Here is a 144,179-nt window from a genome sequence, read left to right as displayed (position 1 = left end):
GTGTACCTAGCTACTTTAAAAGACTATTTCGCGTACATATGCTATTTTCTTGGAGAAATAGAATTTTGATATTTCATCAAAGGACGGGGAGAAATAGTCGCATCGTTAGGAATCGTTTTGTCAGTGAACATTTTTGTAGAATAGCGAAGACACGGTCTATCAATAATGCACTTCCCTCATTCCTGTCGCCTCTTCATCGCGCCACCCTCTTCGAACCTGTACGAGCACGCTAGCACGGAATATTTGCTTTCTCTCAATTTTTCATAAGCCACCGAGAAGCGACCTGTTTCCTCCCTCTTTTACTGTCTCCACCCCTCACGTGCGTGACTGTCTTCTTACCGTCTATCGCATTCTATTTTCTCGCCTTTTCCATGGAATCGAGCTGTACGCACGTACTATCAACCCCCTGTGGAACGATAACGCTTTCGTTCGAGCCCATGAAACATTCCACTCGCACGATTGGGAATTGCGAGGAATTAAAAGGCGGCAGGATCGTTAACGACGATCTACTGTTAACGGAGTGTCTCCTTTGTTTCGTGGAAATAATGGGCCACGATGTGTGTATACTGGGTGACCTGGAATGAACGACGCATCCGAGGATGCATAATTGTTCGAAACACGGTTTATTTTTTGGTTTTTCAATCAAGTTTTTACTGTTCCACTCGTTGCAGAGGGAAAGGAAAATAAAGTATTACAAAGTGTTTATTTTTTAACCACAGCAGATATTGACTTTATTATTTTTTTAATTTAATGGAACAGGGAGATTGATTGTTTGAATAATAATTCTTTGTAAATGAAATTTATAAAATTGCTGTTGAAAATATCCCTCGAAAAGATGATCGATTGCAACCCCCATAGGTCGATGGTAATTTATTTAAAAAAGGAGATCCCAAAGTTTCAGCTCTACCTAAATCATCTTATGTTAAATATACGTGTCCAATTTGATTGAGATAAATCTCGTTTGTAAGAAGAAGTTCATCGACGAGAAAGTTACACGTGAAAAAGTTCGAGCCCGCGATATGAATGACTAATGGACAAAGAAAAGAAGTTGACTAAAAGGATTCCAAGAAGTTTGTAAAACGTTCCTTCTTAGAATGCTGTTGATAGCTTGTATTCCGCTGCATTCTGTACGCGTTCCGTATCTTTCGCATTCCAAGATAGATTCAATTTATCGGAATTTAAGCGACCTCGTTTATCATTGTGTCGATCGATTTGAAAGCAGCAGAACCAGCCTCGGAGATTAGAATATTCGGTCGATTTAACGCAACGGGGGCTTCTGATAAAAACTGTCCCCCCTCCCCGAACGATAAGGGAGATGAATATCGACGCTGGCTATATAAAAAAATTGCCAATGCTGGCATCGTGATAGCAGAAAAATCATGCTTCTTAGAACTTGGCAAACGCTTCCGTGTGCAAAAATTCTATTATACCAACGAACGTTAATCTTCGGTTATTCTAGGAGCACTCCTTCGATCATTACCGATCTATATTTAACTGAAAATTAATAAATAAGGACTCTAAATGTGCCTGCAACCATAACCCGTTAATTTTTCAAAGTGGATGTTTCATTTACGAAATTCTATTCAGATCACTGTGAAAGCTAAATGAAACATCGTATCGTAACTAAACCTTCGTTGGCATTTCAATTGAATTCCAATGAGTTGCACACCATACTCTGGATATTACACGTTAATTACACATTACAACGGGGTAGTTTCAGCGTTTCGGAGCACCCTAATCGACACGTGCAGTTAACCGCAATAAAATTGATACATTAAACGGCGCCACCGCGTTCTATCGCGGAAGATAAACACTGCTGGAAGATTCAGGAGTTTTATCGATTCCTGGTTAAATGTCCGCACCTGCACATTTGTTCGCGGAAGATGTGCGCGCGGGGATAGGAATTGATATAGTACCAATCGATCGCTGATAATCGCAGAGGAAAGAATTTTCGACCCCTTTGTACGACGTGTATGATTTTTCATCTTTGATAATACCGTTCGTTCGCCTATAGAATCATGAAATTAAATTGTCACATAATGGAATCGTAGATCTTTTCTTCATTATCCAGTCGAGATATATTGCTGAATTTATTTTTTTGCAAAAAAGGGTCCCGAGTGTCTGGAATACTTCGAAAAAACACGAAATAAGGTTCGACCGTCGTTTAATAGTTGGCGTGAAAACGAGTGGAATCATCTGGCGTGGAGGGTTAGTTAGGGCGCATCGTGTAGCAAATTTTCTTGTGACAGGAACAGGGCTCAGCTTTCTACGCTGCCCATATGGAGTGGACCAGGGGTGGGTGGCTGAGAGATAGAGAGTTCCACGGGACGAAAAAAGCAAACAACTCGGCGAGTAGGTTTTGCCGGTCCTGAAAGTAAATGGACTCCATTTTCCGGTCTGTTCCGCTCGCCTGTGGATCAATCAACAGCGGCGCGCTCGCGACACGTGCGATTGTCACCCTCTCGATGAATAAAATCGACGATGGGAAGTGGTAACGTTGCTCGAGAAAGCTTCGTTGAGAACATGTCAAAACACTTGATCCTTTATTTCCGACGGGGAGAAACTGTTTGAAAATTTCATAGTCCTGCAGATTGCTCGAAAGCGTTAAAATAATTAAAGGCTTTTAAATCCACGTAGAGGTGGATCAGCAGAGAACGTACACCGTTAATTTCGATCCTCGGTTCGAGTCGATATCTTGCGGCAAAGAAACGAGAAAGAATCGCGGAAACAAATGACCAAAGCCGAGAGAGGTGAAATCGAGTCCTTTAGACGCAGCCTTTTGTGGCGAAGCGTTGGTCAGTGACGGATGGTTGCTGTACAACCAAAAGGGATGAAGAGGGAAGGGAAGAATTCGTTGGACCGGCTGTTTGTCCACGATCGCAGCTACCATTAGTACACTATTCCAGTTGACAAATGAGGCGAATCGTTAACAGCTTTTTCAAATATCAACAATTACACGAATGATCATTTCATTATTCTTTGTTAAATTATTGAATTATTCGAATGTACTAATTACAATCGCCTACGGATCCTTCCATTAATTTCCCAGAATCAGATATTCCCATCGATAGGATATCAATCGTAGTTATCAGAAAAAAAAGCCAAACGCCATCGATTCCATCCAACATCCCTAGCAGGTGCACCGTGAAAAAAGCCTCTATCCTCGAAAATTACATCGAGGTCCACGTCCACGCAGTTTCGTTGGTTGTTTAATTTACTTGCTCGCTGGATGTGAACTCGCGCGTATCCTATGGACTCTAGGGGTCCCTAGACAGAGAAAAATATCGATTCGAATAGCTGGCTCGTCGGTGGCGTTATAGTGTTGCTGGCCCCGCAGGTTCGCTTCGATGGTTCCCGATATTCCCACGGGATCGTTCTCATCCCCGGCCAACACCACCTTCTGCCGTCTGTGGGAAGAGCGCGACGAAGGAGGATGATAAAGAAGAAAAGAAGAAAAAGAACGTTGGAACACTGGAGACAGAGATGGAAAAAGAGAGAACAGAGGGTGAACGCGTTTGACGTTTTCCCTCCGACCTTCTCCCGCGGGATGTTGGCGGCTTTCGTGCCTGGAATCCGCCACGGGGTATCCGCACAAAATGGATATCGTGCACGCTCCGCGGGATAACCAGATAGAGTGTGGATGAAGGGAAAGGGAAAGGTGGCAGAAGGGTGCAGGGGGCGAGTTACCGAAAAGCTGCGACAAATTGTCTCCTCTATGGATGCACTGGAGAATACACAGGAATATAGCAGAGACGAACAGGATAGAGGATGTCTGGTGTTGAAACATTGAACGATACACAGATCGATATAGACATTCAACGAGAGGTGTGTAGTCCACAATCGCGGTTGATGAGAACAGATCGAACGCGAATCTGACAGGTGATTACGCGTGGGATGAAAACATGTGGTGAAAAAAAAAAGAATACGTCTATTAACAATGACTAATAAAATCCTTTTGCACGTATCCTGCATTCAGAGCGAAAAGAAAATGAAAAATTCGAAGGGGATATGAATTTAAAATACCTCGAAGCTTTTCGATAGAAAGAAGCGTCGAAATCCGCACCCCTTTCTTCATTCTTCTGCTTTTACTTTCAAACGCGTGCCCAAGAAACGCATAAATACGCGTTGGTGGTAAGCGCAGTGCCGTTCGTTCCGTGGTGAAAGATTCGGAATTTCATAGAAATTTCGGAGGCGCTTTATCTATCGGGTGTCAATAAATAATCGTGGCCGCCAGAATGCCCCTGCCCTGCGGGTGTAATAATTTTCATACCCATTCAGAGGCGAGCTTCCACGAGACAGAGGAATATCGGGAGAAATCGAGCTGAAAGATAGAGCGGCTATGTAATATCGTCCGTTTCTACGCCCTTCTTCGAACATCCACGAACCCTCGTTCTTTTTTTTTTCCTTCTTTTCGGCCTATCTTACCTTTTCTCCTTCAAAGCTAGACACCTTGCAAGCGAAGCTTCAACGGGCGTTCAGGAAATTCCACGCGAGATCGGCTTCCGCTTTGATTGACGGAAGGGAGGGGTGGCTGAGCGACTTGTTCGCCGCATCGGAGATCGAGCATTTCCGTGCATTTTTATCCCCCAGTCTTCGTTTCATCGATTTATAACCGGGAAAGGAGTAGTTTGCGAGATTTAGAAAGGATTAAACTCTTTTCTCCTTAGTTTTCTGCGTGACCTAAATTTTCAACATTCCGTAACAAAATTTTGGTAAAACTATTCTTTAAAATTGTCGAGGAATAGAAATTAAAAGGGATAAATAATGTATCGTCTATCCTGGGATACGTAATTTGAAACACACCCCGTGGCGAGAAAATTATCGAAACTTTCGCAACTAGTTGAGCAGAGAAACTCTGTCAATTTCGTATTCATAGAAACTGGACACTCTGCTCATTTGTCAATGAAACTTTTGTTTTCCGGTGAATTTGGACGTACACCGGGCGTCTAAAAATTATTTACCCTCTAATCTGTGTCCAACGGAAAGTTGCCGTTTTCCATTTCCATTTTCCAACTTCGAGGCTGATCGTATAAAAGGCAGCTGGAAATCGAATCGTTCCTGAATCTGCAAAGATTCGGCCACGTTCACGGTGTTATCGATAGCGGTGATATAGAAGTGATCGCGAATATCTCTTCGGCAAAAGTATAAGCATGAAAATCCATTCTCGAAGGATATTCCTACCATTGAAAAGGGTATTTGTGTTTTTCTACGATCCTGTGCAATCGTGAATCTACTTTGGATATCGCTTATCTTGCCGATACGTAACGTTCCGCAGTTTCTTTATACGAGCTGAATAAGTAATTTCAGTTTGCCCGAAGAAATATCGAAGTTACCATTATTATTACAATTTTCAGCACTTAGCAAATTGCCACTTAATTTCTCATTCTAAATCTTATTTCTAGTCTGCATTAATTCCCTCGAATCTAATCTGTTATACTCGGAACACACAGTATTAGTTCGCCAGTAGAATGGGTCGGTATTTGGTCAGACAAACAGTGTAGCACTGTTGACGGCGATGAAAGTGATATAGGTCAATATACGGTCAGCCACGTGAAACAAGGCTATATTCTATATTATAAGCTCCCTACCACTTCCATTATCAAACACAGACGTATAAATAAGAGGAAGAATTATCGGTATTTGATTTATCTGCCACGTCAATGTATTACAAGTGGTACAAGTCAATATACTGTCAGACGAGTAGTTCAAAGCTTTCTTTCCCAAATTTCTCTCTGGGCTCTTTCTTCTTCCTTCATTTCGCTTTTAATTTCTGCTTTTTAAGAAAATCTAAGTGCCTACCGATGTAGTGCTCTGCGAATCATTTATCTTTCTCCTTTGGCATTTTTTCATGAATGCGTTAATAACGAAGTTATCACCTGAAACAGTTGCCTGGCCCACCCTGTATATTCCCCCGGTTCCATTACAGCGGCAAACAAAAGCCGATATCGCACGATACGCCATATCGACGGCGAAATTTTCGCGTCACGTAACCCGATCGCAAAATATTGCTCGACCACGCCACCCTCGGAGCCCGTCCTTTTTCTATTTTCTATATGCGCTATATCGTATCCGAGCTAGTGAAACGCTTCTGCATGTTTAATGTTTTTCGGTATGCCGACCAAGAACAGCGACGATCACGTAAACGCGGAACGGTGGCGCGTATCGAAACTTCCCTGTTCCTTGGGGGTAACGTAAAAAACACGTCTTATTTTCACCGAGAAACTATTTTCGACGGGATCGAATTACCGTGGTGTCGACGTAGATCGGCGATCGGCTGTGTCTTTGAAGATTTACATTTTAACGCAGTCGAAAATTACCCCCGTTCGCGATGCCGTTTTTTACCGCTTTCACCCCCTTTCTTTTAACCCTCGATATTCACTAAAAAATCAGCTATCTTCGGAGATATCGGCGCGAAACTCGGCTGACTTTCAGCGCGATCGACCGTCACGAAAAGGGGATGCTCGAAGAGCGGTCGATTCTGTTAGAAAAAAATTAGTGGCATGATGGATTAAAAAAGTTTCAAGGTCTCTATGCATAATTTAATATTAGCAAGTGATGCATTTTTATGCAGAATCATGCATTTGACTGCACTTGCTATCAATTTTAGATTTCTAATTTCTACCGTGACAAATCGTTGAAAAAGATCCTCGTATAACGACGAAGCTGTTGAAAAATGCAGTTTTCGATTTCGATGGTCGAAGGGTGGCCCAAGAATGCACCTGGACTTAATTATGCAAATATAATTTGTCCGGAGGGAAGACGGAGAATTCATAGCGACGAGAGGATGCGTTTAGAGAAAGTTTACTGCCTGCTTAGAGTTTCGAGATAGCCTAGAGAGTATCGAGAGTTGCTGACTTGGTTAGAGTCCTTCGAAGTCAGTTGTCAAAGTCAGTTATCGAAGTCGGTTTGCCGAAACTGCGCCGCACCCACGTAAATGTTAATTATCATTATTTTAGCACAAATTTTACAATTTTCCAACAACGCGTCCGACACGATAAATAAATATTAGTTGTAAGTTAACTTTAACCATTTACACGGCCAGCGTTTCTACCCTTTCACGGCATGTGTCGAAAATGGCCGAACTAAAGCAAACTGAAAAGGGTTTGGGGTTGGTTTTATGGGCGTCGTTCTGTATATTCAGTATCCTTCCTATTTTGCCGGGGCACGTAATTCGTAAGACGTTAACATTTCGTGAAGACTTTAGGGGTTGACTGTTCTAATTTGTATTCTATTCGTCCTGGAAATCTCCCTCTCACGAACAGAGGGGTGGAAACATCCTTAGGGATTTTTCGGTTTACAATACACCACTCCGACAATCTGTTATCCTTATCGGTATTATCTTGAAGATATATTCAGTGCTAATTAATCACTTGTTGACTTTGCTCTTTTAACCTTTGAACAGAGGAGCGTGGGTTAATCAAGATTTAAACTAACGAAACAGTATAAAATTTAGAGCCTCTCTCCATGGTCCGTCGTCTCTTTTTCTCATAAAGGAGGGTTAGAGGATATCAGCATTCGTTTTACTGAAAATTACAAGAAAGTTTTCGATCGAATTCTTGACATTTGCAATCCTTCTCTGTCCCGTAGCGTTCGATTTGCAAAAAGGGGGGCGTGGAAAATAGAAATTCCAGGTGAAATCGTGAAGGAATGCGGTAAACGCGTATCGTGAACGAGAAAGGGTGCGACTCTGCCTTCCCCCGTTGGAGAAAATCGTATACGTGTGGGTGTGTGCAAGAGGGTGGCTCGATCCCCCGTCAATCCACTCGTCTATCATCCCTCGCGTGATCTTCCGGGACCGGGAGCTTGTCGAAAGATTATGAAATTTCGCCGCTGAAAATCGAATGCACCGCGTGCGCCTGCCTATTTTCCTCCTCGACGCCATGCTGAATTTTTCTCACCCTTTCCGTCCCCCCCCTCGATTCGCAATTTTCCGCTGACCTGTTTGCACGACACTGCTACAACCTACTGAATCTTACACTCTCCTCCATAAGTCATGGAACATCTTATCATTTTTGAATAAACCCGGATCCCATCTATTCTCGACACACCGTATTAGTAATAATTTTCTAACCACACGTAACTCCGATAGAATATGTGGAATTGATTCTGTTTGTTTCGCGAAATCGATCGACAGTTTTGATACTTTCTGTCGCAAGTTTATTCGGGAAATTTGTCGAACTTTAAATCGTCCAGGCACGTGTTTGGAGCTGAAAGTTTTCGAAACTGGCGAAAAGTTCCCAAGTGTTCGAACATTATTGATTTTTTCTCCCCCTCTTGCAAATTTTTCAGCAGTTCAATCATTGCGAAATTTCGAACCACCGGGGTTATTTGTTCAATGTCGAAAATTGTTGAATCGCTCGGAAACTTGAAAAAAGTTAGCGGTCTTCTTGAAATATGTATCACGAAGGATACTTCGAATACCTTTTATACAAGCAGCTAATAATTTTTCCTTCCAATATACAGGGTACGTAACAAAATATCTGAGATTCCTCGAATAATTCTGTCTCCGAGCATTAATTCACCTCAGTACATTTTCCCGATTTCGTTCGCGAAGAAATTACATTTGCTGAAAAGCAGAAACTCGTCTCGTTGTAATCGCGGCGAGTTACAGTTTCAGCAAACTTTCTCCGTTGAATAATTCCGCATCAACCACGTCCCATTAAATTCGCCGTAGATTTTCGAAAAATACGATCGTCTATGTAACACTCGTCCGCGCGATGTTCCCCGGAAAATTGAATCCTCGTTGCCGTCGCATGGAAAGCCAACGGGAAACGTGACTCGGTCACAAACAAGCGGGAAGATTCGAAACTTAAGTTACGTCGAACGATAATTGAAACGTTCGGCAAACAACAATCATCTCTAATAGAAAGGAAGATTACCAAGAGGTTCGTGGTGGATTTTGGGACGCTTGAATTTCGATTCGAATCGAAATAGTCGACGATGAACGAAGTTTACACTGCTCGCGTGCGTCGCAGCCCTGTTAATATGTTTCAGACTTTACGCGAACGTTTCCGCTGCAACTGCAATTAGGGTGCAGCGGAAACATGTCCCATAGGAATTTCGAGAGGAAAAACTGGCCCGTTTCGATTCCCGTTAAGGCTTTCACGCAATATTCACGCCGGCTTTTATGAGGCAAACACGGGAAACGTTTACCGTTCGCTGCTAATAGTTTCACAGGAACTACATAATTAAATGATCATCAGCTGTGTTGCAATGAAAAAGGTACTCGGACAAATTAACGAACCCTTCCACAGCTATAAATTACGAAATGTGAAAAGGTACAATGCAACCATCATAGCGTACTAAATAGACAATGGTAGCAGCCCTCGGAAGAGTAACCCCGAAAAGTTCACCCCAACTGAAAGAATCAACCCCTGGGGTCCCAGCTTGCAACCTGCCCCTGCGTGCTAATTTCTGTGGCTGGTGATCCAGGGTGCCTAATTTGCACCGAGCTGCTTCTTCATCGCGTTACCCTTCCCCTACGCGCAACAACCCCTGTCTCGTGACTCTTCCTCTCCCTTTCTCTCGATTTCTCCTTCGACTCGTGCACCACGTCTACGATCAGGCATTTTCCAGGTCCACTATGGTCCCGAGTCGCAGGAATCGTGAATCATTTCCCCGAGGAAAGGACGGGGATAGAAGGGCGAAGGAGGGTGGCGGAGAATAGAGGCGCTAGTCCAGGGAGGAAAATATTAGCGATAAATTATTGCGCTACATCGAGCCGGTGGTAAGTTATTGCCAGTCGTGCACCGGCAATAACCGTGCTACGCCCGGTGATATAGACGTAATATTCTCAGCACGGTGTACCATTCGCGCGCTATGCCGCGCGCCGGCTACGCTACGTGATATCGAATAGATTTTTCTAATTAAAGCCAGACTCGTGCGGGATCGGCCCACGCCGATCCTATTTATCCTGAACCGCGATAATTGCGCTGGATGGTTGAATTTAGTGGTTCACCGACGTCTTATGGCCTTTACGCGGGAACAAAGTAACGATTTCCGGGCAGTCGAAGAAATTCGGGGTGGGTTCGGACCTGAAGGGTGTAAGGTCGCTTTGGAATTTATCACCCTGTGTTTATTTATTTATGGGGTGCTTTTATTTGAATGTACTTATTTGTAACGAGCAATTTTGTTTCCCTTATTTATCATAATTTGGGGTGAAATATATCAGAACGGTCTTACGGAATGGGGGTTGAAAATCGAAGTAGCTAAAAGCACACGGCGCAATCTAGAACCTGGCTGAAGTGTAAAAGGAGGATAAAAAAATATTTAGAGGAAGATAAGAAAGGTGGAGAACGCGTCCCGGAGGGGTTGGATGGGGGGGGCGGGGTTAATGGATTTCTACCATTAAGATTACGCGGGACAAACGGAAATTCCAAAGAAACGGACAAGGGTAAGGCTGGGAGAGACAGAGAAGAAAAATGAATAAGGAACGGCGCGCGGAATAAAAATACACTGGAGACAAAGAGGAGAATGTTTTATGGAACTCGAAGATTGTTGTGGTGATCAGGTGAAGCACCATGGCGGAGTAGTTGCAAGAAAAGCGTCACGTAGACGGAGGACCCTTTGTGGGACTAGAAAAGTGTGTTCATGTAAAGCCTGAAGAATGACAGGGAGGAAATATTTTTTTAGAAAGTGCATCGTTTGGAAAAATATACCGAGAGAGAGAGAGAGGCAGAAAAACAGAGAATTTATTACTTGAAATAAAACCTTAACATTTCTCATACGTAATATTTTTAAATAATTATTCTACGTAATGAGTGTTTGTACCACTGCCTCATTAGCTTCTTTTTCATGATTTACTATTATTTTACAATAAATTTGAGATAAGAGGAAAAACAGTAGAAGTAAAAATTTCATATTTATCTCTCGACAGCATCGACTTTTTCAATATAAATTTATGATCTGCCATTGAATTCAATAGGTTAAAAAATATTTTCTTCCAAAGGTGTGTTTAAAACAAAATTAGAACACTGCGGTTAAAAGACCAGGAGAAAAATTAAAGAGCGTCGTATCGAACGACAGAGGGTTTTGCCTAATTTCTGGACAAAATAAAAAGCGAGGATGAAACAGGACGGATTGCAGCGGCTGGACGAACGGTTTGCCGTTGAAAGGGAAGTTTTATAGAAGCGGATACGTGCCGGAAACACGCGAGAAGCGAGGAGTAAAAGAGAGAAAAAGTGTGGGGGTGGAAAGTACGAGGCGGTGAACGAACAAGTTTTATGGAATTCCAGCGTCGAACTACAAAGCGGACGGAGGTAGGACGAAAGTAAGGGTGAAAATAGAGTGGAATTAGCGAGCGTGCAATTTGCATGGGAAATGATCGAATGGTGATCAAAAAGAACGTGTTAAAGCTTAAACAACGAGGTTTCCGTGTCACTTAATCCCCATCGTTTCACCCTCAATTTTTCTCGGTTTCGTATTAATTATTGCCCGATACCCGCCGCCCACGATTCTTCCCGTACGTTTCAGGGAATTGATTCACCGACAACGGAGGGATCTAAAGTTACCGGTGTGACTGATGCAATTAAAACTTTCACTCGCGTGTACACGTTTGTCGAGTCAATTTACCGTTTAAACTCTCGTAACGTTGTACTGTAACAAGAAACTGTTACAGAAGCAATTTCGTCTCTACAGGAATTTTAACAGAATTTTCACGGTACGTTGTTTCATAATATCAACGAAATATTTAAATAACAATAACAAAATTTCAACGATCATTAATGTGTACTGTAAAAATCATCGGGTGGAAATTCATACACGTAACAAGTTCAATTTGGTATTGGTTTTGAAGCGAAACGAACGAACGGGAAATCAACGTGCCGCAATAATTGGAAGTTCACGGCATTAATCAGGAAAATTCTGAATGAAAATTGCGGAAGAATCGAATAACAACGCAATATTTCGCAACAGCTGTCGTTTCTCCACCCCGTACAAAAATATCATTACAACCGAGTTTCTTCGGTTAGCTATCGAGTAACCCGGAACATGAATACTCAAAGGGGACCTCGTCGCTTTTATACGCGATTCGTACAATCGGCTCTTCTCTTGAGAGGGGGATCGGGAGGACGTTGAATAATAACGATCTCGGGTGACGGAACACTTTATTTGCATTCAGCGGAAGCTTTGTAACGGTTATGTCGTAAATCCTGGATGGCTTTGAAAGAACAACCCACTGACGTGTTTCCACGTGCTTCGAAAGCTGGAAACTGAGTTTGAATGTTTATTGAAAAACGCGCTGTCGCTTGTTTCACGCCATCGATGAAAATAATTTATTTCATTTTCTTTCTTAATAACGAGAGCTCCGTGGTGTAGATTATATGGAGAACAGAAAAGCATGTCTATTAACATCGCCGAAAGTGCAGCAGATGTAATATCTGCTAGCGTTTCGGAGAAGTCGTTAAGGGAAGTTTGGAAAAGTGTAGGAACCGTTAAGAAAATGGGAAGATAACTATATCCAATGAGAGTGGCTGGTCTATCCTTGAAGAAGGGTGGTATGAGCGCTTAAGACTCCTTGCACCCGGTGATATCGTTAACATAACTTGAATGTAGCTTCATAGACTCGTAATAAGATGATAATAAAAGCTATACCTACCATCGCGCTAATATCGACGATAACGCTAAAAATTCGAGGTGATAATATCGAATGCAAATGCGAGGCTCGAGTAACAACCCGTTGCGTCTGAATTTCTTCGTCTGCTATCCTCCTTCATCCAAATTATAATTCTTAATTTAATCTCTGACAATATTTTCTTTATCTCCCGGGACCCTGTGTCAATTTTTTTCATTCAGAGTTTAAATTATTTCAATAAAAAGCAATAGCCTTGACTCTTTTTCAGTCCCATTAGAGTATCGATGGAGAACAATGAAATTGGATTCGATCAATGCTAACCAAATCACCATGAAACAACGAACTGTGAATCGTAAAGGATGCTTATTAACGAGATTCGAAATGAATCGTTCAATTGCAATTTCTACATGAATGTCCGCGTAACGTGGCCTCGATGTAGACGAGCATTGAACGCATCCGAGGTACCGTCAAATTATATCGAATATAAATCCGGCATCGACCACCATGAATGAGGGAATTGATAAAGATAGGGGCTCTGCGTGAAACAGGGTGAAAAACGTTGGTCTCACTTCGTGTTTTTCATCGACAGCTTCTATTTTACGTTCGTTCGATAACCAGTGTTCTGAATTTCCCCCGGTTTTCCCGCCATAATCCTTCACAAAGAGAGCAAACTCGATTGTTATTCGCGGTTTCGAGGTTTATGCACAATTCAATGGATTATCGTACACCCCCTGTGTTCGGCTATCGCGCCGATGAAAAGTTTCGCGTACAGTAGTACGTATCAAGGATATTGCTGTACTCATTGATTTTCCAATAAACAATGCGTAGCCGGTAAGAATATATCGCAATATTGTGAATAATCGCGATCGCTTGTTTGCTCACCCGTGGAAAATTGTAATAAATTAACTCGGTAAATGTTGATCTATGAAATTATCGCATTTGACAATTATCGATCTGAATAGGCACGTTTATCGATTGCCCGAACATTATCGCCGGATTTGAAAATACGAGATTTGTTTAAAAATAATTTGAAATGAACAATTATTTGCGACCGATGATTAATGGATAGGTATTTTATGAAGTGCGACAAACGCAACGCGGTATTGGAAAATTATTTGCATCAAAGTGTCGTTGGAAAATCCAGATTACCGTGTGGAGTTCTATCCTAAATTTAAATGAAAAATTTTTGTAAAATTCCCAGAATAATTTGGAAATAATGATTATTTGAAATCACCAATTAACGAAAAGATATTCTACAGAGTTCGATGAACTCAATTTATAAATTTACACTCGAAAATTTGTCGGAATAACAGATTTTTATTCCATGGAATTGTTAAATCGACAATTAAATTTACAGTTTAATATTTCATCCGTAGAATTATTTATTGAAACTCAAAAAATTATGTAAAATTATGATATCAAAATTATTATTGTAATATATTTTTCAACCTGTTCATTTTTGCATTTAAAATTCCTTTCAAATGGTAGTTGCATGATTTTTACGAATCAAAATGGTATTACGTGAACGTAGATTCTGTTTCGTGCCATTACGAGGCTTATTGTGTGCACAAGTATGCACATAATACATAATTTATTGTAGTTTCAGTCTCGTTAGAAAGGTCAACGGTATCGGGTCACTTTCCACTTCTTTCCTTTCTGCTCTATTATTTCCTCATAAGTTGAAAATTTGGTATTTCAAGTGTTTGTATGTACTCCTTTGAATGCTTAATTTTATTCGAACAGTATTATCTCTGATTATTATTACAATTGTGATTGCGTTTTACGATGCACTTTAAAACATTGTCTCGTCTCATGCAATGTTCGAAAACACGCAAACTATTCTGTCGATTACAGATCATCTTTTTTATTAGTTTCCTCGTTACGTAATAGCTTGTTTCATATATATTACGAACGTTTGACGATACGTTCTCATAAGTAAGAAGAACATCAGGATCGTGAGCATGGACGAGTGTCCTTAACCCTTTGCTTTTCTTCAGGGTGCAAATTTTGTCTATTTTTATTAAAAATAAAAATGCCAAGGATATGGAATTATTTCTGGATACTTTTGTGTATTGTTGTTAAAAATACCGTGGCAGGAATATGTATGTAGAAATTCGATCCTCTCTTTTGTGTTTGCCTTAGACAAAAAGGAAATTAATATTTTGAAAATCATCATATTCTATCGTACAGGTGACGAGGAAAGTAATCCTGATACCGTTGCAAAAGTTCGTCTGTTGGTTTATAATGGGTTCGTGTATTATTAATGTTTCGACGTGTGTAATTATTGTTATCATATTTTAACGCGTAATATAATATTTAATCCGTGTTCTGAGTTTATGATTTCAGAATTAAATACATGCGAACGATGTTTATAATTTCGTTCAGTTCACACGTGCTTCGTTATCACAATTTTAATTAACACTTCCTTTATAATTGTATTTTAATATTTCCCATAGCGCATTGAGAAATTTGAATCTATAGAAGTTGAAAACTTGAATTCTTCCAATAAAATCGTAAAGTAATAAAAAGAAACTATTGAATTTGCAGCAACAGTTCTCAGTACAGTTTCAGCGAAGGTAAACTAGCAAATCCTGAGGGTATTGCTAAGGATATTGCAAGTAACAAGGACACGGTTATGTATATTCACGGTTTCCTAGAGAATCCAGATGCTGATAACGTTCTAACTATAATTAAAGGTTAATATTTCAGTGATATAATCCACTAAGTACGTTGACTTCCAAATTGATCAAATCTCAAAGCTATCAAAATCAGTGATGCCAAATAGAAAATCAACTGTTGTATCGAATCAAACAGAATGTATTAATTAAAGTAAACCAATATCTCGAGGATGGTAATCCAGTTAGTCGTTCAAAGGGGTGCAATTAAATTTATATTTTACAGCTTATCTGGATGAACGAGACGTTAACCTTATAGCGGTGGATTGGGGTGACGTAGCAATTGACATTAACTACGTTTTCGTGTCCAGCCAAGTGACCGTGATAGGGAAGGCGGTTGCAGAATTCCTGGAGAAACTCTCCAGGGTGATCGATTTGAACACGTTGCACGTGATCGGGCATTCTTTGGGTGCTCACGTAGCTGGCCAGATCGGGAGATCCATGAATGTTACTCTTACTCGCATCACCGGTGAGCTCTCGAAGAAGACTTTACAGGAGAGAATCAAAAACCGAGTACATTTATTGAACGTCGATCGATAAATTGTTACGTTAGAAAATAGAAGCTTTGGTTTAACGATTTGGTAGAATTTGTGGGCTCTGTCCATATGGTAGAAGTGGCTATGCCCAGTATGACATATTAAGGATTAATTTTTGAATACTGCTTCCATTTACTACAGCAGGTGGCAATTTTTTGTTTCAGGATTGGATCCAGCGCTTCCGCTGTTTTATCCTTCCACATGCCACATCCGGCCAACGGACGCGGAAGCTGTTGTCATCCTTCATACTGACGGTGGGTTTTATGGGACCCCTGTGGACACGGGGACTGTTGACTTCTATGCAAACAGAGGAGCCGTTCCACAACCGGGCTGCCCTAAAATCATCGGAAGTGGTAAATTTCATATTTTTCATGTTTCATTTTAAAAATTAATACGTCGTAGCAATAAGTTAGCCAGCAATCGCTCTTTACGATTCTTTGGGAAATGAAACGTTTTTATGGGAAGAATTGTGCAGCCATCAAAGGTCGGTCAAGTTGTACGCCGAGTCTTTAAAGAATTCTAAGGCCTTTCCAGTTCATAAATGCTTTGATAAATTAGAGATCGGAGGGGTCAGCAAGAGTATTTATTTCGGAGATTCCACGCCCGATAACATGTAAATAAAATATTTTATAGAAAATGGTTAAAGTATGTTTCGACGATGAGTAACGTGTATAATCCATTCAGACATGGTTCGTACTGTTTCGATACCAACGCTCAGGCTCCGTATGGTAAAGGATCTTCCATTTAATTATTAAACAGGAAAATTTAATAGAAATGGTCCTAAGATACCAAGAATTTATTTTGGAGGAAACCAAATTTAATATACATAATTAGAAGGATGATTTAACACTTCAAAAATGATATTACAATTAACATATGGATGGAATTGATAAGAAATGAGGTTTAATATAAAAAGATTCAACATTTTGCAATATTCATCATTACATTTATTGCTAATTATCGACTTACAAATATACACATTTGTATAATGTATCCCATTCTGCTAATTACGATTGATACCTGGAATCCTTGCATATGCAAATTCTATCCTCCTATGAAAAAAGAAAAAAAAAATTGAACAGTGGTGTATACTACAGAAAAGCCATTCGTTCCCCTTCAACAATAGCAATGATCCTCTTCGAAGAAGCGACGATTTCGACGTCGAAACGATGTTCCATTATCGACCACTTTTATCCCCTTCCTTCGACTCGATTTCCTCGATGACAAGGATGATTCCCAAAATAATGGATTACCGGTAAGGATTCTCTGTATGTCTGCGTGAAGTGGTATAAGTTCCCGTGGAATCGGCAAGGAAAATCATCCGACGCCGCTCTTTCTCGTCGTTGGTGTTACTGATCGAATCCGGTCGCGAACGGTTTGCTTGGAAATTGATAGATCACCCGTTAGCGATCGCCTTGCAACCGGGTACGAATAATCGAAGAGGGTTTGGGAGGGTTTCTGGCAACGGCGAAGGCGTTAGACACGCGCTGCAAGAGGTATAAGGTGGTTCCTTCAGCCACGAAGAAGCGCACTGGAGCGTGGAAGCGATAAGGGCCATCCGAGGTGTCTCCCTTTTTGCGCCACCGCTGACTACAGCCCTGTCCTACCTCTCGACATTTCAACAGAACAATGTTGAAAATTAGAGAATTTTAGTAGGTACTCGATGAGAACGAGGAATTGTTCTACAACCTCGAGGTCTGAAAAATGAAACAGTCATTTTCTTTGAAAATTTTAAGAAAATGATTGAAAATGCAATCGCAAGGACCGATTGGATATACCGGTGGGAAATTGGTCGAGCCAGAATTTATTCCGATATTTAGGACGACTTGGAGCGGAGTGGTGAATTAGCCCGGCCATCTGTGCCGGACGCTCGACTTTTCATCGACAGCTTTCACGCTTTTCCACCTTTTCTCTGGCAACCCTTTCGGTCGGCACATTGGACTTTCAACGAGTCGCTTCGAACGTTGCTTACCCGTCGAAGATCGACCTCGGTCCGGAATCACTCGACCAACCGACACGAGAATGGGATCCCACGATAAAACTGGCTCCGATGTGAGCATCCTGGAAGTCCAGGAAGTCAACGGGGGGTTGGATTTAACCCATTAGCTGCTAGACACCGCTATCGTTCCCTCTAAGCGATTTTCTCGAATGAAACGTTACCATAGTGCTTTCCTTTCTTTCTTTACTTTGCTTTGATTAGTCGGTAGCAATCTTCACCTACTTTTCTCCTTCTTCACTTACAATACATTTCTCTATTTTCTACTATTACCTACCCGTTTCAAATTTCCACCTATTTTCCCTGGATGAACGATATTAAAATTGTTGTACTGTGAATCGCACAAATTATCCACCTACCACTTAACTGCCTCCCGCGTACCATTAGTGGTACGTGTACCACCAGTTCAGAACTGCTGGCCTAGACGATTACAATTATTGCGGAATGAATTTGTACGGTGTGAAACGGTATATTCGTATTAGTCGAGAAGATGAAGAAACGAGTTGAGTAGTGTATATCGTGGCCAGAGTTCACGGAAGTTGGTATCGATTAAAAGTTGCCCCTGTATCGTGGAATCGCTTGGGTGTGCTTTCACTTCTGTTCCTTGTCGAATCGGTTGTAAACTGTTTCTTCTCGCTATTGTTCTTTCATTTGCTTTGTAACGCGGCTTTCGTCGAAAAGGAAGGAGGATTAGAATTTTAAGAAAATCATTTGAAAATATCATAGTATTTCATTAATTATCTTTGGCTTTGGGTCCACCTACTTTGCATATAATATTCTCCTTATATAACCAGTTATTTCGGATAGAAATTTTTATTGGCTCACCCGGTATTTTGAAATTGTGGCGTATTGAACGTATTGGAAAAATTTGATACTCCACGCTCGACGAAGAATTCTAACCGTGTCAATATCGTTGGTATCCCTTCGATGTACCGGCTACGATCTCCTGTTTCCGGTGTACGTGGTCTACCGTTGCGAAATTTAATTAAATCTCATTCGTAACTTAAGCTTTAATGAAAATACGGACGTAATAACTCTCGATCGCCCGGTGGATAAAACCGGCCGGGCCTTGGCGTTTCAACGCGTTACGCAGACGCGAAATTAAATTTTCCGAAAACACGAATTTTCGATGTAACCGACGCTCTCGAACGGCCCTGGGACTGCGGGGGAGTTAATCAGTAACGCGCGGCTACGATATTTCACCTTTCGTAGAAATTTTCGAACCCCTGTTCGCGCCAGCCTGTAAATTATTGTCGCTACCGGTGTGTTTACACGGCTAATTTTTCAAGCACACCGGTGCACGCTTGTCTACTTAAACTTACGTGGCGAACCTGCTGCAGCGGAAATGTTAAACGAGCCCCATTGCCTGCAAATTACTTCTCATCGATACGTTTTATCAAATAATTGATTACCTGTTAATTTTATCATATTTTTAACGCGTTCAATTCAACCCTTTCTTCACAATATTGATTTCCATTCGAATTGTCGTTAATTATAATTTTATAATTATTGCAATTTGAAAATTTTCTTCCGATTTTATTTTGTAAAATACCTATATAAAAGTTACCATTCTCGAGTCTGTTTCCCTTCAGATTTTTTATCGTCCCAAGTTTCGCTATCCTCTCAAAGAGTCATTGGATTGTTAGCAAGTAGTTTATCCTCCGGAATGGTCTTCTGATATTAGACCTTAGGATATTCCTCTAGAAACTTTCCGTATCCATAGAATTATTGCAACTTTTCTCCTGGTTCACATGCAGTTCGGAAAAGAGGGATGAAACTTTTTACAAAGGAAACTTTTTTGCGGTAGAAGAGCTCTTTTCAATAGGACTTTCCCGAGGAAGAGACAATTCTCCTTTGATGTAGAACAACGATCCAGTTATGAAACAATTATACCTCTTCTGAAAATTGCAATTGCTCCTTTCAAATCTGATTGCGTACATTGCAAACTTAATAATTCTTATCTTGACCATCAAAGTATTTAAAAACAAAAATAAGTTACATTCTTTCTTAAATACCAAGATGTAAATTAAATTAATTAAACCCTTTTTTCTTTTAATTAACGACCCGCATTGAATGAAATTTATTAGAAGATTTATTTGAAACGGATATTCCATTCGAATCGAAATAATTGGGTTAAAATAAAAAGAAAAGTGGAGGTACATTTTCAGAAGGAAGTCGACGAAAGAAAGGTCAACGTTTCCTAAATTATTTGTCGTCCTTCCCGGGAAATCACGTCGATTTATATGCGAGCATTTGATTGGGTCGCCCGAGAGAAATCTCCCTCGAGCTCGTCAAAAGTTTTTTGGCCACCTTCGCCCCACTTCCGCTCGGAAATTCTTATCGTTTCACCGCTGTATCTTTATCGAATCATGACAGCTCAATACGCGTAAGATTCTTTGTAATCTTTCCGATCTTCTTGCATTAGGCTCGATTTCAAAGATTTGACTTAAATTGCGATTTCTATTAAAAGTTACCTTTCTCTTGCCAATCGAATTTCCTGTTTTCAATTCCAATTTGCTTTTTCCCTTTTTTCCCCTTGTGTATATATCACGTCTATGTGTTTTATTTCCAATCATAAAATTACTTGTCTACTTTTAATCAGGAATTTATTTCCTCCCTTGAAAAATAAACTGTTCAAAAATTTTTTGCCTCACCTTATTTCCTGTCCAGTTAAATGTTTCCAATTTTACTCTTTTTCTAATTTACAGTACTTTTGTACAGCTTGCTATGTCAAACAGTTGTCATATTTTTCATTAATTTTGTTAAATGAAAACATCGTCTATATTTTTCATTTGAAACAGAAAAATTAATTGTCAACCTTTGAGAATTTATTCTGCCCTACATAACATTTTTTTCACATACTTTATTTCATCACCAATTAAATGCTTTTAATTTCGTTTTTATTCCTTCAATATGTAGCTCTTTTGTACAGTTCTCTGTTTCAAACAAATATCACATTTTTTGTCAACTTTCTTCAGTAAGATACACCTTTTGTGTTTTTTTTATTTAAAATAGTTAAATTGCTTGTCTACTTTCGATCGAAAATTCACGTATTTCTCTGTGTCTGGAAAAGTGGAGTACTCAAAGTCTAGTCCGTCGTCTCTCATTTCGCTCAGTTGTTCCCTTGGAAAGTCCTTTAGAAAGTGCTTTGTCCTTTCATCGTAACAATTCCTTCTTAACGCTCGAGCCAGCTACGAAATAATTTATTATATTTCATCTTGATTGCTTTTAACACTGACTGCCGCAGTGAAAATATTCATTTACACTCCCTCCATCGTTGTAATTATCTAAAATACCATAGTCTCGTATTTTCATTTATTTTATGTATTCTCAAAATTTCATCAATTTGCTCGATCCATTCCTGATCCACGCCCGCTCTGCATCTCATCCACTCCTCGTACGTTTCGCCCTTTGTTTCTTATCAGTTGACGGTTTCGTTAAGACCACGGAATACATTTTCCTTTATTTAAAGCATCGACCTAGTTTGTTCGTTTGCTTGAAAGGATAATTATGGGGCTGGTCGTGCTGCAAACGCAATTATTCCCCGTCTATGGTAATTAGTTGCTGGAAATTTAAAAACGTGGATACAATGGGCTAGCGAACAGCGCATCTTTCTTTTATCCGCAAGTTGTTCGCAACGTTTAATTACCGTCCAAAAACGCACGCTGGCAAAGGGATGCAAAGACACTGGAATCGAGGGAAATGCGGTTCTTCGGCGTCGTTGAACGCTGCTAATTAAACAGTCTGTGGTTCCTCTTCTTTGTACCGCGGAATCTTTTTGCAATCTGTAGCATTCTTTTCTTTTATCCTTTCCTCGTGAAAGTAGGAATTTAAATTTAAGTTATCTGTGTCACGTTTCTTCCTCCTTCTTCTCGTCTTCAACATCGTTCTAAGACTTAGACCCTGGTGCTTCCATCAGTTAGACAAAATAGTGTTAAGATTAACGAGAGATCCTCGAAATTCAATGCCCATCAAAATTCCTCAAAACATCTCCACGTTTTCGTGCTCCCCTTTTTTAATTAGCCTCGACGAAGAAAGAGAAGGGGTGGTTCGTTGTTCCTAGTTAATTCAGTGTACCGACGGGAGCAAGGATGCTGCTCGACTCGTGACGAGCGATAAAACGAGGATTGCCGAGACCGTCGGTGTCCTGGAAACTCGATTCCAGAGCCGGCTTGAGATACTTGAAGCCTCTTCTTCTTGACTCGTCTCAGCCAGCCCGGTTCACCGAAGGGATATGAATGCAGCTAGGAAAAACGGGCAGGAAAAGTGCATCGTCCTGGATTTATTTATTTATATCGGTCCACGAAATCTCGTAGCCATTTAACCGAGATTTTCCTCTGGCTCTCACGCGAGAAGTCACACACAGAGACGCGTAGGGGTGGTAGCTACCTCTATTCCCCTTGACGACTTCTTCCAGGCTCGTTCATCCAACGGCAGGGGTGTCGGTCTCCTCGACTTTGCTCGCTTCTGGAGCTGTCTCTGCTCCTTCTCGAACGCCTGCACGATCCTCGAGCTGTTTTCGAGGAGCTGCCAACTCCTTCGCGATCGTTTCGCCTCGCAAAATCGCTGAGCTGTACCGTTCTTAGGGCTCTAAACCATTCGACCGGCATTTATTCTCTGCACTTAACTTGGACAACGTGCGGCGTTTCGGTTTTTCGAAAATCCAACCACCCTCGCCGTGCGATAGTTCCCGATAATAAAATAAGACACATAGTTTTACGCTGTGCCATCGGTAATTTGCATTTCGAACACACCCCGAGATAAATAACTCTACAGAATTTTCAAACCATCGAGGATCTTCTTAAAAGGATCATTTACTTCGCTCCGGTGTCTTTTTTTCACACTCGATTGAGATCTAATTTCGTCATTAAGATTTCGTCGTACAGTTATTTCCGGAGCTCTGGGAACCTCCGGAATTGAAATGGAGATCGAGGCAACGACAAATCGAGCGTGACTAAATGGATTCTCTTCGAAAGGGTGGGGCAGGAAAAATCGAGCGTTGTTGAATTTAAATAAACGTTCCTCGAAATTAATTTTCTTCGTTGGAGAACCGAATGAGCATGGGAGGGAGACGGAGAGGGATATCGATTCTACGGGGTAATTACGATGAGGAGGGACGAAGTTGAGTAACGTTTTAGCCAAGTATGAGACACCAGCCACGTCAACTTGTCTATTTGCGCACGTGTATTTCGAGACGGTAGTCGCCTCGAGCCCCGCTCATACTATGTTAATTAACCAGTCTCACTTACCGTCCTGGCTCTTAACACTACGATGATTCTCGCCGCTGTTTGCGGGCCCACGAAATTACCCTGCGTACGGGGCAATTTCTAAAACTCCTGCAACCGCCGTATTGTGACGTGGCACGCTCTTTGCTCGGCACATCAAAGCGGAAGTAACGATGTTGTGGAAATGGTATTAATGAAATCTTGAACTGGGAAGCTCGTTCGAAATAGGTCGCACTGTCTGAGAGAGTGAAAGTTATTACCGTTACAGAATGAAAGGGTTGTACTTTTGACAAACGAATGTAGTTAGCGATATCTATTTCCGACAAATACGTCAGTCACCCGACAATTTCCATTGAAAACCTTGAAATACGGTAACAACGTATGATAGCAGTAACAAGTTTCATTTTTCCGTAATTTACGGACGTACAAATTCAGCCGGCAGAGAAACATTTTTAAAAATGTAGCCTCCGGTTCTCGTTACATCGCGTTCAATGGAGATACGCTGTTTTTAATATTTCAGCGTTCTGTTTTTTCCACTGGATCAAAAATAAAAATGTTACTCGAGACATGAATCTCTAATGATTTCCCCGGTGTGATACGTGCCTAATGCACAATGCAGTATGAATGAAGGTATGAATTTCTAATGATTTCCCTTGTGCAGAAGCGTACCTAACTTAAATAGGTGAAAATTTCTATTTTGTCAATGATTATTTGAAAACCTTCCTCGATTCGATACATTTTGAAGAACAGAGTACCGGAGGCATTCTGGCTCGAACGAACCTATCTATTTGCTCGAATCATCCCCCTACCCTTATCGCTTTACCCTTCCAGCCGTTTCGGACGCGAGTTCGAGATTCCCGAAGAATTATGTAAGACAGAAGACTCAGCGGAATAATTTTCCTTGAAAATAGTGAAAGAGAGGAAGAGAGCGAGAGCTATGGTAGTCTACGTTTCTACGTGTCATCTCCATAGCATTGGAAAAGTTTAGTAGGTGCAAGAGCCAAATCCTTTAAGAAACCGTATAAAACGATTCAAACGGCCGAGAAGGGTTGCGGGCAGAGGAAAGAAATTACGTCGGTTCTGGCGTTGAAAGGCAGACTCGTTCCAAACGGACCCTCGTTCCATTCGCATTCAAGTTTACTCGTAACTATGGACGAAATGTAACAGACTCCGATTCCTCCGGCCGCGAGTTAACGACTGGAATGCAACGGTCGAATCGCGACCCCTTTTTCCTCCGAGAAACGAGCCTCGAGAAGTCGTGAAAAACTCCCTCAGCCACGTGGCTCGTTTTTCCTCCCGCGAATACCAAGTGTTTTCGTCTGTCTTGACCATCCGTACAGACGATGAAAGGAAGTTTAAAAAGGCATAAATGTACCGGATCGTTCATATTTTACGATCCTTTGAAATGGTAATTTTTAAATGAAAGTCGTTTCCTTTCCACCGTCGATGAATTGGACGGTATATTGTTAGAAGCGGACGCATGTGTTCGACGTTCATTTGGAGAGGGTGGTTTACAGAAGGTTCGGGCTGAAACGCGAACACGCTTGCGTGGCGCGAGTAATCCGGTTAGTCTTTGATTTTAAATGCTTTTTCGACGCCGTTCGCCGGCTGGAAAGTTTATTGTCGCCTAACGCAGAGTGGCTGACGCCTCTCTCAAAGTGGCAATCACGAAGTGTGACGCGGCACGAAATCGAAAAATCTGAGACACTTTTTGACGATCATGATGGAAGCATTTACGGTGTTAAACTACTTCGTATGCTCTGTATAAAGACCACGGTATTTCATTTTTATTTATTTTTTTTTATTTTTTTGTTACAGGAACGAGCGAATGATGCAGCACGTACTGGAATAAATTTCTACGGCCGCTCAGCTCCGGTAAGTACTATTAAAAGATAAAAAATTCTGCTCCTCTCTACCATAGAGAGATTCATCCTTTTCGGTCAGCTGAAAAGTTAGAAAATAATGTTTTATAAGATTAGTACCGTAAGCATTCGCGAGGTCAAAATATTTCTGCTTCCAGAGTATAATAGAAATTTTACGCTAATTAACAATTTTTTTTCTGCCTGTTATTTGATGAACTTCGAGGAATTTAGAGTGGAAGTTGAACTCGTTATACGTAATACCTCGAAATTTCGTACTAATTAGTAACTTTCAAAAAATAATTTAATGAGAATTCAAGGAATGTAAGGGTGGATTGAACATGTTAGATATAATAGAATTTTTTTTTTAATCTCAATAACTAAAATTTAATGCTAATTAGTAAAATATTATGTACATGCTCTCATTCGCTCCATCTATTACACACGAGGGGGTAGTTTGCAGTTAATTCAAGGAGTGAAACGTTTGAAAACTAGAAACAGTAGTTTCTCGTCGAGTAAAAGCAACAAATCTCGATGCTCGAAGGCAAAATAACTCACAAGCTGTCCAGAAACGTTTCATGGTGGTCGATCGCTAATTCAAGTTTCGAATTCACCCCCTGTGAAAAATTTCGCGTTGTTCGTTCGGGCGGCAAAGTTCCCGAGTAATCGCAGCTATTACCGTGAGCGTAGTTTCAAAACTTCCCTCCCCGGTAAATAACTAGAGGATTAGAATTATTGTTGGATGAGAAAGAGTGAAATTTCGTTTTCTCACGGAATCTCGTAAAGTCCTCGAACTTCTTAGATTTTAATAAAACCTTCGTGGCTCATTGTGGAGCGCCAAGTACCGTTCGTTTTTGATACACCGCTGAAAAACCCTGCCTTAATTAACCGGTCTTCCTCTTCTTCCCATTTTCACTTATATGTGATCATCTACAGGTTGCTTCAAAAGAAACGAACCCTTCCATATCAGAACTTCTGAATCTTTTCATAAATACGAATCATCGAAATAAAAATTCAAGAATTCCAGTACCATTAGAAAATATACACTTCTTTAACCCAAATAATTATCAAAGAATCTTCAAATTATTATTCTATGTATCGCAGGAATTATTCGTGTATCGTTCAGATGTGATTTTCCTTCACGTTTCAAACGTTCCATTTCGGTCCGACCATTCTAATTCGCAACTACCGTAAAACAAACGTGACGGATAAAGGATTGGAAGCGGAATCACGAAGAGAATCTTAGCTCTGTTCCAACAAACGAGTTCTTCTAATTTCCGAAAATTACGCGACCGTGGAACGTGATCCGTTCGACCGTTTCCTTTTCGAGGATAGCTCGATACCATCGTATCTCTGTTCCTTGGAAAAAGTGTTTCCTCTGCAAATAAAGTTGCACTGGCCGGGTCCAGATGTTCTTCGAAAGGAAGAATAGTCGAAGAAAGAAGAGAGAGATCCATGGCCCATGGCCATATGGGCTGAGATGTTTCTCGAAACGCCCGAAACCCAGGTCCCTCGTATCTGTCTGCCGGTGGAAAAGCAAACCCGGGAACACGGGAGTTAGGTTGAATGTACGAGGGCTCGCAGGGTGGCCAAAAACGCCCAGCCAATAAGCTTAAGCCCACCTACTCGTAAAGCGTAATTTTATTCTTATTTTATCATTGTCTACGCTGTCTGCGCGCGGTCGTCGAATCGTTCTTGCGCGAAAGCTTCTTTCTCGTTTGCTGTTGCTCGGCAACAAAAGAATTCGTAGCTAGGAAAAGAAAGATGGAAATAATATTGCAAAATATTATTTTTTTATCAGAGACACTCTGAATACTCCGTCAGTGGCACTCGAGTTGTTCAGTCTATTAGGTGTACAAATAATCAGAGACTTGCTGCAGTTTATAGATACACATAGTTTGATACGACGTTAAGGGTTGTTATCACTTTTGTCTGTTGATTTTGGGGATGTTTTGTTAGTGTCGGGGTTAATTGAGATTCATGGAAGTACAGGCATTTGAATTGCATACGGGGTATTCGAGTATGTTCTACGAGGAGGGACCAAGAGAGGTACACGTTGCTGTAACTCTATTCAACTGAAATATTTATGAATATTTAAATTTATAGAGAAAGCAGTAGAGAATCAATTTTTTTTAAAATAGAAGTCTTCTATATTTTCCTTGTACCGTGAGTTATACGAACGAATGGGCGATACTGTATCATTTCCAACCTCGAAGAATGTCCCCAAAGGGCACGCATCGAAGATTGCTGGTCGGCAAGTTCGTTTTCAGAGAATAACTTTTTACGAGCTATCTGATAAGTTTGCTTGCTCGCTGGATGGCCGCGGAGATTCTACGGATGCGATAAGTTCGTGGCCGACGAAAGCGTCGAAGGGCAAAGGTTGTCCTCTGTTATAAGGGTGAGACACGGTCCGAACAAAAGATACGATTTTTACCGAGAATCCGGAAATACCATCTTGATATTCAAATGTATCTTTACAGTTATGTTTTGCGATACGCTGAGCTACGCTTTATTCGGCGATCTGGTGTCTTGAAATTGTCCGTTTCGAGAAAATTTTGTTCACCGTGGCCGAGGTTGAGAAAGACTTTCGGAACATTGTGGGGAAAAATCGATGGGTATGACTGTTTCGAACGCGTGTTTTTATCGTCAGAGGGTCATTTAGAATCGTGAATAGGGAAATGATCTGAAAAGTACACTTTTGATGCTTCAGATTGTCAATTTAAACATGGTGTGTACGCGTGGTTCGAAACATAGAAAGTTTGACATAACAGTTCCACGGAATATCACTTTTGACATATCAATTTAAAGCCTAAAGTTTCACATAGCGATTCGGCCATTTAATGTACAACAGTTTAATTAATCCAAATCCTATTCCGAGGAAGACTGAATAAACTTAGTTTCAATTGCAAACTAATGTCACCGTTAAATTAAATATACACCGGGTCTTTTCAGTGTGGATTTGATTTGATCCACTACTGTAAAATCCCCCAGAATCGTAATCTCTAGATTGTTCCTGGTGGTCTATATCTACTCATACCGGGTGATTCATTTTTGTACCATTTCCCCAAAGTGCCATTTCTCACATTGATGCAAAAATTGTTTAAACACTTTTATTTTCTTATTAAGTCCATCAGCAATTATAAACTTCCTCGAATAAGTTTGACATTCTTCAAAAATCTTCCAAAATAAATGTTAAATCTCTAATATCATAATCTACTCAAAATATTTAAATTTTCCTAAGAATCATTAACACCTTTATCAAGATCGAACTATAATAACATTTTCTTCAGGATCGAACTATTCTTTCCCCGAACACCCCATAGAAGAAAACAGGTCAGCCGGCAGAAATTGGCCGAAATGAAAGTAAGCCGGTAGATCTCATTCGGCGAAACGAAATCCCGCCTAACGATTCTGGAACAAAACCGCACCTCCTCTTCCCCTTTTTTCCCGCCGTTTCCGGCCTTGGTGTAACACAGATTCAACGTATCTCCGGAATAATTCCGGATTGAAGAGAGGTACAGGGGGAACGGGTGGAATAATGGAGCGGACCCCGTTCAAAAGTCCCATAAATTCAAGTAAACGCGTTCCCTAGCGCCAAAGCTGGAGACGGCTAGTGGTATAGGTGGCATAGGTTGACGTTGCCGTTGAATATATATCAAGGCAGGAATACGGTTGTACCAGTGGCCGGCTGGCAGTGGTAATGGCGATAGTAATGGTGCTTGTATCCACAGAATTCTATATCGAGCGAGCGGGTTAAACAGCCCGGGGCTACCAATCCCGTGGCTGCTAACTGTCTTCAACGTGCTGGCAAACCCTCCCAGCACTTTTCGCTGCTACGTTTCAAGGATAATTCACTGCGTGTGTACTCACTCTGACAGACTAATGATTTCGTCTGTGTACACGCTAATTGACTTCGATGTAGTTCGGCCCTGTTCTAAGGGCAAGAAGAAGATTGATCGTCCTCCCATGCTACTTCAGCTTTTTTACGTCAAACGAGCATCATCCTTTGACGTTGAGAAGGGGAAATGAGAATCTTCTTGCGGTTGTTGATACTGCCATGTTATTGGCAAGTGTTTTAACCACCCTCTGCTAAACCCTTCACAGGTGTTACATTTATTTCACTACACGATACGAAGTAGTTTAGAAGAAATTTACGAATTGCAAGAATTGAATAGAAAACCATTAGAAGAAGATCCTTCAACTCGGCATTCTCAGAAGGGAGATCATTTAAATCTTACAAATGGAAGTTCAAAGATCGAGAGAGGAAGCTGTACGTGAATGATACTTGGGAGAAACCTATCGAAAGCAGAATTGAAACAGAAGAGAGGCTTCTTAAATACGAGATTGAAAGGCCATTGAACCTCCTACTTAAGAAACGTAGAAGAGCTCTCCCAATTGACGATCCGAAATGATTGCATTAATTCCAAATTAGCGAACGTGCAAGCTCAGTCGAGCAATCGTTTAATCGAATATCGACAAAAATTTCCTCGTTTTAACAAGCTAATCGTTAATTGACCCAATTCGTGGCTGACGTTCGCAATCATTAAGAGATTAATTATCATTAAACGCTTGCATTTTACTCGGCTTTTTATTCGCGGGTGGGAAATTCAAGCCTGGCGGGTATACCGTTGAAAATAATTGGAGTAAAAGTAAACAGTTTCGCGTCTTCGCGTTTGATATACCCTGTTTGTACGGTACACGTGTCTACTAGTTCGACGGACCATGCGAAAACACACACCAGCGAATTCCGCTCCCTTTCCTCTGACTAAATTGTTCGTCCAGCATGCTAGTTGAACAGGATCGTCGCGAGAGTTAAAGTACTTCGCAGTCGGGCTGAGTGAAACGTTAGAACGAATCAGAGTGACCGGGTCGCGTAGCAGGGTCGCTTGGGGACAAATGCGATAAACCGGTGAGAGGGACATCATTTCATTTCGGATGAAAGGTATACCAAAGCGTTGTGAAATTTAATCTTTCTTCGTCCCCTTTCTTACGATTTTTCGTCTGATTGAACGCTCAAGAATTTGTTGTTTATCGCCTCGATGCTGGGATTCTTCGATTTAATAAATTACCCTTGGAATTTTATTGAGATCTCGGATCTTACGATTTCTTGATTCAGTGCTAAATAAAAGGAAGAAATCCGACAATAAAGTATTATACGTGAATTTTCAGTGGAAGCCATCAGTTTGGGATAATTACATTTGAAATTTTAATTAAAACCTAATGGAAGGGACGACAGATCGAATCATTGTCCAACGAGAACGAAGAAAATTAAAGCATTGTTCGCGAGTGTTCTTGAAAAATCTTCAATTTTGGAATTTTAATTAAACTTCTTCGGCGTGATTCGATCTTAGCGATATTTAGCAAAAGTTGTAAGAAGGGCAAGATTCATCGGTAAGCGAAAGGCGCACAATGGCGGGCAGACATGGTTTGGCAAGCGAAAAGAAGGATTCGTTGAAGAAAAAAAAAAGAAGAAGAAAAGGGAAACGAGTATAAACCAGGACGTTAATATACTGCGAAGCAGCCGTGCTTCGTAAACAATCGAACCTTTCCTCCGGAACGTTAATTGCAGCGAGAAGCTCGGAGGTTCGCGACTGGGGTCCTCGCTTATTGCATTGCAAACTAAAGAGGAAGCCGAGGGTTCAACGGCCGATGATCCTTTCAGCTGACATTGACTCCATTTCCCGACGCGAGAAACCACCTGAAAGAAGCCTCGAAGACTACCGGAGCGAAGGGGTCCAAGTTAAGCGACAGACTCGAAGAGACAGAGGAGAGGAAGAAAGTTAGGTATCTCTCGGTAACAGAGAGGGAGAGGGTTGAAAACAATTAGCCTGGCAGCCTATCTTGCCTCCCCATGCGTCAGAGGCTGCATCCAACGGGGTAAGATGCCTCTCGAGGCGGGAAAAGGAGGTTGCTGAAGATGAACCTCCATGAATATATCGATATCCCATTAGAGGCTTCCACACCCTTTCCCCTGTTCCTTGTCACCAGCCCTTGCTAGACTGTTTAAAGAGTGGCTGGAAGCCGGTGGCGTGCACCGAAATAAAATCCAAAGAAATACGATGAAAATTTTCAAATTATCAAATTGAGAGCTTAAATAAAAAGAAAATTAAGCCATCGTCCTAAAATAATGACAGGAAACTCCAGTCAATTCCTATTTCCAGGAACGTATTCTCTGAACGAAAGTCATCAACGATATCATCCCCTTTATCAAACATGTGCACAGTATTCCTACGAAACGACATCATTCAGAAACCGACCGACACTTCCATCGAAACAAACGCAAACGTTGTTCAAACAGTAGGAAATTCAGCGAGAGCCAGAGATCGAGCAACACCCTCGAGCTTACGGGGGCGGTTGTGTATGGGGTAGGTAGGATAGAGAGAACGGTAGACAGAGTTCGTGCGATAAAGACGCGAAGCTACGAGCCATAAAACCGGACAGCAGCAAGGAAAGGGAGGCGGAGAATGAATCTCGCGGTGTAATATTTCTTAGGGGGGATGCGGGACGACTGATATCCCCCGATCTAAACGTAACTATCCCCCGAGGGGTGCGAGAAATGAAATTCCAGCTATCTCGGTACGTGGTCAAAAATAAAGTCAACCTCTTTGCCTGGTCGGCCACGTGTGGGAGGGTTTGGAAACGGGGACGAAGGAGATGGAGAACTTTCGTGGAATACCGAGCAGATACCTCGACACACCCTACCCGCGCTTGTGTGCATCAGAGTATTGAGGAATCATTGGTCAAAGTGCAATGGATCTTGTCAAGGGGTTTCGTTTTCCGGGGAGATCGATTTTGAATCGACGCTGAATCTATATTTATCGTTCCATGGGTCACTATTTCTATACTTTGGTTCCTCAGGACATCAGACATTTATAGAAAAACGTGGAATGCATCGAGTAGATTCAATAAATTATTGGAAATGATGGGACTTGGAGGAATGGTACTTAAAAAGTTCATAAATCGATGATAGGATGAATAGAAAAATTGCTGGTATAAATTTTAATTTCATAATTCAGCCCAGAAATTTACTGTCCTCGATCCAGGAGCGTCTATATTCCAAGGATTAATACCACTATTAAACAAATCTGCGGTACAGTAATCCCTCAAATACCCATAGAGGAGGGTGCGTCCGTTTGATAACGACTAATTACACCATGAAACTAATTAAATCGCGATACACGGCGGACAGGCGTGCTCGAAATTCAACGCGCGTCCGGTGTACAGCCCTGAAGACGTCCACGGTACACCGGGCTCGCTGGTCTGATGCGGTCAAAATGAAAAAAGTTTCCCTGCTGTCCGGCAAACGAACAACGTTAACCGCCTAATCGAGAGCTCGTTGTATGGCCGAGGTTTTTCCTGGTTCGATACGCGTATCGAAACGAGACGTGTCTCGAAAATCAAACGCCAAAACCCGGCAGATTTAACCGCGCCGATATTCAACGGAGGACGTTGATTTCGTTGTTCGATAAAAATGGCTGGAACGAGCTAGCTGGCAAAATAGAGAAGCTCAGGGAGGTGGAGGTGGAGGAGGATCGTTGTAGGTGCAAAATGGATCGCGGTTCCCTGCCTTAGCATTAATGTCGGAGGATTAGGCGGAGGCCGTTACTCCTGTGACATCGTCGATGCGCCATGGAACTCTGGAAGCCTCTATTTCAGCTGCTGGAACAGCAGGGTATTTCCAGCAACTATCCTGGAGGAGCCGACCCCATCTTTCTTGCTCCTTCCTCTTGGAAACCTAGACGTACAGTCAGTGGAGTAGAATCTCTTAGAAATTGGGAAATAATTAAGGATTCCAAGAGAAATGATTAAAAATGATTAAATAATTCATTGATACCTCCAAGAAAAGAGAATAATTAATTAAAATAATACTCCCTTTATTGCAATGGAAATTGCATTAATAATTTTAATTAAATCAGAGCTTTATGGACAACTACTGGAAACTCCCACTACAGTAAATTCGATTCATTCTTTTAAAGCTGCTATTTATTTTGGCCGAGAAAGATTTCGCAACACATCTTGACCCCTCTTATCACGTATTTATAAATTCTTGCTAGAACTACCGGGATATTCTTCGGGCATGGCACGTTAGATATCAAGATCACCGGAAAGCTAGTATTACGCCATAAATTCGAGACCCCGGTAGAGTTTTATAGATGCAGTTAACGAGTAAACATGTAAAAAGGGGATCTCGTAGAAAATAGCGGGGAAAGTGTACCGTGGAAGGGCCGAAACAAGGGTGAAGGGCTAATTAACTTGTGACTTTTCTACGGTACAGTGAAATGAATGTTTATTGCAGGCGAGAATAAAGGCTGTCCAAGGATGTACAGCGGTAACCCTTAATTAGTTATGCGGTTAGTCCGTCGGATTAACTTTCGTCTTTTTCTTCCTGCTCCTTTTTACCTTTTCTACTTGGGCCCTTCGCAATTGCGGCTTTAATAAGCAACAAATCCATTGTAATGCACTGAACCTTGCGGCTATTAAGAGTATTTACAATGAAATTCTTTTTTCTCTCTTGGGAAAGATGAAAATTAATGCAAGTGAAGGTAGAGTTGAGTACAGAGAATAAGATCCTTTAATATTTTGTTTCGTTTTCATTTTATTCATTCATTTTGTTATTAGTGTTATGAAAGGGGTTGGGGGTTGTTCCTAGGAATTGAATTTTGTTTCATCAGGGACACTTATTTCTTTTCATCTTTCCATATTGTGCAGTCGTTCAATGTATCATTGAAATACTTAATGGCGACTGTTCGAGTCGTCGAAGTTGTTCAAGTTACCAATTAAAGGTATTTTCCGCGATCGTAATTACAATCCATTTTCCTATACATGCTGAGGGAATTAAATACGCGAGTACTATTGTTAAACGCATGAAAATCGCATAGTGGACAGGATAATTAATCTTTCCTGGAAATTTTCCGCGATTGCACGTGCTGCTACGGATTTCATGGAGAACCGGGAATACTGCTTCGCTAATTGGTTATTATTGATGCATCATCGTTGTCGTCTTGTTAATTAAATCATCTCCATTCTCTGTTTCTCTATCTGTACCGTGTATCACTTGGAACAGATATTTATAAATTTTATGGAAACTATTTCCACCGTAATAAGTCTGAAATTACTACGGTGTGGTGCACGCTTGAATTTCGTGTTAACATTTTATAATAACCTCTCGATTTAACAGTTGCGTTTCAGCAGTTTCGGAACGTCGCGTCGGTGAGTTTCATAAATAATGGAAGTACGCAACAGTTGATTAACAACGTGGCACGTAATCAAACGATACCTAATTTCCAAATAACACCAGGTTGATTCGCGAATTCAAAACTTCTCCTTTACATTATAATTACTGCCTTTTGTAATACGATTTAATGAATATCTAAATGACACGATTTTGCAACATACCTACGCCCGTGAGATGAAAATTAAAGAAAGTTGGTATAAATTGTAAAGAAATATTGTGAGCCGTGTAATATGACTGTAATAGAACACACGTAACCTTTCTAAAATATGACCGGATAAAGTTACGAGATAACTCTGTACATCACGGTCATTTGCTTGAATAAGAGCACCGATGCTTCGTGACGATAACGCGGCTGCAGCTGAATTTATTTCCACACGTGACAACGTAGCAAGAAGTGTCAAGATCGCTGGAGAAGAAGCGATAAGGGAGCTTGAGTTACAAGTTGTTACGATATAAGTTATGCATGAAAGCGGAGACTTAACGTTCCCCCTTTAAAAATTGTTACGTTAAAAGTGGAATCGATTTGGCGATCGATCGTAATGAAATCGACGCGTCTGATAAGTGTCTGATAAACGTCGTATATTTCAAGCGGAACGCTGAAATTTCATATCAGCGAGAGATTCAGAAGTCGGGGGCGAAGACGGTATCGCGGCTGCCGGTTATCGACATTAACGCGTATCGACGTCCCGTTCGGACGAATTAGTATCGATGCCGGTGACGCGGTCGGAATTTTGGCCGATGACGGAAATTGGCAACCGTATCAGTGTCAATCACGTAATTGAAGGCTCGTACAACGTGCACGGGCCGCTGCGAACCGGCGAAACTATCTGAACGGGACGCTTAAACTTTTACGACATTCTAACTCAATGATCGCTATCGCTTTCCGGTAAATGAGCACAGTTTCGCCATCCGCCGGAGAGGAAATAGAGAGCCGTAGAAATTATTTCGTTCGATTTCGTCGCGAATTTACGATGATTGTTTAGCGGCACGATCGTTGTTAGTTTATCCTGTACCGTTTGATTGATTCTGAACTGTTCTCCTTTATTTGTCGGACCATTTATTGGTCTGCACCACTTGCCTGACTATTCGGTGTTCCATACTGCTTGCCTAACGGCACAATGGCCTATATCGTTCAATGGAGTACATTTAGATTTATTTTAAATTTCATTTTATATATTTGACGCTATTTGGTACAGTCTGTGTATATATATAATACGTTATATACCCTCCGTCTGACCATATACGGACTTATACTACTGATTCCATCTATCCGACCACATATTGCCCAGTTCCGACCAGTCCAAGATGGTCCAACGTTCTCTACCAATTATCAGAAAAGTGGTCATCAAAACCAACGTGGAATAGAAACACATTGAGGCAAATTTCGGTCCACAGAGACGTCCCATCACGAAGCAGAGACGCGTGTTCGATTACCGTTCCTCCGCCACTGGACGAACTCCCAAACGAACCGATCCAAATCGCTCGTCGTCCCTCCATACTAATTCCAATCTTGCAGAACGAGCGACGAGCAAAGGGAATATCGAATCGACAGCGAAAATCGACCGGTTCCAACGATCGTAACGCTCGCATTACGCTTACTCTGCTCGCATTGTTCGCGTCGACGAATGTTGGAAAGCGGTTTCGCCGACGATACACCGGTGGCAGGTCGGATACGGTTAAGTATATTACAGAAATTGCGCGGGATGACTGGTCCATTTGTAAATGAGATTGAAGCGGCCGACTGCGAAAGTGGCTGGCTGAGAGGGAGGAAGCCGAAAATGGGACGGTTGTATGAAATCCGAGCCGGGGAGCCGCGGTAACGAAGGGAACGAAAGGAGATACCTTGTAACGGGTAAAAATTGGATTTAAGGGCCGGGTTGGGGGGCGAGGCTGCAGCCTTCTCAGGAAATATCCTCGGTCCTCTCATCGACAGTGATGAAGTGTGTATTAAGTCGGACCTCTTCGTTTTATCTCTGCCTCTCGCTTCTCCTTTGACGAACGAACCTCCCGCAATTCCTCGAAACTTTCCAATTCTACCTGAATTGCATCTCCCTTTCGCGAAATTCAACAAAAACCATTGAAAATTATTCTGCATTTGACCTGCCCAGTTTTATTACATAATTAAAAATATTTAGAATTTATTTTTAAATAAGGGAATTTACACTATTAGACAATTACTATTTTCTATGATTAATAAGTAATTATTGTTCGAATAAAAATGAATTTAATTGAGGTGTAAATATTTCACTGGAAACAATTGTAATAAAGTCCAACTCTGGTTTCCAGACGCGCAGTAATATTCTATATTACCGCAACGTTACTTGGAAAATATTCATTAGTGGAAACCCTTTCCGAGGGTCTCGCGACTAGAGCACTTGTCGCTTACATAATTGCAACACTCCCGTCGTAATATCGATAGCGAACTCGACTTCAACTATCGCGCCACGGTGTGCTCGTCGAGGTAATTTTTGCCCCGAGAAATCAGAGCTTTTTTCCCCTCTGTTCGCCGCTGTTGATACTCGAAAATTTCTCTCTTTTCCGGCTGCTTTTTCTACTATTTGCTTCTTTCGGTCCATCTCGACGCCGGTTGTTAGCGGTGTAGATTTCCAGGCTTGATTTCTTTTGAGAACGTTTCCACGTTCGCTTTTCGTCCAATTAAAATGCGATCCGGATGTAATTTAGGTGTTAAATCTTTGTTGAAAATTGTTACTTCTTTTCCCCTGAATAATCAACTAGTCTTTATTTTTTAGTTTTCCTTAATTTACTGCAAGTTAAACATTAGTATGTTTCTTGCTTTTCAATCTAATTTAATTTGACGCTGGTCGTTAACCGCACGGTACGTGCATGTTTCTCATCTCCCTTTAATTAAATTGCACTTTGTATGCAGTTTAAATATTTATCCTTTGTTTAAAGGTGTTTGTGAAATAATTTATTCTTAGATTTCAATTTGCTTTGGTACAGTGACAATTCATGATTTATTTCCAAATCTGGTTAAATTACATTATAATTTGTTTCATCCAGCTGCATTAAACTCTAATCCTTTTTTTTTTTTATTCAATCTGGTTATAGTTAATACCGCAGTAAATTCGAAACATATTAGCGAATAGAATATCCGTGTTCCAGGGTGGGATTTTGAAATTTTGCCGTGTTTCATTCCTTTCCTTAATCACTAAAGCTCCAAAACTCGAGTCAAGTTTAATTTCCCACATTGTACTATATTTTGAATATCCACCATTTGTTTCCTAATAACTCTGTTCATAATTTTGAAAATTTTTATGAAGACCGATGTTTTGATAATAATGAAACTACCAAATTTTCTGTCGGGAATATGTTTTGAAATGTTTTTGTTAAAATTCAATTAGCAGGAAAATCGATGAACCGGATAATATTCGTTGTTTCGAAATTCATCGTATGTTTTTTTTCGTAAGCATTTTAAACGCAAGAGTAGCAAATATTTAGGAACAAACAAGGAAGGTTTACTTTTCGTCGTCGGTTCATTGGAACAGGAGGTATTTCTTGCTCGTAATACGCGCTCGCCAGAATGCGGCCGGCCGGTGAAATTTTTAATTAACGCGGAATAAATAAAAGTCGTTAGTCGGCTTGCCGCTGTACCCGGTTCATTCTGTCCACGCGACAAAACGCATTAGCGGAAAAAAGACCTACCCTGTATTTACGATCTCGTGGATGGGACATTTTCACGTTTTCAGACGATTCTTTCCCCATTTTTTTTTTTTTTTTTTTATTTCATCCGACGACTTGTAACGCTTCGTTTGCAACCGACAAATATGCGTGTTGTAAATTATTCTCTAATTATACGAAACGCTTATCCTGTAACAATTTAAGGATGCAAGATTTATTGATCGCGTCCGAAATGAATCCGAGCAGGATATTTACCATTGTTAATCAAACCTCGGAAAATTGATGTTTTATCAAAGATTTATTGCTTCTATTATTGCTGAAGTATTATTACGGATACAGGAAGTGTATTCATGAGAGGAGCGGAAATATTCAATCGAAGGGAACTTTTTTCATTGCCGTAGAAACGTCAACACTTTTTTTTCAGTGATTTCAATAACTGATACAATATCGATTAAAAAAGTGATTTACTGAATGTTGAACAACTTACAAAATTGAAACAAATTTATTCTGAAAGGTAGGAGAGGTGTTCAGTGAACCTCTTCGCGATTGGCTACGTTCACCTCGTGGAATTCGATTAATTACACGATTTTATTTATTCCTCCTACGAGCCGCTTGAAAATATAACATTGCACGATCATTAAACGATTTCGTCGTATCTTGATTTCGATACGTACTTATGTAAACAATATCCGTGCTGCGAAAATGATTAAAATATCCAATTACGTTTACCGTAATTAGAATCTCTTTCGAATCTCATTAGCCGGCCGATCGTAATTAATATTTCTTGCTGATGACTTGAACGTATTTATGGAACGATAAATTTTCATTTCGTTAACTGTTCTCTTTATCGACTTGATTGTAAATATTTCACGTGATCATTTTCCTCTGTGAAATGTTCTGTTCGTGTTTTTCGGGAAAATTTGTGATCATTGTTTGTACCAGGTATCGAGACACTCCAATTCATTGGTGGTACGCTATCGAAACGTTGCCCTTTTGTTTTTTCCTTTCTTTTTAGGCGGGGTTAACGTACATTCACGGTGCGAACAAATCCATCACGAATAATACGTCTTTCTTTCGCCGACGTTTTTCCGTGCCATGGAGAGAATGATACGAAGGTTTTGTATACTGGGTGTTCGAGAAAAAAATTTGCTGAAATTTGAATGATTTTTGTCTCTTCGGATACGGTATTAATAGAGGTACGTCCCTGGGTATTAGTAATAAAACTCCAAAGAAAATTCCAATTGAAATTGGAATAAAAAAGGGTAAGCTTGAAATATTCGATGACTTGAATATTATTTATTATGAACCCAGCAAGAATATTCTTTATACATTAATGCATATCAATAATGATGATCAGAAGATATGCAAGATGCAGGGGATAATAATAAAATAATAATTTCTGAGCTGTTACTACCTAATGGGCACTTTGAATGCACAGGGACGGGAAAAATAGCACAGAAAATGGGAGTTCTTGTTCAAAAGCCAACCACGATCGACCAAATCGATTCTTTTATCGGCACCGACATAAATTTTCTATGTAGGAAACGGTGACTGTTCAATAAAGACATTTACTGTACGATGTACGCCATCGAAATGGCTTCTTATTTCTTTTCTTCGTGCATCAATATTATATTATCGTTTAATAATGGACGTCGACTGCACCGCAATAATAACCATTTACAAAACCAACATACAGCATAAATTCTTTTCTTATAAAAAGCATCTTTATAAATTCAAATACAGTCGAACGAAACCCATATTATTGTATTATATCCAAAAATTATTTTATATGAATCACCCATTTGTTAAAAAGTAAAGAAATTGATAGAATATACAAAAATGAATAATTAATTAAGTGCTGTGATACTAAAAAATTAACGCATTCAAAAAGTGGAGTTAATCACTTTGACTTGCAAATGGCTCATATAATACTTAAATAATTTTATGACGAAGAATAGACATCTGTGTATATTAAATTCAGTGCGTGTACAAAAACACGAAGTTTATCCGCGTCCGCTAGGCTACCGGCGAAACCGCAGGCATCAATCTACGCTCGAGAAAAGATAATCCCTTTGCATAAACACTCGAACTATCGGTAAACAAAGGCAGATATGCCAAGGCGTGGTCGTACATTCAGTCGTGCTTGAGTGTTCCTCGAGGTAATACGTGTGAAAATGGTGTTCGTTCGAAGTGAAAATATATTCTCTCTTCACTAATTACCAGTGCGCGAACGATAGACAGTGCGATGGAGGACCCAGGATGATAGAGCACCGTTCACGTCATAATAATTGGTGAGTTTTTAAGTGAAAGCATGTAAAATCGAAAGGATTATCGTATAGAAATCGGTGTCACTGGTCGCAAGTTGAAAGCGAGGCTCCCTGTAAATATCGTTATCTTTGTTATTCGTTCCATCACGATCCGCTATCAATCAGGCGTAGTGGAAGGAGTCCAACGGCATCGGGCTTCCGTCGCGAGTAATTTGTAGTAGCAAGGAAAAATCCCTACAGCTAGGAGGAGATCGATGATAACCTGTAACGGTAAGCTTGGCACGAACAACACGTGCTGGACGTCCTTCTTCCTTCTCCACCCCTTTCTATCCCCAGGACTTTATGAAATTTGTATACACCACGTAAGATGCTGGAACCGTTCCTCATCCTCTCGTCTCCGCGTCCTGTAAAAACGAGCCGCTTGTCAGGATATTAAAAATACGAGTTACCTAGTATTCCTGCTGTTTATGAAATTTTAACGCTCACCGACTAGAAATTGTGCTCGCGAGAATGAAACGGAAGTCGATGAGAAATTTGTTCGATGAAACTCCTTTTATATCCTTCTCTTTCCTTTTTTTTTTAAGCGATGAAATAACTCATTTGTAGGGATTAAACAGGGGTAGTTTATGGTAGGCGATTAACCCTTCGCGGAAGGTGTTTTTATTTAATCAACCCTTCATGAAATCGAATCATTTATTGATATACTAGCGTCATAAAAGAAAGGAAAGGTTTAATTTTGCCGGATAAGAAAACATTTTTACGATTTCATCTTGCGTGTTTCATCGCTGAACAATGATATCTTTCTTCATTACGTCGTCGACAATCCCTTTTTCTTGCCCTTCTCCCCGATACATCTGTTTCATCCGGTTAGCTCTGGTAACCGTGCGATGATTGCGCGAATAATCTTACGGCTTTCAGAAGCGGTCGTTGTTTAATTTCTTCGCCGAGATAAGGCTACTGTGATCGTAAGCATTCGACCCACGTACGATGGGTTCATAAGCTTCGCTGGTAAAGAAGCCGAATAGAAGAGGAATTAAGGTGGAAAGCGTCGAGAAAGTTGCCACGATTCTCGTTCTTTCTTTTATTTCGTTCCCTCTTTTTTCTTCTTCTAGGTACAGCGATCCATCATCCAATCCTGTCGAGCGCATCGAGAAACGTATATCTCGGCATTGCCATTGCTTTAATCTTTTTGGAGTTTTCTTCTGATTCCTTTTTCTATTCTTCACGATTGACTTGTTTTCATTCTTGTTAACACGTTCAATACCGTGGTAGAAATAACGATAAATTATTGAAAATAAGAGTATTTAATTTTGCAAATTCATATTTTATAATAGAACGTTTTGAGCTCGGACGGCGGACCATGAAGAGGACCCCCGAAATTAAATTAGTTTCTTTCCTAAATCACTTTTAATATTAATACCGTCCAAATGAACTTCGCTCGATACTGCATGCACATTGTCCAGAACGAATCGTGACTACAAACGTGGGTGCACGTCCGCCTTTACGAGGCACATTTACAAATAAATGCTTGATGAGGGTCAGCAGCGAAGCCCGGCCATGCAGCGGTCTTTAAAAAGGCAATCAAGAATATTTTATGAACATATATTGCTCTAATTGCAGCACGCTTGCCGTCGTTTAAACGTACTTTTATTTTATTTCTCATATCCTGTTATTAGTGGAGAGTGTCTCGTGTCTTAATTAATGTCACTCAAGATTTGTAATTAAGAATAGGAACGAAGGGTTGGAGAGTTTTCTCTAATTATTTGTTATTCATGGAGCAAAAGTTTCTCTAAATTTTTTGTTTAATTATTAATATTTCTATTTGCATATTTAGAAATAATAATAATTCACCAAAATTTTAATCATCGTTCATCCTCGTCAGAAGAAGCTCCAAGAATTTAAATGATTAAAGACAGAATATATATGTATGATAAATAATGGGGTATCGTTGTGTATGAATATCCATTGATCAAAATATTAATTCAATATGGAACTCATTTGCCATACGATACGTTCCTCTTCGATATTCTGATCAGTGTCCCTCTTTGATATTCGATGACAAAATGGCCTGATAAAACTCCGTAATAAAAGGAAATAGCAATTCGAACACAAAATGTCCTATAGGTTCGAACTGGCTGATTTGAGGGAGAATTGGTCTTACCGCTGATTAAATGCAGACGCCGATACAGGACGGTAATTACCGTCGATCCTCGATTTATGTTGGAAACGTGTCCCTGGGGATTGCGGGCGTGAATCGAACCGCTGTAAAAAGTAATTTAATCAGACGGAAGGACAGCCTTGTGTTTCACCGGAAAATGTGGAAACACAGGGTTGATGTCTAAACACGGTGGTTTGTAATTAACACTTTGAACACCCCGGGGATCATCGGTGGTCGACACCGCATGTTAGTATTCGAATCATTAAATGGAAATAATAGAAAAATATTATTATTTAAGATAGCAAATTAAGAGCTTTAAATTTGAAAATTAATTTTTTAATCAAAGAGTAAGGAATATGTTAGAGGATTTTATAATGCGGCTCTTAATTATTTTTTTTTTTTCTTCTTTTATTGATCCTGTGGTCGCATGATTTTATTCCTTTTTAGAAGAATTCTAATTTTCTTTGAAATTAACGCTGAAACGTGATAGGCTTTTTCCAGGAATTTTAGCTTTTAAGTTTTCAATCAGATTAACGCCGGTTCTTTGAAGTGGCGCGAAGTGCTATGCACGAGGATGTATTTAATGAAATCTATTCTTTGATCATTTTTCACGGCATGTTTTAGTTAATTGTTATCTTCAGAGGAAATGGATTTCACGTGATTTTGATTTTCGTTTGGTATTTTTGTGCCAGATCAATTGGAACAATTAACGAGTAATTTGCTACTGGTATTTATTGAAAATCCTCTTTGTAAAATACCGTGATTGGTATTTCCCATTGTTTGATCTTTCGATCGTCCTATTTTTGCCTAATTCCCTGATAAATGATCATTGTTTGATCGACGTTGAATATCACGTTTATTTTACATCCACGTTCTCTTTTTTCCAAGAATCATTCCAAAAATTCAATCGGTTCGTTCGATCATAGAATTGTGAAATCTGTTATAATCCCATTTCACTATTATTTATAACACCACTATGAACTTTTTTCGTTTCTGTTAAAAATATGAATTTTGGGTATTGAAACCCTTAGGGAAGACAAAACTAACGAGAGATATTAATTGACACATGCCAGTTTTGTTGCAACTTGAATATCAGATAGCTCTCAAAAAAATACTTGACATGTATTTTTTCTATCGAAGGGAGTGAAACAGCTTTCCAATTTGGGGTAGCGAACCAGTAATTTAAACGCGTCACTTGTGTGTTTGAAACTCAGTTGTGTAACCAAATTTCCAAACAGTAATTTGTTTCAAAAATAACATATATTTTTACCAATTTTTCTCATAGGATGTTGAACAATTTTCATGAAAATATATACACGTAAACAATGTCTCAAAAAAAAGAATGAAAAAAATTTCAATTTTCAATCTTACCTTTGCAATAAATGTATTACATTTTAAAGTATGTGTTAAATGATTTTTTTTTTGTTTCTGTTAACATTGTGTCGTACTAAAATTACAACAAAATTGGAGTGTGTTTGATGTTCCTTGTAAGAGAAATACTATTGTACTGTGTGAACAGTTGGCAGAAACTTACTCTGCTTTGAGTAGAGTTTATACTCTCCCTGTTGGTCTGTGTTCTCAACGGTTCGTCGATGAAGAAAATAAGGAAGTTGAAGATCAAGTTACAGTTCCTTCGACTGTGCTAACCGCTGATCCCATTCACCTGGTATACCGACACCAGGGACTTGGAAACCGACTTCCTGAATCGACATCCTCAAATGTATTACTAGGACAACCGCCATTTCGAAGGCTACTTGAACCATCGATACAGAGTGTTACAAGTTAGAGAAGATCTTTGGTGGTTTCCTACTTCGCCAAGTCTCCAAGGAAGCTATTTCTCTTTTACCTTATTAACGAAAGCATTCTACATTAGTATAGAAAGGTTTCCGATATTTCGATCATTTTTCAAAGAATTTTTTCTATTTTCACTTAGCCATTGATTAAGAAACTTCATTAATATTAGAAAAATTTTACTTCCAAAAAATGAAATAATATTTTTATGAAATTGGTAATGTAAATGATTTCTAAGAGGGGTTGCAACCCCCAACCCCAATTTCCAGAGAGGCCCTGTCATAAACCTTCTATTTAACTTAACCCTCGGATGGTGGACCATGGAGAGAGCCACTATTTAATTTTAGTTTCCGTTTCTGGTTTTTTTTACGAACAATTTTTTTTTTAATTTCTTTCTACCATTTACAAAACCTATCTCGAGAAGTTCTTCACTGAACATTATTCATACTCGCTGTGTTCCCTACACGAGACACCTTTTTACAATCCTTCCTTCAATTTTCTTTCACCTAGCAACGGGTGCAATATTTTTCCGTGTCTCATTCGTTCCTTCTAGCCAGCTGTAATTTTTCCAGGGGACCTTAATAAATTATACCGCCAACGCCGCGTTATCTGCCATTTATTTAGTTTCGTCCGTGGCACCGTACACTCAAGTTAATGGGAATCAAGGTGTCTCCGTTATCTCGCGTGCTTCCCTGTTCGAGCACCGAGATCTTCAACCAGGCTACGTTACAGCCGGTCTTTTATGCACTTCCAAGGGAGAAGTAGAAGCCCGGAGCCAATAAATCAGCCGGCCCTCAGGGCAAAACGTTTCCGTTGGAAGTTGAAATTAGTCGTCGGGCAAATTGCACCCTCCTCTGAAAGTAATTTCATTCGTTTACTCGAATCCTTTCGAACGTCATCCGTATCGATGATCAACCTTTCCTTCTTCAACTTTCTCCTAGGATATTTCAATTTTCCATGAAAATTATCAATGGAAAATGATATATTTTTCCTACTAATTTTCACAGAGCCGAGCAATCCGCGAACGGAAGTTAAATATAAACAGAAGCGTTAATTCCAAACGATTGCTTCTTCTGTTTCGTGACCAATGGAAATCTGGTTTCGCTCGGTTTCCAAGTAAGTGCGTATTACGTGTGCATCATGCACGAGTGCGTTGCTTGCTCGACCCTGCATCGAGTTCTTGCTTCTTTTCTGTTGCGATCACAAAAGAATACTCGACACGCTTGTTTGCAGGAAATCCCGGAAAATCATACCGGGTTAGATCAATGTTCCGTGTACGGTAATTATCCGTTCGTGCTGGTCGTTCTCATCGACCACGTCCCCGTGTAATTTCTTAACGAACGATATTTTTCCTCGACACTCCGTTGCATTCTAGTTCGACGAGAAGAGCTCGCTTCTGGATTCGGTTTTATATAAAATGATAAAACGATTGAAAGAAGGGAAAAGAAGTCCCGATTTAAAAAATTCATGATTTATGTCGAATTGTCAAAGATGGAACGTTGAAACGTTTGACGTTCAACGAGATTTCACGTTTTCCCTATCCAAACAAGTAATCCCTTGCAGTCGGTGCACACCGTTTATATATGTTTTTGCTCGTCCCGCTTCTAATCTTTCCGAGGCTGAAATTTATTTTCCGAGGATTTATCTGTCTTCGACTAAGTAAACCCATTTGCATTTCAAATATCACCCTTGATTCGCTTCCTCTGGCTGGTCGTTTTTTCCCGAATTTATCGGCTGGAGGTCACGTACGTCTCCGTTCGTTTCTTTTTCACCGTCTTCTCTAAAAAGAGTCTGTGCGAGATAATGCGGCTGCAAATTGATGCTCGACGATGTTGACGAACAGTGGCCGTAACTGAGAATTTCGAAAATACTGTACAGGGAGAAATGAATTTTTAAAGAAATACGAGGAATTGTTTCGCGATGTTTGCCGCTGGTTGGTTAATGGATCCGACCAAGCCAGGTAACACGGTCGTCTCGGCAAAAGGCTACCCCTATCGATTTCGTATCAGTTTCCGGTACCTCGTCCTAAGGGAAGGTTCACGTATCCCACGCAAAAACCTGTCCACGTTCACAGACGTATGCAAACACTATCGCAAACTGCGAAAACAAGCGCACAATTACCTGCATCGCTGGTCAGAGAAACGCTACTCGTACTTACAGGCGAATATAAACACATGCTATTGTAGTATCACGTGTATATGGGAGCTTTTGCACAAGCGTCACGACGATAAAACAATGCCAAGATAATAGGGATAGTTTACCTGTGCCTCGGAGCATCTTGAAACCAACAGCATGCCGTGTTTGAATCTTCGTTTACTCCGTTTTATCGTAGCCATTGGGGAAAAAGCGATACAGAGTGTTTCAAAAATGATGTAAAAAATAGAATTTTGAGAATTCCTTCTCCCTCTGTCTCTGATTTAATCGCGAACGAACGTTTACCTCGAGGTTCTAATTAGAAAATCTTCGAAAGCTTTTGTCCTATGCTTAAGTGGCGGAGACACGAATTTGTATCACGGATGAAGGATGGCCGTTTCTCATTAACGGTGTTTCACGTCGAACGGTATCGACTTACCGGGACCGACGAAAAATGTCATTATCGAGGTCGGTGTTTCGTGAAACGAATTCGAATCGGCGCCTTGTTACGTCTTTCCCGAATGGACACTCGAGCCGACCTCCGGTACTCGCTTGAAAGGATCTCGAGGGCCTCCTTTCAGACCAGCGATCCTTAATTAATCTGGAAATCGAATCGTGAACGAAGGAAGAGAGCGGAGTTTCGACCGATAGGTCGAATCGAACTGGCTGCCAGCTTTGAGACGGCTTATACGGAAGCGAAAGCTTCCTCGGGAAATCCTTTTCGAAGTCTGGATTTAGATTTCCCGTTTCACTGTTTACCTACCCGCTAAATCGCTCTCCTTTTGCCATCTCTAATCGCTTTTATCCCATTCCGAAATCTCTCCCTTTCTCTCTCTCCTTCCTCTTTACCTTCAACATTTATCTCGACCGTTTGGCTTGCTGTGATGTAACGATACATCACGTGAATTAACTTTCATTGCTGTACGGTGCACGAAGGAAATTGGGAACAGGTGTTGAGGAATTAGTAGAATTGGAGTTTCAAAAGGAGAGAGAACTTGGAATTACTACTATTATTAACGTATGAAATCTTTGCTTATTTTTCAATTAACTTTACTGAAATTAAATTAATATTCTTAGTAGCCTACATTTACATCTTTTTCAAAGGCAAGCAGATGAGTTAAAAAGTTTCTAAATATAGTTCCAGGGGTCAGTCATTTGAAATTCTTTCATTTTCCAGTTATTCAAGTTTCATTGCTCAAAGAAGAAAATTTTTGCCCGGTAATGTAGCACGATGTTATGGTTATGGTACGCGAGGAACTCGTGGAATTTATCAAGGACTGTATTTCATGTTCCTCAGTCGTAATACGAAGTCCAGATAATAGGTCTATAAACCGAATGGAGGTGTATCTGCCGGTTACATAAAATGTTAAGTGGATTAACGTTATATAAGGGTTCTGAACGCGGTGTTTATGGCACGAGGTAGACAGAAGGGTTTTATAACGAAAGTTTATCGAAGTAATCCAACTTGGGTCTTTTAAACAATCTTGTAACACCTTTGAAAAACCGTAAAAATCAAAGGGCATTTTTTTCTTCGGTATACCTTGCTCCAATATTTTAAAGTTTAACATGTTTCAAAAAATTTTTATTTTTATTTTTTTTTTATGTACACTGAATCAGAAATCTTGATTATTCTGTAACTAGTTAGACAAGTAGAATAGCTCTGTATATAGTCAGACGTTCGTACTACTTGTAATTACCCTCGAACGGCGGACCATGGAGAGAGCCAGAATTTTAATTTAATTTTCTATTTCATATTATCTTCATTTTCTAAATTTCAATACATGAAACTCAGTTAAAAAATTAAATAAAAATCCTGAAATAGAAGATGTAAAAGGTATGAAAGAAGAACACAATAGTATGCCTGACGTTTCTCTTTATTGTTTGAAATGTGTCATAACGATCAGATATGGATCATGTAAAATTACAGTAAAACGTAAATACGACGATATTCCTCGTGTATACATATACGTATATGTATATATATATATTTATTTATATATGTATATAAATTCTTGTACGCCACCAAAAAAAAAAAAAAAGGATTCCCGCCGAGAGGAGAATACAATTAGTACGTTGATTCGCGAACCACGTAAAGCCGGAATCCGTTTCGATTCGAGTTCACGTTAGTTCACGTTCGTTTGGTGTACCCATCGTGTCTCTCAGGCTCGACAGAATTTTCGTGAATAACGTGCATATCGCGTAAAACAATCGGCCGTACGTCGGCCGTGATTGTAAACTCCCATCGGTTTCTAACGAATTTCCCCCGTTTACTTTCACCGTGTTTGTCGCTCTCCTTCCACCCTTAATTACACACGACACCGTCTCGTTAATCTACCTCACAATCATACACTATGTACAACGTCGCGTTAACAACACGATTTTCAATGAAATTATATATTGCTATAGTGTTTCTTCTTTGTTCACTCGCTCGTTGATAATCCCAGTCGCCGTCCTGTTCGCGTGTATACATATACATACATACATACGTGTGTCCCCCTGGTGTGAGTGTTTATGAATATTACATACGTGTGCGCAACAATTAATCCCCCGTACGAAATTCTCGCGAGCAATTAACGCGTTGTCGGCACCGAGTAGTCGCTTTTCGAGAATGTTTCTTAACGAAATTTCGCGACACCGGAGAACGAAAATTCGCTTAGAGCTTAACGTTTAGAATTGCAAACATTTCAACTCGAAGTGGTTACCTTAGTTTTCTTTCTAAGAAGCATATCGTGCCCATTGACGTAACTAGAATTTTCCTCTAAGCTGGACCGAGGTCCCTAATTAGTTTACCCATAGCTGTTTCTAATCGTCTAATTTTGAAATCGAAACGCTTCGCGTTAGAAGCCTTCCTAGTTACGCCAACGATCGTATCCCGGGGTGAAAATAATTGAGAAACTTGAGCGAAATCTTTCTGTTCGACTTTTGAGCGAGTTTCGATGACGACTTGGAGCGTGTCCTTACGTTTGGTAAATATTAAACATGCAGAGGTGCTAAATTACCACGGATCATCGTTAGAACGCAGCAAACTATGCTCGACAGGAGGGGTTGGTTGAAGCTTGATGTAGATCTTGGTGGTTCTTGAGCGAGTCGCTGATTGTTGGCGGCCAAAGTCGCGGTCTCCATCCTCTCTAAAGCTCTGGTGCCAACGACTCCTGGCAGGGTGGACTGACAGGTCAAAGTTAAAGTTCCGCCGGGGAAATGATGTCGTTCTAAGCGTAACGTCAGACGCAGACGCGTCGACGACACGATGCTGTCCTCCGTGGCCGATCCGCTTGGCAGTTCTTTGGTCAACGCTTTGTTCACCTGTCGAAGAACGGTCGACACAGCGGTCAGGGTAAACGTGATCCTTGTTTCGATTGTAAGTTTGACGTAAGGTTCGAGGAGAGGTTAGTTTGGCTATTGTTAAGAGTAAGGGTCCCTTTGTTGAGAACGAAGTTTCGACATGGGAACAGGGTAATGGATTATATTTTGATAGACCGACAGCTACAATTTAGCTGTACTGGTAATTTTAGTTATTATTGATTTATTTGGCGATTGGAGTTTCGACAGGATAAGCAGTTACAGTTATCGATCACCAATGTTATGGAAAGATGGATTTTCTTGATTTTTATTTTTGCTTCTCTGTCGAATATGGATGATGGATTGAAATGGGTTAATTGAAAAATTAATTAAATCTATTCTAATTGCGTTGAAAGAGAAAAATTTCAAAGTATTTCAATTATACCAGACAAGTCGGGCAAATGACTCGAACAATCAGGTCTGGTAAAGCTCGTCTAAATACAAAATGTAACTGCATTGCAATTTAAAGGAATCTTAACAGTTGCAACGTTAAGTTCTTCAGTCGCTCGGCGTAAATTTAATAAAGCAACGGGGCGTGTTCGTCACCTTGGAAACGAAAGCATGAACTGAATGCGGTAAGCGATTCTGAAAGCATCCTCAACTTTTAACTTCTATCTCGGGAGAAGTTTTTAGACGACTCGAATAAAGGGTACGGTCGCGAAAACACTAAACGAGCATCATTCTAAGTGGTTTTCGCGAATTTCGCGTCTGCTTACCACGGATCTGCAATTCATAGACATTCGACCCTTCCTTTCTTCCCTTTATTTTAACGAATCACGTTATTAATTACACTTCGTCCATATAAATATATTTCTAAATGAAAAAAGGAAAAAAAAATTCTTCGCCTTCGCCGTTAAAAATCCTCCGAACAATTAAACAAACGGATCGAGAATATTAAACAAGAAACGAGTACAGGGGAATGTCTCTCCAGGCGCTAATAGACGTCCATTCTCATAAAACAGTCCGCTTACCTCTTTCCCGTTGAGGATGAAAGCAAGGAGCGCCGGAGGGTAACTCGGCGCCGAGGTGCACTCGGTGTACAAGGTCTCGCCGGCCTCGTAAGACGGTCGAAGACCATGAAGGGTGGGTGGCTCCTTCGGAGGGATGGCGACGCTCATGTTAGCCTCGCCGTAGATCGTCAGGAAACTCGGCCCCTCTGAGGATACCTCGCAGCCATAAGATCCCGCGAGACTCACCTTACCTGTCCCAGCCAAAACAGGGTTATACGTTTTACTACGATTGATAGTAAAACCCTTCGAATCGTCATGCTATTCGATTCTGACATCGAGCTTTAAATCCTCGAACGTCGGACCATGAAGAGAGCCCCGATTCTTTTCACCGAATCGAAATAGACACGGTTCTATTATCCTTTGTACGTTTATCCCTCTGCTTTTTTTCCGCTCCGTTTTCCAATTCCATTGACATCGAGACGCTCTCCATAGATTTTCCCCGAGTTTCACAGAGTTTCGAGCGAAAGAACAAGGCACGCTTGGCCGGAAGCTTATCGCGAGGCTGCCTCCTCGTCCGTAATGAATTAATGAACTCTCGCGAACTACTCGGGGTGCAATCGCGAGGGTGCGCTCGCGTCGTTTCGCAGATTAGAAGGTTGATGTTCGTGGAAGAAAAAGCGATCCCGGTGGAACAGTGAAAAATGGCCGGGAATAGAAATTTAATAGAGGCGAGTCTCGTCGACGACCAGGAAAGTTCGTTAATTATTTAAACGAAATTCAGCGAGTCGGTTAACTTTTGTCTTAGCTCGCGGCACGCTTCTTCCCTACGCCACTAAATTACCGTCTCGATTTTAATTTGAAATCGTTCAGCATCGAGAAATTATTCGAGAAACGTTTCTTTGGAAATTTCTAAGACAGAAATCTTAAAATAAAATTGAACCAACCTCTGCGACTGTTCACCTGTCCCAGAAGCGTCACCTGTTTGCTGTCGCTTTTGTTCACGTCTACGTAGACGCCATCGACGGGGAAATCGCGTCCGGCAGGTTTCGAACCGGGCATAAACCTAAAGAACTCCGCTCCATCCTTGTACCATTTCACCGAGTACAAATCCTCGCCACCCAAGTCGTATTCGCACCTCAGGGCCACTTTGTCCCACCTGGGATCCGTTATACTAGGTACGTCCAGTCGAACCAGTTGCAGACTCCTTCCTATAAAGACCAAAAAATATTGTATTACTGGTAGGAGACACTCCTCAGGTGTTGGAAGCTTCGTAGCTAGTTTATAGATTGTAATGCACTACTACTAAGGCGATTAGTTTTCCCTATGTTCGGGGTAATTGGTCGGACTAGTAGTATAAGTAGACGCATGAGCGGTGAAGTGATATAACACAATACGTGGTCAGACATGTGGTATTTTCCCGTATCCAGTGGATCAAGAAAATAATAGATAGCATACGAGGCTTTCATCGTGGAAATTATACCTGAGGATGGAAATATTACGATAAAATGTATCCTCTTTAGCCGCTTAAGGACATAACTGGAATTAATTCCAGTTTGTTGTAATATGAGAGTTCCTTAATCCTGAATTAACCCGAATTTACCGTACTAGTTTAGATTATTCCAAAACGTGTATCTTCGTGTGGTTCCATGTTATGTAAAAAGGATTTTTTTAATATAAAAATTTATATTATTTTATTCACGTTACATGGTTGGGACAATCGTATGCATAATACCGGTGATTGATCACTCAAGTGACACAATCAGACAGGTAATGTAATCCTACAAGCCATCAGACTAGTAGTACATGCCACTATTCAATCAATGAAGTGATATACCTCCGTGTATGGTCAGACATGCGATATTACCGTCTGTGTACGTTCAGAAAAGTGATACAACTCTATAAATAATGAAACACCTTCCATTCCACTTGTACGAAACAAATAAATCTTGTAGGAAAAATCTCGTCTCACGATACCAAAGGGTAAAATATTAATTTTAGAATCAGAAACATAGGTAAAGCATAGAAATCAATCGTACGTGAAGGCAGTATCGAGGAACGAAATTTTTCCAGTATGAAAGCTAGAATTCTGTACATTGAAATGATCCTATTGAAATGCAAACAGGCGTACCATCATCACGGATATTCAGCCGGCAAATCGACCCAAGTGCATCGAAACAATCGACGTGAGAGGATCCGCGAAAGGAAAAGCACAGGGAAACGGGTTGCTCTGCCATTTTAGTTGGAAACATTCGATCGCTTTTTTTTTCCACGCGGATGGTTACACGAGTGTTTGATCGATCGGATGTTTTTAATTACCCCGGGATTCGTGAAGGGTTGCTCGACCGACCGGGGATAAACAGATTAATGCGGCTGCGTTCGGCTGCTCGATTGGGCAGAGTTACTCTTTTACTACGATTCGAACTTGTTTTTCTTTTATCCGAGGATAATTACGATTTTTCCTCATCACGAACGTTCGATGGCAAATAAATCCTCGGTTCGACTCGATTCGTGGCTGACCACTGTCAATGCAGCGCAAACAGTCCTTTTTTTTTTATTTTCGCAGTTCGTTTATGCGGCCGGACAGTTGGACAAATTTTGTCGCCTCGTTGACGCCGCGATAATTGCTAGGCAGCGCTCGTTAGCGACGAAGAAATATATTTTTTTTTCGGTGCTTAAACAGTGCTTAAATGTTTAACCGATCGATCGCGCCAGTTGGACGCTCGTTCTTCGATAATTGACAATCGTTTTGCTCTCTGTAAATAAATTCCATTTAACGTAAGGGTTGTAGCATTGATAATTCTTTTGTATTTCCTGCCTCACGATTTGACCCGATTCTTTGAATGAAAAAACATCTGTCACCTCGGGGATAATTTGAACTTTTGTAGTTGTATAAAGAATGCACCGCGATGAAAATCTGAATAAAATCAAAACTGTTCTTTCCAGCGCCTCCATCGTCGCCATTCGAACCGCGACAGAACACGATCAGCAATCCGAGCCAAGAAATTCGCATTCTAGAGCTGCTGGAAATGGTTCCGAGCGCGAGCCAGCTACGTGCTACTTAAAACAATAACCCCGGGCCATCGTTTCTTCCGAAAAGGGGAGAGAGAAATGGAAAAAAAGGAGAACGTAGAACGGTGCAATCCAAAGGGGACCAGCCGCTCTGTATTCAGCGGAACGAAGAGAGTGTGGTCGTAAACGATTTCCAGATCGCACGAATTTGTCATGCACTTGGCACCACTATCGCTGGGGTAGTCTCGCTAACCGACCACCGAATAGACGGGCTGAATTGCGTCACCGACGACTGGAACAAGTGCAACTACCCCCACAGAGGGCGGAGAAGGCTATCGAGACGGAACGATTGCGTCAAGGGTGCGAAATGACTAGTTGGAGACATTAAAACGAGGAGAAAGGTAAGTGAACTGTTCTGCTCGATGTAACGATGAAATTTTGGCACTGGTTTCCTATTTGACTCCTCGGCTCAGTAATTAAGCACTGAGGAAAATTTATGGCATGGGTGGTGATTCATTTAAATCAGTGGTTCTCTAACTTTTCATAAATTCGTACCACTGTAACCAGAATTCGAGAATTCTAGTACCATCAAGAAGCATTATGTTCAATGTATTGGAATTTAAGCAACGTTTAACTAGTGTATTGCAATAATTATTCTAGTATCATCAGCTGCCTCTCGCGTATCATTAATGATACACGTACTACTAATTGAGAATCGCTGGTTTAGATGAATTCATTAGAGATAAAATCAAATTTAATGTTCGTCCAATAATGAAAATTTTAATTAGACATAGTTCTATAAATTTCGGAGTATCAGAATTTCTATCAAATGTGATAGAAAAGTTAATAATTAAACACAGGTGTAGACGATGAAGCTCGGTTAAAATTGACGTCTGTCGAGATTGAATATTCATGTGCATATCAAAAATGCAGGGAAACACTATTTTGTAGATAAAATTACCTTTTTATCATAGTTACAATAATCATGCACCTGCTGTTTTTTAATTGCATATATAATTTTACCATTCTTCTTTCAAATAAAAGTTCGCGAAACAGTAAATTCTGGGATTATCAGTCTCAAAGGATGAAAAGAAAATATAGAACTCTTTTTAACAGGGTGGTTCGATTAAAAAACACTTTTTTGAGCCCGGTTCGCTCGATTGTTTTCACAGTATACTTTAAGGGAAATCGCGCACTGCCAGGAATTATAAATTCGAGGTACTTTAATCCAGCGTTATGAAACTTTGAGAATGTACTTTGCATTCATAACCGAGTTTCGTGGCGCTGGTTTTTACTGATTGCGTACTGTGTACTCGAAATGAAGCCGGAAGCGTGAAACAGAGTCGAAGAAGTTGTGCTCGATTAGGAAAAAGCTGAATCGAATCGGAGAGCAAACCGGTCGACCATATTCGATACGGTATGAAGTCTTGAAACGTTGAATTAGGGTCTCGCGGAAACGACACGAACGAACGAATTTTCTGCAAATGAGAATTTTTAAAATTCTCTTTACATCCCCTCGCTAATGTGCGCGCGTGCAATGTTATTTTAAATATCGTGGAACATTTTCAAATGGCGTGTAGCTTTCCGGATAATTAGTCGAGGGTGATGTTTTTCAAAAAAATGTAAGGAAATTATTTTATCGTAAATTCAGATTCGAAACTGTTCTGAAAAATATATCATTTATTTTATACACCACCCATGTCATTTCAATAAGGTGCTTAATTAAATACAATAATTCTAGCTTTAATTTTACTTTTAAAATTGTTTTAATGCTCATAGACAGTAATTGAATGGTAAGTTGCATGTTGAAAAACCAAGCAAAGACAACAAATTCTGTGATCCTCGAATCTTGCCGAACGCGATAGAGGCAAACGTTTTGAGACCGGTGCACCGACGGCATTTGGGAACAATAACGAGGCATTTTAAATAATTCGTTGTCTTTTCAGCGCTTTATGCCGCGGTAAGCACCAGTTAACTGCGCTACAATGGGGCCAGACCCCTTTGGTTACAGGGGTGGTTCCCGTTTAGGGGCGAGTTTTTCGAGTGTCGTGCCTCTTGGCCGGCCTTCTCCTCCTCCTACCCTCCCCCCTCCTTTTCTCGTTTTTGTCTCGAGCAAACAGAAAATACTCGCGGCCAATTCCTTTGTTTCCGTTTCATTCGTACGACCCGCCGCTCGACGAGACGTTATTGCATTATGCAAGGTGGATCGTGAATTCGTCGCGACGCAACGAAGCACAATGCAACTGTTCCGGAAAAAAAGATGGATCTAGGGCGTAGTTGAAATTTCGATACCTTTATTTTTCTATTTTTCTATTCTTGCTATTGCCCTTTATTTTCTTTTTCATTGTTTGATTCGACCGTGCTGTTCCGTGTTGGATGGCTCGTGATTCGGTTCGAAGGGACGCGAACAGAATACAAATTGGATTGACAATTCCATGTTTTGGGTTTTTATTCGCTATCATTTCTCTCTTTCTGGAAATTCAATTTTTCTTCACTTCATTGCTTCTTTGAAACTTCTATTGGGTGCTAAATAAGTCCACTTTTTATCATTTTTGATTGAAAATTTTGAAACTTTAATTATAATCTGATTTTTACATTCAATTTGTAATATAATTATCTGAACAAAGATTCAAGATAAAGAACAAGGGGTTCAAGTATCAAAATTATTGCTCTTAGAGAACTACCCTCACGATCTTCTGATAATCACTCTAATTACTCAATCAACAACCCTTCGGAACCTTCTTTGGAACAGTCTGAAAATCCTATACGAAGTCTGAAACAAGAAATCTCTATAGAAAGCGAAGTAGCGCTCAACAAACATTCGTCTCGCGATATAAAACAGTCGCTGTCGAAATCAAGCACCCCATAGAACGTTTCAGTGCACAGCTGAAGTAAACTTGTAGAACAATCGCGTCCGTTTTGTACGCGACACAATGCCGGTACGCAGAATCGCGAACAACGGAACGAGCCCTTAAGTCGATCAAAGGACAGGCAAGTAGCGAGTCCTGCCGTTCGGAATAAACGAAATATCCTTGCTACAGGATGCAACCGATTCTTGGAAATTTTCAAGCAATTCAATTAGTTTAGTAACTTCGAGTCGCTTCTTATTCAAAGTCACAAGTTCTTTTCAGAAACTTAATGATCGTAATGCATTCGACTGTAGCGACCTTAAATTTACAAGCAATTGTATAAATGTTGAGCTTCGCGTCCCTTTGAAATTTATTCGAAACTGCATCGTTGTAAGAAGTTTTGAAAATTTTTCAAAATTTGCTACTGGTACTAGTTTCGAATTCGAAATTTTTAAGCAGTTTAATTTTCAAGCACTGAGATTTCAAACAGAATATTCTTCAAAGCCTTCAAAATGTTAGGAAACTTGATAATTTTAATATGTTTACCTTTAACGCTCATTTACAAGCCTAAAAAAACAATTTGAAAGTAATTGAAGTTCGTGTCGCTTCGACGCTTATTCGAAGTTAGATACTCCTGGAAGTCTTGAAAATGTTGAGAAACTTCGTAATTTTAATACGTTTGCAAAGATAATTCGACAAATTTCGACATTTTAAATCACTTCTTATTGTGTTCTTTTGTAATTTAAATTAGACACTCCGAGGAATTGATAAAAAACAATAGCTTATTCAAGGAACAATATATCATTCACAAAAGCCAATGTGTATCTTGAAACGTATAATCGTACATACATAATACAATAAATTCTTTCATCGTTTGAAAGGGAACGGGACTTGTCTCAAGCCAATTAAGCCAGCAATTAGTTTAATAATTAGCAGATTAATTAATATGTCACAGCAGACAATAGGCAGCTGGTGAAAGCCGTGTTTGCCTGGTGTTCTGAAAACGAGACCTTCCAATGAAATCCCCCTTGTTTAAGGACAACCCTGCACGAAATCCCGAAGGATAAGTACGAAAGGCTTGTTTTGAGATTCGCCGGATGAATAGAGCTCTCTGCTTGCTGGAATTCGTCGGTATTCTTGCTTTATGTACAATTAATCGATTCCGGGCTCGTTTGAAGGGGTTGGAACTTAACATTCAATTATTGTAACTTTCGGTAAAATTACAGAACGATTGGTTGCAAATGAGAAATAGAATTTTTCAGAATCCAGTAATGCTAATTTTTTTATACAGATAAAATATACTTTTTTTATCGCTAAGCACGTGGATTAAAAATGATTGAATATATTCTGGAAAGAGTTAACCCTCGGATGGCGGACCATGGAGATAGCTAATTTTAATTTAATTTTATATTTCATATTAATTTCATTTTCTGAATTATTCTTCCAATATATGAGACTCCTCAATTCTGGGTTAATATTCTTGCACATATTTTCTAAGTTTGGGTCACGGTTAACCCAGGCTCCTCTATTCGAAGGTTAATAATCTCTCTGATTCCAGTGTTTTATCTACGCGAATATGACAACAAAACCGCAAGAATTCCACACACGAGGAACGAAATTCCGATAAAATTCCCTGGCCAAGAAAGGATCGTCGATCCGGCAAGTCCCGAAACATCGTGCGAACGATAAATCGCGATGTTACGCGCGAAACCGCCCTCAATTTTTTCCAGGCCGGATAAAAAGTTACGTCTCGTCGAATTTCGTTCGGTTAAGCTGGGAAAAAAAGCTCGAGCTTTCGTTATTTCTCGCTGTCCAAGAGGGAAAGAGAAGTAATACGAGTCGAAATAAAAAAAAAAATAAATAAATAAAAAAAAGGAACATCACGAGAGACAACGGTTGCCAGTGATCGAAAATTACAAGGATCCGTCGTGGCACAGTCACGATCGTAGCTGAAAATCCGCTCTCCAATTAGTCGCCTCGATTTTCACCCTTCGTCTCCCGCACCCTCTCACCCCCTCGTCGATGTTCCATGGAAAATACACAGCGACAGTTTTTCCTGTCGCGTGCAACAGTTTCCAGGACGCTGGATGTAACGAGTCGAGGCTTTTGCAGCCGGCTACGACAAACTATCGCGTGCCGACCGGCCCCCCGTTAATCGTGTTATTTGTCCGCTAATTAAGCGTGCAATAAATTCGCGCGGGGACGAGCGGGCCGAAGCTGTTGTAGGCTTTATTGGAAACTCTCGCCACCAGCTCGTGTACCACGTTTGTTTCGACCATATCCCATCCGCGTTCATTCACGCAACTGCTATTCGATTCTCGACTTTTACACATATACCCTTTTCATTTTATTTCTCCACCCTTTCTCTTCGCCGGCGCATTATCCCCCGGGATAAATTTCTGGTTTAATCGCCTGAGAATATTCGTGGAACGCTGATTCCTTACGATTCAAAGCAGAGTTGGTTAATCTCGAGATATTTAAAGTACGTTCCGAAGACATTTAGTGGAAAGATAAAACGTATCGTGGCGTGAATTCAGTGGTGGAAGTCTCACTTCTTAATTAATTATTATTATCACACTTCGAGACGCGTTTATTCAAATGCGATTTCTCCTAGCCGAAGAAGTCTGTTCCACGCGCCATTAATAACCGTAATGCTAAGGAGATCGTGTCCACGGGACACGAGGAGATTAGTGGGAATTGCTGGAAATTTCTGGACCACTTGTGGTAAGGCCTGTAGGGAACGGTGGTACGAGATGTGGGCGGGTCGAAATGTCAAGTGGCTGGTCGCCGTAAGTCGCTCGTCGACGTCGTGGCGTTTCATCAACTCGTGTTTAAGCGTCGTCGCACACATACAGACGTACCGTACGCGTATTTAACGACGTTGCGTTTCTCGATGCATTCCATTTCTGAAACAGCCACCGTGGAGAAGGAAGTCTTGTACGCGAACGCGGCTTAAATCGCGTCTAACGAGCTCGCGAGCGTTTCTTAAGCAGCTCGAGCAACGGCCTCATTTATGGCCTTGCTAATTGAACGTGAACGTGGTATTCAACGAACCTTTTTTTTTCTCTCTTATTCCTCTACAATTCTCTGCTCACATGCTAACACTACTGTGTACGCGAAACGCTTGACGCGCCTGTTGACGGCTATAGATCCTTCCTGAAAGCGACTTTTCTAGGATAAACGAAAGAGGATGCGTTCTCTTTCCCGTTGAAGAATTTGCATTCCTTTTTGCAATGAGAAAAATGGTACTTTCGGATGCAGGGAATTTTATTTATGATCGTACGTTGATGGCTGTTCATTTGTTAGGATTGTTTGGTCGAGGATATTGGATTGATAATATTAATCCTGGCTACCTTGAACGGATAAAATGTAAAGTTAGACGTGTACGATAATTTATCACTGTTTCGAGAAAGCTGGGAAAGCTTTCGACGCTTTGTCTCCATTATTACTGTGTAAGAACAGCCGCTGGTGTCATGAGAATTGTATATTAAGAATTATGCTAGTTTGAAACGAGTACGTGTTGACTTTTGCATTCTCTCGAGGAGGATGGAGGGGAAAATCGCGTAAGAGGCTCAATTGCGATAAACGTTTAAAGAGGCATTCTACAGTAATGGCTTGTTTCGTTTGGGACGGGTGTCGTCACTGTAAATATCTTGTTGTGACAGATAAGGAATTGAGTAATTGATTGGACGCGCGATACTTTCAATGGTCGAAGTAATTGATACGTGAAAATAAAGCCATCTTAATAAATAAAAATGTTAGGGAATTAATATCATTAAAATGAATCGAATAAAATTATCGGAAAAATAAAGAATCAAATTTTATTTTTCAAAAATACAATTTAGGTCAATTTATAAAATCAATAAATTATAAATTAAATAAAATCTTGTTTCATTCGTATAAAGAATTATATAAAAATTGATGTTATGAATATTGTCACGAAGTATAGTGACCGTCTCGGGTCACTGTAGGCATTCTTCATCATCTAACTGGAGCTCACGACCACGCACTTCCGTTCAAGTTGTAGATCTCGTTGCAGAAATGTCGTGGCCAATGAACAGGCCGCATATGCGGCCGCAATTGGTTAGAATTAATGTCGACGCTGGTAGTTTACCCTCTACGACTACAACTGAATATTTTACTCTGGCCACCGCCATGAAAACTAATCGTTTATAATCGGTATTAATCAACGGGGAACTGGTTCCAACGAACGAACGCCAGTTAAGAAACAATTATTTATTTGCTTATTCGTTTAGAGGTTGTTGCCCTTTTTGCTGCCAATTTATCGTATATCCAAAATGTATTGGTATAATATTAGATGTAAAAATTAATTTTCTGCCTTTTCTTTTTTTTTAATTGAAAATCTATTCTCAAAAAGGCAAATTCAAATAACATTCTCATGACGGACCATGGAGAGAGCTCCAATTAAATGATAATTACCATCAAATCTTGGTCCCTAATTTAATATCATATTATTTTATCATTTTCTGCTTCGATAGTGTTTAATTTGCCATGTTATTATTGTCACATGTGTTTATTAAAATTACTCCAATGAGCTCCAGGTGCTCATAGAGGAAAATCAGGGGTGAAAAATTTTGAAATATTTTCCTTGCATTCGGTGTATGGGTCGGGCAAGTGTCGACGTTTTAATGTTAAATTAGCGGCTCGTACGTTAAAAGTTATAATTAAAATCGCGGTTGTTAAGCTTGATGAACATTTTGGCAGGCTGCCTGAACGAGAAAAGTGGAAAATTTTGTCGCGGTTCCGCGGGAATGTTGCTAGACATAGAAGTCGCTCGAAGAATCCAACAGCGAGTCATTTAACAAGGAAGCAGGAAATCAGTTCACTCTTGTCTGCCGGCCGTTTTGATTGCATTTCAAACTAGTTTTAACCTTGCGAAAGCTCAAAGAGGAAATTGCGTGCTGCCGGAAAATCCAGCGCGACACACGTACACGCGTTGCTCACGTTTCGTGGTTGGAAAATCTCGTTTGAAAATAGCATTCGAACGAAGAATGCACATCGGTGGCCGCGAAACGAACGATTTCCGTCGATACTTTGTGAACCGGAAATAAACATGATTGTCAAACTTCCCTCGGGACTAGAAAAGTTTTCCTAAACTGATAACTGTTTGGATATTTCTTTAAATAATGATATAATTTATTTCACAAAGAATGGTAAAGAGTAAGTGAAATGTTTGATATTAAAGTCTGAAGAGATAGGAAATCAAGGCGGAAAAGGGAAAGAAATTTGTAATAATTTCTCTGACTGAAAGGGAAGTGAATACATCGGTCGGAGGAAGCGAAGGATAACAATGGTGAAGGAATATAAGACTGTCTGAAAAGACTGCCAGTAGAAAGCCAATAACAAAATATCAACGGTAGTACGATATCGCAAGGAGATTTCAATAACGAGACATCAAATCACGAGAGCTTGAAATCCCAGTGGAGGATCGGGAAATTTCAAGAAAGCACCGAGGATTTATCCTACTGAATATTCTCAGAGTAGCATTTAAATTTATCTCGTTTTTCTTCTCGCGTTAGTTTCTGATATCCTTTTCCCTGGCCACTATGGCTGTTCGAATATTTTCAGAAAACTTTTACAAAATAAAATGAAAAATTCGAAAATTTCCTCGACCCCTGTTAGACAAATTATAGTGGAAAAGAAGGCACTCGAACTATCCCCTCCTCCATGTCCCGCGAACGATGCATTCGCGAGGGTGAAATTATCCACGGCCACCCTACTGGAATTATGCGACGTGATATGAATATTCGATGGATATCAGCATGTGTTATCGATGGCCCCCGATATACTATTTTACGTCGCCTGTACAACCGTGTTCCCGTTAATATACTTTGAACATTATATCGGTCTCCCCGGGGAGGCATGACTGTGTCACTATAAATGATAATAGGAGCACCGCTGCGGAGTAATAGTACGTACCCTTAACGTAAGTTAATACATATTACATAGTGCGTTATGTATATGACGTTATAACGGCAGGGCAAACCGTGATGTATGAAAATAATGCTCGCCACCAGAGTGTGCGCGTTTGAATTTCATAAGTTTCACCGGTTCGCCTGGGTATGAGGGGGGTCGTGAGGGTGGTTGAAACAGGGCTCGGACAGGGACGGGCTCTCGAGTGCCAGATTTCGAAATCTCGAATTCTCTGGAACGATTTATTAATCCTTCGAGCCTCGAGCTCCTCTGCGGCTCCAAACTCGACGCTCATAAGCGCAATTCTACCCCCATAAGCTTTTGCCTGCCGGTACTTGATGGATGTACATGTAAAATTTACAATTGGTCAATTTTCGTTTTGATGGTTGAGTGATTTTAAAGGCTAATTGATTTGGGATAGTATAAAATTTCCAGTTGTGTTTCAGTGATTTTTGCTCATCTTCTAAAATTGCAACAAAATTCCATTATTGTTTCAATGGAATTATTATTAGTGATTTCATTCATTATTTTAGTTATCTTCTTATATAGAACATTGTCGTTCAAGGTACCTTCTTAATTAAACCAATTGAAAGTTTGATTAATATTATAATAAAATTGCAGACAGTGCAATTTTGTTTGTTGCAAAATTTTGCTCATTATCTTCTCCGGATTTTCTTAATTTCCTTCAAGGAAATTTCAGATTGCATTTGTTGAAATTTTAAATTATCCTTTGGTCGAATTATTATCAACCAAATATTTTTGAACTCGTTTCATTTTATTTATTTTTTCGCGCATTTTTGCGCGCAAAGGAAATCAAACGGTCTTCCTCTTACACGTTTTGTCAGCGTGACAGCTGTGACCGGGGGTGAAAAAAAATTGATTTACTGTCACACCCGTTGTCACCTCGTATGAGCGCCAAAATTGATGGAAAAATAGGGCAAAGTAAATCGATGAAATACGTATAATACACGATATATTACTGAAAACTGTCAAGAACTCGATTAAGATATCGCGCATGAAATTGTACGAACACCGAGATACTGAGAATTTTCTTTTGCAAAAATTCGAATCTAGTTTCATCTTATTTCTCTTCTTGATGTAATATATTCTCCAATCTTTATATATCATAAAAATATTTCAGTGTATTACCAAGAACGGAAACGAGAATGGAATAAAAAAGTGAAGGGGAAAACGATCGCGATGTGTGCTTCGTCGTTCTATCAATCGAATAAAGTTTCTTTTTTATCTTTCATGAAACTACAGCCAATGAATTGAGAAAAAAAAATATGTATCTCGTTGGAAAACTGCGGTGGTTGTTTTCGAGCAGCTAACGAGGGATCCTTGTGTATCGAATTGATTTTTTTGTTATTGTTATCGGATGAAATACGTATACCACCAGATCGTTCTTTTTCTTTGCTTTCTGTAACAATGAAATTATTATATACTTTTTTATTCAAGATTGATTTTTAACAAATTAAGAAATAATAGCAGATACAAAATGAGACTAAAATTGAAAGTGAAATACTAAAAGCACCGAATTAATTTATTCATCTATTAATATGGGAAGATTTTATATTTTTCTGTAATTTTGTTTTTCTAAATTCAATGATAACCGAATTAATTTATACACCTAATAATATGAGAAGATTCTATATTTTTCTGTAATTTTTTTTTCTCTAAATTTAATGATAATATGGCATTGGAGTGTAATCCTTCCTTTAAATCTGTTTCCAACACACGATTCACTGTAACATTCTATCGGCCTGGTTATTCACCACTTAACACTGTATTTACGCGATCTCTCGTTTACTCTGGCCACGGATAAAGTTTGACAGACTGCCAGTACCACGCGTCACTAAATCGTGGATAACTATTTCATTTCAATGGCCATGATTTCAACATCGATGTTTCGCTGCAATTAATCCGTGATATTGTGCTGGGCGCTAATACTGTTCGCGTAAACTGTAATTACCGGCGCGTAATGCGTAATATCGATTAATTAAAAATGAATCCGTTTCGATGTTTAATCTATTAAGTGGTCGTTCGCCGTACGAGCATCGAGGATATAATTCTCTTCGTTACGTATGCTTGTCAATTTTCAAACGATACATTTTTGATCCTGTTAAATATTCTCCGCGTAATTTAAACAAATTTGTACAACATTTCCACCCCCCCATATTTCTGTAATATTCAATTCATCCATGTGGAAGTGTTCCACGCCTTGTTGCACCCTAGCATGCTCACTTAGCCAGCTGGTGAAACGATTCAATCGCGTGAGAACCGATCCACCCCCTCGTGTAACGTAACACCCCGACGATATTTACACTGGCAACACGCGAACAACCCCCGCGTGCACGTCGAGATCACGATGGAATCGGTTCTTCGGGCAACGTCGATTTGTTCGGATGATCTACAGCGCCGCGAGTTGGAAACAATTCGGATGATTAGGGGTTTGCTTTCTTCCGAGTGTAATTTATTGTATCGCTGTGTGTTATAAATGAAAACGTAACGTTGAAGGGGGCAGTGGAGAAAATGAGAACATTAGCCGTTGAAAGAAGTGACGTGTAAGAATGATGATGTTACCGGGGTTGTTTCAACCCTTCGCGTTCTTTGAATATAATATTTAGTGTGAATGGAAAGATTTTCCGCTACCAGTGATTAATATCGAAGCCTTTTAAAATGATTTTCCGATAAACTAATCAAACACCGATACCTTCGAACAACTCGTTTAATATTACCAACCCTACACAAACATTTCCATAGAGTTCAGGTAAATCAACTTCGTGTGGACGTTGTACACACCCTTAGTTTTGAGAAAGCCAGTCGGTAAACCCCGGTGCAAGTTCGCTATCCGTGTTGTTCCAGAAGCGTTTCGAGCATTAATTAAAACCTGATACCTTAGAAAAGGTTTAATGTAAATGAAAAATTGTATCGAGCTTGATATCATATCGCGTGGTTTAATTAAATTTCAAGCCCCGAAAAACTTTTTCACCTTCGATAACGTTTACCCGCCTCGTTATCTTTAAAAAGCAATCTCTTTTCGAATTCATATCCCGCAGTAGAAATTCAGCAACTTTCTCGTCCAGAAATGTTCCGAAAGCCGGTACGGAATAGCGAGGCCGTTTCACAAAGTGGAGCGGAAAAGTAAGAAGCTGCGAAAGAAAATCGTGGGACGGGCCTCTTAATTCGAATTTAATGAAAGAGGAGGACACCGAGTCGGGCGAACAGCTTCGATAATTGGTTCTCAAAAGTCAAGCGTCCTCTGGCCACCCTTTCCCTCCCTGACGGTAATTCATCCCCTGTGCAAGGCAGCCGTAGCTGGACGCCGGTATTCCAGCCACAGGCTATGCATTAATTCGAAAACGATCTCGCGGGAGGAATAAGGAATGCCGTCGGTGCTAACTATCTCTCGTATCAGCTTCTCTTTGGTCACGCTCGGATAATTGCTTACGAGCTCGCCAGCCAACGAGCAACCCTTTGCTCGCCGCCCCTTAAGGACCTTCGTCTAAATGGGATTCACGAACAATGTCAACGTTGCAAGATTATCTTCAACGATTACAATTTTTTCCATTTCATTTTTCTTTTCACGTTTTCATATTTCATCGAGACGAAGGAAACATTAAGTCGTTAAGATCTTTCCTCCATCCTTGGTCCGTTCGAAAATTGCTTGATTCAAGGAACGAAGAACCGCGAGACGTTCGACTTGGAAAGGATTAACGCGGCAGCCGGGGGTTGGAAAAAGGGTTTGAAACGTTTCGCTTGGCCGCAGCACGAGTAATTACGTTATAATCGTATCGGGCAGTTGTTATTTTGCAACAACTGCGTGGCCCTCGGCTGCCGGTATAATAGATTCTCCCTATTGTTTGTCGCCGGGCTACATCGAGGTCGGCTACGAAATTATTAAATCCGCCCGCGGATAACGGGGAGGGTGGGTGGACAGGGAGAGAAGCCTCGGAGATGGGAAAAGACAATTACGTTAAAAATGAACGTGGACCATTGTCTCCGTGTAAAATTGCGTTCCTTGCGCCGGTAGAAAACGGAATTATCGCCCCGCTAGTTCTTCCACGTTTCTCGATTCGTATTGTTAAGAATACGAACGTGACTTCTTCGATATTTTTCGAATTGTAAATAATTTCTCTGCACTCGACGCGGCACTTGTCCGTTCCTTTTATTTGAAGGAGGGTCTACTCGCGGGACTTTGAATTTTTTTATTTTTATCAGCGTCGAATAAGGACTAAAAATCGTGGATAATAATGGAGGAATAGTAACGAGTGTCACGACAATACACCCCCGGGGACGATTCGACCGTTCCACTGACGAATTAATTTCACGTTATTACCCGGCTCGTTGTAATTAATACACGTCCGTTGCGTGTGATTTTAATTACGAACGGTTCGTTTATTTTCTCCGCTAAACTCGTGGACACGATCGGTTAGCACAATTATAGAATTGGTTAATCGACGCGACAGCTTTGACCGTGCCATTGTTACGCCCCTGCTAATCCACTTTCGCGATCTGCTCGCTCGCGAAATCGACCGATTACTGCCTACGCGTTCTCGATTCATTTCGAGCTGGTTAATCGTTTGATCGTCAAACCGTGACTGTTTCGTCGACTTCCTGATGAATTATAGGTATCCTCGAGCGTCGGTCGCTATTATAGACTTCATGTTAATTAACGGATGAAAACGATTTAAGGGGAAATAGAGAGGCTTTTGATGAACATCAATTTATAAGTTAATGAAGAAAATTCATTTTAATTTTCTTTTTATTCAAATCCAATCGTGTTAGTAATATTACCACGGTTACATTATCGTTTTGTCGGCGCTGAAACTTTTTCCTTTCCCGTATAAATTGTATCGCGTTATCTGGTCAAGTTTAGTCTCGTAATCCAGGAACAAGCAACATTTTGCGAACGCGACGTTCATAAGCTGCAAGAAACGATCTCCACAGAGGGAAACTACCAAATGACAAACAAACGAGATTAAACACCTACGTAACGCAAACAGAAACACCGAGCAAAGTGAAAATGGAACGCATCTGTTCTAAAAGGGAGAGCGGTTCTGGTAAGGGTGCGTCGAAATTGTTTGGATTAAATTGTAATTACATCGTAAATAAAGCGGTATAATTACGAAAGTAGAAGGCCGAATACCAATTACAATTAGAATTCTGAAAAAATTTCCAAGTTCCTGTTCCATCACCTGAAGTTCATTTCTACGTGAAATCAGATTTTTCGAACTATATGTCCAAACAACTTTGAAATTTTTCCTTCATTTCCGTCCATACGGATTCCCTTTTTTTCCGCCTGTCCCCCATTTCGCAGCCTTCTGTTCGACGGATAAATCCAATTTGTTTATTCTCCGCCTGTTTTGTTTCCTCCATTCCGCGGGTCCGGTGCTGGGCACAATGTAAATTCTTTCCGTGCTATTCTCTTTATTAGCATAATTCGATAGAAATCGAATTCCAGGAGCCAGGCATTCCGGAAATGCGGCTACCGATGTGCGCCGCGCCCGGCCGTACACACGACCATTAACCCTTTCGTCGTTCCACAGAGAAATTCGCTTGTTTCGCAACGATAGCCTAATTCCATTTCAAAGAAGACAATGGGGACGCGTGATTAAGTTGCCTGCGAGCGACATTAAACCGGGCAACGTGAAATATTTCACGCGAAGCTCGGCGCTCGGTGTTTGCGAGATTAGAATAATAATCTCGTTAAGGTACAGGTGCACGTATCCGCCGACTAAGTGAACGGACATTTAACAATTCTTTCTTCGATATAGTTACCTAATGGTTTTTTAATTAGTCCGATAGAATCTACGATAGAAACCCTTGTATTCGAGTGTTTTATTAGCTTGTTACCCATTAGCCTGGAAGTCTTATGCAATTTCATGACATAAAAGTTTTGCGAAATAGCACTTGTGCTAAATCAATTTAAAGCTTAAAACCTGATAAAAATGGTTACACAAACGGCTGATAAATATTTATAACATAGAACGTTTTATTCTTCATTGAAGCAAACAATGAAGTAACCACTTTGCATCTGACAATTTTAAAGAAGCATCCATTTTATATTAAGAATATCAACATCCCCTTTACATAGCAATTTTTAACAAACTTTAAGCTTTAATTTGATGTACTACAAGCACTAGTTTGCGATACTTTTATGTCATCGTTATTTCTTTTGACGTAAAGCTGTAACTAGCTCGAACCGGACTTTAAAAGTTGGAGAAATTATTACCTTGTTACAGGGTATGATAAAGTGTGAAGAAAAAGAAAGATTCTAGAGGTTTTTGAACACGCCAGCGTAATTAGTGGCGCAAACAATGTTAAAATAAATTTTCTTTTCCCAACAACGGAGTAAAACAAATAGAGGTAAACGTTCGTAAGCCACGGTTACGTTTTAGCATAACGCACGTTTTGTTAGAGGAATGTTTGAGTCTACTAATTCACAGAGGCACGTATCATATCTGGTCGCATAGCCATGCCGTTTCACGCTACCTTGGCTGCATGAATTTTAATTATTAGCTCGAATTTTTGTACACGGAATATCGTATGCACGCTCGTGAAATGAAATAACACGGCCTGAAATCGTGGTTACATTTTTGCAGAATATTTTACTAGCTGATAATGTAAATCCTGCGTAGAGGAAGCAGTGGCTCACATTGGGCTTTATTAAGGCTACATTTTGTGCTTCAAGGTTTTCTCTGTTATTGCAATTAATTTTGTTTAATATTCGAACGTTACGTTGAGAATTTTAAATATAAATTTTTCTTCTCTTGAACAAGTATTTTAATACCATATTTTCATAACCTCTGTACCACGGACAAGATCGTTTTAGTCCGATATTGGAACGGAAATAAAAATCAAGAAATTTTCTTTTCACGAAAATTTAATTGAAGGAGATAATTAATATAAAAATTGAGGAATATTCATACTCGTGCCAGGGGTCATTGATCTCTAGATACAGTCTGTAGTTGACCAGCATATCGATTAAAATATAGGGAAGGGTGACTCAGATGATGTTCTAGCCCCTATCCCTATTAATCCTATTAGGGCGTTCGGTGCTTTGATGATTTCTCCTTTTTGGGAACTGTCCCCTAGTTCTATTTATTAATTTGATAAAGTGGAAAAGCCTATCTGTTATAATCTTTGACCTGGTTTCGTACGGGACAACTGAAACCCATAACAAATCCCTAATATTCTCAATTATTCAACCCTCTGACGGCGGACCATGGAGAGAGCCTCAATTTTAATTTAATTCCTTCCGATGCATGAAACTCTTTTTCAAGTTTTATTCGTTCAGGCTGCATTGTTTAAGGATTAATAAAATATTTACTCGTAATAAGAAAGAAATACAACAATCAACTCCCACGACGATAAAAGAAACTTAATAATAATTACGATGAGGTACAGCGGCGGTACAACGAGCCAAGCCGAGCGAGTAAATAAAGGAATAAATAAACACAGGGAACGACCCTCAGCCGGAAAGAAAAGAGTGGACGCCCCCGAAAGGATATCCATTATATCCGTTGGTCTGCTTAAAATTACTGGCCTCGCGTCCCGGCGCATTCCGTGCTAACGGACACGCGGAGAGTGCATGATTGTAACGCCATGGCCCGTGGAATGACAATATGGGAGGACAGTGGTAATCACGACAATGAAGGAATGACTGAGCCCGTTGCTCGCCAGCTCGTGTAACGAGATGATCGTGACCATAGGGCGTCCGGCTCCCTCTTGCTTCTGCCTATTAATTATCATCGAAGAAAATGTTCCATTGTGTTAAAACCGTGCTCTGTTATTATTACTGAAACCGAATGTTTTAAAGAATTTCATATTTTTATTCCAATTTCCATTCCAGCTTCCATTGGTGTCACAATATCAAATATTTCACAGTGAAAACTCTAATTTCCATGATCGATTTTTATCGATTTTCATTTTACAACCGGTCATTCAATCGCCAGAACGGTTTCATCTCGATAAAAGTATTAATCGCCATCATCGAATTGATGCTCGCGAACCGCGAAACCTGATCATCTTTAGACAACAGGTAAACCGATTTACCAGTAAAAGAGAGTCGTATGATATTTTAAACACGTTAGCTTAAAATGCGACCTGCCGGTACGTGTATCGGTTCGCGAAACCGAATGGAAATCTGCAGGAGGAAAGGGAACGAGGGGGGAATAAAACGAAAGTCACCGGATGGAAAATATCGATGTATACACGGATTTTTAACAAATTGACGAATCCAGTGTTTTTACAAGCGATACGAGCATCGTGCTATGAAGAGATTGAATCGTGTCCGAGCGGTGGTACAAACAAATCGCATCGAGTGTCAGTCGACGAGATGGAAATCATCGGCAATATTTCACGCTTATAATTCTAATTTAAACAAGAGCAAGAAAATTCGGTAACCGTAGACGATTAAGTAGCGGAAAACTCTGCTCTCCGTGAAATTACAAATTTCAATCTTATTACCTTTGAAGTAGATATTTTTCAAAATTGCAATTCTGCTATGAGCTTTCAAAGGAAACGAAATTAAAGTCCATCTCAAAGTGCGCCACAAAGTTATGTTTTTTCAAATTAGATCATGTCGAATGTATTTCAGCGTATAATTAGAAAGTAACTTTCAAATGAGAGAGTCAATTGCATGACCCGACTTGAAATACGTTCGCTACGTTTCGTATGATATTAGACATAGAAATTGGTGAATTAAAATTAAATTATCGTCGCCCGACTGATTGATCGTTCGCTGGTGAAAAATATGGAATAGGATGCATTGAATTAGTCAGTTCTATTCTAGCAAGCTCACCGGAAGCTATCGAATATTCGAGAATTTGTAATCTATGCGTTCGTAGGTTGCCGCATCCATTCACAAGGCCGTAATTCACAAAGGATACCGATTCCGTGTGCACCGCCTCGCCAATATCGACGATTGATTAATTTTGCCTCATTACGCAGCGGATAAATTTCACGTTTCGAGCCTGCCGTCAACAAAGACCAACTCGTGCCGATACGAGTCATCTTGATCAGACCATTGTTTCGCCTGGTTGCTGAATAATTTCTCGGTATCGAGATCAAAATACTGTGTAATTGGATAATATACGGGAATATACTCTTACCGGTACGCGAAATATGAAATCATATTAAATTCATCGTTTATTTGGTAATTCGCTACGGACCATTTCAAAAGAAATTACCATATTCATATATTATTTCAAATATCCAATTAAAAGATAATTTTAATACGAAACTTACCACTCTTCCGAACTGGGTTATCTGATATTTTAAAAATTCCTTTTGTCTTTATCGATTAAACTGAAAGTTTTTCATTCAGAACTTTTAGATGTGATACGAAACTCGTTTCAACCTTTAGATATTAAACTACACGTTCATTTGACTCTAATTGGATAACTTGTCATGCTTAGTACAATATATTATAATTTTTAGTATAATTCTTTCATTGTTTTAAACTCGTAGCAAAAATCATGGGTATTCTCCTTGGTAATTAATTTTTTAATTACAAAAGTCAAACTATCACTTTAATTAACCAAGCTAGGAGAATTTTTAATCCAGAAATACATAGGTCTGAGTTCAAATTTTCATTTTAGTTATCGATTACATCTCTGTAATTCAACCCATAAAATTTGCAATTTCAACTCGCAAATTAAATTGCCTAAATTAAAATAATTCTCTTTAATTTTGGGAAGCATATAATAAATATCCAATATACCCATCAACCATCGAATCCAGAGCACGGACCAGCTTGAAATTTGCCTTTCTAGGATGGAACAAAGAGCATCAAATAGAGGCTGACACGTTCTAGAGGCTATCATAGTATCACTTTCAAGGGGCAGTTAGCTCTTATCTCACGTTTCACGGCGATTCTACGACGTTCTTTGTGTACACAACCATTATCCACCGTGTACACTCTGCTTTCCCTTATCTTTCTTCAATTCCACCCCCTCCCCTACATATATAGCAAGACCGACGATGCTCGCGATTTTCGTGTCGGTCCTGTAATTTTTAATCGCGTCCCTCTTTCGTTCCCTTTTGTCTCCCGTGGTGGCTGTTTGGCATCGGTGAGATAATGAAGTCCCGTCGGTACGGCACGAATACGTAATTATAACACGCAAACGTTACGCTTAAAAGCTGGTAAGAGAAAGAGAAATAGAGTGTGAGAGAGTAAGAACAACGTGGTACCCTCTCGACTTTCAACATGCCAGCAGAAACTAACCCCGTTGTCTGTTCGCAACCCCCTCCCTCGACGCATTCAGTCGCGCCCTTGTCTGAATTTTTCTCCTCTCGTTTTCTCTGTCCCCCAATTTTTTTACAGCTCGTTTTTTCGTCGTTGCTTGCCTCGCCTTTATTCGTTTCGAGGGAATTGTTTCGTTGAACGATGCTACTGGTCGGAACGGGGGTAGAGAGAAAAAGAGAGGCACAGGCAGAAATTTTTTTCGTGTATCTATAAAAATATAGCAGCCTTTGTCGAATGATGATTCTTGTTAGTGCACGCTACTCGCTTGCTCCCATGATTATGAACGATTTCACGCACCAAGAGGAAAAACGGGCACAATAGTCGGTCCGCTCTGTATATTTGTATTCGTTTTTGAGACTCTCTGTTCCGAGCATCGGTTTCGCGTACGCTCGATCCATTCGAACGATGTATTTTTTTCTCTGCTCGTATTCGTATATTCTTTTTAACGGCACCCTCGATCCGGCTGGCTTGGTACCGGTAATGCATCGGGTAAATAACCATTCGAACCTGCTGAATTTCTGCGCGCAGTCGACTTGAACGCGGAGCCCGTTTCTTCTTCGCGATGCGTATTGTGAAACGTTGAATTTCTGGGTATCAAAAACTGGGTTGAGTATAAAGAATGCACTCGCGATCAAATCAGTCTCCCTCAGGGAAAATGGGGATGCGCGCTGTTCCTTCCATAGCCCTCGCTATCCCTTCTCCAGATCTTCCAAGGAGTCTGCTTTGATCGCGAGTGTACATCGAAAACGCTACAAGCGTTAATTTAATAATATAATCGGGAAAGTCATTGATATCCTTAAAGATTATTCGAAAGTTTCATTTCGTTGTTCCCTGTACCGATACACTTCTCGGTGCAATCGAATCTGGAAAAACATGTTCAAGGAGTCGGCGAGAAGTTCCCCGGGAAAGTTGTCGAATGTAAAAGCAGTGAAACGTTCTCAGTTAACTCTGTTGTCGTAATGCCGGCGAACGTATTTAAGACGATACTTCCCGTTCCGAAGGGGAATGAAAATACTCGGCTCGGTTCTCCAACAGGAACTCGACGACGAGCGGGAAAGTTTCGCGCGAACTTGCCGTCCCCGATAAGAATAATACAGATTCTCCGGGCTGCGAATTACGCGGACGACAGGAGATAACAGCGAGCAATTATTTGAATACAGCCTCCTCCGGTTTCGAGTCCTCGCGTGTTTCCTTGCTGATCGTCGGACGTCAGCTTGCACCGTTTCGAATTTTCTTCCGGCTTCCTTTCCGCTGATTGCAAACTCGACCGTGAACGCACGTGACGTGAAATCGTTTCGCTAAACATACAGATTCTGCAGCTTTGTTAATTAACGGATAGGAGAAAATTTCATCGGTACCATCGGTTCTCCGGATAGAGGAAGTTGTAACGAATTGCTTTGATTGCTGTTTGTCTTGCGTGTTTCTTTGTTCGTTCTTCGATGAAAGAGATATACAAGCTTGGGAAAAGTTTGTTGGCTCCTTGGAAAATTGATAATTCTTCTTTCTTGAGTTTGATTGTATCGGAAAACCGATCGGTTGGAAATTTTAGGAAACGAATGGACGTGTTCTTTTCGAGATAACAGAAAGGGGAACGTATTTATCATGAAATTAACTCGGTCGTTTTATTTCAATCTGATAATAAAATTCAAAGAGTAATCTTGACAGTTATTTCGTAATTAACAATGCGTGAAAAAGTGGTAGGAGAAAAATCGTGGAGAAAGCTATGTAAAAACTTGTGAAGAATTATTGTTTTTCATTGTACTATCGTGAAAATGTTTGTTCTTAAAAACAGGCAATTCAGAGGCGAGTAGTGTCAAAGCGTGGCACAATAAACATCTACGCAAAGCCAGTCGCTATTCGATTCGTATTCACCGGCTCGTACGAGCGTGTTTCGCGTGGTTGTTTTACCAAATTAAAGCTTCCTCTGAACATCCGTTCCATGCTTATTTCCTCCTTTTTCCCTCGTTTCTTTTTTTCTCCATGAACCGTACGTTTTCCCGTGATCGTGTCTAATTACACCGTGCCGCTGTGTTCCAAAGGATGCTTGTAATTAGCACTACTCGGAACATAAAGACCCAGCGCGAGTACCAGCACTCTGATTTATTTACTGCTCTTAATTTACATTCGGCGACCGTTCTTGGTTCGAGATTTATGAGCAAACCGACGCGGAAAGAAGCGGTCCGTTATCGTTAGAACGTGAAGTTCAGTCGACGTTTCGCTAATGACGAAACTGATAGCGACCACTCGTTTTCCTCCACTTATTAGAGACCATTTGTTAAATCAGGATTTTCTGATAGATTTACGACACCCTTTACAGAAATCGTATTTCCGAAAACATCCTTAATTTTCATTTTATTCAAGCAAAATGATGGGAATTGGCGCGCGGAATAAAAATTGAGATGACGGACCATGGAGAGAGTCTCAACTTTTATTCTCTAAATTTTACGCTGGGCTTTAGAAATCTTAATCAATTTTTTTGAACCAACTTATTATTTTAATAACTCTTAAAAATGGAACTCAGAATTCCGCGACATTCTCAATGGAAATCGAAGTTGTGCTCCGATTCGAATATGCAATTAGCGGAACATCGAGGAGGAATATATAGCCGCGCCTACAGATTTATTCGAATCTCTCGAAGCACACGTGAAACTCGAGCGAGGCCATTATTACTCGCACGTTGAATCACGTTGTACACGTATACGCGTACACAGGCGTACGCGATTTAATCATTAATTTAACAACGAACGCAACGCGGATCCCGTCGTCCGGGCGGAACAATCGGCTGGCTTTGGACGCGTGTAAAAGTACAACGCGGCTTCGGTAAATAATGCACAGAATTTGCTGGCTGCTGAACGATGTTCCAACGGTGGCTTTGATTAACAACACCCTTGCATCCCACCCCCGACAACCCTTAATCGACTCGTCGACATTTTCGACGACTCGTTCTCAGAAATAAAACGCTCGCGTGAACTCAGTTTTTCGTATCTCCTTTTCATTAATCATAGTCTTTCTTATTCGTATAAAAACGATCGAAACGTATCTCTGAGACGTTACCATTCGACGGTCCACAAAACCGAAGAGGGGAACAATCAAATCAAACAAACGATAATAAGAAGTTTCGATCATAAAACAGGCCACAAAATTCGAGTGGCTGTTTTACGACGATGCCTGTTCCATGTTTCGACGAGAGGGTTATCGTTAACACCCCGTGCTTTTTGTATCGGAAAAATAAATGGAAACTGCCGACGACTCGAGCCGTATGAAAGTAATTCGATGTTACATCACACGTTCGCTTGGTAATGGCTACAACACCGTGTACGTTAGCCTCCATTCATTACACGTATTTGCAGACGAGCCATTGTACGGGTGAAGGGCCATGAAAATAAATGAATATCAATGTTCGGTTAAGGGCGCGAAAGCAAGCTACGACGATACCTGTTCACCTGCTTTCTGTATGCATTTGCGGGACGCAGGTGATTCAAAGTTTCGCCTCGTTCGATCTACACTATTGGCTGAAAGTTAAGATCGCGACGTCTCAAATACCGAGCTTTCAGTAGCTAATATTAAACTTCGAGCATCAAATAGTTGACATTAAATATTGAATACTGAATTCTTGGCTATGAAGCATCAAGTACTTTACCTATTGCATATTTGCAAAATAACAGATATTATCTGTTAAGCCTAAACTTTAGCCCAAGAAAAATATTAAAAATTTTCCTATCAGAAAAATTCCTCCCATAAATAGAAAGCATTAGAAGATTATTGCTAAAATAAATAGACCCTTGCACATCCGTTCTATAATTACTACCACGTCCTAGATAACTCTATTACATCGAGCGATTAAAAAACATCAACAAACTAAACTAGAGTCCACTGACCCCTAGCTCGTCGATCAACTAATTCGAAACAAAAGCTTGAACCCCGGCAAAGGATGTCAGTCACAATCGCACGGCCTTCGATAACACGTCGCTTGTTCCTCGTCAATCGCATTACTCGCGTCCCGTCGACCATAACGTCTCTACCGTATAGAAAAGACGAAAGGCGACAAAGAGTGGAAAGAAGCGTGGGCGTGAATTTCCAGTCAGCCGTTCCAGCGTGTACGACGCGTCGCGGTATGGATCTTAAAGACTCATTCAAGCTGACAGGATGCATCGTCAAACGATTAGAATGCTTGCGTGCAGAATGCACATATTCTTTCGCTTATTTGTTCGTTGAACTAGGCGTCATTAATAATTTAATGAGTTAATTCGTCGTTCTCTATTGGTAGGTTAAATCCTATATCGAATTTCGAATAAATTTCTAAATATAGTGTCTTAAAAAATGAAAAAAAGGGGTGGATAGAACGTTTAAACTAAGGACGGTTTACGCGTGGAGGGTTGGTTCTGATCGATGGTCTAGCTGGAAATCGTGGACTGGCGGATGGACGCGTGTACTCGAGTCCGAGATCGACAGGATAGAGTGGTACTCGAGCGACTAACGCGTTTCTCTCGTTTTCCCATTGTTTCTGCGACGGACGTGAAGCACGCGGCCGAATAATAAATTCGAGTTCCACTTATCCGGGTGCTCGCGAGTCCCGTACAGATCCAGAGGGACAATGACGATCAGCTATGGGCCGGCAGGAACGCGGAGACGACCAACGACAACGGAAACGCCTCCCATTACCTTTTTTTTTTCTATTGTCAATTACTCGTCGGTACCCAACAGGACGCATTGTTGCCCGCCACCGCCAATAAACGGATCTTCCTTTCTACTTTTCCATCCTTCTTCTTTTTTTTTTCCTTTTTTTTTATTCAACCCAGTGGCGCCTGTTTTACCCCTCCGCTTTCTTCAAACCCCTCGTATATCGCGCGTATCCGTCGCAGCCAGGCATATCTCGTTTCGTATCGATCACTCGCACACGATGAGCGCTGATCATCGTGTTTTATTGCGTTTTCTCCACCCTCCGCCACCCCCTCGCTCACAGTCAGGACGATTTATTCGTGTCTCGAGATACCTTTGCCAGCGGATTCCTCGGAATTCGCGTTTCAATCGTTGAAAATAGAGATTCGTGAGTAATCGATATCGGTGATGCTTGATCGTTGCTGTAAAAGATTTATGTACGAAAGGGTTGCTTAGAAATATTTTGTTATAGATAAACAATATAAAGGTTTGATGAAAAGAGCTATATAAAGAATAATAATTTAGATTTATTCCAAGTTCAACAACCTCTTTCAGGACGCCTTGTAACTCGCATTATACTCAACCCTTCTTCTTTTTTACTTTGTCTAAGAATTCTTACGATCCTTCAGATGTGCAAACGAGTTAATCTCTTAGAAACATTCAGTGTAACGCTTGAGAGTTCTTACTTGCGATGCTTTAATACTCTTTCATTTAAGAAGATTTCATCTTAAATGGCTTACACTCCTTTTGAAACCTTCGTCCACTCTCTGATTCATTAAAGAATCATTAAAATCTGCCACGAAATTTAATTACGAAAAGGATCGTCCATGTTTCATTATCATTTGATAATGATGAATATTATACTTTTTTGTAAGTTTTTATTTCTCATTTCTCTTTTGTCATTTCGAACGATCTTCATTCATTGTTCACCTATTATAAGTTTGGAACGGGAGTTTGGCCGGTTATTTCGATGAATCGAATCGACGTAGAGACACAAAGCAAGGCAAATTATAAATTAGAAGCGGCAATCGAGGATAATCGGCCAACTCGATCACGTCCGCGGACGAAATTCTAGATAGACCGATTATTCGACAATCGGCCGGGCATTTCAAGCCGAGTGCCGAATACAACGAGCTCGATAAATTGGTGTCAACCCCGGTTGACGATCCAGGGCGAGTGTTTAATTCGAAATCGTTTCGAAAATTCACGAACTTAACCATCGTTTTCAGTAGCCACTTAACGCGTCATCGAATAAACGACACTAGAATTATCTCTGTCAACGATGACGTTTAAAATTTCATCGCACGAAATTTGAGTTGATCTTCAGGAATTTTGCTAAAACTTTAGCGTAATGTATAAAGGAGCACGGGTACTCGGATTTTCCTTGAATTATCAATCAATCGTTATCTCAAATGCAACGATTTTCCGTCAAGATGCTGTTAAAAATAAATGAATAAAAGCGAAGCGCGTCGTCCCGCGAGAAGTTTTCATTATTGATGTGTCTACACGTTCTTTCATCAATAATTCCAACGATTCAGACGGTTTCATCGGTCGCGAAAAGAATTGCGGCGTAACTGATGCGACGCGTTTCGTGAAAATAATTTGCGATCTGTCAAACGCCGCGACAGTGGCACCGTGTGATGATGCATCACGCCGAACGAGCGAAGAAGAAGTTTATAACGGAAGTTCCGATCGATTCGTCAAAATCACCGTGTACGATCGTCACTCGGGGAATAAAAATAAAAACGAGAAGAAAATACCCTGGGGAACAAGAATCGGAGAAATCGGGCTTGATTTGGGAAATCAATGAAAAACTACGAATCAAACTGTATCGTTATGGTTCTGATTGACCTGACCTAATTAATTGCAAAAGAATTATTAAACGAATAGAATTTATCATGATTTTAATAAAAAAATATTTCAATGAATGATTCTATGAATTTGGAAAAATGAACGTATAATTATTTGTTGGAATTAAAAACTAGACAAGTGATATTCCTATGACAATTTTTAATATATCTTTTAAATAAATAAATGTCTGTAAAATTTGTTTGAACAGGGGAATTTAACATAAAAAACTATTTCGAAATTCGATGGAAAATGATGTGTTTGAAAATAAAGGAAATGCAGGGAAATACACAATATTTATTTTATTCATTTATAATATTTCAAAACTCGTATTGAAACAAAATAAAGTACTTGAAATATGGTAAAATAAAATATTCAAAACTGTACAATACTTTTAAGCAGCTTATCAGAGAAAATATTTAACAATAACGTAAATCCGTATCGATATCTGCAATGCAATTTTTAAAAAATTGAATCATTATTATTTCCGTGTTGATTTTATCTTTCAGCAGCCCTGTCTGTATTTATCTAGATTTTAACAACGATCTCGGACAATATCTGCGACTGATGAAATTCTTTTATGATATTAAAACGTTAAAGGAGCATAGAATCGTGATTATTTTTATGCTAATTTTATTTTGCACCTTGCTTTTTTTATATGAATTTTTAAAGAAACCTTGTATTACGAACAAATGAATGCTCGGAAGGTACTTTGAAAAATTATTTCCTTTCACTGTGAAGTGCTTTTATCTCTTGCGTTAAGAATGCAGTTGCATTTTGTTGCACCGAACGGTTCACACAATTTTCATTGCCCCCGTGCAAAATTGCACCGTTTAATCCACGGACAAAGACACGGTATCAATGTACGTGTTGAATTTATCGTACAATAATTTCACCTTTCTCCCATCTGAATGCAAACTGATCCAAAAAACGAGGTGAGAGAAGAGAAAAATGGAATGAATTTCACGTGGCACGGTTGTATTAGTATGCACAGCATATTGCCTTCGCGTAAATTTAAATTTACTCTTTTTCATTTTCGTTTTCGAAACTTCAAATCGTTTATTTAGATATTAATTTGACAATACACACAAAGGTGTTTCGTTAAAAAATTTTAAACGTACCCATATATTTCTCATATTCATAAATTACATAAAATGTGCAGCTAAAATCTCAGAAAGGGTTAATATGGATCCGTGGGTTAAAACTGGAAAGGGGCAAAAAATTGGTGGTTAAAACCAGCGTAGGAAGGAAGAATCGGATACCTTTGAATTAAGAATAATGTGAAAAGTTCTCTTTCGAACTTTTCACCCTTTTTTAACTTCGTTCGAGTACGATCAAACTGTTAATTAATAATCGCCAAGTTCCATTCATAAAGGCGCGTCAGCGTGACCGCGGTTTTAAGCAGCCTCCAACTACTTTCGACCGCCGCGAATGAACTTTCATCGTGCCCCGATTTTTATTTTTTAATATTTCTTCCTCTTTTTGTCCGCTGTTTTTAATCTTGTTTCCTATTCGATTTCGCGGAAATTCAATTTGCTAATAATCGCGTGGGCTTTGAATCGCGAAAATGTTTCTCTCGCTCGGTAACGAGCCCTCGTATTTTCCAGGGATTTCGTGCAAATATCGCGGCAAAACGGAGATCGGTTTTCTCCTTTTTCCCGAACTGTTAAAAGCAACGATATATTTGCACTTGCCGCTGTTGATTTATCCGCGAGAATCAAGCTCGTTTGAAGACTTGTATCTGAAAAATAGGTAATCATTTTATCGTCTGAAAATTAAAAATCGTACAACTTTGAGATATATTTTTACGTAAATTTCTTTTTCCTGAAGTTTATACTATATCAAAATTTAGTAATAATTCCTTTGGAATGATAGCGATCTACAAAACCTCTACATTGAACGTTTTTCCTTCGGCCAACGAAACGGTGACTAATTGTTCGCGATACGATCGTTAGCGAATATCCACGTCTAATCAGATTATTGGAAAAGAGATAAACGCTGATCCGCGAAATGAACGCCTGAACATTCATTAATCATTGTCTCGAATTTTTCTCGCGACCAACTTTTCGAACTGGATCGATCCCGGGGCTTGAACGATTCACGAGGTTCCATATCAAAATCGAAATCGAGGAAACAAATCCACGGAGAGACAGTACGTTGGACTGGGTATAAAAATCATGCCGGACAGATAAGCCGGAAGCTTCGCTAGATTTGCTGCAGACTCTGATCCAACTTTGACAGTGAATCATTCAAAATAAAAAAAATAAAAAAAAAAAATTGGAAGGAAAGAAAAACGTGAAAAAATAGGGGACAGAGTGCTATGTGTCAGGGAAGATCGACGTACACTGCTGTCCATAAATATTCGAGCACTTAGCAAATTCAAATAAAAGATAAATTTGCATTTAACTATAGTCTCTCCTGTGATAACTCCAGGAATTCTTAACCCTCGAATGGCGGACCATGGAGAGAGCCCCGTATGATTATCATTTTTTAAGTTTCATACTGTTCCTTTAAAAGTTAATTTCCTTAAATTAAATTTCGTGAAAATAATTTTCTGATTTTCAACAAACGTCTGTTGATACTTTTAAAGGAAAGTGTAAATCTTATTCTTGACTGTAGCACCAGGGTTCGAGGCATTAGCTCGCCTGTGCAACGACAAAGTAAATAGTCATTTAGGAACGTAACAACAGGCGGTAAGCAGTTCACCCGGAGCGTTCAAAAGGCAACCCTTAGACACAGCCCCTCTCTCACCTCGTTTCACCAAACAACAATTGCAAATGCACGCGAACAGCGTGCAACCATAATTACATATTTCTCCGTCCCACTTCGTCTGACTCGAAGCGAAACCTCTTCGAGCTCTCTTGAAACGTTGCTCTCTACGCTTAAGACGGTCGGAGAAACGCGAAGCGGAACGCTCTCGAGACGGTCCCTGATCAAAGACGACTTACGAGCGCATAGCCATGGATATTCGATTCTCCCTACCATGAATCTCGAATCAGCCTGAATGTTATGGGAATTCATGAGAAATTTAGGAATTTCGGGTACCTATCTCCAAGTTTTCCAGCTCTTTGAAGTTTCACTCTCTTACACGAGATTATACATATGCAGTACCGTGGAAAATATTTTTCATATAAAAAATAGATTCCTGTAAATGGATCGTATATTTATTTCAACGTAAATCAATTCTGTGTAAAAAAATATCCAGGTACAGTATTTAAAAAATCAACAATTCTTGCGGTATTTTAGATTTTTTATATGAAATGCCACTGTACTGGTTGAAAAAAAAAATAATAGTAAAATTTGAGAGATGCCAGTAGAAAGTTTTAGCTGAAACATGATCAATAAGAGTTGACACTCGGTATTTATTTGGTACTTGTTTCCCTTGATTTTCGCTTCTTCAGCACAGTACTTTACAAAACAAATGCGCGTTCATCTGCGAAATCGGATGAAACACGAATTTCTCAGCGTTAACGCGAAATGCTGCGTATTCACCAAAAATAAGAAAACTTTCTAAACAGATAACGAAGTTAGCCGGTCAACTTCGCTCGTATATTCACAAGCGAGCCACGACTTTCCTGTTTGAGGGATTAGCTTAGCGCCTCGGTATTCAGGCCGCACGTTAATCCAGATAAACATTTACAACTTTAAATTTAATCCGTTCGCTACTAGGAAGCCTTCGTTGCTATAAAACGCAGAAAAATATTATAGTTTTTGCTTGGTAGGGTGGAAATTTCTGTCCCGTCAACGATGAGACTGAAGGCTTTATCATGGGATTCATAATTGAAGAAGCAAATTGAAGCTACGTCGAGGATGCGTCTCAATTTCCCTGCCTAATTACGACCTTCTCCTTGATCCTTCTCGCAATTATTATCTGGAATCGTCAGAGAAGCCCTCTCCTTCAAATAAAATTAATTTTACGATTTATCAGTGAAGTGGATTGAATTTCTTGTTAGAGCTTCGAATTTTAGGTTTCGTAATTGATTACGGTTGTTTGAAGGATTTCATTTGCAATTTATTCGTTGCTGCAGTATCAGGATGTTGGAATATTGGAATATTAGAATTTTAGAGCATTAGAATATTAGAAAGTTAAAATGTTAGAGTTTTTGAACATTAGAATATTAGAATTTTTGAGCATTAGAATATTGGAATATTAGGTTATTGGAATATTCAAATTTTTTAGCATTAGATCGTTAGAATGCTACAGTTTTTGAGCATTGGAATGTTAGAATGTTGGAGTTTTTAAGCATTGGAACAATAATAGGCCATTAGAATATTGGAATATTCCAATTTTCCAGCATTAGAATATTAGAGGATTCCAATTTTCGAATATTACGGTATTTGAATTACGGAGCATTAGAATACTCAGCCAGGAGTACAACAATACAAGCATTTCACGAACGCCCAGCAAACCGATGATAATTTCAGTATCGGCTTATGCACGGACATTATACTAGTCTCATTGTTAATTGTTCAGGGGTCAAATACTCCGATGTCGAAGCAAGTTAATGCCCTATATTTTAGGCTCGTTGCGCACGAAAGTGGAGAGGTACGTATTGTGCGGGTGTATCGAAACGAATCGAATCGAATGCGAGTGTAATTGCGAGTTTGAAAGTTGGAAAAGCTACGTGGACCTTTTTAGCAGGGAAAATGGAGTTCAGGTTAGAGTTCGCCAGGAACGAAGTTCGATGCTGGTCGTTGAATACAGTAACAATGGGTAATCTACTTACTAATTTGGTAATTGTGGATAATCGACTTAGTAAGTTGGAAGTATAATAGATAATCGACTTAGCGACCGGCAACGAGCTGGATCGAGAAGGTGGAACGAACTGGTTGAATGGAATTGGGGTGGAAGATTCGTTTGTATGTGAAATCGTCTTTTCTCATATATTCTTTTTTTCAAAAATCGACTAATGAGTTGATTAATGGGCTACGTGAATATAATTAAACAGAAACGAGTTCAGGTTTAATTGCTGTACCTTCTCTTGAAAATGTGGAGCATGTTATCATTGAATTTCAACAATCTACATTTCCTCTTCTTTTTATGTCAATAGTATAATTTAAAAAATGAAAATTATATGAAAAATTTTTAATTAAAATAGCAATATTATTTGCTAATCTCCAATTTACTATTAAAAGGCCATCATTAAAAAAAAAGATTTCATTATAATATTATTGGAACTCGACTCATTTTAACTCGACTACTATGGACCATAAATTTTATTCACACCGTTGACGCATAGTCCTGAATACGTTAATTAAAAAATAAAATTACTTGGTAGAGCTATCGATGAAACAGCGTGGTAATTAACACGTTGATTGCCATTGGGCTCACAGGTGACTGGGGCTAGAAATTCAATTTAGCTGAAATAATTAAAATACGAAAAAGGGTAGAGAACTTTAAAACGTCACTAAAATTACATAGCGGATTACAGTGTTAAGTTGGAAAAGTAAAATACTCCTGTCTCAGATAATTATAATTATAATATGCCGTAGCAGGCGTGCTTGTTTTCTCAGTGAGAGTCAACGTGTTAAATGAAACTTCACTCTTCTGACCTTTCGGTGGTAAAACGTTTGCAATTATTCTGCGAAATGAATTCTTTCTCGTCACAATTTTTAACTTGACGCCCCGGAGGATCACTTTGAAAGTCACTAACTGAAAACACGATAGTTCGTCGATTGCGAGAATCCTGCTGTGCTTCCGGTTCAATCTCATTGCTCGACACGAGGCACCATCGGATCCAAATAATTATCATAAAACTTCCATTTATCCCGGTTACTCTCTTCGTTTCTTTTCCTCCCTTTTTTTTTTTTCTATCTCGATTTTTCTTTCAACGAGTCAAATGCAATCCTTTGATCTTCGAGGGTTTTGCAAAGACGTCCAATATGAAGGAGAAATGGCATTTCGAGATTACGGCCAAATGAAATTGCTCGATTGTTTCGTCGCAGCTTCGATGAAACTTTTCCCTTTCGGAAAAGAAATCTTATACTTAATACCATTTTATCCGACCCCGTTCAAGTATCTTGATTGGTATCTTAATTCTAAATTAATATTATTAGCAATCTAGTTCTTATTAACCCTCGAACGACGGACCACGAAGAGAACCCCAATTTTAATTTAATTTCAAACTTTCCTGTTCAAAGATTATAATGTTAAAATATTTGAATTTTTTTAATAAATCCTCTGTCGTTTCTTTCTTTGGTCTTTCGAAGAATAAGAAAATAATGGTCGAAAGCAATCAGTGAGACCACACGTAGTCGACCAAGTAATCTTCGCGTCATCAAACTGTAATCCGACGAAAGAAGTTTCACCAAATAATCCAACCTTCTTCCGGTCGTTTCTGCGAGCGATACGTGCCTCGCAGGGAGCTGCTTCTTCCGGCAAAATTCGGTCGCGTTTCCGTGCAAACGATCCCTGTCAGGATATTAGTGTTTGCAGCCAACCAATAGAACCTCAAAGATGTGTTCCGTTTTACCCTGGGATTGATACCTTGGATCATCGAAGCTGCTAATTATCCGGTCACAAGGATACCTACATTTTTCATTTAAATATTTTGATGTTAGCGTGGATGTTTGAAAAAGGGGAACTTCTGGTATGTATTTAATATGAAATATGATAATATGGATTAATTTTGTTCAACGATGAACGTATGAAATATTTCACAGAATAGTTGGTAACATTTATTACAGTTAATGGATAAATCTATAAATTATTAGATATATATTTATAACGAAGTTAGTTATTAAATTAATTTAGAATTACTCACGGACAGTTAGTCGTAATTTAACGCCCTTTCTATGCGAATTCAGGAAGCAGTAGTTATTTTTGAATAGGTTACCTGTTAATTTGTGTTTCTCTACCGAATGAATTTCACGTTCACGAAATGTACATTAACTAACCGTGTATTAACTGTAACGTGTCTCAATAGTCACGAAATGTGATTACCATGTACAACCCCTCATTTTCCAGCAAAATATCCCGGTTAAAATTACCTGGTTATTGCAATTACTCGTATCGTTTTACATTAAGGCTTGATTTATCTCGCAAACATAATTTACGCCCGGTGGGGTGGAAGAGAATATTTTCGAAATAAAAACAGCAGGAACATACGATATTCTCGATATTCGTCGCATTTGTGATCTGGTATTTTCAGTTCTTGGCAAAGTATTTAGGATTTGCAATACTTGGTACTCTTAATATTTGGCAATTTAGGAACTCGGAATTTTCAAAATTCGGTGCTCCCAATTTATAGTATTTTAGTACTTTGCATACTCGGTATTTCGAAAATTATTTTCCTCTGTATTTATAATATTCGGAAAATTCCAATTTTCAGTAACTCCAAAATTCGATGCCTCGAATATCCAATAACCGAATACTCGATACTCAATATCCCTCAGTATTGAGTAAATCAGTCCCAGCCATTATCCAGAAACAATTTGCAATTGCAATCAACGTTCTCTTTCACAGGTCCCCTAATCTCATTACGTTTTTCTAACCAAAAGTAAGCTCGCTTCGATCGGTGGAGATAGTAAAGGACACCTTCGATATGTCACACGAAACCGTAGAAACGTTCGTAATTACGCGGTTCCCCCTAAATCTGATTAGCGGGAAGCAATTTGCGCTTACGTCTCGCAAAGGCTACCGGTCCGAATGATTTCCGGCCGTAATAATACTACGGTAACGAACGTATGCGCGCACGGAATACGTCCGTTCCGAGCAGAACACGGAAACTCTGGCCGGAAACGCGAGAGCAATCCTGAGGAACATCTCGGGACAGATTCCTGTGAATCTACCTGGAGAGCATCATTTTCATACGTAAACACGTAGGAATAAAGAGAAGGGAGTGCATGGTGAGGGTGTGGCAATAAGACGTATAGCTTCTACCGCTGTTACTATGTATCCCCGCGGGCCAGTTTCGCCAACCTTCCGGATCTCGACTCTGTTTGGATTACTACGAAGATAATCCTTGTGGCTGGTGGAAAATTCAATTTCGTCTAGGCTATTAATTCGAAAGACCCGCGATGTCCTCGATTGTTGGACCAACGACTCTACCAGGAGCCTTCGTTCTCTCCTTTGTTCGTGGACCAAGCTGTGACCGAGCATCCTGGTGTAATTCTGTGTTTTCGTCCTTTGAATTAGCGATCTTCCAGAATTTACATTTTGTTCATTCACTCGTTTCCTTTCAAATTAATTTTGACCGCTTTATCAAAAATTTACATTACATTTTCTCTCGAATAAGATCCACACCCATAATTTAAAATCGTAAGAAATGTTCAATTATAACGTACACGCGAAGAAAATGAAATAGCTGCTGCCCATTTATCCTGATGAAGTATTTCCTGTAGGAGGGTTCATAATTAAAGTCAATCCTGAAAACTTAATCAACATTAATTTCAAGAAGGGATAAAAAAAGCACTCGACAATGGTTGCTTAATAACAGGAACATTCGCAGATATAAATGCATTTACGGTCCAATTGAAAACGTCTCCTCCAAAAGGTCTTTTCTCACGTTTAATGTCCCCTCCGATGTTAACGTGACATTAACGTCGCGAAGAAGCGACGCGTACATCGCCCGGAGGATTTCCTTGCTTTTCCAAAACCCCGTTCCGTGTAATTAAGGCTGGACCAACGACCGCGTGTCCTGCGAGAAGGACATTCAGATTCGCGTAGCAATTTTTTAGCGGATCCAGACCGTGACGTTTTATAGTTTCAACGTCTCGGTTCGTGGGCTTCTCGCGAGAAAAATGAGGAATCTCCAAAGGAATCCATTAGGCGAGCCTCATTCCTTCGTAGTCGCTTATTTAGGTATTCACAAATTTATTTTAATTAAAATACAATAATCAGAAATTCACTTCACGGAATTTTAATGTAATTTAAATAGGGTTGAGACGAAGTTAAAATCTGTAAAAGCTTTACTTTGTGGAAAACTTACGAATTCGAATGAATTCCAATACCAAAGCTGCGCGTAGAATTCTTAGGAATTTGAATTAATTTCAATACCAAAGCTTGTCATGGAAATCTTGAGAATTCAAATTTTCTACACTAGAGCTTTTCGTGGAAATCTTACAAATTCGTATAAATTCCCATACGAAAGATTCACTTTAAGGAAATCTCATGAATCGAGTTAGAAAATAATATTAGATCTTTGCTAAAATTACAACCTACTTGAATCCTATCTGAAGTCAGGGTGAGTTTAAATATAGCCAAAGGCAGGCGAAAGGAAACTAGCGACGACATAGAGGGGAAAGTTTCGAGATTATCGCGCGAACAGGATGTATTAGGTGCAACCAGTGTTCCTAACTGATTTCTAAAGCCCGTTATCACTGGCAAAGTACATTAACGCTGTGTCTGCATTGTCGATACAATTCTAGTCTCTTTTGAACAACGACGTTATACATGGCTTAAGATTACACTCTATGGTGCAGAAAATTGATAACAGGATATTAATTTCTAACATATTATTTCTATGTTAAAATTAAATTCATCGGGTTTCTTCTCAACTAATTACTGGTCGAGTAATTAAATTAAATTCTTAATTGCATTAGAGCGTATGATACAACAACGAAATAACGAAAAATCCCTGTCTTTTAAAAGCACCAGGATCTTCGTGCAATAAGAGGAAAGTAGTGAACTTATTTCGCTGTCGTTAATAGAGAAGGAAATTTCTTCGGTCATAAAGCGTACGCTACTTACTTTCGGAATTTCTCACGGAAGCCGGCGTTAAACGAAAACAAAACGTAAGGGGGTACCGAGAGAAAATTAGAGGGAACAGGAAACCGCTGGAAAACGGTCGAAGACCGTGAAATAAAGAATCATCATGAAATTTCAAAGGTTTCCTTCGCTCGAGAGGGGTGAAAGGAAGTAAAAAAATATAAAGGAAAATAGACGCTGTTTCAAACATGAGCTTCGCCATTTTTCGGTCTGCATAATTCAAAGGGACCACGAGCTTTTCCGACTTCGTTCTCCCGGAGGCACGAACTTTACTTTTTATTTCCTTTTAAAACGGGCAACGTTGCTTGGCATTTATGTGCACATGTATCCAACAGAACACATTTCAAATAAAGAAAGGCTATCCAAGAGAAAGAGAGAGACTTGTCGTTTGTTTCGATATTTCATAGTGTCACACGAACGGACGCTGTTTATCCGTTACCAACTCGCAGCCCTTCTTCCGTCACTCTTACGAGAAGGGTTGCCAGTTTCTCGTAAATCATCCTTTGCGAGCGCGACGTCCTTTTTTCGCTGTCTGACAATAGGAAAACTCGTTGTCGCGACAGAAATTCCGTCGGATCTTATTTTCAAGAGATTCCAATCGATGTTTCACTACCTTCTCTCTGATTAATTGATTGTCCGACATGGAAATTTTGACACATCAATTTAAAATTTAAAATTTAATGATATTGATCATCCAGATTTTTAATACAAAGTGGCTGATAAAAAGAAATATCAAAATTTTCAACAATTGCAAATATGTTCAAATAATCGAATCAGATGAACGATAGCAATTCGCAAATAATGATAATAAGTATCAGAAATTATGATAAATAAGGGTAACAAAATTGCTGATATTTCATAAATGTAATACGTGTAAGTAATATATGCATACATTCTGCATAATTTTAACATAATATCTGCATATCCCTTGCATACTTTGATACGTTTTACCTGCATAAATACCTACAGTCTACCGATAACAAACTCGGCTCTAGCACTCGTTCACCTTCTGAATATTCTTAGCTCGTCCAACGTAAACGTTTAAAAAAAAAGAAAAAGAAAGAAGGAAGAGAGAGAAAAGCGTTTGAAACGTTCCATCAGGAAAAGTGTGTTCATCCGAGGGCATTCCAGTCACAGGATCCAGTATGTAGCCCAATCTGAAAATCCATCGAACGACTCTCGTGATCCAAGCTCGAACGTTTCATCCGAGCCGGAGCGGAGCCCTCGAAACGCTTTAAAAAACGCCGTCGAGTGTGGCGCGTGCATTTTAATCTCGTCGACAAAAACTGGCCGTTCCTGGCCTGGAAAAAGGTTCCCGTCCATGGATTACGTGCAGGGCATTAATTCGGGCCCTGATATCGGGTCACCCTTTCCCCTATCGAGAACGTTTCCACCGTACGACGACGGTAACGAGCGGATTTTCGACGAAGACGATTCCGGTCGCCCATTAACGAGCAGCAACTTGAATTCTCCGGCTCCGGATTACCGTCCGAGCGGCTCTGGTGAACGGAAAACACGTTTGCCCAGAGAGGAACGCCTTATTGGCAGTGTTACCGAACAGCTTCGGTCACATAAACCGGATGTTACGACAAATTTTCCACGTTCAATGGACAGGATGCTTTCAAACCGACGATTATCGGTGCAACGGTGTCGTGGAGGGAACGAGAAGTGTTTATAATGAGAAGATTCAGAGTGAATCGTGACACAGACCTCCTAATGGTACTTCACAGAAGTTATGGTACTCAATTTTTCAAAAGATTTGAAAATTTTTTGAAATTATGAACCAATTTGGAATTAATTATATGGAAGGAAATGAGGATAGTATTTTGTATTCCAACAATATAAATAATTTCTTTTTAAATGCAACTGGGAAAGCGAAGAGTTACTTCTCTCACAAACGGAGCCTGCAATTCCGGTAGAAACTTTCGTTCAATAGAACCATGGATTTTCTATGAATCCTTCCGTACGATGGTCTCATTATTGAACCAATCAAAAGGTTTTATCGCATCAGGCTCTCGGTTTCTCGGCTGAACCGCAGACTTTCGGTGGGGAAAATTCTTCGACGCGGAAAGCTTCTTTGCCCGGGAAATATTTAAGAATTTCGCTCACGAAATATCAACAAGCTTGCGGGCAGAGAATTGAAAAATCTGTTAATCTTACGTCAAAGCCTAGTCTACGCGTAAAGCTAGAAAGCGGATTATCCCTCGTTGTGTGGCCTGAATAAAAGTTGAAAAAACTGGAAGAAAAAAGGAGGAACGAAAGGAAGAAAGAGGATTAGGAGGAAGCGAATAGCCGAATTATTTTCATGAACCAGCCACGTTTATGAAAACGATAAAAGCCAGACGAGAATCATCCGCGATATGAAGTCGCAAATATTGCGGTCTTTATTAATGTCGGGGCCTCATTCACCGTGTCTCGAGTAATATTTGTTTATGCGATGCTGCGGGTACTTAGAGCGCGAAAAGAGGTTGAAACGTAATTTCGATATGAATACCCATGGTACAGATCCCCCTTTAACGTTTTACGTTATTATTCGAATAGAGCGAGCTTTCTGTTTCAACCAGCGACTCGCTTTTCGAACGCACCTCCTCACCTATCTACATTTTATTCAGATGTCCGCTGAAAAGTGTCTCCAACACGGAAGTACAAAAAAATACGTCTACATTTCTCGAGTAGCACCTCGTTAATACTCAAAATTGCATATACGCGATATTTCGAATAAAAATGATAATTCTGTTATTAGATATAAAAGGAGGTTAAAATTTGATAGAAGTTTTCGACGCGACGATGAATCTCCTGAAAAGTTCGTTATTTTAGAGCAAGAATGATTCTGGTGTTCGTCATTCCTGCTATCAGACCCTTGCTTTATCGCTTTATCATGCTGTGAACGGGAAAGCGATCTCGTTGTCCTCGTAGGCGAGTTACAGATCGCTCGAAGGTGATTGATCGCGTTCTGTCGCGAATCCGTGGGACAACTTTCCTGGGTCGAGCTCCTCTACTCCGGATCTTTGGTAATTTTTCCTGGTTCTCGTGTTGAACCTTGAGAGTGTATCCGAGCAACCATGAAAAATTATCTGGCGAACGTTACGTCGAAGATTACTCGAAGCAGCTCCTCAGACCAGGAAGTGGAATTAGCTGATTCAAGTTCGTTGGAGTGGTAACTCGGCGAGATCAATTGCTTGCACGTGATACTCATTTTTTATTGTTAGTACTTGGTATTGACGGTATTCGGTAGTTTCGGTATTTGATACTTTAGGTATTTAAAATATTTGAATTTGATAACTTAGGAATTCAGAATATTCGAATTTGGTAATTTGAGTTTTCGGAATATTCGAATTTGGTAATTTGAGTTTTCGGAATATTCGAATTTGGTAACTTAGGTATTCGGAATATTCGAATTTGGTAATTTAGATATTTGGAATATTCAAGTTTAGTAACTTAGGTATTCGGAATCTTCAAATTCGGCACCTGAAGCACTCGACATTCTCAATATTTCCCTTCAACCCTTGCCCAATAAAAAAATCCCCACAAGAATGGAACCAAACGAAGGATGAAATCCCTTAAACGTTTCTACAAAACCGCTTTCCTCGCCGAAGGTGTTCGTAATTCGCTAATCGTGGATCGAGCCGATAATGCAAAATTAATGAAAGACCAGGTGTATCCGTGTCGCGAAAGGGTTTTTGGCGTTGGCTCGTTCGCGTGCTGGATATTCTAATGGGAGGCGTTCCAAACGGACCATGGACGCATTTAGTCGAATGGGTTAAAACTGCGGTTATTTGAGGTGCACTTCAATCGAATTGGCTGCCGTTTGCATAATCTTGGTCCGCCTTCGCGTGCACACCAGCATTCGTTTCTCTTCGCCATCTTACCCATTCTACCATCACCCTATCTCCTCCTCCTTTTCCATTCCTTTTTCCGGTTCTTTCTTACTCTCTGGCAAGCTACCGATGAAAACGTTTCGCGGTTCCCTGCTTCTCCTTTTGCTGGGACTGTTTACGAGCAGATGCACTCTGATTTATTCCGGCCGTACTCTCCTAAGGAACCATCGATTTCCCGATCGTGGCGAGATCGTTTCCGTATGCCGTCCTGGGATTATGTATCACGAACACCGAGATTAGTCCCATTTGCTTTTCCCTTCCGCGAGTGATCAACCATTGCCGACCTCCTTGTTGGTTAATAATGGAGAAGCTTTAGCATGTTGTAATTTTGATTTTCTTCTGCACCGTTTGCCTTCTCTGCTTTATGAGATTGCTACCGTGGGAATGGTTAGTCCAAGTTCGTTTTATCTAAGTGTTGTTTAAAATGGAAGGGTTTGTTGAATGACGTTTCGCACGGTGAACAGGATAAAGCGTTCTCGTTACTGAAAAATCCGGCGAATTTTCGCGAATTTTCACAGTTACCTCGCAGAGCAACGCTTTCCTTCGATTGTGCTCGTAGAATGCAACTTTTCGATCGTGAAACGTTCACAGCCGTCTCTACTACGATTTCTTCCTGAATGAGAACTGCTTAGCTGGCGTTTCAACCGCGAGGCAAAAAAGAAAAACGAAGAAATTAAGCAGCCAGAAATCTGAACCGACTTGAATCCTGGTTTCTTCGCGATCGTTGTTCAGTTTTCCCGTTTGATCACTGGTTCGAATTGAATTTTCATGGATTCTCATCTTTAGACGTCGAACTTTTCATGTTCCTTTTAGTATTCAACAGAAAATGGGAAATATAAATTTATCGACGTAACTTATTTTCAGCTTCGAATTTCTGAATCACACAATGCTCCATCAATGTTTCCACACCTTTCAAGAGCGCAAAGAAATATTCGAGCCGCGATATAAAGGTTAAACGTTGAAAGCTTGCGAAACGAATAACGACACATTTGTCTTGCACACGTTGTAGATAGCTCGTCATTAGTCACCTTCAACCGAATGCAAATCAACTAATATATCAGGCAGATAGGTTAGATGGATTGATTTATCGGGTCTCTGTTATTGAGCCCCCCAAGGGTAAGAAGTAATGACACTTTCAAAACGTAAGATACCGCACTTTGCTCGAGCACACTTCATTGGAATTACAGATCTCTTGATTCCCTCGGAGACTCCGCTGAATCGTCGTCATTCTCATACCGGTATCTTCTTCGTACCAGATTCTCGAAATCATTTATTGGTGACGAATCAGATTTTTATAGAAAATAATGAAATTTTGTAATTAAGGCTAGTTTCGATTAATTAATTATCATTTCAATTATGAGAAATCTTTCAAGTACGAATAAACAGCGAAACAGAGTTCGTTGCGCTGGTATCCTGGAGTTTCGCAATTATCCGTGATTGGTAACAAATGGAAGATCAACTAGGGTCTGGCAGAGCGTCGAATCACGGGAAAACAAAGGGCGTTGTTATAAAAAATAAATCAGCAAAATCAGAGGGAACGGGAACACGGCTCGAATCGTCGAGCGAAATCAATTTGCAGAAAAGGATTTAACGCGTCGCTCAGGGCGACCGGGGAAGCGTACAGTTGACGAATAAATTTCAAAACTCATTATTAAACTCATTACTGGGCTTAATTACGAAAGAAAATCAAGCTTTCGGGGCTGAGAACGAGCGTACCGTTGCCTCGTGCGTTTCTCGAAACTTGGCCGGTTAACTGACTGGAAAAAGAATTGTGTTTCTTTTGCTGAAAAAGAAAACTCGAGGAAAAACAAGTGAAATTGAGTTGTTTGCAAACAGTGTAAATATGAAGTATACTTCCTGCTCTAATTTAAATTCAGACGTCAATGAACGTTAACACTATTTGTTAATTAATTACCCATGCTAGCTACTTTGAAAAATTAGAAAAACAGTTAAAAGGCGAAAATTCTATTCTGTTATTTTAACATAGAATCACTGCATTTCAACAATTCCTCAATTACCGACAGAACAATCCATTACATGATGTTTAATTAAAGCTCGTCAATCAATCAGGAAATTACTCGACAGTAGTCGAACATTACATTCATCAGACCGATATCATAAATAATCCTAATTCGAATCGCAGAATGTAGGCAATGTTAATGTCATTACTTGATTGATTTAACATTAGAAAAATTTTATAAAATATTACAACTTTGAAAGGTTGATTTCTATTTATAAATAATCGACGACAATCCACGATTGGATATAATAATGAAATCACCAGCGAATGCCTAGGACCGCGATGATTAACCCTCAGGTGATGGAAACTGAGTCAATTTCGGCAGGAAATTGGCATAAATTTCGGTTCACGGGTTTCTGGCTAATCTTTGATACCGACTATCAACGCTATTCAACGAACTTGACAGACGATATCGTTTGATGAGTTTACGAGAGCTTTCCTGACAGTCGCAAACGAGTCATTAGAATTTCATATCCAACTGTACGTACGTCATCTTCTCAGGAAAAATTCGCGCAGATTTACGTACAAATCTGAATTTAGAAACGTTCTTGTTCTCGTCAAGGGTACGTCAGATTCGAAAAAAGCGTGTTCACGCGAGAAATTCGTCGTTGGTACTCGGTTGGCAGTCGCGACCTGGCAATTAAGCTCGTTCAAAAGGAAGCGGGATGAAAAACGCGATTCAATTTAGCTCTCGACTCACGGCCGATGCGTAAACAGCAGGTGAAATCTCGTGAAAAAAAAACGTTCCAATTACCGCGGCCGAAAATTAAATTTTCCGCCGAAGGAATCGGAGATTAAAGCGTCGGGCGATAATTTGTACCATCGCAACGAATCCTTACCTCCCCATTCTTCTTATTTAATTTTCCTACCAACCAGTCTTAGATTGTGAACGATACAAAAGGAAATCGTGAAACGGACTGCCATTCGGTTCGAAATAAAAAAGAAATGAAATAAAATGAAATAAAAGTACTGGATTCATTCGTCCGTTTTAGTTCTTCTTAGCTGTGTTACAAAAAGATGTTTTATTTTATTTTGCTTCAGTTGTCGTATTTCATCTTCAATTTTACACCCTTTATTCTTTCTTTTTTATCTTTTCTCTTTTCCATCCATTTTTTTCCCTCCCTCACGTTTTTACCAAAATGTGCAAAAAAGCAGGAAACATAAATCCAGTTAAAGAAACAACATTGCCCCTCATGCTCGAACAATTTTTCATTTTCCACGAATTTTTGTCTCCCCTTTTTCAGCTGTTTTCATCAAAAACTCTATGTATCCGTAAAGTCTAGTTTTTATTCGCGTTTTGGTGGTTGATTTGAGAAAAAGAAGGGAATCGTATTCTCACCTGTACGTAGCAGAGAGCAGAGCATCAGTAGCGACAAAAGGAGCCCCATTTTCCTGGGACACTTTCCACACCTGGATTTCCACGAATCACCGATCGAAGTGGCACTCGAGCCACTCGGTCGTTGCCTCGAGTGCTTCATCGTGCTCTCGACATTTGACAACCGTCTGCGCGTGGACCAATCCGGTAAAAAGTCCACTGTGTAGTGTAATTTGCACCTTAGACACGATATAGGGTCCTGTGCACCGAGGACCCTGACGAATCCTTTGGATCCTTAGTCCAGGTAGGTGTTGTTTCTTTGAAATTCGAACTGGGTGTATCCTCCAATTTGAAAAATGTCGATATCCTTGTCGACGGGTGTTAATTACTAATTAACCACTAATCAGAGGCACAAAGACAAGTCGTCTTATAACCCAACCCTTTTTGATTTATTCATTTAAAGAAATATTGTGGAAATTTGAATTTTTATCCCCTCGAAGCAACAGGGTTATTTCGATAGGACGATAGTGTCATGTTTAAGAATAATTTTTAAATATCCTCGTAGATGATCCTCGGACTTGCTTCAGTATCGCTTTCTTACAAGCTTTCGAGGCGTCTCCCCGGTCTCATTAGCCCGGTCTTTCATCCGGATCCTTCCGGGTCATCCGCCGGTGAGTTTTAATCAGCGACGCTTCCCGCGCGTATTTGCCTCTTTAGACTGCTCCGCGACTAATTAGTAGCCGGATTAATTATCCGCTACGAGTGTCCTTCTGACTGGCTATCGGCCTACGGTGCTACACCACGGATTATCCCTTCTGTTTCCACTTCTTCGCATTCTCTCGAACACTTCCGGTGTCACTTCGATCAGACTCTCGTACATTAATCCCATACCACCGCAGTCACTGGAAGATTAATACATACCATGGGTGCCATCGATCGTTGGATCCTTCGTAACACTTCCAATGTCACTTCATTACAAGATACACCTTTTTCCTTCACTTTCGAGTCGCGATTAGAGAATAATTTTTAAAATTATTTATTTTACTTCGAATACGCGATCCAGTCACGTGTCACTTTGTCCGTAGAACCACGTGTCACCGAGTAACCGAGAGATATGCTTAATTGCTGCAGCTAGGCGTCGATCACCGTTCGTTTATCGATAGGATCAATCGATGCTATCGCACTGTTTCACCGTCGAACTCACTGTACAGGTACATCGATCACCATCGATCACGTTAATCCATAAGCTGATAGTAAGCATTCCTCCAGCGTGTGTATACAACACTTTGTATCACATCGACGAACAAGTTGTTGCGAACCTTGTGAACGTTGCCTGTCACCGAACGATCACGTTTCGCGTGAGAAACACGGATGGATAAGTTTTGAATAACGCGATGCGAAACGATCCGTACGGTCACATCGTCGTTTACGCGATGTTTCACTGGGTCGTTGTTCGAGTGCCGGCTACGATCGTACGCGACAACGGCGTTGACAGCCACCGGGAACCTTGTCCGTCGACAGTTCGTAGTTGACAGAAAGCCTTGGCGGGAGCTGCACGACGAATAAGGTGCCACTCCCACCCGCGCATGCTCCTCCACTCTGGATCCTCCTGCCCTCTCCGTCGCTCGCGCCCTTTCTCTCTGTTCAAATCGCCTACCCTCCGCGTCCCTAGCCAGTAACCCTCTCCTTACCTCGCCCTTACGGACGTTGCCCGTTCGCCGTCTCCACCTTGTCGCGTGTATGTTTCTTCTGTCTCACGGAATTTGCTTTCTTAATTTATTTTTTTTTGCCTTCCACTTTTTCCACCGGTCGATTAAAGTTCACCGAATCGAGCACGTGATTCGAGAATTTTTATTGCGATACAAAATTTAAGGGTATCGTTGAATTTTTGTAAAGACAAAGGAGTAACTTCGATTTCAGTTAAGCTCGTTCTCGAAATGAACGGAAGTTCACGACGATATTGTAAAGCGTCACTTTGTCATCGAGTTATCCGCGGCCAGCGAACGAAGCTAATTGAAAAATTCCCTCACGCTGCAGTCTTTTGAAGAGAACGGCATTAACCGCCTTTCCACCCGGTGAAATTCCTGCTAGAAGAAAGGAAAAAGCCGGGGTTAGACTCTTGTCGGAAAGCTTCGAGGAGTTCCGACGACCAACTAACCGGGTTAAGTCGAGGGACGCGTAGCCATTTGCGGCTGGGACCTGTTAATGCACCGACTCTTTTGAAACCTCCGGACACTATTATCTTTCTTCTTCCTTGTTCGAAGCAAATATTGCTTCATATTTCATAATACGATAAATGGGCAGATTTAGTAATCGTCCATTCGTCACGTTTGTGTATCAAAATAGCGAAAGGTTTAAATAACAATCGATATTAAATTAAAACTGGGGCTCTCTCCATGGTCCGCCTCCCAAGGGTTAAAGACCAAAGATCTAAGAGGATCGCATTCAATTGGTTATTCGATGAAACGAATTTTCCTGTTCGCGGTCGGTGGAAAAGTGTGGAAGAAGAAGGATACTCGATGAACGCGCGAAGGCGGCGAATGAAATGAGCAGGTCCTCGGAACAGGCAGCGTTGGCTCGAATATCGATTAACCGACGATTAATATTCATCGACGGGGAGAATTGTTCGCGCGCTGGTTGCGTAGGTACCGCGTTGAATTTTAAATCAACGATTATAAATTAAGTCATCCGAGTCGACGAGAAACTCGTGTACGCTCGCGCGTTCGATCGATTTCAAATTCGTGTTTCCCGCCTTTAGCGAATAACCGACGACGGGCTTCCGTTCCCGCTGAGAAATTTGTTCCGTTTCCTGGATAGAATTTTGATTAGATTGTAATTAACACGTATGTAGGGCGACGCGCTATAATTATTCAGAATACGATCATTTCATTTTCCAATTTACATTTTTGATGAAATAGATATTGCATTGAAAATTATTATGAAATCTATCCAGTATCTGTTCCATTTCTGCCTTAGCCGAGTTTCGTGTAAACACTGATTTGCATCGTAAAAACGTACACACATGATAATTTAATTAATTGTTAATTATAGTTGAAATTATAATTAACTTGAAAGCAGTCTTTCTCGCGAGAGTACAACTCGGTACAGATATATGAAATCGCGAATGTTTATCACGGTACACAAATTAGTTGATTAAACCGAGGCTGTTATCAAAATCTAATTAAAATCATTCGTGTACCTAAGTGAAAGTAATGAAACCTTTAAAATATTGAGGGTGAACGATCGAACAGGAAATTGAATGGTTCCTTTAAGTTTTAATTGGAATCTGTACGAGTGATTATAGCTGTAATACCGATCCAGTTTTAAATTGTTCAATCTCCGAAAGGTTTCTTCGGATTTTCGAATTTTGAACGCGGGAACGAGGGCCGTGTTTTTGGTAACACGAATAAAACGAAATTGGTCGTTTCGAATACGAGGCTCGATTTCGAAGGGTAGTTTTAAGAGTGCAATGGAATCGAAGAGCTGGTTTAGTTTCCAGTAGTTTCCAGTTGAGTTTAGTTTGCAACTGAGTGTAGTCGGTATCGGAGATTCGAGGAGTACAGTGTAGAGTTACGGTTCAAAGGTTAAATAGCTGAGGGTTACAAAGCTCGGATCACGTGGATGATCTTATTACAAACGAGCTCCATATCAAAATTCCATGTGTTATAGTGTACAATACTGTGTACAACACTTAATATGTATATACTTGATACTACACTAACGTACACCCGTTGCTTATCAGAGCGTGGTGCTCGCGAACCCCACAATTATACGAAATGTACTTTCAGAGACATTACTAAAATTACATTTCTCCGAAAGGAAAAAGCTCAGCGAAGGACAAACTTTATTTCGCGATTTAGATTTATTTTCTACCCCCGAAAAGAATCGTCGTCGCTGAGGTAGCTGGCAGGGTTGAAAAGCTCCAACGCGGACGTATCCGCGAAGAGAAATCGTGCTAGCCGGAGATTTCATCGTGATAAATATTTCCTTCGGCTTAAAAAAAGACTCCTAAAAACGTCCTTCATTACCCAGTTTCTTTTTTTTTTTTTCCTCTCGTTTCTTTATCACCGGTGATATATACGCGTCTGTCGCGGTTTAAGACAGGCCAGCAACGATGGAAGCGGTTTCTTTTGATCGCTAAACAAACGGACACAATAGAGACAGAGAACGTGAAACGAATGTTAAATTACGAGTGTTTTATGGTTCCCCTCGCGGCTGTAACAACGACGATACATCGTTCGTTATTATCATATTGTTCTTTGAATTACCTGGACGTTTATTGTTGTTCAACGTTGGAACACGAACGGCTGAGTTAATAAACTCGGCTCGGTAATATCATATTATAAACGCGTACGAGAAAGTAAATTGCCATCCTTTTCGAAGGACAATATCGGCCGAAATTAATAATTAATTAATGACTCCCGATGGCGATGGTAATTGGGGTAATAAAACGTTGCCGAACCCGCATTTTGTGATTAGACCGATGCACATATCTGAATAGCCGATCGGATTTTAAGGTTTTACCCTTGCTTTATCGTATGAAATTACGTTTGAAATGTTAAATGTTAGTTGAATTGTAAATATCGAACGATAATTGGAATTGTGGAAGGAGAATTGTTAAAAGTATTTGAATAATGCTGCGCGAGTAGAGGAACAAGTAGTATAGGTCGGCGCTTGGTCGGACGATTTGAGTTAGGGACCAGATTGAGCGTAGATTTTGAATAGAATTGTGAAATCAATTGTTCCTTTGAAAATTCCAACACTACAGGGAACCTTTATGGTTCAGTTATCACAGAGAAATAAAATTGTAGTTCCGTTTACTATAATTAAATATTTTCTTTGACATTGGTGAAAGGAATTTTCTATGGAACGTAGATTTAATTTTCGAAAACGGTACGAGATTTCCTGACATTCGAATTTCTTTTATCAAAGCGCGAAAAGGATCGCGCTATTTTAGATCAGTTTTCCGTTAGCCGAGGAACCAAGAACAAAATCACAAAGAGACCAAGTAGCTCGAAGCTTACTCGGTCGAAGTAGAAGCTCGTGTCTTTGGGATTGCTCACTCTGATCTGGAAAATTGGATTTCATACCTCGAAGAGAAAGAAGAGGAGTCAATTGATACCGTCGAAAAAGAGGAATACCCTAACGTGAAATTAAATCACGCGAGCAATATGAATTCTACAAAGGTGAGCGAAGGAAGTTCAATTCCTTCGAATAAAAAGGCATTACTGCCATTCAACGTGCACTCGATACTAATTTCCAAATGCACCGCCGTATTAAAATTGACAGAAGAGACTTATAAAAATGAAAAATTTATTTTATCAAAATGATATCTACATAGACTTGCGAATACATTCACAGTAGAAGATGACAGAAATTCGTCTTCCGATGTAGACAGGGATACTTTTCTTTTTCTGGAACAGCGAAAAGGACCTCGGAGCAGATTCCGACCGGACGATTTTCGTTTTGCAGCAGCCGTTTCCCATGACACCACCACCGACAGATAGTTATCGCGTCACGTACACACAAAGGCGTGGTGATTCGAAGGTGGTGCAAGCGATCCAGCTTGTCCCTCGAGCTCGTTTATTCGGATCGACTTGGTACGTCGAGCTGACCCGATGGAATCAGCCTAGAATCCCAGCCTCGATCGTCTTCCTCCTCTTCGACGTCCTGGATGATCCTTGCGACCCGCAAAGCCTGCCTTTCTCCCTCGTAGAACAACGCGACACTCTCTTCTAATCCGAGCTACGTTGTAGCCACGGCTAATGGACCACACGGGACAGATCAATCTGTGTTACCCTCGCGCGAATTATTTTTCCCCCTCGTGCTGGCGTTCTTCCTTTCTGCAACCATTGAATCCACGTTCGAGTGGACTTTTGTTAGAACTGTGTCTCGTTCGAGATGCTATGTTAACGGGATCATCTTTCTTTCTGAATTTTATTAATCCTCCGAACGGCGGACCATGGAGAGAGGCCGAATTTTAATGTAACTTCGTATCTCATATTTATTTTGTTTCTCCTCGAAGATACACCTTCGTGCCACCCGCAAATTACCTGGGAACGAAGAATAATAGAGCAAGTAGGGAAGCGAATCGCCTCAGAGAAGCGTAATATCATCAGTTATCGGTTAACGAGCAACAACGCACGGCAGCATGGTCGTCGTTGCCGTTTGTCAACGGGTGGCTCGCGTTAATTCAGATAATCGAGCCGTCGTTGTTTCGTACGACGTGGAAATTTCACCGGTTGTTCGACATGGCCGCGAAAATTTCCCACGGTCCTTGCTTCGAAAACACGAAAATCCACGAGAACGGTGCGAGTCACGTCGCCTCCCCGCCACGGCGTAAATACGTCCAAGTCATTTTACCGCAAATTGTTGTTTATCGAGCATCGTATCTTGTCTGCCGCTCCTGTTACCGCGCCATGGATGGATCTTTAAGCGTATATGCTTTCTGCTCGCACGTCGAACTGTCCGACCGTAAGTTGACATACTATTCCGCTCGTGGATGAAACGCTGCGAAAGCCGAGAGAGGAGGATTTCTCGATCGAAACTAAGTAGAATCGACGTGATATCGAGGTGGATGGAAGCTGGAAAATGGTTGTTGAATGAATTATGGAAAACAACATCTTTGAGGCCCTTTCGCAGTAGAATACGTCTGCGTATGGTCAGACAGGTCTGACAGTAGATGTTGAATAAGTAGTATGTGACTTATATAGTCAGACATTGCGTTAACGCATTTCAAATTGGAATTACAAAAATAGGAACTTATGCTATTATTTTTTAATCGTCACAAAGGCTTTGAAAAACTCTGTTTGCTTCAGAGATAGTTTTTTTCTTTCTTCATTTGGCTCGGTTAGCATCAGACCCATCGTCCAGTTTTCCCATTTAGAAGTTTCGAATCGACGTAGCCGCATCACGAAGTTCGAAGCGATTTTTATTAGCCGTATTTTATCGGTAATGACCGCACGCATGGATTTTCGCTGAGGAATCGGTGAATAATCGCTTCCGGCGGGGTCGTTCTTGTCGCCGTTCGACGTCGAAGAAATCAGCCTCGACGTACGGATCGATAAAAGCTTTTCAAAGCGGAGCTTTCATTAAAATGTAACAGCGAAATAAACGCATCGTACGAAACGTTGCGTCCAGTTAACCGTCGAGGACGATTTTCAATTCGAATTTAGCAGAAACCGCAGGAGAAAAGAACATCGTCGATCGGGGCGAATACCTCGCGGAGATCTGTAAATATTTTCCCATCGACTTTGTCGCATTTTTCGGCCGGCATTGTTGAAAAGAAGCACGAATGGAGACTCTATTGTCGTCGATCCGTGTCCGAGGTTTCTTTGCCGTCGAGTTTCTTCTCGCAATGATATATTGCTTTTCTTTGCCCGTTTCTGTTGGGAGAAGTTTAATGAGGTGTTGTGTGGGTTTCTTTGAAGATTTGTGGTTCGTTAATTTGGAAGAAATACCCTCGCTACGATTGTCTTAGAAATTTTCCTCTTTCGGAAGGAAAAAAAAAGAAACCACTTTCTCGACCCTTAATATCCCCAAAAATCAACCATCTACGTTTCCCATCCATCGCCGCGAAAATCTCTATCTGTTATCAGAAAACTGATACCAATGCCGGAACACTAAATACCGTGCGCGATCGAACAGCTCGAACGTCGGTCCATTAGCATAAATCGTTCGGGCGGAGAACGATAAAAGCTGTAACTCGCGTCCTGTTTTCTAATTACGCGAACACGTTCGCTCGTAACGGCAGCGTTGTTGCATCGTTATGAATCTTATCGATCTTTCAATTCGTCCCATTGAATAACAGGAATAATAAGAGACCGGATGGACATTAATTCGCTGGTTCGACAACGATGGAACAACACCGAAACCCATTATTCCCTTTCGGTCGCGACTGTTTTTCAAAAAATCAACCCCCTCCCATCCTCGTCGTTACCCGGGATCGGGGTTGAAGTTTTCGAGCGAAATGTGTTATTCGAACGCGTCCAGTCACCCTGCGGCCTGTTATATTATACATGTTCATACGTTTACACGTGACCTCTGACCCCATCCTCGGTTTACACTAGCCACGTGTCGTGCTGCCTTTCCATGTACCATTGTTGCATCGAGGATCGGACACGTATTCACACAGGCGCGGCCCTTCTCCGTTATCAGAATTTTATTATTCTTTGATCATGGAAGAGACATTTCGGGGAGAATCATGATTCGGGAGAATTTCGTTTGATCAAATAACACCCGGACGGGAAAAACCTCCCCTTGTTACCCTACCACGACGAGATCTTTGCGCAACAGCTTACCCTATTAAGATTTTTATACTCGCGTTCGTTAAGGCTGCTCTCCAAGTGTTTCGTAGGCCCTTATGCTCAAAGCTTTACCGCGGCGTGTTTGTTTCGTTTGCTCCGTTGAGCTTTAATCAAAGTCAACATATTTTTTTGAAAAGGGAAAACTTCATGCTTTGTGTCACGAGCAGAGATGAAAAGATTTGTGCGAATTTTTGTCGCCCGTTTTTCAAGATGGATTATCGTTAATTCGGCGCGAAAATTAGGAGGCTATTCAACGAATAATAATTTGAAAAATTATCATAATTAATTGATCGATAGGAAGAAATTAATCTGAGACCCTTGGAATATTTTCTATATCCCGTTTAACCGCAATTTCATCCACGATGAAACTTGTACAGTTACTCGAAGCACGTGTATACACGTATATGCACGTTTACTGTTTATCGCCTACATAGACATCGGCTGATCGGGTAATTGCACGATTTTCCAATGAGCCGGTTTAACGTTAACCATAAGCACCGATGGAAATTATCGTTATTAATTGTGGCGCGCCAATATCAAGAGAGAATGTTTGTTTTGCTAGAACCATTACTGTGATCCCGTTCGAACATAGAAGCATTCCGAGCAACGTGAGCGAACTTTGGATCAAAGCATCTTGGATTAATTAACTGGATATTGAGAAAACATACGTGTATTACCTTTGGAAGAGAAGTTCAATTTAAAACGCTACCGAAATTATGATTTTCTCGATATTTAACACGTTCGTGATAAACGTTGAAAAACATACAGGGTGAAATTTTATTTTAATTGAGATTTTGATATAAAATGTCGGTCGACGTGTTTCGACCAGCCAGCCCGAAGCAATTTCACGCGTTGTTCGTACACATTTTGGTATAATGGTGGGGATAGGAGAGACACGAAGAGGTGTGCCAGCTAATGGTATGGCGGTGGCGGTTATTGAATTATTAATTAAGTCGGTTAATTAATAAACGATAGGCCACAGACCCAGGCAGTCAGCCAAGCTACACCTCCAGCCCGTTTTAAACGCAAGCCCACCCCTCCACCCTCCTGGCTTTCAGCAACTCGTTTTCAACAGGGTTTGCCCGGTGCAACGATCGTCACAGCCGGCACGTTTCCAGCCTTTCTACGCTCCTGACTTCATATATCTTCGATATTAGACAGCCTCCCAAAGCTGACTTCTTCTATCCTTCGTTTCCAGCTCGTCCCAGACCTCTTCGTTATTTATTTTTATCGTATCACCTAGCCAGAACCCCCCTTTTTTTTTTCTCATTCTTATTCTCTCCGTCCTCATTCCGCACCTGTATATTTTCATTCGCCCGGGGAAATTAATGTTCCACGGAACACGGGTTTCCCTTTCTTCCGACGCGAATTATTAATCGCTGCCTCGTCATCGGACGCTCGTTGCTTCTTCTCACCGAGCTTTACCCACGATTTGTTCTTTTTCCGTTTTTTTTTTCGAATCGGTTTGATTGATCGATTTGAGAAGTTGGTTAACGCGGTGTCGCTTATTATTGGCCCGTAAACTGGAGGAAGTTGAATTGATTAAAATTCATGGAAGGAAAGTTCATAGAGATGCTTGGTCTAGAATTTTTCCCGATTATTTGACAAATTTCAAGGCTCGTATATTTCTCCAAATTGATCGTTTCATTAGAAAATTGAACCCCGAATGTGGCGTATGCAAATAAAACACCTCGTACATCATCGAGTTCATAAAACGTTCGTAGAAATCTTTATAGTGTCGGGGAATCCTCTCTCTGCTGGAAAGGCACTTTATCGTGTCGGCTTTTAATCATCGTACCGCGTTCATTCCGGACACCCGTTAGATAAAAGCTAGATCTGCGACAAGCGCGCGTAAGCCACGGAAAATGGCAGAAAATACCGCGGCCGTGCGATAAGCTAGAAGCACTGCCACGTCACGAAAAAAAGAAGAGGAAAGAAAGAAAGAGAGAAAAACAAGAAAGAAATATCATAGCTGTACGTCATACGGAATGTAATGTACCGAGTGGTCGGTATCTGGAATAAAATTCTCAAATCGCTTTGTTATACCAGTTTTAAAAACCTCCGCTATGATTTGTTGCAACACTTTGCTTTCAAAAATCCTGCTGACAAATATTTGAAAAAACATTTGTTCAACTTCGATCTCATTGTTTCTCCCGGCTAATGTTTTTCCTGAAGTAACGTAGAGGCTTCTAATTGTCCGTGCTTAAGGGACAAGGTTGTTAAGCAGTAATTGCTGAATAATTAAATTCTTCGATAGTTATTCAATAGATAACAAGGTCCTGATAACGAATGAATGGAGAATACGATTACACGAGAAGCAATCTAGAAGCAACCTGTTGCCTGTGCAGTGATAAATAAAGCAGTTGATTGTATCGTTAGAAATTTGTGTACCTGGAATACGATCTTTGTCGCGTTTCTATTCGTTCGTTTTAATTTCACGCCTAGTTACTTGTCGATGCTTCGCGAGATAAGGTACTTATAAAATGCAGCATTGCAATTAAATGCATGTGCATCGTTGCACTCGTCTTTCGTCTTCGATTTTCGTTTCGATGAATATTTCTTAGGGCCACCCGGTATGAAAAGCTAAGAGCACGAAGAGCAGTTCTTCTACTTTCAAAATTACACGCTTGTCGCGAAAAATCGTCGACTATGACGAACGAGCGAGTCGTTCGCTCGACGATGCATCGTTCTTCGTCCGGGGAAAAATTTTGATCCGATCCATCAGGGGTACACGCGTGCGTTGGTAAGCTATTGTTTCATCGTCCTCTTCAATTTCTACGCGAGACATTTGAAAATAGTACGAGAGGTAAAATAAAAACGAAAGGCGGAAGCAAATATTGTCGACGCATCAGCTGGAAAGAAATACAAAACCTTGCGGCCTCTCGTAACAGCGCGGACCGGAAAGGGAACGAGAGGGTTGCGAAGGGAAAAATCGAGCCTGAGAGGAACGAGTCATGCCCGCGGGACCGAGAGAATCGAATTACACGATACGGACCATAAAATAAATAGAGGAATATTCATTCCATCCAACCGATTCCCCTCTCTCTTTCTTTCCCTCTTCGTTTTTATTTCATTCTCATCGTTTCTCAGCCACCCTCTTGGCGTTTCGCTTCGTCAGCCTCGTAGCTCGAATGTAGCTCGCGTTAATTGGTGGTCGGAATTAATGGCTCGGTTGATCACCGACAGCGGAAACGATGATTTCTGAACGTTTTCCTTAGAGACCCGAAACGACACCTGATCGCTCGTTGCGTATAGATAAATCAAACGAGGAAGACAGAGGGATGAAAATTGAATGGCGAATTAAATTTCACGCAAAGTACTGTAAACTGCTGCGATCATTTTTATTAAATTACTTAATAATTATACAAAATATAAAATTCGAATTTGCGTTTCTTTTAAAATGTAACAGTTTGAGGAAGAAAATCGGATAAGTGGCTGCATTTAATTATGATCAGGTTTTCGCGATGCTTCACCGACCTCGGATTTCCTGCCAGTATCGTCGCCTTCTCGAATTCACTGTGCGCTTACGTCGTTCAATTTTCCGCGTTTCCGTTCGCTCGGCATTCAGCCGGGTATCTCCGGTTCCTTCGCTTTCCTCGCTTCTCTTTTTTTTCCTTCTCTTCTTTCTCTCCTCTCACGGATCCTCGCGACGAGTAATTCGAAGGCTGGATACGTTTCGAAGACGCTCGAGATTTGCCGCGATACCCTCGGCTCTTCCGTTTCTTCGGCTCGCACCCTTGCCGCCCTCGCGAGCAGAATAGCACGATTCTTAAAATTGAAAATTCGCGTAACACTCGTGTCACGTTCTTCTAAGATACAATACTCGAGAAATTACTGCGCGAAGAGACTTAAGGGTTTTCTAGGGATAAATTCCTCTTCTCTGCGAAACAACACCGAGGTCTCTAACCCTCGGACGACGGACCATGGAGAGAGCCCCAATTTTAATTCAATCTTTTATTTCATATTACTTTCCTTCCACTGTAATTTGAAAATTATTAACTATTTCAATATTCTGATAAACATGGGATAACGAAATAATAGTGGAAATGCGTGACCCAGAGATGAGTAAAGAGGATAATTGTGGAAAGTTTATTTCTCCAGACCACCAGTTAGCACCCCACCGAAACGATCTGGGAATGGAGGAATCGTTGAAAGGAATCTGTTCGTGCTAAACGCGATAGTCCTTTGCCTCGTACACTCTCGGGTCAGGGTCAATGCCTATTGGTCCTGGACGACCCTCTGGCGGACGTGGAATTGCTATAGGATTCGTAGCGAGCTCAGAGATAATAGGGATGGGATAGCATGGTTTGTTTATTTGTTTTTATGGCCAGCGTGGTAGACACGCCACGAGAGACCCTTTGAGTGAAGAACAATATATATATACAGCGTGGAAAATGGGAAGAGTTTCCAGACTTTTCCGACTGTTCCTGATCGAATAACTGTAAGGGATGAGAAGATTGTTGCTGAAAGTAGTAACACTTGTACCCTCTCGAAATTGGCTTGAAAAATTTGTTGATTGAGTTCAGAATTAACTTTTTATTTTTCACGAGTATCGAACGCGATAGTATGTAAAGTTACTTTGAATTTCGAACAATTTTACCTGGGATTCCTTCTCTATCGCGAAATAAAAACAAAACTGAGAAGTCTCGCGACGCACAAGCGTTAAGAAATACCCTGGGGGACATTTATATCGCGTGATACGCCCACGTGGAAGGAAAGTTTTATCTGAAAAAGACTCGAGTTTGTAGCCAGAGGGTGGACGCCCGTCGTCGTGATCAGTTTTTCATGGTTTCACCCGGTGGATCGGTAGCCGTTCGTAACCGCGCGTCGTGCGTTAATCGCTCGCGAAAGTTCACGTTCCATCGATTGTGCATGAGAAACTTCTCTAATTCGATTTGGAACTAGGCCGAGCCACGTTCTCGAACTGGATTTAACCTGGCTGTCGGGGTCAGAGAGGGAAAAAAAATTGGTCGAACAACGTTTGGAAACAGAGTTTCGAGAACTAGACGACGGATTCGATTACACTTTTTGTCTACGATCGTTACGTTTTCGGGGCTCCTGTTTATCGTCTATTTCGGCGGTAAAACGAGCAATAGAAAGAGATTGAAAGAGAAAATTGAACCAGACCGAAATTCGCTAGGTAATTTGAATCTTCGAAGATACTTTGCCATTCGCTGGAAAAGTTAATTATCGCGTTATATATTACCGAATAAATTAATAAATTACAAAGTATAATTCGGTTATGTAAATTTTACAAAATAGAATTAATAATTATACGGGAGTAATGTTAAAATAATACTTCTCTCATAGTGGTTTCCCTACTACGGCTCATTATACAGAAATTCTCGTTTAAAAATAATTTCAATAAAAATTCTGTGGTAGAGAAATTCTATGCTCGATGCTGGAAACGTTCTCTCCAAACATTTTATCCGACTCAATGGTACTAATTTCATTATGTCATATATTGCAAAAAAATTCAATTCAATAACCTATAGATTCATTCATAAATGAATCTTATAATTAGTATAATTAAAAAATGTCAATTACCGTAGAGGAAATTACCCTCAATATAAAGGATGTTCGACTAAGGGTGAACATCCATTAAGGGGATGATAGTTGAAATGTTTATGAACAACTTTTTCTTTTACCAAAATGCTCATTAAGGCTTGGTTTTTGAATAATTAATGAAAAACACTGATCAATCAGAGCGCAGGCGCGACCATAAGAGTGTAGGCTATGAACCGAGCTCGACGCAGGCCGAATAGTTTGTTCGCAACCTCGGTTGAGCGTGGTTCTCGTAACTAACACTTCCTCAGCTGATCTCGTGTGTTATGCACTCTGTGATTGGTCAGTATTTTTCATTAATAATTAAAAAACTAAGCCTCAAGAAGCATTTTGGTGAAGAGAAAAATTCTTCAGTATCACCTCAGCTACCACCCTCTCAAAGGATACCCACTTGTAGCTCTCTACTAAACAGGTAATTAAAAATAATATTATTTTTTTAAAATTAATTTTGAAATTAAGATTGTGAGACCTTTTCCTTTTCCTATGTCTTACTTTGTTTAGTACTGTACATATTCTTTCATCGTTATCGTTATTATCCCTCTGTGTTATCTTTATCCGGTTAATTTTCGAATCAGGATAATTTGAATTCATTCTCAGAACGAAATTTCTCTCCCTCCTCTGATTACGGAGCTAGCCTCGAAATGAAATGAAACTTAGAAGAACGATAATCTTCCCCTGCAAAACTGTTGGATCCTTTAACCCTGACTCTGATTGCGGTTCGAACTGTATATTCAATGCTGGCTACCTCTTCATTTTCAACTGCACTTCATACGATCGCAATTTCCATTACACACTCGCATCACGTATCTCCTTATACGGGAAACTCTCGGTTCATCCTCCGGCACCGCGCCACCCCGGAAACTATTCAGCTGCGCATCGTATTCGAAACCAAAACTCACCGGGATCTCTTCCATAATTTTCTGAATACGTGTCGTTCGTGCTTCACGCAGAAGTTCGCTTTCAACAGGCTGGATACGGTGTATAGAAGACAACATTGCCACGCAACGGAACACAAGTTTGCCGCAGTTCGCGAAACAATAACTACGTAACATTGTTTCGTCCGTTGCCGTGTTGCATTTCGCAAAAACAACATCGACCTCAACTTCTTTTGTTAACTGTTATAAGCGAGTCGGTACAGTGATATTTCGTTATGTTTGGATAAATATGAACGCGTTAAATACCTTAGTGACAATAAACAATATGTAGCATTATAATTATTTCAAGTAGAATAGCATTAATTTTCAAATTGAAACTTTTAAGCGACAGAAAGTAGCAATGTACGGAACGAAATTAAATAACTGAGGAAACAGTGGAAATTGTGAGTCGAGAACGACTTCCACGAGGTAAAAGAATCGGTGTAAGAGTAGTTTCAGTGATCGATGAAAATTTCAAGGGTCAGAGACGGGCAAAAATAACGCGGGACGTTGCCGAGTATAATAGATTAGTGGAAAAGTATGTTACCGTTCCAGAGATATGGTAACGTATAGACCTTCGGACGTTAGAGGATCCTTAGACCCCGCTTCCTCTTTTTCCAAGGACCATTACTTCCATCAGCTAGAGCTACTTCCACGCGCTTAACACTTTTTCCGCTTTTTGCAAGCTTCCTGGCAACTACGGTTCAAGACGACGAAAGAACTACAGAAGACCCCACTCGTGTTCCCATTAATTTGCGGCCACCATTTTCGTCTCTTCCTTTAGCCGAGACAAAGACCTGAGTTTTCGAGCTAACCGCGATTGTACGCGATCACGAGACCAAGCATTCGATTATCGATCCATCCAATCGGGAACGCGGTACCCTCCTTTTCGTTCGCTGCAGGGAACTTTCGAGCATTGATCTGTTTGGCAGTTCGAATTTCTTGGAAAACTTTCGTGACAGAACGGTGGCTCGAGCATGTTTGGATGTGGAACGAGGAATATGGATTTATTCAAGTTTTCTTTTATTAAGTTATACATAAATCGCAACTTCGAATATTACTCAATTTTCACAATTTAACTTTTGGACGACGGACCATGGAGAGTGCGAGAATTTTCATTTATCTTCCATTTCATATTGTTTTCATTTTCGATTTCCAATAGAATTTTTGAAATTCAACAATTTCTCCACCTCTCTCGCATGAAATCTAGATTAATTTTGTGTAATTGTTTGAAACGTAAAAAGAAAAATCACACATGTGTAACTAGGTTCGTTTTTCACCCCTTGTCCTCGTCCTGAAGGTGGGATTCTCCCCCTATCATCGGTCTATCTAGCCCCGACCTGTTTCCCTCGGGAAATTTTAAACTTACCCTCGCCTCCTGCTGCCCCTCAGGCATAGAAGAGCTAGAGAAAAGAAAGAGCGAGGCTAACATCTTCCGTTTCACCTTCCGCATACTGATCAGCCAACGATAACGGCAACCTCGTCCTCGAGGAACTATCGTGTCTCGAGAAAAGTAACGACTCTTGTTTCCAGGACAAGAAACACCCCCGCGTTATATCTCTTATTATTACACAAGTCCAAAAATTTGTAATAATTAATTGCAATATTGATCAATAGAGAGCTATCGTAACATTTAATCCAGGAAAGGGTTAAGGGGCAAATAAATTATGTATTATAAATAGAATGCTTAAGTGCTAATTGTGTTATACGAAAAATATGGGAATTGCATCGTTAGATATTCTCGAAAGGGTAATGTAAGCTCGCTTTTATCAGCGTACGCAAACAAGGTCTAAAAAAGAAGACTGCAACCAACCATAATCTAAACATGAACGTTTTACGAGACATCAACGTGAGTGCCTCCTTATTTATCTCTCCCGTGAGATCGTATATAGTATGAGCCTGACCTGTCGAATCGCTTACTAAAAATATTCATAAAACTACCCTGCTTGGAGCCACCCTTTCGCGTTGGAATTGAGCCACGAAAACATCATGCTAACATGAACATGCTTTCTTCTTTTCAAAACATAATGTTGATGTTAAACACGATAATAATGATATACATCCTTAAGTGTACCATGTGTGGTTTCTAAAGACTGCACGTCTTTCATTTTCTTATAGACTATATTTTCGTCGCCTTAATTCATTCATTTTCCATACTTGATAAAATTCTGTAGTCTACCCATCATCAAACTATCGTCATAAAAAATATCCAAAACTAATTGAATCTGTCTGTGACATCTCCATTAAATCGTCAACATTTCCATCGCACGTTGTCCGCCACAAAAGCCATCCAAACGTTTCCCAAAAAATGCATTTTTCAAATCCTTCAAACTATACGCTCCGCGCACTTAACTGTATCACGCCCGTTGACACATTCAAATATTTCACCCGTGTTATCGTCCCTGGGAAAAAGAGAGGGAACAAAAAATAAAGACAAAAAAAAAAGAAAGTGAGCAACAACATCGAAATACAAAACTGTCCGATGTTCATCGGGTGAATAAGGTGGACAAATAGGAAAAAGTTGAGCCGAGGCAGCAAGTGGCGGCCGAAAATATCGTGCCACGTGTTACCCTGAAAAATTAATCGTTCCTGGGACTCCCTGGGGGAAACGATGGCGGCTCTCTTCCACCCTCCGCCACCGCCCGGTTCGAGTCCTGGAGGACGAGTTACCCCGTAAATTTCAAGCGAACCCGACGCATCGTACGGTCTGGCATGAAAATTAATGACAGGGGCGTGACAGAAGGTGGTACCTCCGGCCGGTAGCACGCCAAGATCAGTCAGAGGGTGGTCGGGGGTGGCCGGTGGTGCAGCAATAATGCAAACAGACACGCGATAATCCGCGATAGCTCGTTAGCAGCTACGAGAAGCACGTAAGTCATACGTGTGTTCCTGCCAGTCGACCGTTGACGAGGGTTGCTTACGTGTTGCTAGATACACCGTAACCAACCCCCGCCACGAGGCAACGGAACCGGCTCGAGAAAGTGACCGGAAGGGTTTCTCCTAATGTCTGCTCTTCCAGACTTGGTTTTAAGGGTTTTCTAAGCGGGCCAGGAAACGGCCAGGTGGAGAACACCGAAGTACTAGTTGGGAAGAGGGTGTTTCGTGGTACCGAGGGGGCTGAAAGTAGTTGTGGCTCGTAGGGTTGAAGAGATTGATCGATGGAGTATCTTTAGAAGGGAGTGGACTTTATTCTGTCGATGTTTCGGTTAGGGTAGTTTTGCCTTGCATATTTGGGATTCATTTACAAGATCTTGATAAGGGTAGGTGTGGATTCTTGAAATTAAAATAAATAATGGATGGATTTTTTTGAATAAAATATATGTCGATCTTCTTGAAATAAATTTTTAATTAATGTACAACGTAATTCTGTTAGTATACTATGGTTTTCTAACACCAGTACAAGAAGTTTCTTAGTTTTCGTTATTGGACAAGTTACGTTCTAACTGATACTCCAGTTTTGCTTACGTATGAACGAAGTTGCCGTATTTAGAGATACCGGTGTAAGATTCGAATTCCGGTTCGGCGACGGTAAGAAGCTTTCAAAGACCGGCAATAATTAAGTCTACAAATGATCAGTTTAACCAGGAACAGTCTCAGAATACAGCTTAGCGATAATACCACGAGATTCATAGATCGAGTTGAAAGGACTTAGTGGAAGCATTAAGGCAAACTGTGCTCGGAATCGAGCTAGAATCAATAGGATCGTCTAAAACCCTCAAACGCGACTGCCAAATCCATGGTGAACGTTCGATCCACTTTAGTCATTACGTTGATCAATTTCGGAGAAGTATCAAAGCTCGGGTATCATGCTTGTACAAATCTGAAATCTGAAAATTCTGTCACTGTGTCCTTTTCGCTGAGTGTTCCAATTAATTGAATTCAATCAGAATTTATTGATTGAAAAAAAAAATTTTATCAATTTTCCGATGGAAAGGGATGAAAAAGAAGGAGTGTATCGAATGATAAACATTTTAGCACAAGTGGCGATTAGGAATGCTGTTAGTAGCCAGTGCCAATCACCCGGAAGCCATCACCCGCATAGCAATTTCCTGTGGGTCTTGTAGGGCCATGCTCGGATCCCTGGGTGTATCCTTCGGTCACCTCACACCTCCGCGATAATCAACCCCCGGCTCTCGAGACGTTTCATCCCCCTCGGTTTGGCCTCGTCTCCTTTGCAGATTGCACCTTCGAAACAATCACAAGCAACCCGCCTAATTGCGCACAGAATTTTCCCACGATCGTTTTCCTTCGATTTTCCCGCTCGTTATCACACTCAGACCATTTGCCACCTTCTTGGTCGCTCGCGATCCTGAGATGTTCGTTAGAATATTTGTTTCTTCGTTTGCATGCATTCTTCGATGGCGAGGAGCAATTAAGAATAGACAATTTTATATCTTTTAATGAACATTTTTTATTAAACAGATCAAAAGATGTCGCTCATGATTTTCCATAATCGTGAAGTGCATTTACGGTGTCTGAAAGGTCCCCTTCTAATCGAATGCAAACGATCAATTATTAAATCCTCTTCTCAAAAGAGTCACGCTTTTTCCACTTTCCATAAGCTTGAAACGTTGGAAGAGTACGAGACGCAGGATGGTTCGCAAGAAGTCCGTAGCATCCCTCGCGTCGCATCTGCTCGTCGTATCATCCCCTTTCCTCGCGACGAGCCCGCGGAGACTCGCTCAATCATTCATAAAATACGCGTTTTAGGGAGATCTTTCGTTCTCGATTTAAATATTCAACAGCATCTCTGTCCTCCTCGTCTCCTGGACGAACCTGCCACTCCAATCAACCCCCGGACGTCGTCACACCCTGAAAGTCGCTTTCGCACCCGCATCCGCACCCCCTTCGCAAGCGAATCCTTCTGGAACTCCCTTGAATGTTTACGATCCTTCTGTCATCGTTCGTTCCGTCACAGCCTGTGAATTTGCACCCCGTACCACCCTCGTGGCGTCTTCAACATCTTTTCGCTGAAATTTTCCGAGCGACTCGAACGTTTTTCGAGAAATTTCGAAAATTTTCTCTCGAATTGAACCATTGTTTTTATCGTTCGAACAAGGTTTACACAGTTTCGCTTCTTAGACTGTTTCCTGTATCTGCTGAAATTTACCGGCGAGTAACGAAGAGCGGAATAAAGTCACCGTTGGTGCAATTTCTCCTCGGTCAACCCCCTCTTTTCCGCTATTTAACCCTTCGCCGCGAGCGTTTGCCTCGGGGTCATAAGCATTTACTGCGGCCCACCACTCGGCACGACACAGCGAAGAGCTTCGAGGAGGACTCGCGCGTAAAATACGGTAAATGGAACACGAGAAAGAATGCCACGACTGTGATTCTATGTGTGTATATGTGTTTCTATGTGTGTTAGTAAACGAGCACGCGCGGCTCTCTCTCGTTTCGCGAATAAGTCTGCTTTGCATAATTAAGGGAAACGACCACCGCTTCGAAGCTTCTAATCTCCGCTCTTCTCCGTGATTTGGAGATGATCCGATGCTCTTGGATCCAACGGCGAAGAGATTGTCAGAGGCGTTGCTTGTTTCAAGGGAATGAACTTCGTTCTTGAAATTTTACTCGGTTCTCCTGTTACTTCAGACAGGAGGTAGATACGTTAGGATTTAATTTTTTGACGGACTTTTGAGAATAGGTGCAATTCTGCTCTAATTTCTACTATGATTTTCAGATTTGGTGATTTTCATAGATCTGAGATAGGAAAATTTCATTCGTTAATTACTGAAAAAGAAAAGTCCTTGGAAATTTAATTAGAGTTATTCAATTTCTAATTAGCTACTAATGTAGGTATTATTAATATAATTAAGAATGTTTAATAAAAATAATTAACAACTGCTTTTATTATTATCAACATTATTATCATTTTCATCTACTTTATAGTTATTAATGCATAGTTAGTTAGCAAGCTTTTATCGTCCCCGAGTTCCTTAATTAGTTTCTGCAATTAACAGTACAAGCTTCCGTATTTCCTGCATTATATTCCTGTTCAAATATCATTCTATATAAACTGTGTACATACGTATTACTGTACTACCGAAACGAGATGAATTAAACTGCTCGCATTTCAACGGCAAAAAAATTCCATTTGAATAATAATATTCTGTTTATTTTCCCAAATAATCATCTCATCCATTCGCTTGTTCTCTGAAACGTTCCTTTAGAAAGTTTCCAAAACGAACTCTTTTCAAACACCCCCCAACAATTTTTCACTCCTTCATCCCTTACAGAATGCAACCCCACTCGATCATCCATAATTCAAATCAGAAGCTTCTTATGCAAAGGTAGAATGCACGACCACGAAATCTCGATACAAACGAAATCATTTCCTCAACAATCATCCTTCTTTCTCGTGGAAAACGAAATTTGATTTCTCCACCGAGTCTCTTCTTCTCGAGACACTTAGGTAACTGGGTTAAATCCAAGGGCGAAGACACCGCGACGCTGGTGGCGTGAAAATTTGCATCGAAATTGTGTCGCGGAATCAAGCCCCGCGGACGAAATCCAACAGAACCCGAATATTCCACGATGACATTTACGCGGACTGTAATATATTCCCACGTCGTCGTCGCGACGATGCGTTTTCACGACGACCTGGCATTAACCGAGGACGTGTTATTAATTTCCCTTCGAGAAACGTTTCACGCGACAATTGCCCTATTACCATTTGAACAAGATGTAAAATGATGAAGATTATTCCTCCCTTATTCTTTTTTTCTGAATTCTTTCATTTTGAAAAAAAGAAAGGATAGACCCGTTGGAGATCGATAAGTGGAAATTACAAGGGTGTACGATAGACAGTTGGAAAGGAATGAAACTTAAGTCATTGTCACGGGGCAAGTGGAATTCAAAGAAACTCGGATAGAAGCAGCGGGGCTGAAAGCGGGGGTGGAAACGGTGGAAGCAAATGAAGCTCCCCTATTTGCAAAGTTCGACCCGAGTCGACTGTTCGCTGGTAAAAGAGACTTTGAGATAAGCTGGAACTTTCATCGTCGAACTGTACACTCTTCTAATGGCCCCATACACACGGCGAAAATTTTATCTCTTCGTTTGGAATCCTTTACCTTTGGCGATCATTTTAATACGATAGTTCGATATCTCCGAATCGTAACTTATACTCCACGTATTATTTTTATTGCAACAAACGACTTTAGAATTGCAAGATCTTAGATCTTGATCTCAATTAATTTTTAATTATTGGTCAAAGGATTAATATCAGCCATCTATGGTGTTTCATTGAGACAAAGAATCGTAGATTAATTCTGTGAAGGTATTCGATGCAGAAAAGGTCGTGGTAGATAAATATTAAAAAAATAAGGACAAGCAACATCAATCTGGACGTTGAAACGAGTAGCCTCTGTCGATATAAGGAGATTTCATTCGACCACGAATAAAATGATACTGAAGGAAGATAATGAATGGAGATCAAAGATTCTTTGTGCTTCTAAGAAACCTACGGCGACTCAGAGAGGATCTTGTTCTAGAATAATTATCGGTTTAAATGAAATATAGGAAAGGGTTAAATTTGGAAGAAATATATATTACCTTAATTAAAAAAGGAAATTACACAATCGAAAAGTATATATCTATACAGTTTTATTTTCTCATTTCTTATGGCGAACCATGGAGAGAGCCACTCTGAAAAAATGTGTAGAAACAGAAATTGGTTGGTCGAACCGTTGGCGATCAAAGAAGGTGTTAAAGTTATTCGCGAAAGTCGTACTCGTTAGCCGAGGTCGGCGAGAAACGAAATAAGTGAGGGAAGGGTGGGGTAAAAAAAAACCGTTTCCAACTTATCGAATAAATTTAACGAAGCAGTGCGCGAGCTTGGAAAAGGCTTCTTGTTCGAAAGCAGCGCACGAGCTCGAGGCTTGCGTTAGAACCTCCTCATTATCGAAGCTTTCGGCGGCATAAAAGCGGCGTTTACGTGGCAACTTGACATCGTTTCGCGTGCAAAGTACATCTGGCCCGGGGTTTAAAACGCGCTCGAGACCCCAGGCGTTGACATTGTTGCGCTCCGTCCACCTCGGTAGCGGGCGCGAACGGCTTCGTGCGAGTGTTTTCCAGCGAACTCCACTTCTTTGATGTATGGCCCTCTGCGCATGTTGTCGACGCTGAACGAATTATTGGTTTAGAAAATATCGTCGAACGTGGGTAACTTTGCTTGTTGTACGTCGTTTGCCGTGATTAACAGTAATATACAGGCTGATTCAAAAGAAAAAAAAAAAAAAATTTCTACCAATTTTTATATAGAAACATAATCGGGGATATTACACCCATCGGTGTCAATTTTTGGTTAACCAGAGGGACACGAGCATCGTGTCGACTTTCGCAAGATTAACAGGATCCCCTCAATGATTAACACGGTTAAAGGCGTGGTCGGAACGCAGCTCTTGTTGGCCTGAAACCCGAGAACCCGGTCTCCATTTACATGTATCTTGGATGCAGAACAGTGCTCGCTGAAACATTGATCCTTACCGTACGATTACTACCCTCCTCTGCTCTTATTATTCGCTGTACACCGTCTCTGTTACCTTTTAAAATCCACCACTTCTCGAAAGAACACCCTTACCTCTTTGAATATCAATCAACTCCCCTCGTACAATCTACGTAATTCTTTTTTTTTTATATCTGTTTATAAAAATAATCAGTGGAATTATTACTTGAGATTTCTTTCCTCTGCGAAGTATATCCAACTCGTCTTACCAATCAAACATCAACAGAATTTGACCCATAATCAATGAATCAACCTATCCGCATCGAAATCCAAACTACTGAGCAACGATCCTCCCCCGCGTTCTCCGCAAACAAAGCCCCATAACCGGGAAGAACAACATCATCTCCTCGGAACAGGAGCAAACAAGCATTGTTACCAGGAGTCAGTGGAATTCCCAGACTCTCCAGGCCAATAACCAGGCCCGGAAAAGTTCCGATCATTGTTGGGGAATGTAAAAAGGTACGCGTGATCCCTCATCGATATCCCGGCTGCCGTTGAGGGAGATAATCAATCGGAGGAAAGGGGAGAGTAAGCGGGTATCTTATCAAAGTTGGCCCATCTTCGTGGAAGTTGCTCCCGACGTAGGTGTACGTACCCGTGTTCTTCGCATTCGATACGGGAAGGGGTTGGTAACGCGTGACAAAGACGGACGGGGTGCCTTTGGATGTAAGAGACGAGGATGGTACAAGGGTTGCGCTAACTTTCGCGTCTGTGTGCTGCCGGCATTGCCAGGAGGAAGTTCGTCGATCAGAGTTGCGAAGCACAGCCCTGTTATATCGGCGATGTCTGTGCGTACAGGGTGTCCCATGTAATTGGGTCATATTGCACCCTTAATACTATCAAAGATCAAAGAACATATCATAAAGGAAGATGAAATTATATTTTAAAAAATTAAACATTCTAAAACGAAATCAATGCATTTATATGCATCGGTGCATCCTGAGAGTGCAATTGCACTTTGATTTCTTTTAATAATTTTATTTTGTTACTTCAGATGATGAAAATACTCCTTTATATTTTTCTTTCTTTTTCGATTATTTTAAAATAAAGCTGGTCCAATTTGTATGGTACACCCTGTACATCTCTAGAGGAATGGTACGAACCTTCGTGAGCATCTTCCACTTTGTCACAAGAGCAGGAGAGAGACCGAGGCAACGTAAACGGAGAGTTACGCCGCGGGTTATACAGACCCCTTTGCTTCTTGCTAGCTGAATCATTCCCCGATGACTTTCCAACACTTGTGACGTTGCTTGGCAATTTTTCAGCTGGAAAGATAAACCGGGTTGCAAGGACAGTTCCCGGAAGCGGGGACGAGGTGACAATGAGGGAAAGTGAGTTTCTACGTACAGCGAGGGTTGGAAGTTGTCTTGCTTCCCTTCTATGCTAGTTTAAAGGGTAGTTTTCTGGGAATGTTTGAAGTTGGTTGAAAGAGGAAGGAGAACTTGTGATTCCTTGATTTCTGACGTAGAATTTCGTCTCTTGGTGTAGACTGCAGTTTCACTAGAGTGAAGTTATATTGTATATCATTTTAGCGATTCAATTTTTCACCAAGGGAAATTTAAATCCCGATTTTTGTTTTTTAATATGAAACAGGGCGATCGACGATGAGTTATCGAATCCATCAGATCTTTAGTTACACAAGATTGTCGAATAATTCCACAAAAGGTTTCGATCCACCGCAAGAGGTTTCGAAGGGGGATGAAAAGAGATAGAATTGGGAGGAGGATGAGAGGACTTTCAGTGGATTACCTAGTTACCTAGTAGATTCTAGCTTTATACGCGGAGACACTCGGTGTTGGAACAAAGGATCTACGTGTACGTATGTATATGCGATCTACACGAAGGAATAGGAATTTCTGGCAAGCACTTTGGTCGCGAATATAACCGATTCTCTCATATTCAAGATATTCGTCGATTTACAGGATGAAATACCATTCTCCTCGAATAAACTTATTAGTTATTCCGCCTTTGATTAATTAACACTGGGAATTTCTTGTCTATTATTATAACGAATAATTTTGTTGAATATTTGAAAATTCAATGCAGAAAGTGAGCGACTCAGGTATTCTAGAAATTATGAATATTAAATATAGAAACTGAACTGCTATAAAGGTATTTTAAGAAGAATAAAATTCCAAAAGGAGATCAACGCAGCCGACGCTTCTATTTCATTTGAAAGGCCGTTTATTAAATTTCTCGTGTTATACACGTATATATACGCCACCTATTTTCACGCTTTCCTTCCTTTTTTCCCCCTTTTTTTTTTCTTCTTTTTTTTCGCCTTAGTACACTCGCATACCATTCCATTCCCCGTGGCAAGCTCGTGTTCTATTTAAATAAGAGGACGTTGTAACGTAGCTTCTAGCTAACAAGCTGCTCTAAATTCCCTTTAAACTAAATTTCTACGAAACGGTGCATTTCAAATTCCCTCTCTTAAATTTCGAAAATTCTATCGTTCGAATGCATCGATGCCAACGGGGCAAAAACAAACGAATCAACAAGCGTTGAGTTCTTGCGCGACACTTTTATGCTATCCAGTTGTAGATTTAATGATTCAAAATAAATTTAAATCTGAAGGGTATTATTTTTTCTTAAAAAAAAAAGATTCTACTGTGAGTCAATTCTTCTGTCGCTTTACTTTCAAATGAAAAACTTCCGTGCAATGCTTTGAGTTTTTTAGTTCGAACGATAGAAAAAGTGAAGGAACCAGGTGAAGTAGGTGTTAAAGAAAAAGATAGGCGTTAATTACCCGCTCGTCGATCAGGTTACCCGCGAAAATGATGACTCGGACCAACACAGATTCAGGGACAAAATCGGTCTTCGAGAGATCGGCGTAAGATTTAATCAGAAAGTTTATTAATTTCCTCAGGATCCTCGAATTATGATGCTGCCAAGCTCGATAAGAAGTTTACGGAGGGTAAATGTTTATTTAAGCCGCTATTTGCGCGTGGGATCGTCTAGCCTCTAATTGGAACCGGAATCTTTAACGATATTGGCTGATCCGTTTCGCGAACTAGACCTCTTTCAAGTTTTCGCGAAACGTGTACCGTGGTAATTATCCAATCATGGCAATAAATAAATGCGAAATAGATCATTTAAGCGGGTACCCTAATCAATTTTCAATTTTCTCAAAAACTAAGTCTCGTATCATAAAACTGTATCCCACATTTTACTCATTTTTTAACATAGAATCACCACCTATTTGCTCGAATCGCCAATCACACCCCATTTCGCGTAATAATCGAATAAGTGATAAAACAAGTAGTATAAGTCAGTATATGGTCAGACAAGTGTCTAAATTTTACTCTACTTCTTTAGATATCATTTTTCCAATATACCAAATTATTTCCTATCAAAATTTGACTGTCTACATTTAATTGAAACACCATTGCATAGAATTTCTTGGTCCGGGTCATAATTGTCCCAGGATTAATAACTCTTATCATAACTTAACATACTAAATACAGGTATTTCTATCTTGACTGCGAACGGGTTAAAAAAATGCAGTACACTAAAAACCCATTCATTAACCAATTTATTCGGCGTCGAAAGTTCGCAGAAAACATTTACCCGGGAACTTTGTTCCGGAAACAAACTTCGTAGCAACGGTACAAGCCGACAGGGAAACCGTTTTATAGCGAACTTCTCGCGTTATTCCCCGTGATCATCTCCAGCCGGATGATCGAAAAAGACTTCCGGTACGTTTATCGAGGTCTGAAAGGGTAGTTTCGAGGCTATCGTAGACATAATTGCCTGTTTCTCGGCTCCATCAGCTCCTGTTGCAAATCCTATCTCCCTTGTTCAATTCGCGAACAACGCGGCGAACAGAGGGGGATCCGGAAGTCGATGCAATGTCGAAATTAATCCGAGGGCAGAACGTCGACGAAGGAAGACGGGAAACGACGAATCTTTCTCCGGCTTTTACGTTCCCTCGTTATTTTCTGATCCGTCGACGACAGGATCGCGGAAAGATTTATAGACAACCTGTCGCTTGCACGATGAACAGTGCAATACTTATTTTTTACGCCGGCCATAGACGGAACACGGAAGCTTCGTCGATAACGGAAGCTGTACACTATGCGACAACGGCTTCCACCACCATCAGCCAACCCCCATCCCTCTCCCTTTTTCTACTCTTATTCCCTTGTCCTCGCTGGCTCTTCCGTTTTCCTCTACAACGCTGATCTCGTTTTGTTGGAAACGCAGTCGTACGGGAGTTCGAGCTTTTAAGAGAGTAGCTATTGAAGTATGGTGTTCATATTGAATGGGATATTGAGGATTATTGATCAGACACTGAGTTGAGGTTCTTCGGGAATATTTTACAAGGTAATTGGAAATTTCAGCTGACAATGGGAATTGAAGTTTTCGAATGATTAATAGGTAGAATATGAAACTTGAAATTTTAAATCAAATATTGAATATGCAACAGGAAACCTTTTTGAAATTGCGGATGTTTAATTTAAGATTTCGAGTTTCAAATTTGAGAGGATAAAATGAATCCTGTTAACTTCCAGACGGTTTCCAACAAAAAAAGTACAAAGTATAAACGAAACTTCAATCCCATCCTCCCGTTGGAAAAAAGTAAATTGCTTTACGATGGAAATCCTCTCTCAATTTTATCCAATTGTTGGCAAATCAAAGTATATCGTATTCATTAATTGGCCGCCGTTTTTCCAAGCAACGAAACCACGGAATACACTCGAATCCGAAAATTCCCCACGAACAACTACTCTAGACCGCTAATAAACGTTGCTCGGTGGAAAAAGTCGAAAAAAGGAAGGGTACTGGTAACGTTTCGCGCAGAATAGCGTGGATGCTCGAGAGGAGAAAAGGGGCCCACATTTTAACGTGGCCAGTTTTTCGTTTCAAGCTCGCACTTCACCATTTTCCACGAGTCATTGTCTTTCCTTTTTCATCGTTGATTCTTCGCTGGAGGAAACATCTAATTACCTTTCTCGCTTTCCCGCTTCTCGTCTGCCCGTCACCCGTTTGAATTTTCATGCTCTCCTCGATACACCATTCACGCTTGTCTTTCTTCTTTCACGCGTTATTGCTTCAATCATTCCACTCCGATGATTATCCGTCAGCCAGGACTGTTTCAGATTTTATTAAACCACCGTAGCAATCGCATTTGCATATTTCTTGCCATCGTCTCTTTCTTTGCTTTCGCATAATTCCCGACGTTTCGCCACCCCCCTCGTTGCACCCCCTCGTTGCACCCCCTCGAGCGTTATTTACTTCTCGTTACCTCGGCTCTTCCTGTTTCCGCGATTCTTTGAAAAGTTTTCGCGCGGAAAATTTTCTAAATCCTTTTCACTTTTTTTTTCGGAATTAAAAATTTCGCTTCCTATCTTAGGCGAAGAATACGATTTTAAATCCGTGAAAGAAGATAATAATTAGAATATCATGTGTTTGAATCGTGCAAGTTACATATTGAATTACGTCCGCCGAAATGGAAGAGGAAAACGGAAGTGGAAGCGGGAGAACGATAGATCGAACGGAGCGCATGGTAGCGCGCTAAAGTGAGACGTTAAATTCTCCTTCGTTTCCGGCGGAAATCCCGGCGGCCGGTTTACGCCGCATTGATAACGCAGTTTGCATAAAACGGCCGTTTTATCGGCGTCCCGTCGAATATCGGGTCTGCTAACGCTGCTCCCATCTCGCGCGAGGCTGATGGAAGAGGCGGAAGAGGGGGAGTAGAAATTTGTAATCTGCTCCAATAAAAATGAAGCATACCTGTTTGCCAGCGATCGGTGAAATATGGGCCAATAATGCGATCGTCTATCACGTCTATCGCGCCTCGTCGCATTGATACGACGTATCTGTCGCGCGAGAAACGAGAAATTTCAACCATGATCGTCCGACAAATTTCAACGCTTCACGTCCGGACTTGCTATAATTTATTCGAATTTCAACACTGTCCAAAGATCTCTTATGTCGTTGTATCGTTAACAATTTTCTTGTCAAATTTGTTAAAATTTGATAAATAACTCTGTTCTTTCAAAAACAAATTTAAGATATTATAATTTAATATCAACCTTGGTATAATAGAATCTAGGTCAAAACTTATAAAATATGTACAAGAATATTAATCTAAAGTTAATTAGAAGAACTGGAAGAATAATTTTTAAAGAAACTATGTCACATTTAGAAAATGAAAAAAATTGTATCTCTCTCCATGGTCCGCCCTTCGAGGGTTAATCTAAAATCTGTGCAGCTATCTGTACATTGATGAAAATGGACGGAAGGATAACAAAGCGCATGAAAAGAGGACATAAAGCGGATTCCAGATGGCACTGGAAAACGAATGGGGGTTTTATCAATACATATAAATTTGTATGTACGAAAAAATTTATTCGTACGAGTTAAACAGAATGATATTTTCGTATCAAACGTTCCAGATGAAGAGGATTATCTCCGCGTTATCGATGCACGAATTTTGAACGAAATAAATTACAGCAGATCCGTAGCATGTAAATAGAGTCTGGCAGGATGTGTCGATGCATAAATGGAGGCACGCCAACAGGTTCATCAATATTCCTAAATGGAGGTGTCATAAATGTCTTATACTCGCTAGCGGTCCATCCGTTTCGAGGAGCCAGTGGAATTATTTAAAATAAAAAAATTTCCAACCTGGTTGTGCGATCACCATTTTCAGAGAGCCGATCAAATATTTATGTTTCGATAACGGAACCTTTTCATTCCGAAGGAATTCGATAGTTCTCTCGTCGCGAATGTTCGACGTATTGTTCAACTCCGTGATCGATTTCTCCTTTTGTTTTTTATTCTAGTAAAGTTCGTTTCAATAAGCTCGTCATTTTTCCCCCGTTGAACGCGAAATTCGTGTCGCAGTCGATAATTAAACGCCTCAATTTTTCATAATACTCGAGCAGAAACAGGAGTTTCTATATTTTTTTTTCTGAAAGCTTCAAACACACAATATTCCATATCCCAAGAGCTCTTAATTTCTCTTTCTGCAAACAAATGTGCTTTCAAATAAAGATGAAAGCAAGCTTTGAAGCCAGTTTCTTTCATAAAAGGTATACCGTTTCATCTGGAAGCGTCATTTTATGAAAATTTCAAAACTCCTTGTCTTCTTCGTATACAGATCAATTATCAAAGGATCTTAAATTGTATAATGATTAATCGATGAACTTTTTTCTCGACTCATTTTAGAATCAATTTTTTAAAGACCTTAAGTACGGAAACGAAAAAGGGAAAAAGCGTTCCTTAATTCCAGCTTAGTTTTTCGCAGCTAGTCGCTTTCTTTCGGTCTCATGAAAATGAACAAAACCGCCAGCCAGCCTAATCCCTTGCACTTAACTTACAAATGCAGTACAAGAAGGTAGGATTATTCGCTTAAATACTTCCCAGCCGTGGCGGGTTTCCATTTTGCGGCGTGCAACGGGACGAAAAATCGGCGCCGGTCTCCGAGAGACGTGGCCGAGTCGAGGTTCTTTTTTCGGTAAAGAGGGCCAAGGGGGTAATTATCTATTTCTTAGCTCCATTACACCTGAAGGACGAGCAAGGGCCGGCGAGAAAAGCGGCGCGGCCGTTGGACGTGACGGGAAATAAGAACAGGTCGAGTGGCAGCCGGAAATTACAGAGTCTACAAGTAGGGAACACTGACACTACCGCTGACAATATGTACCCTAGAGAACCCATGACCACCGAGTAACCGTGAACCTTCTCGACGATACCCTTGTCTCGCATCGTCGAGCAATTGTTGTTGTTTAAGCTCAGGAAGATGGTTCTTATAAGGGTTGCCCTGAAAATTTGCAGAATTTACTGGTGAAATGAAATTTAATAACGCTTGGACAATGCAATGAAAAAATATACAAAAAGAATGAAATTTAGAAAATGAAAATAATATAAAATACAGAATTGAGAATGTTATTAAAATTGGGTCTCTCTCCATGGTCCGCCACTCGAGAGTTAATCAATCGAAGTACAAGTTATTTATCAATGAAATTCTAAGATAAATCAATAACTTTGAAACAAGTCTAAAATAATTCGCGCAGAGTGTACTATACTTCATCGTCACCGATCTCACGATCGCACGTTTCCTCTTATCGGGCAATATCCCGTCTCAGGGGCAACTTACCCTTAAACGAAGTGGATCCGTCGAACTCTCTTACAAAATACTGCTCGAACGAGGAAGGAAACATCCGAGACAACCGCTGCACGGACGAAAAAGTGTCCCCGGTGGCTAGTGTCCGTCGGCCAATAAGCTCTGCTTCTGATCGTCCTCCTCTTTCCACTGGATGCTCGGTGTGGTACGCGTCTCTCGGACAATTTTCTATGTAGACGGAAGAAAAAGAAAAAGGGATACCGGGGCTCTGTAGCATCCCGGACGAAACACGTGAGAGGCGAGCCGATAGTTGGCTTAGTGACAGACTCCAATCTCCGGCTATTCTTTCGAAGACACCTCCGTCTAAGGTTGCCGCCAACCCCTTCACCCTCCGCCAGTCGTGCTCCGCTTCTTTCTTCCGCGCGGAGGTTATGGGGCACTTTTCTTAAATGGCGAGGAACGATAAGAAGGAGGACCGTTTGATGAATCGGCGCGGTACCACGTCCGGCATACGTAAACCCTCCGGGAGGTGGTGGTTCGTAGGGGATGAACGATGCCCTCGCCGGGACGAGAATGCCGAGGAAAGCAAACCCTCTCCGCGCTGCTTCGAAACACTTAAAAGTGATTACAGGAAAACTCTCTAGCTGTTGAAACCCGCTCGCCACTTTGCTAATACCGTGAAGTTGGGAACGAGGTCGCCGGTACTGGGTCCGATTAAAAAGTGTTAAGCCCAATTTCAGGGATCTATTCCAGGGGTAGACGTTTCAGGGAGCCGATTTCAAGGCGAATATTTCAATTATACGTCTATTTAAATGAATCCGATTACTATGGTGATGATATACAATTATTCGAACAACGATCGAAGTTTAAACAGCGCCACGGATTGAAAATATGGCGCAATGAGTCGTTCTGAAACTCGAACTTTCAACGACTACGTATTCCACGATCGTAAATACGTCGGAAAATATTGGGAAGGGGTCACTGGTGTTCATTCGTCATTGATTTTCTTCTCGTTCCCCTTGAAATACGATAATTCAATGGTATAACTCGTTTCAAATTATCAATACCCTGTTCGAAAGTTCAATTACCAGTCTTTTGTTCGTTGATAATAGAATTTTCACTTATTGTTGTTCAATTCTGCGAGTTGTCTGATTATTGACGTGTTTGTACTACTTGTTTGGGCAAGGAGCTCCTGAAATACTGTATGTCTGACTATATATTGACTTATTCTACTTAATCGCCTCTTTAAGTGGTATTGGACTGTCTATTTGGATAGGTGTTATCTTTATTTCACTTTCTTTATGATTCTACTACTATTTTAATTAAAATTAATGATTTTTAATTTGTTTCTTGCCCTTTTTTCATTTATTTCATTAAATTTGTCCTATCAAATTGGGCTTAGAATTCTCTAAATTAATTCAATTAATCTCCACTTTGTAATTTTCATTCTAGCTCATAATTTTTTATTATTTTATATACGAATAATGTGCAACTATCGATCATTAATCTCGTCCACTAAAATATTAATCCGATGCTCATAAATCCCTATTAAACAATCTAAACTAACGTTGGTATATTTTAATGCTTTAACCCGATCCCAGTTTACACCTGAACAACAATCCAACAACACTCGTCTAGTTGCCAGTTAGCCAATAATTAATCTTCCAAGTAATTATACATAGTCGTTGAACATGTTCTGAAGTAATAGAACCTCGAATTAACAAGAAAGAAAACATTGGTATCTTATTTTAATCGATAGAATTCCTTCGGGAAATTCGATGAAGATTAATAATCACACCAGAATGCTCGTAACTCATTGTCTTTCCTGTACTTATCGAATATTAGCCTGTTATCAATGAAGAACGTGGAAACAGGATGCATTTACGTAATTGTGAGGTGTAATGAGAGCAAACACGAAATACATCCTTGTTTCCGTGAAGCTCGCATGATCGAGACGCTTAAAGACGTTCATGAGAAAGACAATCGCGTGACCAGCCACCCTTACACTTCCATTTCATCCCCCAATCACCCTGTTGTTCCTCCGGGACGCTTGTGATCACTTTCATTGCAGCTTCGATTGAACGACGATTATTCACTTGGCATTCTAAGCTTTTAACTTACAGCTGAAGAAAAGGTGAAGATCGGTTTTTGAAGAGTTAATTAATTTATTGAATTTGAATATTACAGAAAAACGTTGATCGCGAATTCTAACGACAATGTCGAAGCGATACGAAACAGCAATTATCAGGCTGAAACAAAAGTTTAGCCGCTTTGTCAGCGAACCTTAACTGAGACAAGGTTGCATAAACGTAAAGTAATTAACCGCTGATTGCGATCCTCGAACCTCTTTAAACCTTTCAACAAGTTTTTCAATCTCGCGTTTATAGCGACTCGTCGCTCTTCGATTTAAAAAAAAAAACGAGAACGTCGCGATCAAACATGACTTTGTCCTTAATTAACACAAAAAAGGGAACAAGCATTTCATTTATCGTTCTACGTTCCTGTCGATTGGAAATCTAACAAATTTTAAATTAAAATATCGAAGGGATGGAAAACGGGGCTGATCAAAAATTTATTAGAATGAATTAATTCATGGAACCCTGGTTCATTAATGCTGAAAGTTTCCAACGATACTGTATTTATAGAGAAGTGGAATGATGAGAAGAGAAACAACGTGGGCTGAATTAGAGAGCAGCTTTAAATTGCTCTGAAATTGATTGGAAACGATTCTAGGCGATATCGTGTGTTAACCGTGATGCATAGCCTCGAATAGGGGAATACGTGGTCGGTTAAAAAGGCTTTCTAAGAGAACCATGGGCGTTTGCTTTGTCTGAGGGGAAATTAGATATTGTTGGATCAGGGAACAATTTATTTGCCTGATAAAATTTGCGCGATTAATCGTGAAATAAGAATTGGATGTACTAATTTCTATAAAATTTTAATTTGAATTCGTATTTCTATTACTATTACTATTACTACTGTTACTACTGTTATTAACCCTCGGTTGGCGGACCATGGAGAGAGTCCCAATTTTAATTTAACTTTTCATTTCATATTATTTTCATTTTCTAAAACTTACACTGTTCCTTTGAAAATTATAATTATCTATTTTGTAAATTTGGGTCACCATTGACACATTCAAGGGTTTTAATTTTATTTTATCTAATCAAAAGATTGCAAGATAGTAAATTTTCTCTGCAGTCTATCCAGGTATCAATAAGGCCGCATCGGGGAGCAATAACCCTAAAAAAGCCACTTAATGTTGTAGTCGATGGTAAAATCGCAGGAGGATCGCGTAAAGTATCGTTCAGGTGCTTACGTTGGACGCAATCTCGCGAGAGTTTTACGAAAAACCATAATTTCTTCGCTCGCTATCTACTTTAGCGAACGTTCCTCCTGCCGTTATCATTGTTCGGAGTCTACTTTACTTCCTCCCGTCTGGAAGGTGGGTATCGGTAAAAAGGCCAACAACGATCGATCGGAAGCGATAGATAACAGCCGTAGGACGTTCGACTAATCAAAATCGAAGAGGAATAGTAGGAACGGGGGAGAGAAAGTTATAGCCGCGTCCATTAACACGATATGGTGTCGCTGCACGCGAAACGTCCGTTTGCCAACCCCCGTGAATATGAATTACAGTTTCGTACTCGAACGAACTGGACTAAACCGCAACTACCCCTTTGCGCGTTCTAGCAAAGTCATCCTGCGAAATGAATGAACCGACCGGCTGAATTGCTGGTTTAATATTTTGATAAGAGTGCCTCGATGAAAAGTGCGTTGTAATCGTTAATAACTTTACCAGTTAGAAATGTCATTGCTGATAGAAAGAATTAATCGCGTGACGGGGTGAAATTAACGAGGAAATATTTTATTTCAGATCCTTCGTCAAAATTGTCGAGTCTAACTAGTTCTAATACAGTTCTACATTTTCGACCTAATTATAATATTAATGTAATTCAAACCTTTATCTATGAATCACTTTCTACCGTGCTGAAAGGATTATTCGTTATGATCGTTGGTAAATTGAAACATGACTGATGAACCGAAAAGTTAACAAGACATTGACTAATAGACGTTAACTTGCTAAACACGGCTTGATTTATGCGTACGCGTTTTAACTCCGTATATACTGTACGAACTCGAGATGAACTGTGTAGATTTCGCTTATAAGCCAAATAACTTTCGAGTTACTGTATCTACGAACGCGAATAGAGTGATTTAACCTACTTGAAGCTATAAAATTATTAAGATCTACGGAAAAGTGAAATGAAAATTCCGTTGGATGGTGCAGTCGTCGTTTAACCACCGGAAGTGGGGCTCTCGAACGTGTCGTTTAATTAAGAAGCTGATGGTCCACGCGCCGTAATTCGCTCATAATCCCGGAAGTATGTTCTCCTGTAGAGCATAAAACTAATGTTCCAAGTTCACGAGCGACGTATCCTCCTTAGATGCATCGTTAACCCTTATTATTCGCGGATTCAGAAACATCCAGGAGTCTAAGAGCTCGTTTAGAAAATATGAATGTTTTTTTTTTAAATGATCGATTAATAAAAATTTCTTGTTTGATGTATCGATAGCCGTAGCCGATCTAGCGTTATTGTTATAGGGGAGATGAAATATTCAGAGGGTCGTGAAAATACGGGAAAGACATTTAAATATTGCTATGATACAACGCCTCTTAGCGTTCGCATGATTTTTTTAACGCCACTTCGCAGAATGCTCGCTCACATCCGGTGAATCGTTCCTCCGGCAATTCCGCAAAGAGCACAATGCGTCCCTTAAAAGCGACCGCATCAGAAATTTTACAGGGAAATTCTTCGAGATCTCAAGCTATGAATTGGCTAATCTATTGTTTGTTTCAAAGAAAAAACAGACGTTGTCAGAAAGACATTTTAATTTTTAAAAAAGTATCAATTTTACAGAAGTTGCGAAATTGTTATTTGAAATCACACCCCTTGCATTTATCACCGTGAAATCCCGCGGGATTCGAGGTTATACCGAACGATTTAAGGGAAACGGGAGTGATGGAAGTATAACGAAAGAGGACAGGTCGAGGCCATCCCGGTAAAACGTATAAATAATAGAAAGCCGGGATAAGTTTCGTTGCTCTTAGAGCGCCTCATATGTCCCCCGCGTAAAGGAGGAGGGATAAGAGGTTGCTTTTAAGGGCATAAAATACGTAGACACGTAAGAATACCTGCGCACACGTGAGCCAGTTGCTTTAACCCTCCTTCCCCTTTGAAACACCACATTTCTTCCCTCTAAAGGATTCCTTAAGTAAGTGATTTTCGATCGGAATTATATAAACCACCCTAATGACCAATGCCTAGAATTACCCTCTATATACGATTCAAAATTTTATAAATTAATTAAAAGAAATTTATTCGTTACTATTTTAAGTATTAATATGCAAAAGCTCATTAAAATTTAAGTGGGTCACTCGTGAAAACCTCGGTGATGTTTCGTTCGAAAATTTTCTTCCCTCCTCTAGTATTTTTCTTGCCCATTTTCCCGTTTTTCCCTCCACCTTTTCCGACGTTTAATTTCAGTATTTATTCGTCGGGAATACGAGGCCGTGAAATAATCATTGGTTCGCCGTAAACGGGCAGGGGGTACGAGAAGGTTCTCGCACGAGAAACGTTTGACACGCTGCTACGTGTGTAATAGCTGCGGTTAATTAATTGAATTACAGCGACATTAATGCGGCAGTTTTAACTGGGACCGACGTTAAACCGACGCAATTAGAAGATCGATAATATAGCGACACGCATCGTCGATTCTTTTAATTGAATTTCGTTCAACCCCTGTCTCGTTAACCACCGTGCAATTGTTCCTCCCTATAAAAGAAAGTCGAACCGTTATATTTTTATTATGTACATACGTTCTCCTGTCTCGATATAAATAGTTTTATTTCGATTTAATTTCATATTAAGTGGAAAATTAATATTCATCAATTTATTTTCACTTTGAAGCGACAAAATTTTATTATCACATATTTGCGTAGAATAATTACACGTTGTTGAATTAGTAATTAATAGCACGAATAATTGCTAAAGTGTGTTTATAGTAAATTGAAAATTCATTTGTTCAAAACCTAATATCTAGATTATAAATTAAAATTCAGTGTGGAAAATATAAAAAAGAGGAAGAACGTTTGAATGGTGGAAAAATAATTTTCCTCGACGAGAAAACTTGTCGGGAAAAACGAGTCCCGATATTTTTGCAACACCTGCGCCCACATTCGCAACAATTAAATTTTATTCACGGTTCGTCGGGGGTTGCACGCGCAACGGTTCAAAGGGGTCGGAAGCGGTAGCTCGCCAGGTTCCTTCTTTTCGCGCAATCGCTACAAATTATTATTAGCACGTGTTCCTCGTACGTGTATGCCCGTACGAGTGTGCAACACTTTCGACGGAATAACCACGAACGTTCAGCCGTGAACTCGGCAAACACAGGACGCGCGAAAGCGCCGCTTAAATAAGCCGCTGGAAAATTCCGAGAGCAGAGAAAACCCGGCCGTTTGCGGCTGAACGTTTCCACGACGCGAGTCGAATCAGAAAAATCAAGAGCCACGAATTCTCTGCGCCACCGGTGTTTAAGTGTCGGGGGGAAAAATCGGGCAAAATGATGCGACACTGGAGAAGGAAAAGTTTTTTCAAGGATAAAATGGGAGGGAAGTTACGACCGGCACGGCACTTGTTGAATTTTTGATTGGTACGCTTTGAAATGGGGGAGTAAGCAAGGGGATGAAATTATAATTAATAGAGTAGAGATATAGGCCGTGCGTCGCCGACTCTTCGGAAAGATTCTTAGAGAGAAAAGTTTCTAATTCCCAACTTAAAATATTATAATTCTAAAATACAATTTTATTCAAAATCTCTTAAATTCATTAAAGGAAATTGCAAGGGTTAAAGAAAGAAATTGAAACCAAAAGAATTCTTCTTCATCGAAAAGCAACCCCATAAAAAAATTCTGTAAGTACTAGAGTTCGGAGAGGAAAAAAGAGGAGGGGTTTAACGTCACCCTCTCGGTGTTTATATTTAATGGCTATCCTGAATCTGGACGTGGCGCACCCTGGTCTAACCCCATTCGTTCATCCCCTGCTTCTCCCCTTTTCGATGATCCGACCCGTGAAAACCATATCGACTCGCCTGATCTTCAACGGTCGGGGGATTAATTTTTATCCTCGCAGCCCAATGGCGTACTTAATTTGCCGTGAATCGACACGGGAAGCTTCTGTCACCCCTCCACACTTTCAGAAGTCAACGAGTCACAAGTCGCAAAGGGTATTCGATCTGTTCCGTGAAATTGCCGTTCAACGTGGCTCTTCACTTTTCTGAACAATTTTCCTGACTTTGCTACAGCTGCCTTTTCCTTCCTCTCCTTTCTTCATTCTCGTCCCTGACACGATTTTATTTTAACGCGTTTGATGTCGATCGATCGATGGTTTTATCGATGAAAGCCGTTTGTTTGAAGTTTCTAATTGGATCTTATCGTTCCACTGATTGTAAGATTTTCATCTGTATTATAATTTTCTTGTAGATATTACTTTTCTTCCCAAGGGATACTTGTGAGAAATCGCTGAATTTTGTGTATACTTTGGTAAAGAAAATTTCAACCCCCTTTGAATATTTAAACTTTCGAAGATTACTGAGCTTCTTAGATTGAAGCCATGAATTTTAACTTGGTCAAATAATGAAAAAGTAAAGGACAGAGATTTTGAATAAAATTGCATTAATAGTATTAGATTGTAAGATTAGAATTTTGAAATTTTTTATGGAGAAAAAATTGACCTCTGGTGAAAGTTACTCGACCATCAGTCCAGTAAGGTGATATTGAACGGATTGATTGATTGATTGCCATGGCTACAAGTTCGATTAGAACGGATTCGGAAATATTTCGACAGCTGGGTAATCTGATCAACCGTATCTGACGTGTTCTCCATAATGCGGAGGTTCAGATTAGATTTTCTAATTATCGTGTTTGCCGACTGTGTTGTTACAGTATCCACAGTTGGGAATCGAGAAACCATTTCCAGCTTTCAGATCGATACGAATGTTTTCGAACGTGATTTTCCACATATTCCGGGATGAATTTTCGTTTCATATCATACAGACAATTTTCCTCTTCATTAAAAGTTGCAGATAATTTGGAAAAAAAAATCCTCAAAATGAGAACGAGTCTAAATTAAAACCCTGCTTTTCCTCGATTATAAAAAAAAAAGTAATTTTGATCAGCATATCTAGTAAATAAAAAAAAAAAGTTCTGAAGGTTTATTAAAACTCAACATTTCTCATTTGCAATTTTAATTTTATCATTTCTTAAAAGCCGAAATTGCCAAAGTAAGATAGTATTTAATACACTTACTTTGACACTTTAATTAAGAACGAAAGTTTTTAACTATGAAGTAAAAAAAAGAAATTACAGATGTAACAGGGAAGAAGTAACTTTCAAAAATACTAGTCCCGTGTTGAATGTCTTTGCAAACGGAGTCTTGGATTTGTTCAAGCGAGAACGCCGCGAGCATCGACGCGGAGGGTATTGAATTTTTCACAGGATTGTTAATTATTCTGCAAAGTTTTCACGGTACAAAGGGGCTGCTCGATTGGTCACGGGGAAAATTAGTTCCTCGGGTCTCTTTAGCAGACAAGTTTTCGATGAGAAGTGCATTTCTACAACCATTCTCCTACCAAGAAGTCGATCAGCTTTCCGGACTAAGTTTACGAAATGTACAACATCATTTTCCGAGTGAAATGGGCATAAAAAAAATCCGACAATTAATTACTTTTTAATTAAATTATTGCACGATTTTAGAAATACAAATATGGGTAGCATTTGGAAACAAATTTTACACTTATTTACATTTTTACTTAGTTATAAGTGATTATAGTCAACCATAAGTCAGACGAACTCTAAACAAGCTATAAAAATTTCACAGCTATAAAATTCAAAGATACGACTATTAATATTTTTTATAATGTAATTAACTATTAGTGATAAGGAACTATAGTCACCCATAGTGCACAGTGAACAATGAAAGATCTCAGTCAGCTTTGCTGAAAGAGGTAAAGCACGCAATCCTTGGCGCTCGAATCGCGTGAATATTTGAATCGAAGGAACCTCGCGGCTCCGTTTTGTCGTTCTTGAGACAAGACCAGTCTCTTATATCCGGCGGGCTGGTGAAATTTTTAGTATCAGACGGTCGGATTGTTTTCCTATTGCTTCATCCACGGTGAAGATATTTCACCATACCGGTGTAAAAACTGGAACGCGATGAAACTTGGAAACTGGATTAAGATCAGACAATCTCGCGAACGAAATTTACATTTTCGTATTCGAAACTTGTGTATCCGTAAAAAGATGTTACTTAAACAAACTCGAATATTATTCAATTCCAAGTAAAATAAAAAATTCTAAATTTTATTCCAAAAAAGTTTCGAAAAATGAGCGCGTAAGAATAGAAAATATTGGAAGGAAATGCGATACGTCTGGAATTTTTAATCTAACAAATATTTCACTTTATTCGAAATTTCAAAGATAAGCCAGGGAACACTTTAAACGATTGAAGCATGCGTTTCAATTTCCCTTCGAAATGTCGACGTTCGCTAGGAAGAAATTGATAAAAATAGGTTGGAAAACCTTGGCGATGGCTCGCGGCGTTTACATTTCGTGCTTCCGTGTTGTACAATTTCCCCTTTTGCTTTCGTATTGTTGAAGGTTCTCAAGCGTTTAATGAAAAGCGACGACTTAATACGAAAGGGTTGAATTTTCTCCATGTAACTTTGCAGATTATTTGAGAAGCAACGGATAGGATTACTAAACTTCTCCGGACGTTCTATCCGAAGTGACGCTCTAATAAAATCCCTCCGTACTAAGTCGAAGTTTACATGCATAATTTTCAACCGAACATAATTTCATCCGGCTGAAACAAATTTAAATATTCAAATGTCTGTATCAATCGTATTCAATTTTAGCCTAGACGATCTAGATTTCTCTGCAATATTTTCTACAGAATTGGATTTAGAATACTCGAGATAGAAATATTTTATAAACGTCGATATATCATAGATGCTAATGCACCATGAATGTCAATATTTTATAGGTACCCATATATTGTAAATGTCAATGTCCTATATTGAAAATACTACCAATTTTTTAAATTACAGTTCTTTAAAATTCTTCCATTTCATCTTCCATCAATGAAATTTTATTTAAACATTTCTATAAACTATTTTTCACTACACCATTATTTGTGTCTCTATTAACCCTATAGTGTCGTAAAGTTTCATTGAAGTCAGATACCAGATGTTCTCTTTATAAAGTGACGTATAGCACCCTAATATCTAATAACCAAGAGAAACAGGCTGGAAAAACGCAATAACGCGTTGGGTTAATTCCCAACGGGAATATATATGTACCTCTTGCCGAGGAACCCAGAAATTTGTGAAGGTATTTACTTTTGCGCACCACTGGGGTCGTGGGAAATTATACATTAATTATACCACCGGTCGTTAGAAGCCTTATATATATTTTTCTTCAAAATTCAATGATTTTCTAACAGATAAAATGATAATCTTATTTTCGATGAAAAAGATATTGTCTGGTGTATCCACTTGGCGAGCAGAAGCAGAGAAGGGACTCGAAGAGGGTTGGGCATTTTGTAGGTACACCCGAGAAACTGGACGACCAAAAGCATTTTCGGGGGTCGGTTGTGCATGTTAGCCGACGACAGGAACTCGATATAACGACGCCAGCTGGGAAGGGACTCGAGTCGACGGCAACTCCCGCCCCGAAACTCCATTATCCTTAATTATAATCGCGTTTAATCGCAAACTCATCCAGCCTCCCTTCCATATGTGCTCGTCGCGGCGCCTTAACTTCACCCCGTCGAACCACCACCCTCGTTCAAGGACGGTTATCAATCTAGAATCAACCGTGGAGGTTTTCAACCTTCCTATCTCTGCTTAGGAGCCGCCGATTTTTTGTCCTTCTTGGGGACATTGTTAACCCATCAAGCTGAAACGCGAAAGGTGAGATCATGGAAAATGAATCTCGTTAACGGTTGCTTTGGATATTGCAAGTTTTTACCGCCACCTTATTTCCCGTGGACTGATAACTGTATCTTCTCTCTTTTGTTTCATGAAACATTTTGAAAATTATTTAACAAGCTAACTTTACTAGTAGAATTCTATGACTATGCAGTGTATGTGACCGTAAGCGTATCGGAAGAAAAATCTAGGGTATATCGTTAAAAACTACCGCCTGGAATAACTTAAAAAAAAAGAACCGAGCCCGGTTGTTTAACCTTAATAGCAGTTTCAAAATATCTTTCTGCACATTAGGCCGTTAAACGCGATATTATCGCAAGATTATATTTCCCAGGTAAACTTTTTACTTCCAACTTTGAAAGTAAATACTTTTCCGGATCGAGCGACCTCGTTAAGATAATCGCAATCAATAAATCCTGATAAGGAAATATATTTTCACGAAAGTTTTACTCTAATAGAAAATTTGTTAATACATAGATTAAAGGCCTGAAAAAATTAATTAATAATCTTGAGAATTCCCTTTTTGCTTTTCTGTTATTTATTAATGTATATGTAAGAGCAAATACACGTGGCAATAAGTACATAAACGTGTATGTGTACTTTCAATGTCGGGTCCCATGAGTTCCGCAGGGTGAGTCAGTCGCTAATGAAGAATTACCACCCCGGCTTCTTGGCGGACAATGCAATTGGAATCGGTCCACGGGAATCCCCTTATCCAGGCGTGTAGGGTTACCAAGAACCGTGAACGTATCCCTTGGGAGCAGCTAGCAAAAGCTCCACGAGATCTCTCCATCCGCAACGTTCCATTGTCATGGCTTTTCTCATGCGATAAGAATTGGAAAGACTGCTGGTGAGACTGCCACATAATTGAGATGAACGATTCGCCTGTTCCTCCAGCTAAAATTCCTCTCTTCCTTGCTTTCGTGCCGGTTCCATTATGATGTCGTTTATCAATGCTTAGGCGAGACCGTTCTTGAAATGGATTGACGTGTTCATAGTCTCCGTTCTTCATTCGTATCTTAATTAATTTTCTAATGTGACGTGTACGATTTTAAGGTACAGACAGTCTTATTATTAGATTATGGATGTTTAGGCAAGTACATATTTTTATAAAAAATGAATTAAACGAAGAGACTTAGACAAAAATTTAATATTTTATTAAATGATTACAGGAAGATACTTTTTTATTTTGCATAATATGTCATTTGTGCATACTGCACTATTTTCTCAGAGTCAGGTCTTAATTATTTAATCTCTACAATATTATTTTTGTATTTTACTAATTGATCACGCGCGTTTTGGGAACAGTGCCGCTATCGCCATCTGGCAACGAATGGTGCGATTAACGAAAGAGGAAGTGCATCTTTTTGTGACAAAAAAACAGCTTTTGTGCTGTTTTGACAGGTATAAAGCATTTGGATCGATTCATCGTTTAGATCAGAATGAAATAGGTTTAAATAAAATGACTTTTAACCGAGAAAAATTCATTTTATTCACAGAGCTTCACTCTGTTCGAAAACTAAAATGTTGATGAGTCATTTCGAACCTATAATTGACAATGATTGAAATCTTTTGATATACCTTCATTTCTCTTCTAAAAGGTCTAATTCAATTATTTAAAAAATCAAGAGGATCAACTCATAACATTAGTCATGGTCTGCTGATTGAACAAGTCTGATTGCACAGCATTCAGGAACATGGGCACGCTGTGCTGTCGATGCAGATATTGTTCCAACAATGACCCCAGTGTCGCGGAGAACGCGGTCTCCAGTAGATCCACTCCATCCCCTCCGATTTGGAAGAACAAGTAGTCATCCGGTGATTCCGCGTATTGGCTGAATAGTTTATATCGACCCTCCTTCGTCCTGTCCACTCTCCAGCCGAATAGCTGGTAACAAGCTTGCCGATACTCCTGCGACGATGCCTTGAAGGCCTCTTTCAAGCGAGCTATTTTAATCTCGTGAGTTTGTTTAAGTTCCGCTATTTCTGATGAGAAAACAATTACATTTAATTACATTATTGATGTCACGGTAGTTACGAACTCAGGATGTAAGATCAATTACCTTGAGCTTGAAGAGAAGACGTCGTGGCATTGGCTCCTCCTTGTGCCACCTTGGCTCTTAGTTCTTCAAGTTCGCGCAGCAATGCCTGCTGCTTTTCTTCCGCTTGTTGTTCCGCGATCGTAGCAGGATTCATGGTATAGTGCAATATCCTCGCGTTGCAATTGAAATCGCCTTTTAACGCACGATGCTCCAATTCGCCCTTCAGTCGCTCGATTTCCTCCTTCAGTTTATTGCACTCTTCCGCTTGGCTATAACCCTCAGCTGCTTGAAGATCGTTTTCCAGTTTGGCAACTAATTCTCTGAAATACAAGTCTCCTTAGTATTGAAATTGAAACTATAATGTTTCAAGTGAAATCTTATAATTACCGATAAGCATCTATCGTTCGTTCTAATGCAGGAATTCTTTCTGTTATCGCGTTATTGCTGTCTATCGTCATCTCCTTCTCGTACAAATCTAGTTGTTGTCTATAACTATCTCTTTCCCTTGAAACAAGGATCATCTTCTTCTGTAGTCTGCTTACTAATTTGTTCAATTTTTCCTTGGACACGGTCACATCCGTGGCTAATTTCTTAGCATCCTCGTATTTCTTTGATAGATTCTGTGATTCTCTCAATGCAGCGTCTAATTTTGATCTGAGTTGACCTTCTTCCGCTTTCAAAACCAGCTCGGCTTGCTGCAAGCGATTCAATTCGCGTTTCAAGACTGATGGTCCACCAGTGATTCCAATTGATTCGTATTCGGATAAGCGTAACGCCAGTTCCGCTTTTTTCGCTTCTAACGTGGCAACTTGCTGTTCTACTTTTTCAGTGTGCTCCAATCTGTAAAAGTACAAATATTGTTAGAACAACGAAACATTTATAGTTTTAGAAGCGATTTTAGAGACAGTACCTTTTCATTACATTAGCCATTTGTTCCTCTAACAATAGTTTCCCTCTAACAGATTCTCTCAGCGAAGCAATAGTGTCTTTCGCGGCGACAAGCTCTTTCTCGAGCTCGTTCGTTCTGGCCGCCTTCGCAAGTAATAATTTCCCTTCTTCCCAGGCTGCTCTTTCTGATTCTAATTTCTCGACTTTTATTCTTATACTCTGAAACTCCACATTTTGTAGTTCCAATTCTTGCTGCTTTGTCTGATATTCTCTTAATTTATCCTCTAGCTGTGCTATTCGTTTTTGCGCCGCTTCGAACTGTTGCTCGGCTCCAGAGTGATCTTCAATATCTTTTGGTTTTGATACAGTTTCCTGTACAGGAACATGTTTAAGCTCCTCTAACAGTTTTGCATTTTCATTCATCAACATGAGAGTCTTCTGTTCCAAATTTGCCTTCACCTATCGATCACGTTATACATGAAACTCCGAGATATAAGATAATTAAATAGAGTTCACTTACCTGGTGTAGTTCTTTTTCTGCAGCAGCTTGTGTATTACGTGCTTCTTGAATTGTTCTACGGGCCATATCAAGTCTCACTTCCAACTGTTTGATAGTTTGCTTGTCTTCTTCTATCTGTATCTCCAAACCATTTTTTTGTTTTTCAAATACCTCCTCCATTTGTCTGCGTATCTTATGAAGTTGCTGTACTGTAGCCTCCTGATGAGACAGCCTTGTTTTTAAGGATACAACCTAATATAAAACATATATAGAATTTTTCTGATACATTGAATCTCTATAAATTAATAGATGATTTAAGTTAGATGCTTACTTCTCCTTTTAATCTCCTCCATTCCCATGGACTTCCTGGAGCAATCTCTGTCTCACTCTTATTTAAAGCAGAACTATCAGAATCAAGTCTTCTCCTCTTAGGTGTAATATTACATTCCTCTTGTTCATTGAACAAAGCAGATGTAAATGTAGTTCCTGATAGTCGTAATGATATACCACTGCTACTACTTTTACGGTATGCTTCAGAACCTGACCGCAAATCTTTTATCATTTTGATAACACTAGTTGGATCTTGATCATCCATCTGTAAAATGAAATAAATAACATTAAATTTCAATCACAAAATATATTAATATATCTCTTAAATGAAATTGTTTCAACAAAATAGTTAAAATAATATTGATTAAACTTACTCCAATAAATTATACGATACTGACGTTACAAAGGAATTCAAATACTAAAACGCGCGTTACTAGAGTGCAATTTAAGTATACAAATATACATTGAAATATATCACTGATCCTGCCTATCGGCCAATTTGATACAAAAGGTTTTGATAGCTAAAATCACAATTTTGGGGACTCTGTGTGGTAATCTGATTCGAAATTAGTTTCGTAGTTATTCGTTTTACAAATTTTAAGTATCATTACTGCAGCTGATACTTTCACTATACACTCCACAGTAACAATGTAAATCTGTAATCTAGTGGCGCTGATGGCTGCATGGCGGCATCTCAAAGAGTTATCAGGAATGCACCAGCAGCAGTGACTACAGATGCAAAAAAAAGCTGGACTTGTCTGTGTTCTTGAAAGGATCATGATTTTGGGGGTCCCATATACCCCAGGTGAAGTTAAATATGTATGTAGAGAACTGTTTTACCAATCCCTTTCATCATACCTCGCACTAACGTTCGTATAGACATAATTTTGACTCCCGTTCTTTTTTTTAAATTAGTTAGAATCAGCATAAGATCGCAAAATTATTAGAATAGTTGTTTAATAAACATGTAATTATAAACCTCTATTTTAAAAAACTGCCATAAATCGAATATTTTTGAAAATCGATTCCAGCACCATCTACCCACAAACGGCTCAAACTACTTGTCGAGTTACCGATCGATTTGCCGGTAAAGGGAACACAGTGGAAAAGCAGTGGAAGTAATTAGCTTTCGCTACTTACCGACAGCAGATGGTAATGTTCTTCTTTATCGGAAAGTTGGTCGGTAACTCGTCGAGTAGTTTCAGCCGTTTCTGTATAGATGTCGCTGGGATCGATTTTTAAAAATATTTTATTTATGGCGGTATATTGTGCATTAACATCGTCAAAATTAATATTTTAAGAATCCTTGTTTTCTTTATATCGTCATTTTCTTTAAAGAAGCCTACTTTGCTCAATTTTTTTGCATATCCACGTCATAGACTCATCTCCACTAATTTCTGGAATTATACTTTGATAAAGTACTTAGTCAATAAATTTTAATTAAAAAACATTATTTTTTATCAAGAAACGAGTGAATCGAAGAAAAACAAGAACTGGGGATTTCCCATACGAGGAAAACAGTGTAATCACAGACTAACAATAAGTATAGAATAGATCTATCATTTAATGCTCTTTTGTGTCTTGTAACTCAGGGGAATTAAAGCCCCTTTACCATTTTTATGTCACGTCCTGCTATACCGTGAATACTTACTATTATTAATATTCTATCAAGCCCTTTTGGTAGTAGAAATTAAGTTACTTATACAATTAAAAAGACACAACTTTAAATCCCTTTATTCTATTTTTCCGAAATCAGAATGAGCACAAAATTATTAAAATAATTGTGATTCACTTCATGTACATGAAGTTTTGGGAAATAAATTCTTTTAAAAAATCAACGAATTAATTCTGAAATCGAAGAGTAAACTGTAAAAGTTTAACTTTTATTACTGGAGGTATAACATTCAATAACTGTTTGATCTTCAATAAATTATAAAAATAATATACAAAAAAATCAGACTTATGTTAAAACACAATAATTACTTCTAAATATCGTATAAAAGATAAATAATTAATATTGTAGGATATTTACACATAACAATTTTCAATAGGTATAATAATAATTTGTTTAATAAATTATTGTAAAATTAAAAATTAAAATTAAATAAATTTCATTTTAATAATTAAACAAAATTTTGCAATATATCCACGCGAAAATGTAAAAAAAAT

General features: G+C 40.0%; 3 protein-coding genes across 4 annotated transcripts; 1 reads left to right on the top strand and 2 right to left on the bottom strand.

The window, feature by feature from the left end:
• Positions 1-14,518: 14,518 nt before the first annotated feature.
• LOC114876870 (lipase member H-like) lies at positions 14,519-16,709 on the top strand. 2 transcript variants are annotated; one of them, XM_029188756.2, is made up of 7 exons: positions 14,519-14,673; positions 14,762-14,819; positions 15,119-15,267; positions 15,473-15,715; positions 15,947-16,135; positions 16,248-16,395; positions 16,467-16,709. In XM_029188756.2, the coding sequence occupies exons 1-7, from the start codon at positions 14,604-14,606 to the stop codon at positions 16,528-16,530; spliced, it is 921 nt and encodes a 306-aa protein (XP_029044589.2). In that variant the 5' UTR covers positions 14,519-14,603; the 3' UTR covers positions 16,531-16,709. The 2 variants fall into 2 exon arrangements, with proteins under 2 accessions (XP_029044589.2, XP_029044590.2); XM_029188757.2 differs by lacking the exon at positions 16,467-16,709 and having other exon boundaries at positions 16,258-16,389.
• A 31,252-nt stretch (positions 16,710-47,961) lies between these two features.
• Positions 47,962-97,361, bottom strand: LOC114876874. The gene is made up of 4 exons (XM_029188762.2): positions 95,872-97,361; positions 51,319-51,582; positions 50,396-50,625; positions 47,962-49,388 (listed from the first exon to the last, which is right to left on the bottom strand). The coding sequence occupies exons 1-4, from the start codon at positions 96,008-96,010 to the stop codon at positions 49,059-49,061; spliced, it is 963 nt and encodes a 320-aa protein (XP_029044595.1). The 5' UTR covers positions 96,011-97,361; the 3' UTR covers positions 47,962-49,058.
• A 42,025-nt stretch (positions 97,362-139,386) lies between these two features.
• On the bottom strand, positions 139,387-142,704 carry LOC114876868 (mitotic spindle assembly checkpoint protein MAD1). The gene is made up of 7 exons (XM_029188755.2): positions 142,385-142,704; positions 142,012-142,275; positions 141,702-141,932; positions 141,204-141,640; positions 140,681-141,133; positions 140,315-140,613; positions 139,387-140,237 (listed from the first exon to the last, which is right to left on the bottom strand). Exons 2-7 carry the CDS (start codon positions 142,273-142,275, stop codon positions 139,885-139,887), a joined length of 2,037 nt encoding a protein of 678 aa, XP_029044588.2. The 5' UTR covers positions 142,385-142,704; the 3' UTR covers positions 139,387-139,884.
• Between the last annotated feature and the right edge of the window lie 1,475 nt (positions 142,705-144,179).

The sequence above is a fragment of the Osmia bicornis genome, chromosome 8 (genome assembly GCF_907164935.1).
Source record: "Osmia bicornis bicornis chromosome 8, iOsmBic2.1, whole genome shotgun sequence".
Taxonomy (NCBI): domain Eukaryota; kingdom Metazoa; phylum Arthropoda; class Insecta; order Hymenoptera; family Megachilidae; genus Osmia; species Osmia bicornis.
Note: the sequence above shows the minus strand (reverse complement) of the source record. Positions and strands in the feature narration are given on the sequence as shown.

What these genes read in the sequence shown, in the direction of transcription:
- LOC114876870 (XM_029188756.2), top strand. Translation starts at nt 14,604, where the DNA reads ATGCCAAGGATATGGAATTATTTCTGGATACTTTTGTGTATTGTTGTT. An exon ending in CGTCTGTTGGTTTATAATGG is followed by an intron (nt 14,820 to 15,118) that starts GTTCGTGTATTA and finishes TTGAATTTGCAG; the next exon opens with CAACAGTTCTCAGTACAGTT. An exon ending in TACTCTTACTCGCATCACCG is followed by an intron (nt 15,716 to 15,946) that starts GTGAGCTCTCGA and finishes TTTTTGTTTCAG; the next exon opens with GATTGGATCCAGCGCTTCCG.
- LOC114876874 (XM_029188762.2), bottom strand. Translation starts at nt 96,010, where the DNA reads ATGAAGCACTCGAGGCAACGACCGAGTGGCTCGAGTGCCACTTCGATC. An exon ending in ACAGGTGAACAGTCGCAGAG is followed by an intron (nt 50,626 to 51,318) that starts GTTGGTTCAATT and finishes TGGCTGGGACAG; the next exon opens with GTAAGGTGAGTCTCGCGGGA. An exon ending in TCATCCTCAACGGGAAAGAG is followed by an intron (nt 49,389 to 50,395) that starts GTAAGCGGACTG and finishes GTTCTTCGACAG; the next exon opens with GTGAACAAAGCGTTGACCAA.
- LOC114876868 (XM_029188755.2), bottom strand. Translation starts at nt 142,275, where the DNA reads ATGGATGATCAAGATCCAACTAGTGTTATCAAAATGATAAAAGATTTG. An exon ending in GGAGGAGATTAAAAGGAGAA is followed by an intron (nt 141,933 to 142,011) that starts GTAAGCATCTAA and finishes GTTTTATATTAG; the next exon opens with GTTGTATCCTTAAAAACAAG. An exon ending in CGAACGATAGATGCTTATCG is followed by an intron (nt 140,614 to 140,680) that starts GTAATTATAAGA and finishes CTTGTATTTCAG; the next exon opens with AGAATTAGTTGCCAAACTGG.